The 144,179-nt window shown below is 34.7% G+C and overlaps 10 protein-coding genes, 1 non-coding gene and 1 pseudogene across 18 annotated transcripts; 9 read left to right on the top strand and 3 right to left on the bottom strand.

The window, feature by feature from the left end:
• Window positions 1–33,428: 33,428 nt before the first annotated feature.
• On the top strand, window positions 33,429–37,613 carry LOC110635500 (E3 ubiquitin-protein ligase RSL1). The gene is made up of 3 exons (XM_021784860.2): window positions 33,429–34,276; window positions 35,905–36,677; window positions 37,248–37,613. The coding sequence occupies exons 1-3, from the start codon at window positions 33,521–33,523 to the stop codon at window positions 37,399–37,401; spliced, it is 1,683 nt and encodes a 560-aa protein (XP_021640552.2). The 5' UTR covers window positions 33,429–33,520; the 3' UTR covers window positions 37,402–37,613.
• Window positions 37,614–52,430: 14,817 nt separating this feature from the next.
• Window positions 52,431–75,616, top strand: LOC110635483 (tRNA ligase 1). Of its 3 annotated transcripts, XM_058148266.1 has the most exons (26): window positions 52,431–53,310; window positions 53,441–53,491; window positions 53,772–53,854; window positions 54,097–54,196; window positions 54,664–54,742; window positions 55,625–55,748; window positions 55,860–55,966; window positions 56,594–56,722; window positions 57,961–58,025; window positions 58,167–58,331; window positions 58,596–58,756; window positions 58,876–58,907; window positions 59,161–59,336; window positions 60,204–60,283; window positions 60,989–61,054; window positions 61,169–61,455; window positions 61,796–61,903; window positions 62,497–62,594; window positions 63,087–63,147; window positions 64,271–64,347; window positions 64,440–64,511; window positions 64,641–64,717; window positions 73,501–73,581; window positions 74,191–74,293; window positions 74,557–74,715; window positions 75,103–75,616. In XM_058148266.1, the coding sequence occupies exons 1-26, from the start codon at window positions 52,579–52,581 to the stop codon at window positions 75,493–75,495; spliced, it is 3,666 nt and encodes a 1,221-aa protein (XP_058004249.1). In that variant the 5' UTR covers window positions 52,431–52,578; the 3' UTR covers window positions 75,496–75,616. The 3 variants fall into 3 exon arrangements, with proteins under 3 accessions (XP_058004249.1, XP_058004250.1, XP_058004251.1); XM_058148267.1 differs by lacking the exons at window positions 52,431–53,310; window positions 53,441–53,491; window positions 53,772–53,854 and adding an exon at window positions 53,864–54,003; XM_058148268.1 differs by lacking the exons at window positions 52,431–53,310; window positions 53,441–53,491; window positions 53,772–53,854 and adding an exon at window positions 54,976–55,102 and having other exon boundaries at window positions 54,139–54,196.
• An 81-nt stretch (window positions 75,617–75,697) lies between these two features.
• Window positions 75,698–78,586, bottom strand: LOC110635492 (3-hydroxyacyl-[acyl-carrier-protein] dehydratase, mitochondrial). 2 transcript variants are annotated; one of them, XM_058148274.1, is made up of 4 exons: window positions 78,317–78,586; window positions 78,026–78,141; window positions 77,810–77,944; window positions 75,698–76,602 (listed from the first exon to the last, which is right to left on the bottom strand). In XM_058148274.1, exons 1-3 carry the CDS (start codon window positions 78,584–78,586, stop codon window positions 77,833–77,835), a joined length of 498 nt encoding a protein of 165 aa, XP_058004257.1. In that variant the 3' UTR covers window positions 75,698–76,602; window positions 77,810–77,832. The 2 variants fall into 2 exon arrangements, with proteins under 2 accessions (XP_058004257.1, XP_021640543.1); XM_021784851.2 differs by lacking the exon at window positions 75,698–76,602 and having other exon boundaries at window positions 77,652–77,944.
• Window positions 78,587–79,047: 461 nt separating this feature from the next.
• Window positions 79,048–82,046, top strand: LOC110635486 (DAR GTPase 2, mitochondrial). 5 transcript variants are annotated; one of them, XM_058148272.1, is made up of 8 exons: window positions 79,048–79,236; window positions 79,326–79,430; window positions 79,602–79,679; window positions 79,869–80,019; window positions 80,097–80,167; window positions 80,635–80,731; window positions 80,838–81,046; window positions 81,690–82,046. In XM_058148272.1, the coding sequence occupies exons 1-8, from the start codon at window positions 79,048–79,050 to the stop codon at window positions 81,759–81,761; spliced, it is 972 nt and encodes a 323-aa protein (XP_058004255.1). In that variant the 3' UTR covers window positions 81,762–82,046. The 5 variants fall into 5 exon arrangements, with proteins under 5 accessions (XP_058004255.1, XP_058004256.1, XP_058004253.1 ...); XM_058148273.1 differs by having other exon boundaries at window positions 81,673–82,046; XM_058148270.1 differs by lacking the exon at window positions 81,690–82,046 and adding an exon at window positions 81,246–81,612 and having other exon boundaries at window positions 80,841–81,046.
• A 2,303-nt stretch (window positions 82,047–84,349) lies between these two features.
• LOC110635478 (uncharacterized) lies at window positions 84,350–84,751 on the top strand. The gene has a single exon (XM_021784830.2). It carries the CDS (start codon window positions 84,350–84,352, stop codon window positions 84,749–84,751), a length of 402 nt encoding a protein of 133 aa, XP_021640522.2.
• Window positions 84,752–90,852: 6,101 nt separating this feature from the next.
• On the top strand, window positions 90,853–91,742 carry LOC131180737 (tRNA ligase 1-like). Its single transcript, XM_058148275.1, has one exon. The coding sequence runs from the start codon at window positions 91,044–91,046 to the stop codon at window positions 91,491–91,493; it is 450 nt and encodes a 149-aa protein (XP_058004258.1). The 5' UTR covers window positions 90,853–91,043; the 3' UTR covers window positions 91,494–91,742.
• Window positions 91,743–94,959: 3,217 nt separating this feature from the next.
• LOC110635489 (uncharacterized) lies at window positions 94,960–95,984 on the bottom strand. The gene has a single exon (XM_021784848.2). The coding sequence runs from the start codon at window positions 95,878–95,880 to the stop codon at window positions 94,960–94,962; it is 921 nt and encodes a 306-aa protein (XP_021640540.2). The 5' UTR covers window positions 95,881–95,984.
• A 23,093-nt stretch (window positions 95,985–119,077) lies between these two features.
• Window positions 119,078–119,185, top strand: LOC131181270 (small nucleolar RNA R71). The gene has a single exon (XR_009149896.1). It is a non-coding gene; the product is annotated as a small nucleolar RNA R71 (small nucleolar RNA).
• An 8,383-nt stretch (window positions 119,186–127,568) lies between these two features.
• LOC131180940 (secreted RxLR effector protein 161-like) lies at window positions 127,569–128,084 on the top strand. Its single transcript, XM_058149256.1, has one exon. It carries the CDS (start codon window positions 127,569–127,571, stop codon window positions 128,082–128,084), a length of 516 nt encoding a protein of 171 aa, XP_058005239.1.
• Window positions 128,085–130,847: 2,763 nt separating this feature from the next.
• Window positions 130,848–131,913, top strand: LOC131180952 (tRNA ligase 1-like). Its single transcript, XM_058149269.1, has one exon. It carries the CDS (start codon window positions 131,177–131,179, stop codon window positions 131,624–131,626), a length of 450 nt encoding a protein of 149 aa, XP_058005252.1. The 5' UTR covers window positions 130,848–131,176; the 3' UTR covers window positions 131,627–131,913.
• Window positions 131,914–131,968: 55 nt separating this feature from the next.
• LOC131180939 (uncharacterized) lies at window positions 131,969–133,213 on the bottom strand. The gene has a single exon (XM_058149255.1). It carries the CDS (start codon window positions 132,878–132,880, stop codon window positions 131,969–131,971), a length of 912 nt encoding a protein of 303 aa, XP_058005238.1. The 5' UTR covers window positions 132,881–133,213.
• A 4,697-nt stretch (window positions 133,214–137,910) lies between these two features.
• Window positions 137,911–144,179, top strand: part of LOC110635491 (uncharacterized) — an 8,540-nt pseudogene continuing 2,271 nt past the window's right edge.

Here is a 144,179-nt window from a genome sequence, read left to right as displayed (position 1 = left end):
GTTCGACTCAGAGAGTAAAATATCAATTTTAACCATAATCTCCATAGCTATCTAAAGCTAATGCACCCTGTAGAGTGAAATGCAACATCGTCATCAATTTCATACAAATCACATCAAAAAGGCAATTTGGAGCACTCACACACCCGATAATGTCAAACAATACATATATGGGAGCTGATCCCCTATACAGCTCTCTTAATTTAAACTGTGCCAGCGAAGAACTCAAGCTCGGACTTCCACTTAATAAACCAAATCGGGGTCCCAGCGAAGAACTCAAGCCGTGTCTACCCCGAAGGACTGGGTCCCAGCGAAAATCTCAAGCCGTGTCTACACGTCCTGTCCATAGCCAACACCACACCACACGCACGCCAACTCATGCACACTACTCCAAATTACCACAACAATATCCATGGCATTTTAACAATTATGAATGCAACATAAAACGTGCCTAGTGTTTAACTACATAAATACATATTTATAAGTGATGCATGGGCATGCTTGAACATATAATAATATCGAAATTACAATTAAAATTAATATTTTACTCACGCACTCAACCAAGTCATCAGAGCGGCGGAGGAGGAAGGTCATTCCTACTCACCTGACAATTTTATTACAATTATTTAATACAATTGACTCAGTACAAACTAAGAAAAGACCAAATACGTTCTAAGTCGTGCCGAAAATCCGACAGAGTCTCCCCTATACCTAGGACCTACCCAACCTGTAAAAAGGCTTAAAACACACTTTTATATTCACAAATCATATATTCACAACTCAATCACATCACAGAGCCCCCCCTGGGCCCATCCAAACAGTTATCAATCACAATATGTAAAATTACAGTTTAGTCCTTATAATTGACTCTTTTTGCAAAAACTACCCAAATAAGCTCTAAAAATTCTAAAACTTTACCCCGCGGTCCTTAGCAACGTTACTAAGCTAATGCAAAAAGAATCATAATTTTCTGAGCTACCACAAATATTTTATGGATTTTTAATCCCATTCAAGCACTAAAAAATTACGAAAAAGTAAAGTTCGGGTTTACATTCCGACTCCGGGGACGCGCTCGAGATGTCTGACAACAGTGGGGTAGCCAAAATCTCGACCAAATTCTAAGACTTTTTCGGTAGCCGATCTGTCTGGCCAGAAATTCACAGACTCGGGCAAATGTCGAATTTCCGTGAATTGAAGGTACCTACACGAAGCCCACAACACGGGGGTTAGTATATAATTTTTACAAAATTTTCTAAGCTCATTTAATACTCGAAAAAATACTACGAAGTTTCGTGGGACCCACCGAAAAACAATGTAGGAAAATTTAGAAATTTATATTTCCGCGAAGCTCTCGACGAGTGGAGCACTATGATACTCTCGGTTTTCTCGTGGGGTTCACGGTTTGCGAGAAATCTAGCCCAAAAGTCAAAATGGGCTAAAACTTCCCGAAAAAAAATTAGGCAAACCGCTCAATGGATTTTGGTGTTCTTGGTGTCTATGGAAAGCTCTCGAGGTGTAGATGGTGTTTGACACAAGATCCGACCCAATCGGTGGCCGGTTTGGCCGGATTTCGGCCGGGAAGTGAGGCATCACGCGCGCACAGGGGAGGAGTTCGCGCGCATTTTTCGACCGCCTAGGACGTCGGCCAGCCGTGGGGAGGCACTGGGGCGGCACGCCGACGAGGTGGGGAGAGCTGGGTGGCGGTGCAGCGGCCTGGGGAGGAGGGAGGAGAGAGAAAATGGGAGAGAGAGGGAGAGAGGTCAGGACGCGCGGGGAAGGGAAGAAGAAGAAAAGAAAGGCCGGTCCGATTCGATCGGTCTGATCCGGTCTAGTTCGATTCAGCCGGTCCGATTCAGGATACAAAATTTTGAATTTTTACTCTGTCTTGGGACTGAAAACGAGGCCCAAAAATTTCGAAAAAAATTCTAGAAAACTCAGAAAAATTCGTAGACTCCAAATATACTTTTAGTTTTGCCACGTGGTCTTTAAATTAATTTTTAAAAATCATCAAAGTTTTATAATTTCAAAAAATCAAGCTCAATTTCTAAAATCCGAAAAATTTCAAATAATTTTCTAAAATTTAAATAAAATAAAATATTAATATTTACTCATAAAATAATAAATTTAAAAATTTAGAGTGTTATACGGGCATTAAAGCCATGAGTGCAAGCATAAAGCCATCAGTACGGGCATAAAGCCATGAATACGGGCATAAAGCCATAAATACAAGCATAAAACCTGTCGCAGTACTGCTATAACAATACCATATTGGCATGTCAAACTATCCAATCTGACACACATGTCTAGGCAATACAAGGTCACATAATATCATTAAATATTAATATATTGTGTTTTATGACTTCATTATTTCATAATAAATTTCAATTATAATTTATATATTCATTTGATCATTTATATGATCACAATTCACATCAATTATCCTTTTATACCATTGTACTCAAATTACTTTTCCTTTCTACAATAATGAGAACTAATGTCTCATTCATACATTAATATGATTCATTTATTCATTCATTATGTTTTTCATATTGATCACAATTCTAAACAATGGTTCACATGTACCATTGTATTCAAAACATTTTTCCTTTCTTTCTTGATGGGAACTTAAATCCCAAATGGCACTTTTATCTCATTTATACATTCAACAATCCATTCATGTAAAGAAATTTCATACTTCAAGTTGTTTTGCTAATATATTATGAATTCCACTGGTGTTGGGAGTATAAATCTCAATTACCTATTCCAAGTAATCCATGAACATTTCATGGATTCCAAATTTCATGCCTTAATTTCCTCTACCAATTTAGTTCTTACACTTTGTATATTTGTATTACTATTCACCTTACTATTCACTTAAATTGTTGACTTTTTTATACATAATAAATTTATTGAACCTAAATTCACTAAGATACCACATTTTGCATTCTAAAGTTGTTGGTATTGGTTACCAATACCATTTCAAAACTTAGTGTCAGTTATTCACAATTTTCAGATTTCAAGCACTAAGTTTACTGTTCCATTGGTCATTTGTACAGTAGGAATTTGGCAACATTATCTTCATGAAAGTTGTACCTTATTGTGTCTAGTTACATTTCTTTTTTTGAATCACTCCATTTGGAGTTTTGTAGCTCAAGTTATGGTCATTTTACCATAACTGGCCGGATTGACCTGTACCCAGAATTTTTGGGCAATTTGGTTCTGCCATATTTGGTGACCTAAGTTTGGTTGGCAATTTGACTAGGTTATGGTCAGAATTTGGATTTGTGTTCCTCATGAAAGTTGTAGGTCTATATCTCAGCTTTCTTCTGGTAAAATTTCAGGTAAATTGGACTTTTCTACACTGAGTTATGACCAAATGAATAAACACTATTCATTTGGTCATTTTGCCCAGGCAGAATGCAAGTCACCCGGATTAGGATAATTTTTAGGTCCACTTGGTTTGGTTTTCTGGGCAGGATTTCTTTACCAAAGTTGTGCCATTATATCTCTAGTTTCATGTCCAATTGGCCTTTCACCAATTGAACATATACAACTCCATTTATGGCTACCCAAACCTGCTGGACTCACAACCAGTCCTGCAGGTTACCAAGGGCAGCATGCCTAAGTTCAACTCCAACATCCTTACTCACTTCAATTTCTCCTCACACACATTCAAATAGTCACTAATTGACCATTACAATGTTAATATACCATTACATAATCAAAACTTTAATTTTTCACAAATCCTAATTCCCAAAGTGTCCATTTCATGCTATCCATGCCATCTAACACATCCAATCACAAATACCTACTAAGCAACTCCAATAAACACATTTTATTTCATTTAAATTCATCAATTCCCATAGGTACACATGCTGACCAAAATTCTTCTTCCATCAAACATGAATAATATCTCAATTTTTTTCTTGTAATTCTTTCCATTTTCATGCTCAAATTTAAGTTTACCAAAAGAATATGGAAGAAAGTAGCACTAACCTCTTTGAGCAGAATTTTGCTAAGCTTAAACTTCACTTTCTCTTCAATTCTTGGCAGCCAAACACTTCCCCAAGGTGTAAGAATAATTTTTTGTGAAGGGGCCCTAGGGTTATGGGGTAAGTTTGGCTAAGAAATTAAGTGAAAGAAAAAAAAATGGTGAAGTGTGCTCTAATGGAGTCTCGGCCAGCTGAAGAAAATGGGGAAGATGAATGAATTTTTCATTTGTTTTTATCCCTTTTTATCTCTTTTATGATTGCTTGCTAAATGGTGATTGGTGGGAGCATTTTAATGACATCATGTGATGTCATAAATCAAATTAAACTTCATTTTCTTTTCTTTTCTTTCCTACTCATTTTCAATTTAATTTTTAGTAATATTTATTCACATTTTATGTCATAATAATTATTTACTTAACTGGACAAGTCGGCCAAAAATCATCTCTGAAGACGAAATGACCAAAATGCCCTCCGTTTGGCTTAACAGACTAAAATTGTCTGTACCGATTGAAAAATTTTTCTAAGCCTTTTCTTAGCATTCTAATGCCATAGCAACCTCAATGACTCTTCTCTAGAGTCCCAAAAATTATTTCATGAATTTTCTCCTGGGTTTAGGGCTTCTAGTTGCGAAGATCGTAACTTCCCACTGGGTTACCCATCACTAGGGCATCGGCTCATTTAACTTGGTTGTATTTTATTTCTAAAATTTTTCCTAAATTTTTCTTATTAATATTTGAGTTATTTATGATTCCTCACTCTTGTCTAATTATTTTTCAAGACGTTCTAGCTGTCCGGACAGACACCGGTCACCGGAACAGTAGAATGTACGGAATTGCTATAATGAGGGTGTTACAGATACACTAGATCAAGATATATTAGTGACCAACCCTTTAGGCCGTAGTACACTAGTGAGCAGGGTCTATAGAGAATGCCCTTTGATGATACATGGCCATGTTTTTCCTGGTGATTTCATAGAGCTGCCTTTCCAGGAGTTTGATATGATCTCAGGTATGGACTGGTTGTTCAGATACCGAGTCATAGTAGATTGAAAATTATAGGACACCTGATAATGTTGAGGTGGTGTTTATGGGTGAGGGGTCGGATTATCTCTCTAATGTCATTTCATCTACTACAGCTAGAAGGTTAGTAAGAAAGGGGTGTGAAGCCTACCTAGCCTATGTAATTGAGACTAGGAAAGAAAGTCCTAGTGTTCATGACATACCCACAGTGTGTGATTTTCCTGATGTATTTCCAGAGGAATTGCCAGGTTTGCCATCAGAGAGAAAGGTGGATTTTGTAATAGATGTTGTACCAGGAATTGCACCGATATATATTACACTGTATAGAATGGCTCCCACAAAATTGAAAGAGTTGAAGATGCAGCTACAGGAGTTACTTGACAAGGGTTTTATACACCCTAGTGTTTCACCCTGTGGCGCACCTTTACTTTTTGTAAAGAAAAAGGATGGATCCTTGAGATTATGTGTTGACTACAGACAGCTGAATAAAGGAACAATTAAGAATAAATACCCGTTACCAAGGATTGATGACTTATTTGATCACTTGAAGGGAGCAAGCGTCTTTTCTAAGATTGACTTGAGATCGGGTTATCATCAGTTGAGGGTAAAAGAAGTAGATGTTCCTAAGACTGCTTTTAGGACCCAATATAGACATTATGAGTTTTTGGTTATGCCTTTTGGGTTAACCAATGCTCCAGCTGTATTTATGGATTTAATAAATCGTATCTTCCACCCATACTTGGATCAGTTTGTAATGGTGTTTATTGATGATATTTAGTGTGTAACACCCCCGTTGCATAGCCTGGTATATTTCACTGTTCCGGTGACCGGTGTCGGTCCGGACAATTAATGGGATTAGGGCCACACTTGAGACAATTTGAGAAGCCATAAACACAAATAATTAGTAATGTTTAATTAGTTAACTATAAATAAGAAAAACAGAACATAAGAGGTTAAACGAGCCGAGAGTCACAGCGATGAGTGACCTCCTCGGGAACGACTGCGAAGTCGTTTTAAACTCAAATTTCGAACCGTAAAAAGTGACGCTGCGGTCCTTAGGACCCTTATGAACACAGTGGAAAAGAGAAAATCACGAAAAAGAACTGTTAAGTCAGTCAAATAATTAGGTCAGGGAGCCGGAAGAAATATTGGATTATTTACAAACTGGGATGAACCGGCGAGGGGCAATTTGGTCAATTGACCCCGAGAGCTAACTCCTGACCTAACTTTCCAATAAATTATTGAAAATAATTGTTTTAAATTGATTTTGGATTCACACTTAGTATGACAGTATCACATTTTCTCCTCCATTTATGGGGTTGAGATCGTTTATTTTCCTCCCTCTCTGGCTTGCCAGTTGAGGTTGTAGATCGGATGAGTACTCATTAGCTAGCTAGCCACCTCCCTCATTGATTTCGATTAATGGGGTTGTAGATTGCTTTGTCGTGGTGTACAACACGGCATTGATCGGAAATTTTGTGTCATGGCTTAAGTTGTGTATGATTTTGGCAACACTGTGTTTATGAAATTGTTTGACTAAACAGTGTTTAATATATTATTTGACAAAATGAGTTGTTATGAGCTTTGATATTTGTGAAATGTGATTGTGAAGTATTCAAATTATGTTTCATCAATAAATGATTTATGTATCGCATTTTAAATTTTTATTGTGTACCACTGAGTATGTTTATACTCAGCGATAGTTTAATTTACTGTCGCAGATAAGAGCAAAAAGAAAGCAGCAGAGTGAGCTGCGGGATTGACAAGAACTTCTTGATCCCTTTTGTACGGGTATTGTTTTATACCCTTATGGTTATTTTGATGTAAATACTGTAATGTCATAAGTATCAATGTAAATTGAGCAGTTGTAAATAAATTGTAATAATATTTTTTTGATTTTCTTCTGTAAATCTAATATTTGTACATATGAATTTACTGCTTTATGTTTTGTTAATGAAGATATTAAATGTTTTGAGATGAAAAATCTTGATTTGTATTGTGAAATTATTTGAAGTGCCTTGTATTGAGTTGATTTGAGAATTATTGGTGGTTGGGAGTTGTGAAATATTTTGGAAGTGCTTTTTACAGGTCTTTGAAGAACTGATTTCTCAAAATACAGAGGGAACTCTGTCAAAATTTTTATAAAATTTGCGGCAAAATTAAAATGGACAAAAATTTTTATTAGTATTTAAACTTTGAATAAATGGTTTTTAATTCTCACTAAAATGCTCACCACTTCCAAAATGTAAGAAAATTGTTTTAAAATCCTTTGTAGGGTACTTAATGAGTTATCGGTAGGTGAAGTTCGGTAGTTCATTAAGTATTCTACGGGATCATGTTATGCCTTACGGAGGGGTAAGGTGTGACATGTTTTAGTGGTATCAGAGCATGGTTTTGCAATAAATTTTGGCTATGTGTATGAATATTTCATTGATAAGTACAACTGCTCAAGTGTCTTTAATTGATACATATGACATATTTACATCATGAATATGCACTAACGGATGTCAACCTCCTTGTGTTTGATCACAGGAAGTTGAAAATTTGAGAAAACGGAATGGAAGGAGGAGATCATTCCGAAGAACAATCTGTTGGGGCTAAGGTTCAAGGGGAAGCCCCAAAGACTCGCATGTGAGTGGGTCACCACTCCACTCCGCTCCAAAGACCGCAGTTTCCTGCTCAATTTATGCAGCAGATGGCTGCCTTCTTTCAGCAAATGGCGGGTAATGTGCCACCCCAAGCTCAGATGCCAATACCTGTAGCACAACCACAGCCCTCAGCTCGGCAATATGAAAAACTGATGAAATTTGGGGCCACCAAGTTTAAAGGCACTGTGGATCCACTGGAGGCAGAACAGTGGTTGGAAAGAATGGAACGAGTTTTCAGAAAGCTGCAATGTACGAAAGAGCTGATGTTTGAGTATTCTGTTTCCTTGTTGCAAGGGGATGCGTTTGAATGGTGGAAGACCATCCCCCACAGCCTGGTTGAGCCACCTGTGCTGACATGGACAGACTTCCTGAGGGAATTCAGGCAGAAATGGGTTCCCGATGCATATGTGGATATGAAGTTGCAAGAATTTTTGAGTTTGAAACAAGGGAACCGAACTGTAGCAGAATATGAGAGAGATTTCTCAAGGCTAAGCCACTATGCTGGAAGCTTAGTCTCCACCCCCAGAGACAGATGCAAGAGGTTTGAGTTCGGGCTAAGGCAGAGTCTGAGAATGCAAGTTGTGGGTTTCAGACATCAGAATTTTGCTGAATTGATCTCACAAGCCTTAGAATTAGAAAGGATAGAATCCGAAGGGGCAGTGAAGAAGGGTTCACAAGAGAAAGAGAAAACTGAAAAGATTACTGAACAAGCATCTGGAAGTGGTTATGGGAAGAGGAAACAGTTTGGGGGATCTAGCTCCCGTAGAGGCAGAGGCAGATTTTCTGGCCAAAGACCACCGATGCAGTCGTCAGACCAATGAGCACCCGAGGAGCTCTATCGGTTCGGCAGTGTGAAACGTGTGGTAGAACTCATGGTGGGGTTTGTTTCAAGGCTACTGGTGCATGCTTTAATTGTGGAGGAAGCGGACATTTCGCTTAGGATTGCACTAGTCCGCGCCGGTCTGGATCTTTTGCCACATCTGAAGGATCAACCCAAGTCTCTACACCCAGAGGGTCACAGTCAGCTGCTAGAGGCAGAGGCAGAGGTAGGGGTCCCGTAACACCACGAAAGTCGAGCACTGTTAACCAGCCAGTACCTAGTGGCGCACTAGTCAGAGTGTATACCATGCGTCAGAGGGAAGAGGCTGAAACATCAGATGTTGTAGCTAGTATTTTCTCCATCCTTGACCAAGATGTGTATGTGTTATTTGATCCTGGCTCCACACATTCATATGTTAGTGCTAGTGTGATGTGTCCTACTGCTATTCAGTGTGTACCAATGGACTATGATGTGCTAGTAACTAGTCCATTAGGCCAGGAGGTCAGGGTAAATAGGCTATATAGAGATTGTCCTTTGTTGATCCAAGGACACACTTTTCTGTCTGATTTAATTGAAATGCCCTTCAGAGATTATGACATTATCTTGGGCATGGATTGGTTAGCCAGGCATCACGCCATGATTGATCAGATCAAGATCACTTTTGGTCTCCCTCAGTATGGTGATGTAGTAATACATGGGGAGAGACAGTTATTGCCTTCAAACATCATTTCAGTTGCATTGGCCAGGAAAATGATTAGAAAAGGGTGTGAGGCGTACTTGGCACATGTGATAGACACCCAAGTGGGGAGTCCAGCACTGAAGGACATTCCTATTGTATGTGACTTTTCGGATGTGTTTCCTGATGAATTGCCAGGATTACCTCCAGAAAGAGAAGTGCAGTTTGAAATTGATGTTATGCCTGGTGTGGACCCAATCTCCATAACACCATACAGAATGGCACCTGCAGAATTGAAAGAGTTGAAAGTGCAATTGCAAGAACTGCTTGACAAGGGCTTTATCCGCCCTAGTGTGTCACCTTGGGGAGCGCCAGTGTTGTTTGTAAAGAAGAAAGATGGCACTCTCCGTTTGTGTATTGATTATCGGCAGTTGAATAAGGTGACAATAAAGAATAGATATCCATTGCCTCGCATTGATGACTTGTTTGATCAGTTGAGGGGTGCAGCTGTGTTCTCCAAAATTGACCTGAGATTAGGTTATTATCAGCTGAAAGTACAAGAGCAGAGTATTTCTAAAACTGCCTTTAGAACCCGCTATGGCCATTATGAGTTTTGGTTATGCCATTCGGGTTAACTAATGCTTCGGCTGCTTTTATGGATCTGATGAACACTATCTTCAGACCATACCTCGACCAATTTATTGTGGTATTTATTGATGATATATTGGTCTTTTCGAGGAATGCAGAAGAGCATGATAGACATCTGCGGATTGTACTGCAGACTTTGAGAGAGAAACAGCTATATGCCAAATTGTCGAAGTGTGAATTTTGGCTGAAGGAAATATCTTTCTTGGGGCATGTAGTATCAGAAGAGGGCATTAAGGTAGATCCAAGTAAGATTGAAGCTGTCCTTAATTGGAGGCCACCCAGAAATGTCATAGAAATTCGCAGTTTTCTGGGTTTAGCTGGATACTACCGTAGATTTGTGAAGGGATTCTCCATGTTGGCATCTCCATTGACCAAGCTGCTTAGAAAAGATGTAAAATTCTAGTGGACGGATAAATGCCAACAGAGTTTTGATGAATTAAAGAGATGTTTGACTGAAGCTCCAGTCCTGACTTTACCTACACCGGGTAAAGAATATACAGTTTACAGTGATGCTTCTCACAACGGGTTAGGTTGTGTGTTGATGCAAGATCGAAATGTCATTGCCTATGCATCACGCTAGCTAAAACCGCATGAGAGGAATTATCCGACACATGATTTGGAGCTTGCAGCCATTGTGTTTGCTCTTAAGATCTGAAGACATTATTTGTATGGGGAGAAATGTTACATCTACACAGATCATAAGAGTTTGAAGTATTTGGTCACCCAGAAAGAGTTGAATTTGAGACAGAGGAGATGGTTAGAGTTGATAAAAGACTATGATTGTCTGATAGACTATCAGCCAGGGAAAGCTAATGTTGTGGCTGACGCCCTAAGTCGCAAGACTATGGCAAGTCTACGGGTTACTCCTTTGTCTTTGGTACATGAGTTGAGGTTATTACATGCCAGTTTAGAGATTAATGATGATGGGCAGGCAGCAGTTGCATGGCATGTACAGCCAGTATTGATTGATCAGATCAGAATGGCCGCTCAGAATGATGAAAGGTATCAGAAGCTGTTGGAAGAAGTCCGGCAGGGCAAGAAACCAGAGTTCTCAATAAGAGATGATGGTTTACTGCTACACCAAGGCAGAATGTGTGTTCCTAATGATGTTGATTTGAGGCAGATCATTTTGAAGGAAGCACATGAGTCTCCTTTTGCCATGCACCCTGGTGGTACAAAAATGTATAGAGGGCTAAAGGAGCATTACTGGTGGATGGGTATGAAGAGAGATGTGGCAGAGTTTGTGTCCAAATGCCTAACTTGTCAGCAAGTAAAGGCAGAGCATCAAGTACCCACTGGGTTGTTACATCCACTACCAGTGCCAGAATGGAAATGGGAAAGGATAACGATGGATTTTGTAATGGGACTTCCGAGGACACAGAAGAGTCATGATGCAGTATGGGTCATTGTTGACAGACTGACTAAGTCTGCTCATTTTCTGCCAGTTCGGATGGACTACAGTTTGGATAGATTAGCCAGGTTGTACATTGATGAGATTGTGAGACTGCATGGAGTGCCAGTATCCATTGTATCAGACAGAGATCCTAGGTTCACTTCTAGATTCTGGGGTAGTCTTCAGAGAGCCCTAGGAACTAGATTGAACTTCAAGATCGCATTCCACCCACGCATGATGGCCACCGAGAGGGTAATCCAGATCTTGGAGGACATGCTACGGGCTTGTGTGATTGAGTTTGAGGGTAGTTGGGATACACACTTGCCATTGATTGAGTTTGCCTACAACAACAGCTACCAATCAAGCATTGGGATGCCTCCATATGAAGCTTTGTATGGCAGGAAATGTAGAACCCCGTTGTGTTGGGATGACGTGGGTGAAAGAAAAATGATTGGACCCGAAATTGTTCAACAGACTGAAGAGAAAATCAGGGTAATCAGAGACCGACTTAAAACTGCATCAGACCGTCAAAAGTCCTATGTTGATTTGAAAAGAAGGGATATTGAGTATGCAGTGGGTGAGAAAGTTTTCCTTAAGGTTTCACCTTGGAAGAGGATTATGAGATTCGGCAGAAAGGGGAAACTAAATCCTCGTTTCATTGGGCCATATGAGGTATTGGAAAGAGTGGGTCCTTTGGCATATCGGTTGGCACTACCTCCAGAGTTAGAGAAGATACATAATGTCTTCCATGTGTCTATGTTGAGGAGGTACCGATCAGACCCATCTCATGTACTACCAGTAGAAGAAATAGAAGTGAATCCAAACCTCACATATGAAGAAGAACCCATAAAGATTCTGGCTTATGAGGTGAAGCAGCTACGGAATAAGCAGATACCGTTGGTAAAAGTGCTGTGGAACCATCATTCGGGCCAAGAGGCTACTTGGGAACGAGAGGACGACATGAGGAGACAACACCCACAGCTGTTCAGAGATTGATACCAGGTAAAAATTTCGAGACGAAATTTATTTAAGGGGGGGAGAATTGTAACACCCCCGTTGCATAGCCTGGTATATTTCACTGTTCCGGTGACCGGTGTCGGTCTGGACAATTAATGGGATTAGGGCCACACTTGAGACAATTTGAGAAGCCATAAACACAAATAATTAGTAATGTTTAATTAGTTAACTATAAATAAGAAAAACAGAACATAAGAGGTTAAACGAGCCGAGAGTCACAGCGATGAGTGACCTCCTCGGGAACGACTGCGAAGTCGTTTTAAACTCAAATTTCGAACCGTAAAAAGTGACGCTGCGGTCCTTAGGACCCTTATGAACACAGTGGAAAAGAGAAAATCACAAAAAAGAACTATTAAGTCAGTCAAATAATTAGGTCAGAGAGCCGGAAGAAATATTGGATTATTTGCAAACCGGGATGAACCGGCGAGGGGCAATTTGGTCAATTGACCCCGAGAGCTGACTCCTGACCTAACTGTCCAATAAAATCGGAGAAAAGAAAATTTCATAATCGAGAATTAAATTAAAGAACTAATAGAAAAAAAAAAGAAAAAGAGATGAAAATGAAAAAAGTCAAAAGTTATGACATCATGCATGATGTCATAACTAAATTAATAAATTGAATTAATTAATTTGGATTTAGTGGTCTTCCATAAGCAAAAAACGTATAAAGGAAAGAAAAGAAAAAGAAATTTATTAGAAAGCTCTTCTTTTTCCTAAAGTGACACCCCACCTTCCTCCACAAATCCTCCATGAAAGCTCTTTCCTTAAGCTTACACTAAGCTTAATTTTTCATTACCCAACCTTAATAACTCTCATAAGAACTTCATTAAAGCTTGTAGTTGCAACTTGAGAAGAGAATTTCAAGAAGAAAGATGAGCTAAAGATAGGGTTTTAAGGATTTAAGTGAGGTGAGCATGTCAACTTGTTACTTTCCATTCTTTCCATTTTTAATGCATCATTAGTTGTTGAATTAGCTTGTAATGTGTTAAAATGAAATAAAAATATGGGGAAGGACAAACTGAAATTTTGGCCAGCCATGGATGTGGGAGAGTTTGATGTATTTTGAATGAATTAAATGTGTTAGTAAGCTTGCATGAGAATGGTAGTAAGTTGGAAATGCATAAATGGGAATAAATGCAACATTTTAGTGTAGTTAGGGTTTGAATGTTAGGGTTTGTGAACCAAAATTTGGAGAAATGCATAAATGGCATGTTTGACCTATTGTGAAGTGAAATAGTAGTCAATTATGACCAAATAAGTTGTATGGGAATTGTTGGAATAAAAACCAAATTCGTAGGTCCAATGGTCATGCTGCTGGCAGCATGACCAAACCCACTTTGAAGGACCAAAACTCACATTTTATAAGTCCAATTGATATGCCACCAATTTGAGATGAAAATAGACATAAAAGAGCACAATTTTCATTAAGGAACCATGGCCAAAAACTGACCAAAACTTGGTGAAACAATTGACCAAAGTGAAATGATAGCAGGCTGCCACTGCACCAAACTGACCACTGTTCATTTGGTCATAACTCGAGTTAGACAGGTCAAATTGACCCGAAATTTGGACAGGGGTTAGAGGAGATATAGACCTAAAACTTTCATGAAGAACATTACCCCAAATTATGCCATTAACCCATTCAAATTATTGAGCAAAGTTGAGTTACCAAACCTGCAACTCTGCAGATTTTCAGTTGAGCAGTAATGTTTGGATGGCTATAACTCTCTCTAGAAAACTCGGATTTAGGCAATTCTTGAACCGATGGAAACCTAAGACATAGTAGAACATTTCATCTGAAGAAAGTTAGACCAAATTATGAACTTAACTTGATCAAATTACTGACCAAAGTTGGATCAAAATCTGCCAGAACCCAAGATACCAGTATGAGCGATTGCGTGAGCGATGAAACTTATTTTGGCCATAACTTGAGCTACAAAACTCCGATTGAGGTGATCCAAAAATGAGAATACACTTAAGACAATAAGGAACATTTTCTATGAAGGAAGTTTTGTCAAATTCCAACAGTAGATCGATCAATGGAACAGTGCAACTTTGAAGCACCAAAACCGAAAATTGGCAATTTTGCCAAAATGACCTAAGCTTTGAAAAAGTGACCAAAACCAACAAGTTTAATGACCAAAATGTGGTATGTGGGTGAAGTTGGAGTTTCCATACCTATTAACCCTTAAAAAGTCAACAATTTGACTTGAATAGTGTAGTGAATAGTAACCCAAAACACAAAAACTTCGAGAACGTCGAATTTAACGCAATAAAGCTAGTTAAAGTGAAGTTAAATTTATTTTTGGACTTATGTTAAGTTATGGTACTGAAACACTATGAAATTGTGTGTTTCAGCTGAAAAAGACTTGGAAGCTCGAAGATACTGAGTCAAGGCCTAGAGGCGACTCTAGTCAGGTTTGTGCACAATAAATTTATGTAATTGTTTTCCAATTGAAAGTTTGAATTGCTATACTTTATGAAGTCGCTGTGTTATTTATGAATTGTGTTGCCACTTTGTGACTACAAAAATGACTTTGAAAATTGTTTGGGATCTCTCATAAATTATTGAAAATAATTTTTTTAAATTGATTTTGGATTCACACTTAGCATGACAGTATCACATTTCCTCCTCCATTTATGGGGTTGAGATCGTTTATTTTCCTCCCTCTCTGGCTTGCCAGTTGAGGTTGTAGATCGGATGAGTACTCATTAGCTAGCTAGCCACCTCCCTCATTGATTTCGATTAATGGGGTTGTAGATTGCTTTGTCGTGGTGTACAACACGGCATTGATCGGAAATTTTGTGTCATGGCTTAAGTTGTGTATGATTTTGGCAACACTGTGTTTATGAAATTGTTTGACTAAACTGTGTTTAATATATTATTTGACAAAATGAGTTGTTATGAGCTTTGATATTTATGAAATGTGATTGTGAAGTATTCAAATTATGTTTCATCAGTAAATGATTTATGTATTGCATTTTAAATTTTTATTGTGCACCACTGAGTATGTTTATACTCAGCAATAGTTTAATTTACTGTCGCAGATAAGAGCAAGGAGAAAGCAGCAGAGTGAGCTGCGGGATTGACAAGAACTTCTTGATCCCTTTTGTACGGGTATTGTTTTATACCCTTATGGTTATTTTGATGTAAATACTGTAATGTCATAAGTATCAATGTAAATTGAGCAGTTGTAAATAAATTGTAATAATATTTTTTTGATTTTCTTCTGTAAATCTAATATTTGTACATATGAATTTACTACTTTATGTTTTGTTAATGAAGATATTAAATGTTTTGAGATGAAAAATCTTGATTTGTATTGTGAAATTATTTGAAGTGCCTTGTATTGAGTTGATTTGAGAATTATTGGTGGTTGGGAGTTGTGAAATATTTTGGAAGTGCTTTTTACAGGTCTTTGAAGAACTGGTTTCTCAAAATACAGAGGGAACTCTGTCAAAATTTTCATAAAATTTGCGGCAAAATTAAAATGGACAAAAATTTTTATTAGTATTTAAACTTTGAATAAATGGTTTTTAATTCTCACTAAAATGCTCACCACTTCCAAAATGTAAGAAAATTGTTTTAAAATCCCTTGTAGGGTACTTAATGAGTTATCGGTAGGTGAAGTTCGGTCGTTCATTAAGTATTCTACGGGATCATGTTATGCCTTACGGAGGGGTAAGGTGTGACATAGTTTATTCAAAGACTAAGGAAGATCATGATCACCACTTGAGGATAGTGTTACAGATTTTAAGAGAGAAGCAGTTGTATGCTAAGCTTAATAAGTGTGAGTTTTGGCTAAATGAGATATCTTTTCTGGGGCATGTAGTTTCTTTAGAGGGGATTAGAGTTGATCCGAAAAAGATTGAGGCGATCTTAGAATGGAAGCCACCTAAGAATGTTGCAGAAGTTCGGAGTTTCTTAGGGTTGGCTGGATATTATAGACGGTTTGTGAAAAGATTCTCATTCATTGCTGCTCCATTGACTAAGTTGCTACACATGAATGTTAAATTCGAGTGGAGTGACAAATGTCAAGCAAGCTTTGAGAAGCTTAAGGCAATGCTTACTAAGGCACTAATCCTTACACAGCCGATATCGGAGAAGGACTTTGTGGTCTATAGTGATGCCTCACATAATGGACTTGGCTGTGTGCTTATGCAAGAGGGAAAGGTAGTTACTTATGCATCCAGGCAACTTAAACCACATGAGAAGAACTATTCTACCCATGACTTGGAGTTGACAGTTATAGTTTTTACTTTGAAGATTTAGAGGCATTACTTGTATGGTGAGAAGTGTTATATTTACACGGATCACAAGACTCTTAAATACTTGCCCACACAGAAGAAGCTTAATTTGATGCAAAGAAGATGGTTGGAATTGCTTAAGGACTATGATTGCATCATAGACTACCATCCAGGCAAGGTTAACGTGATAGCAGATGCGCTTAGTATAAAATTTTTGGCGGCTTTAAGGGCTTTGAATGTTTGTCTGACTTTAGCAAAAGATGGAGCCATTCTAGCAGAGTTGATTATTAGACCCAATTTGCTCCAACAAGTTCGAGAAGCTCAGAAAGAAGATAAAGAAATAGCAGCATGGATAGGACAAGTCCAAGAGGGGAAGAAAAAGGAGTATGTTGTTAAGGATGATGGTTGTTTGTATTACAAAGATAGAATACGTGTGCCTGATGTTGGTGAATTAAGAAAGAGTATTCTTGAAGAAGCACATTGTAGTTCTTATGCCATGTATCCTGGTAGTACCAAAATGTATCAAGATTTGAAGGCACATTACTGGTGGCCTGGTATGAAGAGAAGTATAGTTGATTTTGTTGCTAAATGTTTGACATGTCAACAAGTCAAGGCAGAGCATTAAGTTCCATTTGGACTTCTACATCCTATTTCTATACCCGAATGAAAATGGGAGAGGATCACTATAGACTTTGTCATTGGTTTGCCGCCTACACCAAATAAAAAGGATGTCATTTGGGTAATTGTGGATCGACTGACTAAGTCAGCTCATTTCTTACCAGTGAGGATGGACTACAAACTTGAGAATTATACAGAGTTATATATCAATGAGATAGGGTAGTTGCATGGAGTACCTAGTCCCATCATATCAGATAGAGACCCGAGGTTCACTTCTAGATTTTGGAAGAAATTACATGAGGCCTTGGGCACTAAACTGAGTTTTACTACCTCTTTCCATCCTCAGACAGATAGTTAGTCAGAGAGGGTAATACAGGTACTAGAAGATATGCTTAGGAGCTATGTGATTGATTTTGAAAGAAGTTGGGAAAAGTATATTCCTCTAATAGAATTTGCATACAACAACAGCTACCAAGCAAGTATTAAGATGACACCCTATGAAGCCCTATATGGGAGGAGATATAGAACTCCTTTTGTGTTGGACAGAGCTTAGTGAAAGTAAGATAATGGGTTCTAACTTGGTGACACAAATGGAGGAAAAAGTCAAGATTATAAATGAAAGATTGAAGGCAGCTGTAGATAGACAAAAATCATATGCAGACTTAAAGAGAAAAGACAGAGTATGCAATCGGGGAAAAGGTGTTCCTTAAGGTTTCTCCATGGAAGAAAGTGTTGAGATTTGGTAAGAAGGGCATGCTAAGTCTTAGGTTTATTGGCCCATATGAGATCACTAAACGTGTGGGCCCATTAGCGTAGAGGTTAGCTTTGCCACCAGAGCTGAATAAGATACATAATGTCTTCCATGTGTCTATGTTGAGGAGATATAGATCCGACCCTTCACATGTCATTCTAGTTGAGATTATTGACATTTAGCCTGATTTGTCTTATGAAGAGGAACCAGTGAAGATATTGGCACGAGAGACCAAAGAGTTAAGGAACAAGTAGATTCTCCTAGTGAAGGTCCTTTGGAGGAATCACAAGGTTGAAGAGGCAACATGGGAGAGCGAAGAGGTGATGAGGCAACAACATCCACAACTATTTGAGACAGGTAAATTTCGAGGATGAAATTTTATAAGAGGGGAAGAGTTATAACATTCTCAATTCTACCCTAAAATTTTATTTATTTATATTGCAAGAGTTATCATATTGACATTGGAACTTTAACATGAAAGTTATTTATAAAAGGTAATATGTACTTTTTTTCGTAAAAAAGAAAGGACTTGAAGATGACATTAAAAAGTTGAGGGGTAAATTAAAAGAAATAAAGACTAAATTAAAGTAAATAAAAAAGTTTTGGGGTAGAATGTATAAGGGGGATCAGGACCATTGGACAAAAACTTGTTTTAACCATTGGATAAAAGAAAATTTGGCCTTATCTACCTCACCATTCTGTTGCCCCAATTGAAACCCTCTTCTTCTATTTTTCTTTCATCCGTCCATAGCCAAACTCTCCAAAATTAAAGAAAAAGAAGACCAAGAAGATTAACCTAGCTAATTTCTACCTTAAACATCATTAATTCAAGCCTTAGGAAGAAGAAGAAAACCAACTTTTGAAGAAGTTGAAGCTAGGCATCTCCTTCCAGGGTTTTGAGTGGAAGAGTTGAAGAGAAGTGGAATTAAGTGATTCTACTAGAGGTTAGTGCTTAAACTCATCCTTATTGCCATGTTATATGTGTGATTTCTTGCTATTTGCTAATTAGATGAAATTAGGGTTTGAGGAATTGAAATCTGAAATCTGTGTTGGGTGAGACTGCTAGACAGCCACATTCAAAAATTCATAACTTAAGCTAGGAAAGTCAAAATGAGGTGATTCTTATGGCAAATGAAACTTTGAAGAGTGTTTTAAAACTTTGTAGTTCAGTGTTAGCCTTAATTTTGATGAAAGAATAGAGTTTGAAGCCAAAATATTTAATTGCTCAATTCTAGAACTAGTCTGGCAGATTCCAACAACAGCGGACACAAATTTAAAAAATCATAACTTAAGCTAAAAAAACTCTAAATAGGGTGATTCTTATGGCTTTGGAAAGCTTAAAGAGAGCTTTAAAACTTTATAGTTATGGCCAGTAATTGATTTCGTTGTTTTCCTATTGGAATTCATACTTTTCTATTGTTGTGCACACTAAAACAGATTTATAGACAGCTTGTATACTTTTGCTTATATCTTGAGTTGTAAAATATATTTTGCCCTGATTCTAATTGGAAATCAAAATAGACATATGAAAGTTGATTTCTGTAAAATTTGGCATTAAAATTCTGTCTCTATGAATTTTGGTGGAATTTTGAATGTTACTGTTCATGTGGCCAGTTTTTTACAGTTTTCTGTGAAGGAATGGAAGCATGACAAACATAAGTTTAGATCGTTGAAATGAAAATTTTTCATCTAGGGTCACATGCATCATGCAATATTCATTTTTATTTATTTGATTACAATGATAAACAGCATATTAAAACTCTTTTAATATGTTTTTGGATCTATATTTGCCATTTAAGATTTTATAATTAATCAGATTAATTTTAAGAACCCTAGATTAGATCAAGAACAAGTACACTAACCTCTTGATGCACTACAGTGTGTTTGGCACCTTTGGAAGCGTCTTTATGACACCAGATGTTGTCCCTCTAGCTTATCCACACCAATATCACCTATGACAGCCCTTGAACAGCTTCTAAAGCTTTTTCTATGAATTAGAAAATCAAGTTTTGCCTTTTAAGAGATTACAGATGTAAACAGAACACTAGAAACGATTTCTAGTATTTTTAATTCAAGAGATTGTTTGCTAATCTCTTGGAATAGATGAGAGATGAAGAAGAGAAGGGAGTTGTTCTTTTGGGTGGCGTCACATAAGAGGAGCAGCAGCTTGTGTAATTTGTTCTTTCATCCTTACACTTATATAGCTAGGTCACCACTTAAAACCCATACCACATGTCACATTCTGATTGGCTCTAGGTTTAATTGACCCAATCACATTGTGCCAAGTGTCAAACCTATATTTAATCTTGATTTTAATCATCTTACATGATTAAGAGACATATGGCAAGCTTATGTGTAGTGCCATGTGTCATCATCTCATGGTGCCACATGTCACCCTATGATATGACCAAAATACCCCCATGTCTTAATTTTGAGTTCTCAACCCAAAATAATTATTTCTCTTCCTCTAATCAATTTATATAAAATATAAATTAATTAATTAATCTTTGTTAATTAATTTCTCATTAATTAAATTCATATTTAAATACTTTAAATATAAATTTAACTTATACTATACATCCAATAACCTAGATTTGGTTTCAAGCCATGCTAGGGACTTTACAATCTAATTGTAAACCAAACCTATTTAATTAATCAATTAAACTCTTTAATTAATTAATTAAATCATATTTAATTTGGTGATTACTTATATATGTGTGTGACTTACTAGGCTCATCACTAATTGGCAATGAGACATGATATCAACTCTTAATATCATCAGAACTCTTTCTTATCATAAATAATTTCTCTAAATCATTTTATGCACCTCATAGACCATGATTAACACCTAGCATAGCATGCCATGGCCGCCCAATTAGTAATAAGGCTTACCTTAAATGAACCTATAATCATATGTTACCATGTACTAGAATCTCTCTGTTACAAAATCCCAATTCGAGCTGGAGTCATGGCTTATGTCAAACCCCATTTGCTATGAATATTATGTTCTCTTTTAATTCTAGTTCTTGATTAAAAGATTTTTCTCATCAGAAACTCTTTTCTGAATAAATTTATCTGTCCTGGCCAGGAACTTAAAACATAAAGAACAATTAAATGAACATAGGATTTTATCCCTGTTTACTTAGAGGAATATATTCCATCTTGATCAACACCTACCTCCATATATAACTAGTAGGAGCCAACACATGCCCATATACCTATACACAGTACAAGTATGAAAGCAGTATCAAACTCAAACCACCTATACATAAGATAACTGTACTATCTCAGGTCTAAAGATTATATGCACTGATATGATTTATGACAATGCATTGACAAGAGTAAACTCCATGTGCTTGTCATAAGTGTCACTGGATCGGCCTACTTATCATGTATAAGTGCCTATCATGTTTGTTATATGACATGAGACTCACCATTCCATCTTATTTACATCTCATATAAATAACTTGGGAACAAACATGATTACAATCTTTCTGGATAAGTCATGTCCTTATTGTGAAGTATCCTCGATTGTGAACATATTTATGATACTTTGTACTAGAAATACTGTCACTCATATTCTTAACAACTTAAGAATATAATTTCTAACAAAATATCAATGGACATTTTCTATTACATATAAATATATTATGTAAACAGAAAAGTGAAAATGTCTTTTATTAATAAAAGATGTACAAGATACATACTAAATGATTTGCTCTAGGACATACTACTAACATTCTGCAGAAAGTGATTTTTAAGCTACACACTTCTCATGTAGGTTTGTTTGAGTATTTCTCGTCAAATTGTGAAATAAACTTCGTTTGAAATGAATTAAGTGAAATTTTGGCTATGTATAACAAATATGAGCATATGTAAAAAGTATATGAACTTGATAATTGTAAAAGAATGTAATATGTATTCTTAACCCTAGTAAACTTCGGTAGATTTCATAGGTTAGTATAAGGTATGGCATGCTAGAGGTCATAGGTTAGTATAAGGTGTGGCATGCCATATGACTTAGCAGTACTGCAACCACAGAATATATGATATTGGCACATGGTGCCCTACAGTTCTTAGCTTTTGAGCCCTACAGTTTTGGCACTCCGTGCCTTACAGTTATAGTTTTTCTTTATCTAGCTAAGCGATCCTACTAAGAGTTTATAGGGGCTAAGACATAGGCAATATAATGTAAATTGATTAATATTTGACATATAAATATGTTTTCTTTATCTCTTTACATCTTGTTCATGAATATGTATGGCTGTTAACATTATAGAAATTGTTATTTCAATCTGCATATTAGTTTCATGCTTGCATATTTTTCTTTTATGGATGAGTTTAGCACCACTAAGTATAAGCTTAGTGCGTTGGATTTTCTTACGTGCAGGTAGAAGAGAGCAACCGCAAGTAGAGGGGCCACAGTAGTTTGCATCTGCTGCTAAGCACATCAGACATTTTATAATTTTCTTTTTCATTGAACCTTGAAAAAGTTATAAAATGTTGGCATGTACATTAGAAATAGTTGATGTAATCAAGTAAATCATTTTGTATCAAACTTCTTATCTTTTATGTAATTTATAATGGTTATTGTAAACTTTATCTTTTTAATGATTTATTTTTATTATGGATAGATTTAAAATGATGTTAAACACGGTTTGTTCTATTATTTAAAAATGTTTTAAATAAACTATTATGCATTTCAACACAGTATGTGGCATTCCCAACTCAGCTTATTACTGACTGGGTAGGGGGTGTTACAATAATAATATTATAGTTTTATATTTGTTATTGTATAAAAATAAAAAAATGATAATTTTCTGTTGAATTCAAAAATTCCCAAAATATGAAAAATAAAATATAGATATAGATACAATCAATTTTTCTTAATAATGTGATTTAATTTTTTAAAATTGTAATTAATAATAAAATATTAATATTAATTTTAAACTTTAAAAATCTCAATTTATTCAATCAAAATGAAAAAAAATAATGAAAAAATAAAAAAATTTATAAAAATGGAAATTAAACTAAATTAAATTTATAAAAATAACGTGATTTAATTTTTTAAAATTATAATTAATAATAAAATATTAATATTAATTTTAAAATTTTAAAATCTCAATTTATACAATCAAAATGAGAAAAAAATGAAAAGATAAAAAAAATTATAAAAATGGAAATTAAATTTTAGAGAGAGATTATGAAGTGCACTACAAAATAATAAACTATATAAAATTATTATTATTTATTATCATTTTGAATTTTTAAATGAAACTTAGATTTAAATTCATATAAAATAGTGCATATATTATGTGACTGAGGAATATTTATTATTGTTCTTTCTCGGTCCGAGAGTATACCAAAATGTCATCTATGAATACGATGACAAAACGGTTCAAGAATAGCCTGAACACCCTGTTCATCAAGTCCATGAAAGCCGCTGGAGCATTAATGAGTTTAAAAGACATCACCAAGAACTCATAATGACCATATCTTGTTCTGAATGCTGTTTTGGACACATTCTCATTCCTGATTCTCAATTGATGGTAGCCTGATCATAGGTCTATCTTGGAAAAGAATCTAGCCCCTTGGAGCTGATCAAACAGATCATCGATCCGAGAAAGTGGATACTTGTTCTTCACAGCCACCTTGTTCAGCTGTCTATAATCAATACACAACCTCAAGGACTCATTTTTCTTTCTCACAAATAGAACAAGAGTGCCCCAGGGTGAAGTGCTCGGACGTATGAAACCCTTGTCAAAAAGCTCCTGTAATTGTTCCTTTAACTTTTTCAATTCTGCTGGCGCCATCCTATATGACGGCATTGATATGGGGTTTGTACCCGACACAACATTAATGCAGAACTCTATTTCCCTTTCTAGTGGTAACCCTAGAAGCTCCTCAGGAAAGACATCCATGAATTCTCTGACAACAGGAACATTTTCCATGTTGACACATTCTACAGATGTATCTCTCACCAATGCCAAATACCCTTGACATCCATACCTCAACATTTTTCTAGCACTAATTGCTGACACCAAATTATATGGAGCCACGCTCCTGTCACTATCAAAGCTAAACTCTTCCACACCTGGTATGTGGAAATACACATTTTTGTTCCTGCAGTCTAAAGTGGCATAATGAGTTGCCAACCAATCCATTACTGGTAGAGGAACCAAGTTTGCTGGGAGGATCCTTCCATCCTGTCACACCTTACCCCTCTGTAAGGCATAACATGATCCCGTAGGATACCTAATGAACTACCGAACTTCACCTACCAATAACTCATTAAGTACCCCACAAGGGATTTTAAATAATTTTCTTACTTTTGACAAGTGGTGAGCATTTTCTAATAGGTATTTAAAACATATGATTAAAAGTAAATCTAATTAATATTTTTGGTCCATGTTAGTTTTCCGCAAATTTTATAAAAATTTTGACAGAGTTCTGTCTGTATTTTGAGAAAACAGTTCTTCAAACACCTGTAAAAAGCACTTCTAAAAATTTTTCTCAACAACTACTTCAATTTCACAATCAAACTCAATCCATTTCAACAACTCCACAATCATTTCAATCAATTTCTCAACTTCAAAATTTAATCATCCTCAAATAGTAGCAATACATTTCATTCAAATTAAATAAAATAGTTTCATTCATATTTCATTAGAAACAAAACAATTTATATACATCATTACAAAATTTATATTAAGGGAATTTTAAACTACAATATATATTACAACTTTATACAATTTTTATACAAACTGCTCAAGACCCATTTTTACATGTCCATACATTTATGTGCAATATATACATCAAAAGAAATATTTATAATTAGGGTATAAATTATACCCGATGACTTTAAGCTGATAGCTCTTCACCTCAGCAGCTTAGTCTGCTGCTCCTCTAGTCTCTGTATCTGCGACAGCAATAGAAGCTATCGCTGAGTACTAGGACTCAGTGGTGCACAACATACTAAAATAATCTTTATGCAAAACTTAAATCACATTATTCAAAAATTTGGCTGAACATGAGAATTAAGTACAAATCATGCATTATGAGATTTTAAATGCAAACTAAGTTCATTTCAAATTATCAAAACACATTTCATAAAACCCACAGTTAGATCATGCCATTCGAAACAAATAGAATCTCAATAGCCAGAGGCTAAAGAGAAATCATATCACAAGGCTAGCTAGCTCAAATATATGGATATCCATTCACATCCTCTTCTACTGGCACACCTCAACACTTCTCCAGAGAAGGAATCAAAATTCAAAACTAATTACCCCCACTAGTCATGCTAGTGAGGTGTTCAAATATATGGTCATGACACTGTGGTTTCAAAACTTATCTTAACAATTTGCTAAACATTGCTATTTCAAATATACACAATAACTTTCAAAATTTAAATCAAGACATCATAAATAATGTCACAAATAAACTTTCAATAATTCAAAGCAAAAGTAAAATACATATTTCATTCACTTTATCAATGAATTTTAAAGCATAGTGATGTTGTGCACAAACCTCAAGCGAGTCGCCTCTTGGCCTTGACATGGTTCCTCGGGTTTTTTCCCGGTGTTCTTTTCAACTGAAACACACAATTTTACAATGTTTCAGTATTAGAACTTAACATAAATCCAAAATAAGTTTAGCTTCACATTTATCTAGTTCTAACGTGTTAAATTCGACGTTCTCGAAATTTTGTGTTTCGGGTTACTATTCACTACATTATTCAAGTCAAATAGTTGACTTTCTAAGACTTAATAGGTATGGGAACTCCAACTTCACCCACATACCATATTTTGGTCACTAAACTTGTTGGTTTTAGTTGTTTACTCAAATCCTAAGTCTTTTAGGCAAATTTGGTAAATTTCAGTTTTGGAGTCCTAAGTTTCACTGTTCCATTGGTCACTTTATTGTTGGAATTTGGCAAAACTTTCTTCATAGAAAATGTTCCCCATTATCTTAAGTTTATTCTTCTTTTTGAATCACCCCAATTGGAGTTTTGTAACTCAAGTTATAAGCAAATTACTATTACTGTTCATGCTACAGAATTTGATTCTGCAGATTTGTTGATCCAACTTCATTCAGTAATTTGATTAAGTTAAGTCCATAATTTGGTCTAATTTCCTTCATACGAAATGTTCTACTATGTCTTAGGTTTCCATCGGTTCAAGATTCACCTAAATCGGAGTTTTCTAGAGAGAGTTATAGCCATTGAAACTTTATTGTTCAAATGGCAATTCTACAGTTTTGCAGGTTTAGTAACTCAACTTTGCTCAATAATTTGATTAGGTTAATGGCATAATTTGGGTTGGTGTCCTTCATGAAAGTTTTAGATCTATATCTTATCTAATTACTGGTAAAATTTCAGGTCATTTTGACCTTCTTAGCTCGAGTTATGACCAAATGAACAAACACTGTTCATTTGGTCAGTTTGTGCAGTGGCAGCCTGCACTTATCCAACTTTGGTCAATTTGTTCACTAAGTTTTGGTCACTTTTTGGGCATGGTTCCTAAATGAAAATTGTGTCATTTTATGTCTATTTTCATCCCCAATTGGTACCATATCAATTGGACTTGTAAAATTTCCGTTTTGGTCCTTCAAAGTTGACTTGGTCATGCTGCTCAACCTCCGAATTTGGCTTCACTTTCAACAATTCAAACACAACTAATTCGGTCATTATTGACCATTTTTCACTTCACAATAGGTCAAAGTCATCATTTATGCATTTCTCCAAAATTTGCATCAAAACCCTAGGCCTCCAAACCCTAATCTCACTACTTTGTTGCAATTAATCACATTTAAGGATTTCAACTTAACCATTCAACTAATTAAGGCTTTAAAACTCATTCTAATGCATCAAACCATACAAATTATGTCCCTTCTTCAAGCTGGCCGAAAATTCAGTTTGTCCTTCCCCCCCATATTTGTTTTCATTTCATTAGTTCTAAGCTCATTTCAACCATCACATATGCATTTAAAATGGAAAAATGACAAGTTAACATACTAACCTCAACTTAAACACCAAATCTTCAATTGTCCTCCTTGTTTCTTCTTTCTTTCTTGTTCTTAAGTTGAGACTGCAAGGTCTAGTGAGGTTTGAGGGGAGTTATGTAGATTGGGTGAAGGAATTTAAGCTTAGATGTAAGCTTAGATGAAGGATTTTCATGGAGGGTTTATGGAGGAAGGATGGGGCGGCAACCAAGGGAGAAGAAGAAAGAGATTTTTATTTTTTTTTCTTTTCTTTTCTTTTCTTTATTTATTTTGCTTGTGGAAGACCACAAAATCCAAATTTAATAATTCATTTAATTAATTCTTTTATGACATCATGCATGAGGTCATGCATGATGTCATCACCTTTTTTACTTTTTCATTTTCCTCTTTTTTTTCTATTTTTCTATTAATTTTTTAATTTAATTCTCGACTCCGAAATTTTCTTTTCTCCGATTTTATTTGACAGTTAGGTCAGGAGTCAGCTCTCGGGGTCAATTGACCAAATTGCCCCTCGCCGGTTCATCCCGGTTTGCCAGTAATTTTATATTTCTTCCGGATCCCTGACCTAATTATTTGACTAGCTTAACAGTTCTTTTTCGTGATTTTCTCTTTTCCACTATGTTCATAAGGGTCCTAAGGACCGCAGCGTCACTTTTTACGATTCGAAATTTGAGTTTAAAACGACTTCGCAGTCGTTCCCGAGGAGGTCACCCATCGCTGTGACACTCGGCTCGTTTAACTTCTTATGTTCTATTTTTCTTGTTTATACTTAACTAATTGAACATTACTAATTATTTGTTTTTATGGCTTATCTAGTTGTCTTAAGTGTGGTTCTAATCCCCTTAATTGTCCGGACCGACACCGATCACCAGAACAGTGAAATCTACCAGGCTATGCAAACAGGGGTGTTACACATCCACTACTACTGGGCTGCCTGGAAAGACCATATCCACATCTAAGTTGTCACTAAGCGGGGTAGCTACAGACAAAGGGCATTCTAAAGTTGTAGGGTTCCTACCCAATCTCATGGCAAACACTGGAGAGACAAATGAGTGCGTAGCACCCGGATCTATTAAAACACGAGCCTCATAGGAACAGACTAGAAGAATACCTGCCACAACTGCATTGGAAGCCTGAGCATCCTGGTGGGTCAGGGTGAAAACCCGAGCTAGACCCCTACCCTGTGTTGCAGAACCCTGATATTGACTTCTACCTCTTGACCTACCTCCAAATCCACGTCCTCCTTTTCCTCGGCTCTATTGGCCACTGAACTGACTGCCTGCCATGCTGGAAGCACCACGATACAACTGACGAGGAATATTTGCAACAGAACCCTGTGACCCCATCTGTGGCTCGCTGAACACTGAACATTCTCCAACAAAGTGACCCTGCTGGTCACACTGGAAACATACTTCTGAACCCATCATACAAGGTCCTAAATGTCCTCTTCCATACTGTGTGCAAGGTGCAAAGGAGGATCCTGAACCAAACCCAAAACTGTTATAACCCGAATTGTGACCACTACTGGATCTGTACCCTGGTCTGAATCCTCGAGATTTGTATTTAAAACCACCATTCTTGTTGCTTCTACCTCTTCCTCTGTAGTGACTTTGGCCGCCACTATCCGTGGCACCCGTGTAGGGAACACCTGAAGAACCTTCTGCTCTATTCTTCTTTGCTCTTCCACTGTCATCTCCTGTATAGTTAATCTCAATTTGTCGGGCTCGATCAATTACCATATTAAAAGACTTATCAGACATCATAGCCAAGTTTGCATACCTCTTGTCCAGCCCCTTTAGGAACCTCTTTACCTTCATATTTTCTGTAGCCACTGCTGCAGGGGCATACCTGCTCAGTTTCAGAAATTCTGTAGTATATTCATCTATAGATCTGCCATTTTGCCTTAAGGCCTCAAAGGCCCACTGCTTTTGATCTTTGAAGCTTTCTGGCACAAACCTGTTGATAAACAGTTCCACAAACTGAGTCCAAGATAAACCTTCAATCTGAGGTAATATGTAGTCATTCATCCATTGCCTAGGCACAGTCCCTATGACATGCTGCACACACTCTATAAGCCTCCTATCAGTCAACTGCAACTCCATTCCTGCCTTTTTGCAGGAATCCAAAAACCGATAGGCATCATCTGATACATCATAAGTACTAGGCATCAACTTCTTGAAATTAATTATTTGTTTATAAGGTTCCCTTTTTGGTGCGGTAGACTGCTGCTGTTGGGGAGGGTGGACTATACACTGTGCCATCATATCGATGGTTCTCTGTAATCAGACTAAGGTAGCTGCCATTGGATCCATGGGACCCTGAGCCATAAAAGACTGATTCTGAACTAGTGGCAGCTGTTCTTCTGCTTGAGTAGCTCTAGGCCTCCTACCACGCCTCCTCGGGGCAGGCACCTCATCCTGTACTGACACCTCGTCAAGCACATCCGGTTCTGGTGCAGTGGCAGCTCTTCTGCTTCTACGCATTTTCCTGAAATTTAGCAGCATTAGCCCACAAAATTTCAAAACGGCATGTTACACAGCTCTATAGACTTATATTTACACACAATTATATAAAGTAGAAACTAAAAGCAAAGATGACAATGCAAGACGAATGTGGACCCTATTCTCTGCATGTGACTTCTATTAGACTCTTCCCAATACTTTAGACATATATTCCCTATGAATCTGGAACTAGGCTTTGATACCACATTTGTCATAACCCAACCTATGGGCCGGACCGGCACTAGGACCTGGGCTAACCTAAAGCCCCGAGGCCCATAGTAAGCCTAACTATTCCTCAACCTAACTCTAAGGCCCATTTGGGCCCAATTTCAAGAATTCAACCGGACAGAGTTTCGCCATAAAATGGACCATTTAATAGGGAGTTTTTGACTTGCATGACCTGTAAACACAATATATAATAAATTAGGGAGCTCAGCTCACCCTCCATATAATCAAAAGGTCATAACTCAAATGGGAGCTCAACTCCCTCGTCCAATCCCATCATGCATACAGTTAATAATTTTACAGGTCCAACATAACTTTTATAATACAGGCCCAAAATAAAATAAGTGCTTCAAACACATGCGGAGTCTAAAATTTAACTCAATTGTACAAAATACATTAAATACTATCAATGGGTCTGCGAAGAAGAAGAGCAGGTTAGCCACAACAAATAATCCTCCTGTAGCCTGGAAAAATAGATGAACAGGAGTGAGCGTTCGACTCAGAGAGTAAAATACCAATTTTAACCATAATCTCTATAGCTATCTAAAGCTAATGCACCATGTAGAGTGAAATGCAATATCGTCATAATTTTCATATCATAACAGTAAAAAGGCAATTTGGAGCACTCACACACCTAACACTGTCAAACAATACATATATGGGAGCTGATCCCCTATACAGTCCTCTTAATCCAACTTCTGCCAGCGAGTGTCTTGGACTTTTGCTTAATAAACCTAATGCGGGATCCTAGTGAGTGTCTCTCAAGCCGTGTCTCTCAAGCCGTGTCTACCCGTCCTGTCCCTATCCAATACCATACCACACGCACGCCACCCACACACACTGCTCCAAATTACCACAAATAACATCCATGGCACTTCAACAATTATGAATGCAATATAAAACGTGCCTAGTGTTTAACTACATAGATACATATTTATAAGTGATGCGTGGGCATGCTTGAAAATATAATAATATCAAAATTACAATTAAAATTAATATTTTACTCTGTGGCGGCCAGGCGGAGGAGTGAGGCTGTCCTGGCTCACCTGACAATTTTATTACAATTATTTAATACATTTGACTCAATACAAACTAAGAAAAGACCAAAGATGTCCTAAGTTGTGCCGAAAATCCGGCAAAGTCTCCCCTATACCTATGACCTACCCAACCGGCAAAATGGTTCAAATAACACTTCTAAACTCAACCCATATCTCATCATCATTATATGGCCCTTCCTGAGCCCTCCAAACCAAGCAATAATCACAACATCAGACAACTCTATTATAATATTTCAAAACTAATATTCTTCAAAAACTATTCAAACTAACTTTAAAAATTCTATAAACCTGCCCCGCGATCCTTAACAATATTATAAGACTATTGCAATAGAAATTGTAATTTTTTTATCATCCACAAATATTTTATAAATTTTATTCTAATCCAGTATAAGGCAAAAATTGAGTAATGTAGAGTTCGAGTTTACCTATGCCAAATCTGACAACTGGAACGCGTACAGAACGTCTGAAAATGGTGGGGTAGCCTATAATCTTGATCCGGTTCTAAAATGATTCCAGCAACTTATCTGCTCGGCCCGAATTACAGATCCGGGCGACGATCGAATTTTCACAAAATAAAAGTACATACGCGAAGTTCACAATACCAGGGTTAAAACAAAAAAAAAAAAAAAAATATATATATATATATATATATATATATAATTATTTAAAAATTAGAGATATTACAAAATTATTCATTACTCTTGTGATACATGCTAATAATTTATTGGATATTTTTAAATGAGAAGTAATATAATAAAAAAAAATAAAGCAAAAATCCTATAAATAAGTTGAAAAAGATAAAAGGGATTTTGATTTATCACTTAGAAGGATAAGGATTAACAATAAATTAATCAATTTATTATAGCTTCATTATTAATAGAATTATAACTAAAATTATGAGATTTGCACTCAAAATCAAATAAAAATGTTTTTTTAAAGTAAAATCAAATACAAAAGTTATGAGAGAAAAAAATATTTTTTTTATTTGTCTTAAATTATAAGTAATTTTTTTAAATAATAATTTATTTATTTATTTATTAAATTATTAATATATCCATATTTAATATCAAAGTAAAATATATCAGTTTCAAGAATAATTTTTTAATATAAATTATTTAATTTTTAATAAAATAATATAAATAGAGAGTATGTTTAAAAAAATTAAATAAATTTTATTTTATAAATTTTTTTAATTTTGAAAAAATGGGCCCATCTGCAATGGTCCAATCTAAATGGACTTTAACGGTGCCACTTTCTTCCTGAGCAAAACTTCTCCGTCGTAATTTTTTTTTTTTTTTTAAACTTAGGACATAAGATACAGAGAATAAATTGATAAAATCATTATAATTTTAATAGAGTTTATTTTTCTATATAAGCCACTTACACATCTAGTTTATAATCCATATAAGATCTCCAAGCACTAGCTCATGGGACACGCCCGACTCACTTACGAATGCAATCCACAAATAGGGGTGAGCATTGATTGATCGAACCGAATTATTAATCGACACTAAAAATATTAAACGAAATAAATCGAAATTGAGAGAAAATTAAAATTAGTCAAAATAACAAATATTTAGTCGATTGTCGGTTATAACTAAACTAACCGAAAAAATATATATTTTATATTATTAATTATTTAATAAAATATTAATAAAAATATATTTATATTCTTTTTTATTTATAAAAAATAATAAATATAATTTAATATTAATAAGATAATAATTATAAGTTAAGTATTATTATAAAATCATAAAAATAATAATTATAAATAATATAATATTAATAAAATTACAATTAATATATTAATTAATTAAAATTTGATTATTTGGGTTAGTTCGGTTACCAAATCAAAGGTAATCAAACCGATAACTGAAATTCGAAAATTTTTATCATTATTAATCGAAAACCGAACCGAATTGAATTTACTTTTATTGAAATAACTAAATTTCATTGGTTCGGTTCGGTATTCTGTTATAATTGAATAATACACACCCCTATATCAACAGACTATACCTAGAGATGGCAATGGGTAGGGTGGATAGGGTATCTGTGAAAATCACCCTATCCGAACCCGAATTCGATTAATATTATCAAAATCCAAACCCGTCCCAAATCCATTTAAAATTTATTATTAACTACCCGAACCCATTTCAAACCCGATTATTATTATCTGAAAAAATCCGAACCCGAACTCGATTAATATTATCAAAACCAAAACCCGTCCCAAATCCATTTAAAATTTATTCTTAACTATCCGTACCCATCATAAATCTGATTATTATTACCCAAAAAAATTCGAACATGTTTAATTTTATATATTTTAATTAATATTTTATATAAAAATTTATTTTAATTAATAATTTATATTTTAAAATTTTAATAATTTCATAAAATATTTAAATTTTATTTTATATAAAATATATAAAAATTTATAAATATTATTATAAAAATATATATTTTATATTTAATTAATTATTTATGTAAACAGATTCAGATAACGGATACTCAATATATAAAATTCAAATCTGACTTGAACTCACTACGAATATTATTTTTCAAATTCGAACTCATTCCAAACCCGATTATATAATATAAAAACTCATCTTATTAGAATTTAGTCAGATCAAATACTCATAAAAATCTGATCCATTATCATTTCTGATTATATCAAACTTAAAACTTTCTTACTTTTCAATCAATTTTTTTTTTTACATAAATATAAAATACATAAATAACTCAATGATAAAAATAAGTCTGTTAGAATCTATTTTTTCATATAAGCCGCTTAATCATCCAATCCAGAATTGATTGACGTGAGAAGTCGCTATTTGATTACTTCTTTATGTCTACTTACTCTTTAGCCCCGCACAAGCTACCATAGCACGCGAAACTAATTAGTCCAAATGGCTACGACCACTACTACAACCACACGTGCGGCCTCCGACGACGATCTCCACTCCCTCCTTTCCGAGCAGCGGCGCGAGCTCATGGCTGCGCAAACCCTCGAATCCGACCTCGACTTAGCCTTCCGCCTCCAACTCCAAGAAGCCGTCAACGCCTCCCTGTCTCTACTCCCTTCCTCGTCAACATCACCACCGACTTCTCAAACACAATCCTCGCCTTCGGTTATTGTTATCCCGGACCAAAACGACGCCGTTCAGGCTTCTCTTTCTTCTCTCCAATCTGAAGAAATCTCCACGATCGAACAAGAGTTGAATGATCGGAAACAATCCGAACTCGAAATGCGCAGAATGAGAGAAGATTTTGATCGTAGAATGCACGACCAGAAAGTCGCTGGGGAGATCTTGAGAATTCCGGACGACGAGTGGCTTGAGTGGGGTGATAATTTTGAGAAACCCTTTGGCGAGGGAAGCTCTAAAAGCGTCGAGAACAATAGTAGCATTTTCAAATTGTATTTCAAGGGTTTGGTGAGCGAAGAGATGGTGAGGGACCAGAAGGTAATTTTGGCTGGGATTGGGGTAGCAATTTGTGACCCAGTAGATAATTTGGTGTTCGAGATAAGGAAGCCATTGATTGGGAATGGAATGAGCAGGCAGGCTGCAGAGGCTAAGGCTTTAATTGAAGGGCTCAACGCGGCTCTTGCTCTGGAGCTCAAGAGGATTGTGGTTTCTTGTGATTATTATCCGCTTTATCAATTTGTAAGTTTGTGAATTTTAATTGATAAATTGAAGTTAAATCTTAGTTGTTTTGTATAAATCACAGTTCTTTTGTCGATTTTTATTGATTTTGATGCTATGGCTTTGGCTAGGAATTTGATATAATGAGTACACTTTTAATTAGTACTGAATTCGGCTGCTTTCTTAGGCAAAGCCTGCGCTTTGTTGTTAGGAACAATTAGTGATAGTAATTCTACGTTCCCTAGGTATTTTTGTTGGTCTGAGAACTGCCCTGAATGCATATTTCTTTAAATTTTGCACTTGAAGGTGAATAGGCCTCATTATCTCATTTCAAAATTGGAAAACTAAAGAAATATTGATGGGTGTTAGGCTGTATCAATGTGGCACTTGCAAGGTTTGGGAGAATTATTTTGATTACCATCTGTAATTACGGCTTTAAGATGAATGGAGAAGGTAGTCACAGAGAACATAATAGTTTAGCTAAACTGACTTTTTGAAATTGAAAAGTTCGGATTAAAAGAGCATTTTGTGATTATCACTTCACTAAACCTTGCCCTGATCATAGATTGAAGAGGAATTTGATTCTTGTTGAACTGGATGCATTTGTGCTGGTTTTAAAAAAAATTTGAATATGTGTAATTTTGTGAGGAGGCACCTGCTTATCTTTTTGTGAGGGGAGATTTCTTTCTTATTCCATGAAATCAAATGACATAAATTTCTTTGACTTACCTAGTAACCCTTGGACCAAGCACTAGGTTATATTTGGTATGATGTAATCAAAATTGTAATGTAATTGAGATTATATTGCATATTTGATTACGATGTTTGATAAAGCAAAAAAAAATTGATGTAATGGAATGACAATTATATGATGTAATTAATTATGCTTAAAGTAACGAAATGATCATTATATACAAAAATAGATGTAATCATGATTATTTGTTTTGAATTTTTTCATTTATCGTCAACCTTACCACTATCTGGTTACTAATGCTACTACTACTACTACTATAACTCCACCCCGTTATCACCACCACTATTATCACCAACACCATTGTTACCACGAACACCACTACCATTACCACTACTACTCTGTCACTATTATCACTATCACTATTTAACTACTATCACCTCTACTATCACTTGGCCACCATCTCACCTTGCCACCACCATTATCTAACTATTGCTATTGCTGCTGCCACCACCACCACCACCACCACCACCACACTATCAATCACTGCGATCACTACCATTTATTATTAACACTATAAATAAATTAAATATTAAAATTAAAATTATCATTAAATTACACTACTTATATTTTTATTTTGCAACCAAACATAGAAATGTAATGACAATTAAATTACATTACATTACAATTTTGATTGTATTACATAATTGATTCTATCGCATTACATTACGCACTGCCAAAAGTAACTTAAGAGGTTTGTTTCTATTTTTACTCATTCACTGATCTTCCATGCTCAACCTACATTGGCTTTCTGTGATATTTTGTATTTTCTTTCTTTGAGGCTTCAAATGCATGGATTCCATATACAGAACTCATTCTGAGCCCTTAGAGTGTATATAACGCTGTTAATTGATGTTTCATTGTTTAAGATATTTTGAGTTTGTATTTTGCAATGCAGGTTATTGGAAGATGGCCACCAAAGCAGCGCAAGATTGCTACGTTAGTCAACCAAGTGTCTTTCCTTCAACAAAAATTTACATATTGCAATCCCACTTTTGTGGCACGCAATGATGTCAAATATGCTTTTAAACTTGCAAGAGATGCAATAGTTTCTCAGGTCACAATTCCTGCAGAATCAAGCTGTGGCAAGACTCTTCAGGAGACTTGTGTTATCTGTTTAGAAGATACAGATGCTGTGCACATATTTTCAGTTGATGGATGTGGACATCGATACTGCTTTTCTTGTATGAAACAGCATGTGGAGGTGAAGTTGCTTCATGGCTTGGTACCTAAATGTCCTCATGAAGGCTGCAAGTCAGAGCTCAGTGTTGACAGCTGCGGGAAGTTCTTGACTTCCAAATTAATTGAGACAATGAACCAAAGGATAAAAGAAGCTTCGATTCCTGTTACAGAGCAAATTTATTGCCCATATCCCAAATGCTCAGCACTAATGTCAAAAAATGAGATTTCTGAATTTGCTGAAAATGCATTTGGTGGTTTTGGACGTTCAGGTGCTCGGAAATGCTTGAAGTGCCATGGCCTTTTTTGTATTAATTGCAAGGTCCCCTGGCATAGCATCATGACTTGTACCATTTACAAAATGTTGCATCCTAACCCACCTGCAGAAGATGTGAAACTGAAGTCTCTTGCTACAAGTAATCTGTGGCGCCAGTGTGTGAAATGCAATCATATGATTGAACTGTCTGAAGGTTGTTATCACATGACTTGCAGGTATTATAATCATCTTCCTCCCAAATTGATTTTTCCCACCAATTTTTGTGACCAAAGAAAATTAGTTGAACGAAATTGTAAAAGTTGTTTACAAATGACCATTGCATCATTTTCAGTGTTCATTACCACCACTTTGAAGAATATTAGAATGGGGCCCTGTTTGGGGTTGAGGTTAGGAGGTCAAAAAAATGCTTTTTGGAAAAGCACCTTTCTCATGACTGAACTTCTATTAAAACTTGCCCATGGAATGGAAGGGGAGATATAAGAGGATATTGTGTAAGAATAAGATAAATGTTGGGTGGGTAAAGTGGGTCTTCCTCAACTTTACTTCACATTCCCACCCAGTTTAGGCTTAGGGCCTATGTCGTGAGTATATAGTGAAGTAATTGAAGGAAAGACATGTTTGTATGCTATTCTAGCAGTTCTTTTAATACTTAGAAGAAAGCTTCAATAAGTTATGGTGCCTGACATTTATCATATTGTGGATTCACATCTTATTCTGGTACATTTAAAAATCATATATTCACTTAGACATCAATAATATTTCTCATGCTTGTGATGTTTTTGCAGATGTGGGTATGAGTTTTGCTATAATTGTGGAGCTGAATGGAAGGAGAAAAAGGCAACATGTCATTGCCCTCTCTGGGATGAGGATAATATTTTGTATGATGATGATAGGGACTTTGATGATGAAGAAGAAGATGATGATGATTTTGAACTTTGATGAGGATGATGAGTAAAATGCATATGAATCTGAATCTGATTCCGATTATTTCTTCTAAATATTCACACCATTCTGTGTTTTTCTTTTTCTTTTGGCAATATTACGTGTGTATAAATGTTGGGAGAGACCAAATTGTTCGGACGCATAACTGGGCTCTTTGCACATAACTTGTTTATTCTTCTTTACTGGTTACTTGCTTGCAAGGTTTATTACTTTTCTTTGTGGTCTTTGAGTGCTGAGAAATAAGAGTGAGAAAGCAAAAGCTGAGGAAAATTGAATTGGAAAGCTAGGTGAAATACTGAAATCCATGGAGATAAAGCAAGTAATGAGATTTTCATGACGTGATAGAGTGTATCTTGTGGGATAATGGATTATAATATATATATATATATATATATATATATATATATATATATATATATATATATATATATATTATTTCTTAGAAAGACATGAAATGAAATTGAATGATTAGTGGTAGAAGTGGATCAACTAGATTTACGCGTTGCAGGATTTTATAATTTAGTCCATAGGATCAGTAAAATGGTGTGATCGGTTTTTGTATCTTCAAAAATTAATTATTGTGACTATGAAGCTTAGTTCTATTAAAAATTAATCAATATTTAAAATCAATTTAATTTATCTTTAGCCAAAAGAAAAAAAAAATCACAAACTCTAATTTAAAGTTAATTATCAAAATTATTCATTGCATAAATTATTTATTATTTTATTTTAATAATATAATTTAATATTTATTTTTGTATTTTATTTTTTTAAATTATAGTATAAAATTTCATTAATGATTAATTTTTAATTAATTATAATTTTATTTCAAGTATTAATAATTTTCTTTTAATATCAAATTGATATAATTTTATATTTGATAAAAAAATTTTTTTGAAAGTTTTCAAAACTTATAAAAAAAAATATCTTATTTTAAAAAATTATGAGTCTTTTTTTTTTTTTTTTAGAATTTAGAAAATTATGAGTTCTCTTACGAACAAATCCAAAGTTTTGAAATCTTAAAATCTCTCCTTATTTTATAAAACTCTTTTTAGATAAAGGTTAAATATGTGGATTAAAAAAATTTTTTCTTTAAAATTTTTAAATAATTTTAAATTTTTTTTATTATCATTTAAATAATAAGAAATTATAAAAATTTAAAATTATAAAATAATTTTAAAATTTTTATTTTTAAAAAATTTATTAACTCTACTTCTTCTCAAACAAAAGGTAAGGTTTAAAATAATGTAGTAGTTATTAGTTAGATTAAATTAATTGAGTTCCTATTTCCTTTAATTATGGCAAACCGTAAATTAATTAGATTTTTTTTTCAACCATTAAAATAGGTTATCTGTGTGTATGATAGCTATAGCCTCTTAGATCTGAGGTCTAGGTAATCAATTGATGTTCTTGATTTAATCCAATTACATAGAGAGGGATCTACTACCAAATTTAAGGTAGCCTTTAATTAAGAAAATAAAAATATAAAATATTATTTTTTATTTTAAATAATTAAAATTAATTATAATCTTAATTTTTAATTTTAATTAATTATATGAAAATAAAAATATTTTTTTTATTATTTTTCAATTTAATTATTTTATTTTTAATTAATGAATGAAAATATATCATACTTTCATTTTTATTATTAATATTAAATAATATTAATTTTATTAATTAATTTAGTTAATTATAAAAAATAAAAACAACATTTTAACATTAAAAAAAGGAAAATAATAAAATATTAAAAAATAATGGTGCATATATATCATTTAGGCTTATTTTAACTTAAATCAAAAGTATAAGGATTAAATTAGATCAAAAGTTAAAAATTTACTAAATTAGACATTCCTAAAAAATATAGGAGGCAAATTGAGCTTATTTCAAAAAGAAAAAACAACTTAGGCATTAAGTGGTGAGTGAATTACACATTAGGCAAATTTGAACTTAAATCAAAAGTAGAAGAGTTAAATTGGATAAAAAATTAAAAATCGACTAAATTGGACATTTCTAAAAAGTACACAAGACAAATTTTGCTTATTTTCTAAGCTTCATTTGTTTCATAAAAAATAACTCGCATATTAAAAATATTTTTTTGTGAAAAATATTTTTTAAAAAAATTTTGTTGCTTTTGTGTAATATTAAACTAATGATATGGGTTTATGTCTTGTATGTATAATTGTTTTTATATTTTAATAAATGACTTTTTTTTTTCACTTTGTCCAAAAAATTATTTTCGGTTGATTTTTTTTAAATACCCTAAACGTTGAAAAATATTTTTAACAAAATATTTAAAAAAAAAAAACAAAGCATATGATATTTCTTACTCCTTTAAATTGTCTAGTGTGTGTCTATATATATATACTCTTGGCACTTAAAAAGGTTTTTTAATTTGATATCTAAAATTTTAGTCAATAAATATATTTATTTAAATTTTAAGAAAAAAACATATTTCTTAAATAATAAAATTAACTTTGTATCTCTAAAATTTTATTTTATTCAAAATTTTTATCATTTTAAAAAATCATATTGTTTTAGGTAAATAATTGAGTGTCTTTCATTTCATGAAAATAAAACCTATATGTGGAATGAAAAAAGTATTCGTTCTTTATTATTTAATTCTATATTTAAAAATTTATTTTAAAATTGTTTGATCCTAGAATTATAACATTCTCAGTTCTACCCTAAAATTTTATTTATTTATGTTGCAAGAGTTATTGTAACAACCCAAAAAATTTTAAATTATAAATAAAATAAAAAGAAAATATTATGTTATTAATATCATAAGGATTTATTTGAACTTATTTTAAAATAAAGGAAGATAATAATAATAAATAAATTAATAATAAATAAATTAATTAAAGTTAATTTAGTAAATGAGAATAAAATAATTAAATTTTTCAAGACTATATTTATTTTTATCATTACTAGAATTTTATTAAATTTTAACATAATAAAATAATTTTGGTTCTAATTGTAAACTCCTAAAAAGTTGGGGGACTAATAGTGTAATTAGAAGTTAAAAAAAAAAACCCAGAAATTAAAACGCAGCAGCCCCCCCTCCCCCACACTCTCTCTCCTCGACTCCCCTCTCCCCCTCACTTTCTTTCCCCCCATTTCTGTCCGGCCGGCCAGCATCAGTGCCGACGAGGTACCGCCGGCCTTCCCCCGTGTCGGAACAACCACTAGACGGCGGCAGTACCGAGCAGGAGGCAGTAAAAAGAGAGAGAAGGAGAGAGGAAAGTGAGGAGAGAGGGAGAGGGCGCGCGACAGGGGCCCGACTTTGCGGCGTTACCCCGGCCGACTCTGGCGGCCATTCCAGGTGATTTCAAGTGCCACGGACTCCAAAGATGATGAACTTTCAGATGAGACCAGTGGCACCCCGTTTGGTGGCCAGAGGAAAGAGAACCGGCAAGGGAAAGTTAGAAGAAAATCATATGGGTTTCTTGGTTTTCGATCACTTTTCTGGCGATCTGACTGTCGGATAGGAAATCCGAGGCCACCGATGGACTCAGGACGACAAGATCTTCGAGATAGGACCGGTCCCGCTCCGATCGGACACCGTTTGAAAAAGGCGATAATCGGACGGTCCATATCGTTTGGTGAGATTTTTGAACTTTTTCGATTCTCAAAATTTAAAAATAATTTTATAATAATTATTAACACAATTTGGAATTAATTTAGGTGCAATTAGATCGAGGATAGCTCACCGACGTCGGGACCGCGTTTTCAGTCAGATCCGGCTGCCCTGCGTTTTCGATCAGATCCGGCTGCCCGGCAGCCCGTCTCAGAACGTGGTCGATATTACAGTCAATCATAGTATTTTTAGACGTTCTGGACGCGTTCCAGGTGTCAGAATTGGCATAAGTAAACCCGAACTTCAAGTTGCTCATTTTCGGCTAATACCGATTTAGAATAAAATTCATAAAATATTCGTGGATGATCAGAAAATTTTAATTCCTTTTGCAATAGTCTTATAATATTATTAAGGACCGCGGGGCAAAATTTTAGAATTTTTAGAGCTCGTTTGGGTAGTTTTTGCAAAAGGGCTAGTTATAGGGGCTAAATTATAATTTTTCAAATTGTGGTTGTTGATTGTTTGGGTCGGCCCAGGAGGGGCCTTGTGATGTGATTGTGTGATTGGCGGATACAGAAGTGTATTTTGAAGCCTTTTTGCAGGTTGGGTAGGTCTTAGGTATAGGAAAAAGTCTGTAGGATTTTCGGCATGAATTAGGTTGTCTATTATCTCTTTAGAGTTTTATTTTGACTTAGTACTAATAAATTTATAATATAATTATTAGGTGATTGAGATCAGCTATTCTCCTCCATCCAGCAGCCACAATAGTCCTCGGTGTACTGTGAGTAAAATATTAATTTTAATTATAATTTCGATATTATTATATGTTCAAGTATGTCCATGCATCACTTATATGTATGTATCTATGTAGTTAAACACTAGGCACGTTTTACATTGCATTTATAAATGTTGAAGTGCCATGGATATTGTTTGTGGTGATTTGGAGCAGTGTGTGTGCGTTGGCATGCGTGTGGTATAGTGTTGGATATGAACAGGACGGGTAGACACGGCTTGAGATCTTTGCTGGGATCCGGTCCTTCGGGGTAGACACGGCTTGAGTTCTTCGCTGGGACCCCGTATTGGTTTATTAAGCGAAAGCCCGGCTTGAGATCTTCGCTAGCAGAGGTTGGATTAAGAGGGCTGTATAGGGGATCAGCTCCCATATATGCATTGTTTGACAGTGTTGGGTGTGTGAGTGCTCCAAATTACCTTTTTAATGTGATTTGTATGAAATTTATAATGGTGTTGCATTTCACTTCACAGGGTGCATTAGTTTTAGATAGCTATAGAGATTATGGTTAAAATTGATATTTTACTTTCTGAGTCGAACGCTCACTCCTGTTCACCATATTTTTCCAGGCTACAAGAGAAGACTTTTTTCAGAATAACATGTTCCTTTCCCCGTAGGTAATGAAAAATAAAATTACTTAACTGTATTATTATTATCTGAATTTGTAATTTAGAACTCCGCATGTACTAGTAGTAGCATTAAGCTTGTCAGGGACTGCATGAATTTAAGTTTTTGCATTAACAAATGAAAAATTTTTATGAGTTTTAAATAGTTTGTAAAAGATATAACAGGATTGAGTTGGGCTCCCCTAATTTTAGTTTCTGATAATTACTGGGTTAAATTGGCTTAACATAAAATTATAACAATTTAATTTAAATTATTTTATATACATATTCAACCTAAATTGTGGGCCTAGTCATGGGTTAAGGAATAGTTAGGCTTACTACGGGTCTCGGGGCTTTAGGCTGGCCCAGGTCCTAGTGTCGGTCCGGCCCATAGGTTGGGTCGTGACAGTTATCATATTGACATTGGAACTTTAACATGAAAGTTATTTATAAAGAGTAATATGTACAATTTTTTTTTCAAGGAAGAAAGGACTTGAAGATGACATTAAAAAGTTGAGGGGTAAATTAAAAGAAATAAGGACTAAATTGAAGTAAATAAAAAAGTTTTGGGGTAGAATGTTTAAAGGGGATTAGAACCATTGGACAAAAACTTGTTTTAACTATTGGATAAAAGAAAATTTAGCCTTATCTACCTCACCATTCTGCTGCCCCAATTGAAACCCTCTTCTCCCATTTTTCTTTCATCCCTCCATAGCCAAACTCTCCCAAATTGCAGAAAAAGATAGCCAAGAAGATTAACCTAACAGATGTCTACCTTAAACATCATCAATTCAAGCCTTAGGAAGAAGAAGAAAATCAATTTTTGAAGAAGTTGAAGGTAGGCATCTCCTTCTAGGGTTTTGAGTGGAAGAGTTGAAGAGAAGTTGAATTAAGTGATTCTACTAAAGGTTAGTACTCAGACTCATCCTTATTACCATGTTTATATGTGTGATTTATTGTTATTTGCTAGTTAGATGAAATTAGGTTTTGAGGGATTGAAATCTGAAATCTCTGTTGGGTGAGGCTGTTGGACAGCCACTTTCAAAAAGTCATAACTTGAGTTAGGGAAGTCAAAATGAGGTGATTCTTATGGCAAATGAAACTTTGAAGAGTGCCCTAAAACTTTATGGTTCAGCGTTAGCCTTAATTTTGATGATAGAATAGAGTTTGAAGCCAAAACATTTAATTGCTTAATTCTAGAACTGGTCTGGCAGATTCTAGCAATAAGGGACCTGATTTTAAAAATTCGTAACTTGAGTTAGAAAACTCCAAATAGGGTGATTCTTGTGGCTTTGGAAAGCTTAAAGAGAGATTTAGAACTTTGTAGTTATAACCAGAAATTAATTTCGCTGTTTTCCTATTAGAATTCATACTTTTCTATTGTCGTGCACACTAAAATAGATTTCTAGACAGCTTGTATTCTTTTGCTTATATCTTGAGTTGTAAAATATATTTTGCTCTGATTCCAATTGGAAATCAAAATAGACATATGAAAGTTGATTTCTCCAAAATTTGTCATTAAAATTCTATCCTTATGAATTTTGGTGAAATTTTGAATGTTACTGTTCATGTGGCCAGTTTTTTTTATAGTTTTCTGTAGAAAGTGATTTTTAAGCTACACACTTCTCATGTAGGTTTGTTTGAGTATTTCTCATCAAATTGTGAATAAACTTCATTTGAAATGAATTAAGTGAAATTTTGGCTATGTATGGCAAATATGATCATATGAAATAAATACATGAACTTTATAATTGTAAAAGAATGTAATATGTATTCTTAGCCCTAGTAAACTTCGGTAGAGGTCGTAGGTTAGTATAAGGTATGGCATGCCATATGACTTAGCAGTATTGCAACCACAAAATACATGATATTGTCACATAGTGCCCTTCAGTTCTTGGCTTTTGAGCCCTACAGTTCTGGCACTCCGTGCTCTACAATTCTGGCATTTCGTGCCCTACAATTATAGTTTTTCCTTATCTAGCTAAGCGATCCTGCTAAGAGTTTATAGGGGTTGAGACATAAGTAATATGATGTAAATTGATTAATATTTGTCATATGATATGTTTTCTTTATCTCTTTACATCTTGTTCATGAATATGTATGGCTGTTAACATTATAGAAATTGTTGTTTCAATCTGTATATTAGTTTCATGCTTGCATATTTTTCTTTTATGGATGAGTTTAGCACCACTAAGCATAAGCTTAGCACGTTGGATTTTCCTACGCACAGGTAGCAGAGAGCAGTCGCCAGTAGAGGAGCCACAGTAGTTTGCATCAGCTACAAAGCACATCAGATATTTTGTAATTTTCTTTTCCATTGAACCTTGGAAAAGTTGTAAAATATTGGCATGTACATTAGAAATTGTTGATGTAATCAAGTAAATCATTTTGTATCAAACTTCTTATATTTTATGTAATTTATAATGGTTATTGCAAACTTTATCTTTTTAATTATTTATTTTTATTATGGATGGATTTAAAATGATGTTAAACATGGTTTGTTCTATTATTTAAAAATGTTTTAAATAAAATATTATGTATTTCAACACAATATGTGACATTCTCGACTCAGCTTATTATTGATTGGATAGGGGGTGTCACATTTAGTGATATCAAAGTAAGGTTTAGGCAGTTCTAGGTTATTATAAGGAAAAATATGTGTTTAGATAAATGTACATGCCAATTAAGTTAAGGTTATGATGTGATGTGACTCTGATGTAGATTTATTTATGGCTTTTAATAGGTTATAGGGTGTCGGCAGACTCCCAACATGCTAAAGAGGAGGAGGTTGAAAGCCATGTCCCTCCTATAGCAGCAGAACCCCCAGGTGCTCATGCTCCTCCTGGTGTTGGTGGACCCAGTCAAGATGCATTTTTCCAGCAGTTAGTTGAGATGTTTCAGCGAGTTACAGGAGCCATTCCTCGAGCTCCAATTCCACCAGCAACTCCAGTCTAGGTCTCTCATAAGCCACCGATAGAGAAGCTTCAAAAGTATGGGGCTGTAGAGTTTAGAGGAAGGAAGGATGATGATCCTGCAGCTGCAGAGTACTGGTTAGAGGCTACGGAGAGGATCTTACAACAGCTTCAGTGCACACTAGAGGACATTTTAGTGTCTGCAGTCTCTTTACTGAAACAAGAGGCACATTTATGGTGGGACACTACAGCCCAGACAGTACAGGTCGATCAGCGGACATAAGAGTTCTTTCTAATTGAGTTCATAAAGAAATATGTGGGAGATTTGTATTTAGAAGAGAAGAAGAGAGAGTTCCTCCACCTTAGACAGGGCAGAATGATAGTTAATGAGTATGAGAGGGACTTTATCCGGCTTAGCAGATATGCATAGGAGATGATCCCTACTGAGGAGGATAGGTGTAAGAGGTTTGAGCAGGGTCTTCATAATGATATCAGGATACATCTGGCAGTTCGACCCATTCAAGAGTTCTTTGCTTTGGTGGGTGCAGCTTTGAGTATAGAGCAAATCAGAGAGGATGAACAGAGCAGGAGGCAGAATTCATCAAAAGAGGAGTCATAGCCATAGTTTGATTTCTTTGCCGACTAGTAAAAAGCTGAAGGGATCACAATCAGCAGGATAGGGCCAGAGATTGAGCCAAAGGCAGGGTCAGGACTCCACAATTAGGTCTGGATAGTAGGCTATTTCAGTTGCCAATACTGGAGGTTTGGGTAGGGGTATGCACCCACTCTGTGAGCATTGTGATAGGAGGCACAGTGGGACATGCAGGAAGCTAACAGGTGCCTATTCTAGATGTGGTTTCGCTGATCACCTAATGAGAGATTGCCCTAAAGGGCAAGCTGCAGCAGCCCCACAGACTGAGAGATCCGCTCTCACTGTTCAAAGAGGTAGAGGCCGGGGTAGAGGTGACACAGCTGGTGCTACTAGTCAGAGGACTGCATCCGAGACAGTTGATAGGCCAGATACTCATACACCTGCCAGAGCATATGCCATTAGGGCGAGGGAGGACCAAGACTCACCAGATGTTATAGTTGGTACTTTCTCTATCTTTGGTACTGCAGTGCATGCATTGATAGATCCTGGTTCCACACATTCATATATCTATATACCCATTCAGGTAGATACACTGGATCAAGATATATTAGTGACCAACCCTTTAGGCCATAGTGCACTGGTGAGCAGGGTCTATAAAGAATGCCCTTTGATGATACATGGCCATGTTTTTCCTGGTGATTTCACAGAGCTGCCTTTCCAGGAGTTTGATATGATCTTAGGTATGGACTGGTTATTAAGATACCGAGTCATAGTAGATTGCAAATTAAAGAGGATTACGCTTAGGACACCTGATAATGTTGAGGTGGTGTTTGTGGGTGAGAGGTCGGATTATCTTTCTAATGTCATTTCATCTACTATAGCTAGAAGGTTAGTAAGAAAGGGGTGTGAAGCCTACCTAGCTTGTGTAATTAAGACTAGAAAAGAAAGTCCTAGTGTTCATGACATACCCACAGTGTGTGATTTTCCTGATGTATTTCCAGAGGAATTGCCAGGTTTGCCACCAGAGAGATAGGTGGATTTTGCAATAGATGTTATACCAGGAATTGCACCAATATCTATTACACTGTATAGAATGGCTCCCACAAAGTTGAAAGAGTTGAAGATGTAGCTACTGGAGTTACTTGACAAGGGTTTTATACACCCTAGTGTTTCACCCAGTGGGGCACTTGTACTTTTTGTAAAGAAAAAGGATGGATCCTTGAGATTATATATTGACTACAGACAGCTGAATAAAGTAACAATTAAGAATAAATACCAGTTACCAAGGATTGATGACTTATTTGATCACTTGAAGGGAGCAGGCATCTTTTCTAAGATTGACTTGAGATCGGGTTATCATCAGTTGAGGGTAAAAGAAGCAGATGTTCCTAAGACTGCCTTTTAGGACTCGATATAGACTCGAGGTTCACTTTTAGATTTTGGAAGAAATCACATGAGGCCTTGGGCACTAAACTGAGTTTCAGTACCTCTTTCCATCCTCAGACAGATAGTCAGTTAGAGAGGGTAATACAGGTACTAGAAGATATGCTTAGGAGCTGTGTGATTGATTTTGAAGGAAATTGGGAAAAGTATATTCCTCTAATCGAATTTGCATACAACAACAGCTACCAAGCAAGTATTAAGATGACACCCTATGAAGCCCTATATGGGAGGAGATATAGAACTCCTTTTTGTTGGACAGAGCTTAGTGAAAGTAAGATAATGGGTTCTGACTTGGTGACACAAATGGAGGAAAAAGTCAAGATTATAAATGAAAGATTGAAGGCAGCTATAGATAGATAAAAATCATATGCAGACTTGAAGAGAAAAGACATAGAGTATGCAATCGGGGATAAGGTGTTCCTTAAGGTTTCTCCATAAAAGAAAGTGCTGAGATTTAGTAAGAAGGGCAAGCTAAGTCTTAGGTTTATTAGCCCATATAAGATCACTGAACGTGTGGGTCTAGTAGCCTATAGGTTAGCTTTGCCACTAGAGCTGAATAAGATACATAATGTCTTCCACGTGTATTTGTTGAGGAGATACAGATCCGACCCTTCACATGTCATTTCAGCTAAAACCAATGACATTCAGCCTGATTTGTCTTATGAAGAGGAACCAGTGAAGATATTGGCATGAGAGACCAAAGAGTTAAGGAACAAGAAGATTCTCCTAGTGAAGGTCCTTTGGAGGAATCACAAGGTTGAAGAGGCAACATGGGAGAGCTAAGAGGTGATGAGGCAACCACATCCACAACTATTTGAGACAGGTAAATTTCGATGATGAAATTTTATAAGAGGGGAAGAGTTATAATATTCTCAATTCTACCCTAAAATTTTATTTATTTATGTTGCGAGAGTTATCATATTGACATTAGAACTTTAACATGAAAGTTATTTATAAAAGGTAATATGTACTTTTTTTTGTAAAGAAGAAAGGACTTGAAGATGACATTAAAAAGTTGAGGGGTAAATTAAAAGAAATAAAGACTAAATTGAAGTAAATAAAAAAGTTTTGGGGTAGAATGTATAAGGGGGATCAGGACCATTGGACAAAAACTTGTTTTAACCATTGGATAAAAGAAAATTTGGCCTTATCTACCTCACCATTTTGTTGCCCCAATTGAAACCCTCTTCTTCTATTTTTTTTTCATCCCTCCATAGCCAAACTCTCTCAAATTAAAGAAAAAGAAGACCAAGAAGATTAACCTAGCTAATTTCTACCTTAAACACCATTAATTCAAGCCTTAGGAAGAAGAAGAAAACCAACTTTTGAAGAAGTTGAAGGTAGACATCTCCTTCTAGGGTTTTGAGTGGAAGAGTTAAACATAAGTGGAATTAAGTGATTATACTAGAGGTTAGTGCTTAAACTCATCCTTATTGCCATGTTTATTTGTGTGATTTCTTGCTATTTGCGAATTAGATGAAATTAGGGTTTGAGGGATTGAAATCTGAAATCTGTGTTGGGTGAGGCTGCTAGACAGCCACATTCAAAAATTCATAACTCAAGCTAGGGAAGTCAAAATGAGGTGATTCTTATGGCAAATGAAACTTTGAAGAGTACCCTAAAACTTTGTAGTTCAGTGTTAGCCTTAATTTTGATGATAGAATAGAGTTTGATGTTAAAACATTTAATTGCTCAATTCTGAAACTAGTCTGGCAGATTCCAGCAACAGGGGACACAAATTTAAAAAATCATAACTTAAGCTAAAAAACTCCAAATAGGGTGATTCTTATGGCTTTGGAAAGCTTAAAGAGAGCTTTAAAACTTTGTAGTTATGGCCAGTAGTTAATTTTGCTGTTTTCCTATTGGAATTCATACTTTTCTATTGCTGTGCACACTAAAATAGATTTATAGATAGCTTGTATACTTTTACTTATATATTGAGTTGTAAAACATATTTTTCCCTGATTTCAATTGGAAATCAAAATAGGCATATGAAAGTTGATTTCTGCAAAATTTGGCATTAAAATTCTATCTCTATGAATTTTGGTGGAATTTTGAATGTTACTGTTTATGTGGCCAGTTTTTTACAGTTTTTTTGCACAAAGTGATTTTTAAGCTACACACTTCTCATGTAGGTTTGTTTGAGTATTTCTCATCAAATTGTGAAATAAACTTCGTTTGAAATGAATTAAGTGAAATTTTGGCTATGTATGGCAAATATGAGCATATGAAATAAGTACATGAACTTGATAATTGTAAAAGAATGTAATATGTATTCTTAGCCCTAGTAAACTTCGGTGGAGGTCATAGATTAGTATAAGGTGTGGCATACCATATGACTTAGCAGTACTGCAACCACAGAATATATGATATTGGCACATGGTGCCCTACAGTTCTTGGCTTTTGAGCCCTACAGTTCTTAGCTTTTGAGCCCTACAGTTTTGGCACTCCGTGCCTTACAGTTATAGTTTTTCTTTATCTAGCTAAGCGATCCTACTAAGAGTTTATAGGAGCTAAGACATAGGCAATATGATGTAAATTGATTAATATTTGTCATATGATATATTTTCTTTATCTTTTTACATCTTGTTCATGAATATGTATGGCTGTTAACATTATAGAAATTGTTGTTTCAATCTGCATATTAGTTTCATGCTTGCATATTTTTCTTTTATGGATGAGTTTAGCACCACTAAGTATAAGCTTAGCGCGTTGGATTTTCTTATGTGAGAGTAGCCGCCAGTAGAGGAGCTACAGTAGTTTGCATCAGCTGCTAAGCACATCAGACATTTTATAATTTTCTTTTCCATTGAACCTTGAAAAAGTTGTAAAATGTTAGCATGTACATTAGAAATTGTTAATGTAATCAAGCAAATCATTTTGTATCAAACTACTTATCTTTTATGTAATTTATAATGGTTATTATAAACTTTATCTTTTTAATGATTTATTTTTATTATGGATGGATTTAAAATGATGTTAAACATGGTTTGTTCTATTATTTAAAATTGTTTTAAATAAAATATTATGCATTTCAACATCGTATGTGGCATTCTCGACTCAGCTTATTACTGACTGGGTAAGGGGTGTTACAATAATAATATTATAGTTTTATATTTGTTATTGTATAAAAATAAAAAAAAAAATAATTTTCTGTTGAATTCAAAAATTCCCAAAATATGAAAAATAAAATATAGATATAGATACAATCAAATTTTCTTAATAATGTGATTTAATTTTTTAAAATTGTAATTAATGATAAATTATTAATAGTAATTTTAAACTTTAAAAATCTCAATTTATTCAATCAAAATGAAAAAAAATAATGAAAAAATTAAAAAATTTATAAAAATGGAAATTAAACTAAATTAAATTTATAAAAATAATGTGATTTAATTTTTTAAAATTAAAATTAATAATAAAATATTAATATTAATTTTAAAATTTAAAATTCTCAATTTATACAATCAAAATGAAAAAAAAATGAAAAAAATAAAAAAATTATAAAAATGGAAATTAAATTTTAGAGAGAGATTATGAAGTGCACTATAAAATAATAAACTATATAAAATTATTATTATTTATTATTATTTTGAATTTTTAAATGAAACTTAGATTTAAATTCATATAAAATAGTGCGTATATTATGTGACTGAGGATGAATTTAATTTTTCACTAGCTTGGGCAATCCCTAATCATTTAATAAAATGGGATTTAGAAAAAAAAAAAAAAGACTGTGTTCAATATTCTTATACTTTTATTTTTAAATATTCTAATTAATTAATATATTATATTATAAATTATTTTTAATTATATATAATTATTTAATTAATTGTCATTTCATAAGATCCCACATTACTAGTAGGAGTTATGATGAGTGTTTAAGTTATGAAATAATAGAACTATTCCTTATATATAGTATAGCAATCCATTATTTTATGAAAAGATATCATCATATTAATTACACATAGTTGTAACATTGATTTCCCTTATATATATAGTATGGTATTTTTTGTGTCTATTTTACAGTTCATATAAAATTAATCTCCTTTGATTTTATTATTGCCTTTTTAATGATATTTTTTTTAATGATTGAGTTTGAGTCATCCCCTTCAGAGCAATGAACTGTACCGCTAGACTCAACACTAAAAATGTTATTTAAAAATATATGTTAAAAGAATATAAATTTAAATATAATAATTCATTTTAATTATATAAATTTAAATTAAAAAACAATTTTAATCTCAATTTCAGTCATAATCTAAACATTTGCAAAAGGATTCGGAAAACAAAATGCCAACAATTCTAAAATTTATTATTTCCTCTCTTTTTGGCAGCATACTAGCATAAACTCAACATGATTTAAAAAAAAAATTATAATTTAATTTATGTAATTTAATTAAATCTATAACTTAATTTCTATAATTTTAAAATTAAATAATTGAATTATAGATATCATTTGAATTAGTTGTCATTAATTTTAGTAAAAATATCAAAATAAATTTTGTTCTAAAAAATTTTATTTTATTAAAATTTAGTTTTATAATTTTATTTCATTAATAATAGGTCAAGAATTTAAATTTAAATTATAAGTATTAAAAATATGAATTAATTATTTTAAGATCCTTAAAAATTTAAATGGTAAGTATTAAAAATATGAATTAACTATTTATAAATAGTTATAATATTTAATAATTAATTTATAAAATATATGGATAATTTTGTGGTTAATCAAAATTTTTAAAATCTAAAAATAATTAATTCTTATTTTTAATAATTATAATATAAATTTAAAATTTTTAATTCTAAGACTAAATTATTAATAAATAAAAATATCAGATATTTAACTTAAAAATAAAGTTAAATTCAACTTAAAAATAAAGTTAATACCATTTTAATCATTCTAGTTTAAAAAAAATAACAAGAATTTTAAATTATATTTTATTTAAAAAAAAATAAAGGGAAAATAAAGGTAAATGTGAGAAAAAAAAGAAAAATAAGGGGAAATTGGAAATAGCTTGAACTTTCCTTCTTTTTTTTCCCAACAGATTTATGAGCCATCGCCTCATCTGCCTGCTAACTCGTTCTTTCCTTTGTTCTCCTACTGGCAGTCAGTAAAGACATTGAAACCCAAAACCTCTCCAGAAACCTCCACCTGCAACTTTTTGCGCTACTGAGTCACCCACTCTCTCTCTCTCCCTCTCTCTCACTCTCTGTTCTTTCGGTTACTATTTATAGCCATTGCCACACAAACTATGCGAAGCATCCTCTTCACACTTTCTCTGACTCTCCCGTTTTCTCCGCCTTCCCTAAACATCAAATCTAAAAGCTTCATTTTCCTTCGATCTTCTCCTTCCTTTTTAGCCCTACCTCGCTCTTCTTCTCTTTCCATTTCTCATCTAATCATGTCTCAGGTATTCCTTAATTTCATTATGATTTTTTCAGAATTCGACTATGGTTTGGTTAATTTGTTGTTGTTGATTGAATTTGAGAATTTGCAGAGCCAGGGCGGGCTTGAAGGACAACAGTGGAAACCGAAGCCAACCACGGACCAGCCGTCTCCCTCCGGTCTGGGCGCATCGGTTGCGGCGGTTACCGATAGAATTGGTGGTTTGAGTATTGCCGAAAGCAGTGGCCAGAGTCATGTTGCGGAGCCATTGCCAGTGCCGTTTGGTAATGCGCAAGTGGTTAATCAGTGTAACTTGCAAGGTCAACTGGCGATATGGAAGCCTAAGTCCTATGGAACAGTAAGTGGAGCTTCAACTGTGGAAGTTGAAAATGTGCCTTCTAATGGAATGCCGGTTGATGTCCAGAGCAGTGCGTCTGGTAAAGCTTCGGTGGCAGCTCGGAAGAGTAGTGTTAACTTGAGTCAATTCTTTAGGGGTAATCTGTTAGAAAATTTTGCTGTGGATAATTCGACTTATTCACAAGCCCAAATTAGAGCCACTTTCTATCCCAAATTTGAAAATGAGAAGTCTGATCAGGAGGTGCTATATCTATTTGTATTCTTATCTTTTGTGCCTTGTTATGTTTTTGCAATTTATATTATTATATCAGTTGCTTCTTCCTGTGCTGTCGATTGTTTTTGTTGGTTGATGTTTGATTTATCGTGTGCAGATTAGGATCAGAATGATAGAGATGGTATCTAAAGGGCTGGCTACATTGGAGGTAAGGAGTTTCATTAATATATGGTTTTCCATTCAAAATTTTCCTCTGTTCACCCTACTTTTGTCTTGGTAAGGGCTATTTAAAATTGATACCATATAAGTGACAAATAGAGGTGGGACTGAAATTGTTGCAAGAAAATAAAAGCTGTAGTTGCTTCCACTCTACTTACATAAGCTTGGCATATTTTCAATTGGCATCTATTTGGCTTCTGGTAGATTGATAATTTATTTCTGAATATGTTCTTGATTATTTGGTTCCATGGCAATGACGTCTCATGCAGGTCACACTCAAGCATTCTGGGTCTCTTTTTATGTATGCGGGTCATAAGGGTGGAGCATATGCAAAAAATAGCTTCGGAAATATGTATGCACATGCTGTCCTTGCTTCTTTATCATTTTATCCAATCATCTTATTTTAATCGTGTGGTTTTTTATTCTTTTGTTGTTTGCGACTCTCCAACTCCTCATTTTATCATTGATGCTAAGCTGGCTTCTGGGCAAGCTTGTTTGACTGTATTTCCTCAACCACATCTTTACATTATTGCCACTAGTTACTTTATGGTGATTACATCAAGTAGGTCGCTGAATGCACCTTTCCTGATGTAGATACACTGCTGTTGGTGTCTTTGTTCTTGGTCGAATGTTTCATGAGGCATGGGGAACCGCAGCTGCAAAAAAGCAAGCAGAGTTCAATGAGTTTCTTGAGGTAACCTCAGAAGAACAACTTTGAATGACTAGAAACTGGAAATTAATCCTCAGAATTGCATTTTAACTATCTTTGTTTCGCTTGTACTCAATTTAAGTTAGTTTGGTCATAAAACCTTGCATTTTCTTGGTCTGGCATCTTTTATGTATTAATGTTTGTGTGTGATGCAAATTATGTATTTGTCTATAAATACTGCGCATTACCTATATTGAAGCTTGGCTTCTTTGAGTTGACTTCAATCTATATTCAGCTCCTTCAAATTACAGTGTGATTTATCTCACTGAATTTGAAGTCCTCATCCTATTCATCCTTTAAGTATTGTTCTTTATAACTCTTTGGTGGATAATTGCTATTATATCACTTTAACCTTTATGGTTTGCATTGATTTTGACCACTACAATAAGTGATGAGTTATTTTCTAGTTCTTGCAAAGTAGTACCCACTCTCACCCTTATTTATTCTTTCAGAGAAACCGAATGTGTATATCAATGGAATTGGTAACTGCAGTTCTAGGAGACCATGGGCAACGACCCCGAGAGGACTATGGTAAAATGTTCTTTTTCTTTTATTTCAACTAAGAAATTTTGGAACCAAATATGTGAGGTCTAGATCGTATTGTGGAAAACTCATGCATGTGGAGTGTCTGGATTCTAATTATACTTCCTATAGTTTCTGATTTTTAAATTTGACTTGCCTATTGGCCAAATTGTTTTGATTGATTTGGATTTAGTGAGGGTATTAATCGAAGGGTTGGGATTTGTGCATGCATGTTTTCTCAGGCATAAGATTTTGGGTTGGCACCATAACAGTAGATGAACTTTTCATGGAAGCAAGCAATTGATTGTGGTCATGATGATTGTGCTTACTGGATTAGTAAATTGATGCTTGCTTTCCATTCCAAGATAAGTCAGTCATTTGCAATGCTGATTTCTTCGTAGTTAAATTTTCATGTCAGTTATATGATTGAGATGTTGGTTATACCAGCAAGGGTCATTATACTGTGTGAAGCAGATCACATGGATGCTGTCTTGCCACATTGGAGTTGTGTATTAGATGACATTGGATATCTTGTTAGTAGTAGGCTATTTTGATAGATTGCATTTCGCCTTCTTAATTTTCAATATTCATGGTATTCTGGGTACTGTTTCAAATAGATTTTTTGGCCATAACAAAAGGTAATGTTTCTAAGAAGCAAAAGATATTTGGGATTTCAGTTGTCAACTACGTCATATATATGAAAAATTTATTTACTGAAAACAAATTTGGTTTATTTATCATTTTTCTTGAGGGCACAGTATAATATGTCATTAGGCCTGTCCACTCTCCGCTTATGTGTATACTGCAAAGTAGTATTATTAGATTTGTCCAATCTTTTGGGGCCTGTTGAATCACTTTGTTAATGGTTTCATGATGTCTTCATTATTGCAGTGGTGGTCACAGCAGTCACAGAGTTAGGCAATGGAAAGCCAAAGTTCTACTCAACTCCTGAATTGATTGCCTTTTGTCGAAAATGGCACCTTCCAACAAATCATGTTTGGTTGTTCTCAACAAGGTGATGATCTAGAATATGCATACTCAGTGAATTGCAATTTTTTTTTTTAGTCATTAAGATGGTACATTGTCAAGGTATTGCTTCTAATTATAGTCTTTTTGGTTAATGAAGGAAATCAGTAACGTCTTTTTTTGCTGCCTATGATGCACTATGTGAAGAAGGAACAGCAACCACTGTATGTAGGGCTCTTGATGAAGTTGCTGATATTTCTGTCCCAGGTACTTCACTTATAATTTTGATGTTTTTCAATCATTCAGTTGGTTTTGTGCTTTCAAAAAATGATTATGGAACTAGAAGTATCTCTTCCTTTACAGTGTCACTGAGGTGTGGATGAGGGGTAATTGGTGGTAATTGTATTTATTTTTACTTTACCTGAAAATACTCCCAGAAAGGCATACTGACATAGCAATGATATTATGACACTAAATAGTGGAAATATCTACCGAAATTTCGATAAGAACTGAGTTAAACCTGTAAATGCATCACAACAGCAAATATCCTAGTGACATGGGTAGTAAACGTAGAAGCTTCTAAAAAAATAATGAAAAATGAAAGGATACACTGCACATGAATAAAAATAATGAATATTCAAACTTCAGATCAGGTTTGTTGCTAATGCTGCATTGCGCTTGCTGCTAATATCATTCTGTTATTCTCTCATTTGCTTTGACCACCAAATTGATTGTGCTCCAACTTGTGCTTGGGATCAATTGTCAAATATATCTCTTTTTAATCTTTTTGGGATTAGTCTATCGCTAACCATTATAAGGTGTCAGTGTGTGTGTGTAAATGAGTTGATTTGTGGTTTAGTCGTTAGTGTTTAATTGAATTTTATGGATGTGCAGGTTCAAAAGACCATATAAAGGTGCAGGGTGAAATCCTGGAGGGTCTTGTTGCTCGGATTGTGGGTCCTGACAGCTCAAAACACATGGAGGATGTCTTGAGGGAACATCCTCCTCCACCAGCTGAAAGAGGTATAATGCTTTACCCTATAAAGGAGGTCATTTTTTTATGTGAACTTTTAGACGTTTTAGACAACTAATTTGCCTAACGTTTTACTCTCACAAATAACAACCTTCTATTTTTTTCACCTAGATAATGCTTAAGCCTTTGCCATAGTCTACAGATTTTTGCTCCTAAATGCTAATGGGATAATCTCCTCCCCTTTCATGCCCGGCCCCCTGCATCCTCCCCACAACCCCCCCTCCCCCCCCAGGGCTTCCCTTTTTTCTTATTTGGAATTTGGTAGTTAAAGACAAGTTATAGTTTGTGAAAGATTGAGGTGTATGTGATTACTAGCTGTAAATTTTGGCTTCATTGAATCTATACGTTAGCTCATGATTCATAGCATATCTATAAAAAACAGGTAGTTGAACTCTCCTCAAGCCCTTTTTTTCTGTAAAATATGGGAAGTTGGGGATTTATTCTTGGCAATATTGAAACTAAGTTAGTAGTATTGGTCAGTATAGCATGAGGATAAGCAATTAATATACAACAATATTGTTTGTGCTTTGGTGTGTTGTGTGATGTGGGCAATTACTGTTTATGTGTCTAGATCAATATCCAGCTGAGAAATCCGTCAGAGTAGAATTCTTAGATCATATTTTCCTTCCTTGCTTTAGGGTAGCTTCGGTGGATTTTCCTGACTATTTATTATATGTGTGTGTGTATTTTGGATTCTCCTTAATTCATAGTTGGACTAAAAGAAATCAAGTAAATGAGCAGAAGCGTGCAGGGAAAGTACAAAAATAGGTAAAAAGAAGCAATTAAAGGGTTCCTTGTTTCATTCCTCTTAAAAAAATGCATGGAGGGAGCTTTTTCGCTGGCAGATCAAAAGTCCTTGATGATCTCAGTAAAGTTTTGATTGGACAGTTTTTCTTCTTTCATTGTCCGGTTATGCCCTGTTCTTAACATTAACTATCCTATTCCTTACTGTTGCTTCTGCAATAGTCTTCTATGATCTCAACTAATTTAGGAGTTTTTTGCCTTCAAAATTTTCACCATTGTTTAAAAGTCACTGTGTGTTTGCTTTGTTCTTTTCCTTTGGCAATGGTTGCATAAAGTTGTTTAATGATTGTGTTTTTCATTGTTTGGAATTGCATTTAAGCAAATAACTATTTTCTATTAGCTCCTCAATCGCTTTTTGGAATTACATAACTTAATATTTAATGATCCTTTTTTTAATCTTCTGGAATTACTGTTTATACTTCAGCGGACCTTGATTTGGGACTAAGTCTAAGAGAAATTTGTGCTGCTAATAGGGCAGATGAAAAACAGGTGACTTGGAGATCCTTTTGATGTGAAATAATTTATTAGATTTGCTTAGAACTTAGATTATCAAAGTACAAATTATGGTTTTTGTTAAGGGTATCTTTATTAAATACATATTCTTTTTCTTTGTGGAAAAAACTATTGCAGCAAATAAAAGCGCTACTTCAGAGCATTGGCTCTTCTTTTTGCCCTGACAATTCAGACTGGTTTGGGATTGAAGGTGGTGATACCCAATCAAGAAATGCTGACAGATCTGTTGTTTCAAAATTTTTACAAGCTCACCCCACTGATTATTCAACCAAGAAGTTGCAGGTGATGCCATTTTACATTCTTCCCCTCCCCTCTTCCCTTTCTCTCTGTTTTTTCCTCTTGCTTGTTACAATAGATATTGTTAATTAAATTGACCATAAAATTGCAAAAATATGTGTTGCTACTGGTTTGTTTACAGCTCTTTGATTATGGTTTGTGCATGAGTCCATTCTTTGTTAAACCTATAAAATGTTACAAAAGCTGCATACTTATTAATTGTTTTTTTCTGTCCTAAGATGATCTTTCTTCTTCATTGAATTGAACCAGGAAATGGTTCGTTTGCTGAGAGAAAGACGCTTCCCAGCTGCTTTTAAATGTTACCATAACTTCCAAAAAATTGATTCTGTATCAAGTGACAACCTTTTCTACAAGATGGTTATTCATGTCCACAGTGACTCTGGATTTCGGCGATATCAAAAAGAGATGAGGTGGTGTTCTAATTCTCAATTTTCATTCATCTTGATGATAAACAGTGTTTAGGTCTCACTTTATTAGCCATGTTGTGCTTGTTATGTGGAGGCCTAACTGACGTATTACTATGCTGTAGGCACAAGCCAGGGTTGTGGCCATTGTATCGAGGTAAAAAATTTTTAATACTGATCATAATCTTCAATAAAAGGAATGGGCTTACTATCCCGGTTTCTTTATGAAGTGGTAAATGCACATGTAATATATTTAATAATCTTTATGTTAAGTGACCTTGGTTGGTGGTGGTGGAGATAAGATGAAACAGAAGGAAACAGGTTGGGGTGGGGGTGTGAAGAAGTAAGAGTTAAGAGGTGGGACCTTATGAGCTATGGAATTTGTTTTTGACTCTTTTATATTTGCCCAGGTTTTTTTGTTGACATCAATTTATTCAAGGCAAACAAGGAGAGAGCTGCTGAAATTGCAAAAAATAACAATAACATGGAGGAAACTATTAATGGCAATGATGCTGTATCTGCAAAAGATGGTATAGCTGACGAAGATGCAAATTTAATGATAAAATTAAAATTTCTTACATATAAGGTATGTGCATCTCAAGAAAACCACCTTCATTTATATTTGTTAGTGTACTGTCTGTCTAGTCTATGCTTGAAAGCCAGAAAACTTAATGTGATAATGCATTCATTGTTTTCTTGAGACACAACTGCACGAGGTTGAGTTGATTAGGTGGAGAAAACATATAAAATCCTTTTTCACTACCATATTTCTATGAAAGATGGTCAAAATTTGTAGACGTATATTTTCCATTTTGTCGTCAACGACCTTCTCCTTGTGAATTGTGAATATTTTTTTTTTGTTTGTTCTCCCCTCAAATTTGGTCCATGTGGTGAGTTTTTATTACAAGACTGGCCAGTATTCAGCTGTCAATCCTTACTATTGGAACATACAGTTCCAGTATTGCAGAGAAGCTGCCTTATGTATGGAGATGAGAATTGGTTGTGGGATTCTCGAGTTTATACAAGTAAAATGTGGTAATAGTGTACAAAGAGATGAGGTGGTTTTATTGGCTTATTTGTCGGCTTCTGCTTCTGGGGCCCTTAGAGGAGAGTCTTTGACTATTTTTTGGCATAATTGGAGGGCTCTAATTTTCAGTTATTTTCCTTTTTTTTTTCTCTACTTTGTTAGTTATCCTCCATGTTGTATTCTTCTTTAATAAAAATTTCTTCTCTTATCAAAAAAATATTTTATGGAGGGATACTGTCACCTGAGGAGGATCAGGATTTATTTTTTGGTTCTTTTGATTGCATCTAAAATGATGGAAATGATAAATGTTATTTTCCAGCATAGAGATTTTATTTCTCTGTAATTTGATATTTGGATTGTATATAATATTCTAATTGATTGGCAATGAATTGTGACTGTTATATGCTGTATAAATTCTTTATACAGTTAAGAACCTTTTTGATCCGCAATGGTTTGTCGATTCTTTTCAAGGATGGTCCATCTGCTTACAAGGCCTACTACCTGAGGTAAGGTTTTATGCTTGATTATACTGGTTTACATTAAAAACCTAAATCTAAGGCTTTGTTGGCGATATTGGTAGTTTTCTCTGCATTTTCTTATTTCTTTAAGGGGATCAACAATGGCATGACTCTGAATGAATCTTTCTTTTTATTAAGTATGCACCCTTGGAGATCTCGGTTGTGTTTTATTTGCATTGATTTATCCATTCTAATCTGAAAGCCAACCAATTCTTGATTGAAAATACATGCTAACCAAGACTCTACTCGTTTCCCTACAAAGCCACCTTATAAATCTAGGGTGTTATTTATTTGCATTGATTTAACTATGGTAATCAGAAATTACTTTGGTGCTGCTGACCAATTATTGATTGAATATATATGCCAACCAAAACCTCTATTTGGTTCCCTCTAGCGCCACAATAACTTTGCTTATGATAGTTCACTGTGCTGCAGTTATTGTTTGTCATTGAGTTTAGAATCATGGATCATGGTGTAATAACTTAAAAAGTGATGTCAAAACTTTTACATCATGAGATGTGGCCACTGCAAAGTTGTCATTTTGTAAATTGTCAATTGTGCTATGCTTTTGCTACTGCAGAATTAGGACTTTTGTCAGCTTGATGATGCTATATTTTCAATTTATCTGAATTTTTTAGTTTTCCTCCCAAGCATTATTGCTGAAAAAGTTCCATCTCTATTTTGACATTCTAGGCAGATGAAAATATGGGGCACATTGGCTGGAAAGCAGAGAGAACTCAGCAAGATGCTTGATGAATGGTGCTTCTGGAACCATTTTGTTTGTGCTTCCTTATTTGCACAGCTTAAGCTCTTTTCATGTTTTGTTCTGTGCAGTTGGTTAATTGGACATTTTTTTTTTACATTAATCTTCAGGGCTGTCTACATCCGAAGAAAACATGGAAAGAAACAGTTGTCATCCTCAATATACCTTAGTGAAGCTGAGCCTTTTCTTGAACAGTATGCAAGTCGAAGTCCAGAGAATCAGGCTCTGATAGGATCTGCTGGAAGTTTAGTCAGGACTGAAGATTTCTTGGCCATTATAGGAGACAGGGATGAAGAGGGTGATCTTGAGACAGAGCGAGAGGTGGCACCCCTGAGCCCTATGTCCTCAGTCAAGGACACTGTTCAAAAGAATGAGGGTTTAATTGTATTTTTTCCAGGTAAAATTTGGAAATTTTTTCATAATGACTTACGAACTGTTTTTTTAGTTAAAGAGCAGATTAGTGTGATTTTGTATTGTTTTTTCTTATTTAGGCAGTTTGATTGTGAGTTGATTTAATTTGTTTAGAAGGGATTGGACAAGGCTTCCTGTTGATTTTTTTTTTTTTTTTAGGAGTGATATTGTTTTTTGGCTTTGTTGTGACTTTGTGTTGGGAGCTAAGCAACTACACTTCAACTGTGTTAGGACACATGCATACTTGAAAAGAATCCAATTTTAAGTATTTGTCCTTTTATACTACTGATTTATCTTGATACATGCCTTTGACTTACAATTTTCAGGAATACCTGGTTGTGCTAAGTCTGCTCTTTGCAAGGAATTACTAAATGCCCCTGGAGGACTTGGAGACGATCGCCCTGTCCATAGTTTGATGGGGGACCTTATCAAAGGTATGAGATATTATGCAGCAATTAATGTTGGCTATATTCTTCTCAGTAACACATGCACAGACAGACGGGGGGAGAGAGAGAGAGAGAGAGAGAGTTCAATCTTGTTGCATTTGGTGTGCGTACTACGTTTCAAAGAAGCAGTTCAAACTTCAATCTTGTTGCACTTCCCAAATAAACTGTGTTAAATCTTGTCCTTCTAAATGTATCAAGTTTTTACTATTGTTTTTCCTGTATCTTTAATCTTTTAATCTGATTATTAGTGTCTACTTTTAAATATTAATAATGAGAAAGCTTTCAATAATGGGATGATTAACTTTATGTAGTGTGGCCCTTATTATTTTAGGTAGATGGAAATTGAGATGCATAAAGTAAAAATCAATCTGAGATTCCACATGCTATTTTCAAAATTGGATGATTACATGGTTAATTGAGTCTAAATTCCATTTGAAAACGTGATTTCCATGACTAGTTACTATTGAAGTTTCATTTTGCACATGGCTAGAATCTACTTGTTATATTTCCTAAAAAGTCTTGATTTATCATGTAATATAGTTTGCGACTTATATAGTTGGCCATGTAATGTTTTTGTACAGGAAAGTATTGGCAGAAGGTTGCTGAGGAGCGCAGGAGAAAACCATATTCTATAATGCTGGCTGACAAGAATGCACCAAATGAAGAAGTTTGGAGACAGGTAATCTGGTTGTCATTGGACTATAACAATTTATCATGATGCTTTTATGGACCAAAGAAGACCTGGATAAATGAAAAGAGGTCTGATTGATGCTGACCTCCTTGTTTATTTGCAATTGCTCATCATGTGGTGAATCATGAGTGTTGATTATTCTTTGATAGTAACATGGTAATATCTAAGTTCTTCATTTTAACTAGAGGAGTGGAACCTAGATTGCATATATGCTCCTAGTTGAATTTATACCTTTTTTTTGTCTTAGCAATTGCAAGTTGGTTCAAGTTATGCTCCAAATGTGGTATTATAGTTAGGCGATATACTGATAGCTCCAATGAAGGTTACAGTCAATCCTAATACAGTGGACTTGCATTTGATTTCTGTTTGCATTTGCGTGGACTGCTTGTTAGCTGAAAAAAAGTGGGATTGCATCTTACTAAAATGAACTTGAACATCCATGTCTGGTAAGTTATGATAGCTTTTTCCAATTGGATGTAGATTGAAGATATGTGCCGTAGCACCCGAGCGTCAGCTGTTCCTGTTATACCTGATTCTGAAGGTTATTATCCTCTCATGCTACTGAAGCTGCTGGGTTTTCATGTTTAATTTTATTATAAACAATAATAGCTTGATAGTTCCTTTTTGGCCATCATGCGCTTTTGTAATTGTTGCTGCATATATATATTTGGCTTCTTTAGTGATGCTCTTTGTGCATCGTTTACATTGATAGTTGAGAGAGTAGCCATCATGTAAGAATTACAGACTCATGAGATTAGGATGCACATTGAAGATTAGTTCTAACTCCTCTAAAATCGCACTTGAACTTTCCTCCTTTTCTAGACAGCTTCTGTTTTTGGAAAGATTCTAGTTTTCATGATTTTGGGACTTCAAAGTTCAAGGTGACTATAGAATATGAAACTGATTAATGCTAGGGAATACATCTCAGATGCAAATCAACCAGTTTTTTTGGTCTATAGCTTCGTGAGATTGACTTTGTGATGTGGAGTATTAGGAAAGAAAATAAAAGCTACCTCCGTCATGTCTGTTGTCTTCCTTTACATAAATGAACCTGACAAGTAATTAATGTTCTACTTTCTATGTACAAATTATTCTCTATCTTTTCTAGTTACTTGCTGCTTCTTCACTTTCCCATGTGTCCATATTTTTGTCAACTGCCATTATTCATGGCTATTTGAAAACCGTGTGTATGTACTTAATAAGGGCATACAATTTTTTTTTTTTTTTTTGGCATTCTTTTGTTTATTGCTGTTGTGCGTACATGCTTTTGCAGTTTTGATATATCCTACCGTATGAGTATTTATGCAAATTAGTAACTTCTTTTTGGAGATTCTCTCTATTAATTTTTCCATCAAGTCTTGTTCAGTGGGATAACATGTGCAGTAGCCAGCTACTTAATGTAAAGTGTGCAACTGTTTCTTCATCATTGTTGTTTGTTACTTTGTTTACCAGCAATGTAAAACAAATTGAGTTTTTCCTTGCTTTTTCTTAAACGACAGAGTGCTTTTTAACAAATTGAGTTTGGCAAATACCAAATGGTCAATTCAATTTAATGTTAGTCTTCACTATTGATGTTTTATGCTGATAAATATTTTGATTTTCATGTTTATAGTTTTTAATTTCTTCTATTGAATGATTTGAATCATTCGGTGTTAAATATACAGGAACGGATTCAAATCCATTTTCTCTTGATGCATTATCAGTTTTCATTTTCCGTGTTCTTCAACGAGTTAATCATCCGGTACTTTCCATCTCTGCTTCTTTGGTTTGCAAATTTTGCAATACATAGTTTGATTATCATCTTTCTAACACCTTTCTTAACTTTGAACTTAGGGAAATCTGGACAAAGCATCTCCAAATGCTGGTTACGTGCTTTTAATGTTTTATCATCTTTATGATGGCAAGGTATTTTTCTTTGCTGGTGGTATAACATGTGCGCCTAATCTCACACACACACACACACACACACACACACACACACACACACACACATATATTTGTTGTAACTGCTTGCTCCCTGCTTGCATTTTCTAGAGTCAACAAGAGTTTGAGAGTGAATTAATTGAACGTTTTGGCTCTCTAGTGAAGATGCCGTTGCTGAAATCGGATAGGTAAGAATAAATTGAACCTTTGGCACCTGGACACTCTTCTATTTGTAATTTTCTCATATTTCTTCTTCTTTTGGTCTATGATAGTATGACTAGTTTATATGATTACTGCTCTTTTTAAATATTTTCTTCTTGTTTGATATTGGACTACATTTCCAATGATTTCTTTCATCCACCCTGGCATTCTCATGATCAGATAAACTGCCATCTTATGCTTTCCTTTCTAGTTCTTTGTCACAGAGGGGAAGTATCATTGGATTAATCACTGCACAAGAGAGAGAGAGAGAGAGAGAGAGAGAGAGAGAGAGAGAGAGATCAATCTTCACCAATTAATGTTAACTTGTGTGTATGAGATTTTATTTAGTTGGTAATTCATGGCAAGAATGTGCTTTAGAATAATGAAAGATATATGAAAAACACAATGTAGAAAGTACTTATCTGAACTTTTGATTTTGTTTTGTGTCAATCAATTGTAACCTTAAGGCAGGAGTCCATAAGAATTTATGTATTGGTATTACAAAATAAACCCTAAATCTTATAACAAACCAAAATACCCAGTGAACCTTAAACAATAATCTTATACTTTTTTTTACTGAAATAAGTAGTCCTAAAATCTCTATTTTGTGGTTTGCCGCTATGACTTGCACATTTGAGAATCAGGGAGTTAAAACTACCCTAAGAGCATAGTTATCAAAGGCTCAAGGCGCACCGAGGCGCTAAGGTGTCTTGGAGCCTAGGCGCAAAAATAAAAAATATATATTAAAAATAAAAAAAATTATAATTATGCTATCACACCTCAAGTAACATAAAATTATATAATAATAACTAACAAATATGCAAGTAATAATTAGTTTATAATCCAAAAGAGATAAAAATGAAACCCTAGCAGCCCAAGAATGACATAAAATTTATTATTTGACTTATTTTAATTTAACTAAAAATATAGAAGCTATTTGATATTTTTACTTTAAAAAAATCAACCTAATTTGGAAAAGTGATTTTGTTAATTTATTTTTAATATTTTTAATTAACATATTTAAAAATATTTTTTCAGCTATTATAACAATAATATTAAATAAATCTTTAATAAAAAAATATAGTGCAAAAAATATTATGATGCCATATTATTATTCTTAAAAGAACCGTAAAATAGATTTATAAATTAATTTTTATATAAAATTAAAATTTTAAGAAAACGCACTCTTCTTCTCATAGCACATTACTACCTAATTTTAAGTTAAATTTATTAATTAATTATGAAAATATTAAAGAAGAATATTTATAAATGATAATAATATTGATAATAAAATAATAATAATAATAATAATATACCAAAATTATATTATAGGTGCCAAAAATAATACACGTGATTAATGAAATATGTAATTATAATTAGTAAAAATAATTATAAATAATAGGATCAATTATTTTTTACTTTGAGATTTAATAAAAATTATAAATAAATTTTTTATTTTTAATTTAAAATAATTATATAAAAATTTCTAACGCATGACATAAAATTTCTTCTTTTTCTTCTTCTTCTTTTTTTGTTGTTGGACAAGTTTAAAAAGAAACACCATTTTATAATGTGCCTTGCCTCATTGGGCGCCTAAGAGTATGAAGGTATCACAAAAATATATATTTGAGGTAATTATTGACTTTGAAACTAATGGATTTATGATATTATATTTGTAACTACAGTGAGAGGCTCAAACAATCAGTCTAGTAGGATGGAGTAGCATTGATGTATCTTTCTTATAGCTTTCTCATGGAGATTAGTGTAGAAAGAGATGATTCTCCTTTTTTTAATTTCAATTAATCTGTACATGGGTATATATATACAATTGATTCATATAATTGTGTTCTACTAATTAGGAAGAAATCCTAAATAGGAATACAGGATACAGAATATAGTGATTGACTTTCCATAACACTCTCCCTCAAGTTAGAGCATAGATGTTAATCATGCCCAACTTGTTACAAATGTAGTCAATCCTAGCTCCATTCAGAGCTTTTGTGAAAATATCTCCTAAGTGCTCTCCAGTTTTGATGTGTTCTGTTGAGATGATTTGTTGTTGAATCTTTTCACGAATAAAGTGATAATCAATCTCAATATGTTTGGTCCGCTCATGAAACGCCGGATTAGAAGTAATATGGAGAGCAGCTTGATTATCACACCACAATTTCGCAGGCAGGGAGGTCTTAAAACCTGTCTCATCTAGTAATTGAAGTATCCACATTACCTCACATACTGATTGTGCCATGGCTCTGTATTCGGATTCAGCACTAGATCGAGAAACAACACTCTGCTTCTTGCTTCTCCAAGACACCAAATTTCCTCCAACAAAAACGCAATATCCAGTAGTTGACCTCCTGTCAACCTTAGATCCAGCCCAGTCGGCATCTGAAAAACATTCAACATTCAAATGCCCATGATTACCATATGGCAAACCTCTTCCTAGAGCGCCCTTCAGATAACACAAGATTTGTTCCAAGGCTTCCCAATGAGCAACAGTTGGGGAAGACATAAACTGACTTACCACACTAACAGCATAAGCAATATTAGGATGAGTGACTGTAAGGTAGTTCAATTTTCCTACCAATCTCTTGTATCTCTCTGGATCTTCAAACAACTCACTATCCCCTGCTAACAGTTGTAAAGTTGGAGTCATTGGTGCACTACAAGGCTTAGCACCTAATTTTCCTGTCTCTGTCAATAGATCGAGGACATATTTTCTTTGAGACAAGAAAATACTCTTCTTACTTCTCATAACTTCGATACCCAAGAAATACTTTAACAATCCCAAGTCTTTGGTCTGAAACTGGGTTTGGAAGAATGTTTTAAGAGATGAAATACCTGCAGAGTCACTCCCAGTGATGACAATATCATCCACGTAGACTACCAGGAGAATTAGACCAGCCTCAGATTGCTTATAAAATACTGAGTGATCACACTTACTCTTTTGCATACCAAATTCCTGTACTGCTTCACTGAATCTCCCAAACCATGCTCTAGGACTTTGTTTCAAGCCATAAAGAGACTTCCGAAGCCTACAAACTTTACCCAACTCCCTTGAGCAACAAACCCAGGTGGTTGCTCCATATACACCTCCTCCTGAAGATCACCATGAAGGAAAGCATTCTTATATCCAATTGATGCAGGGGCCAATCATATGTAGCTACTAAAGAGATAAACAAGCGAATAGAAGTTAGTTTAGCTACAGGAGAAAAAGTGTCAGAGTAATCAACCCCATATTTCTGAGCATATTCTTTTGCTACAGGGCGTGCTTTTAACTTAGCCACAGAACCATCAGGATTTACCTTTACTGTAAATGCTCATTTGCAACCAATAGCTTTCTTACCAGTGGGCAAAGGCAACTGTTCCCATGTACCATTAGCATCTAAAGCCTCAATTTCCTCTTTCATAGCATCACACCAGCCAGGATGAGACAGTGCCTCACCAACAGTATTAGGGATAGGAACAGAGTCTAAAGAAGTAACAAAATACCAAGAACAAGAAGACAATTGATTATAAGAAACAAAAGAATAAATAGGGTAAGTACATGAATGTTTACCTTCACGAATAGCAATGGGTAAGTCTAGATCAGAATCATGATTAGTATGAGGTACATGATCTTCCAACGAAGTAGTTGGTGGAGGATCTGAGTCAGGAATCTCCAATCTCCTGGAATAAACATGAACAACGGGAGGTCGAGTAGGTCTAGAGACAGAAGGAACAGGCTGTGGGAGAGAACTAGACATTGGTTGGACAGTATATATTAAGAGATCATCCTCCTCCCCCTGACTCTCATACACAGATGATTGAGGAAAAAATGGAGTGGACTCAAAAAATTTGACATCTGCAGAAACAAGATAACGATTAAGAGTAGGAGAGAAACAACGGTACCCTTTTTGGAGCTGAAAGTACCCAAGGAAGATACATTTGAGAGATTTTGGATCCAATTTAGTAACCTGTGGACGAACATCACGCACAAAACAGGTACAAACAAAAATACGGGGTTCAATAGGGAACAAAGATTTTGTAGGAAACAAAGCAATATAAGGAATATCCCCATTAAGGACAGAAGACGGCATACGATTGATAAAAAAACATGCCGTAGAAACTGCATCTGCCTAAAAGTGTTTAGGAACTTTCATCTGAAAAAGAAGAGTACGAGTTACCTCAAGAAGATGCCGATTTTTTCTTTCGGCCACGCCATTTTGGGATGGAGTATCCACACAGGAAGACTGATGAAGAATGTCATTTTGTGTCATATAAGACTGAAATTGTGCTGAAAAATATTCTTTGGCATTGTCACTTCTTAATATGCGCACATAAATATTAAATTGAGTTTTGATTTCATTACAAAAGGCACAAAAGATAGAAAACAACTCAGAACGATTCTTCATTAAATATAACCAGGTAACACGAGAGTAATCATCAACAAAAGTAACAAAATAACGAAATCCAGTTTTAGAAGTAACAAAACAAGGACCCCAAACATCAGAATGAACTAACTTAAAAGGGAATGAAGCCTGTTTATTGATTCTAGACACAGAAGGCAAACGATGATGTTCTGCAAACTGACACGATTCACATTCTAGTACTGATAAAGACTGAAATTGAGGACACAGCTTCTTCATGGTAGACAAAGAAGGATGACCCAATCTACAATGAGCTTCAAGAGGTGTTAAGGTACTGGAGCAAATAAGCGACCGCGATACATGATTTTCCAGAATGTAGAGACCACCTGACTCGCGTCCTCTACCAATAATCTGCTTTGTCGTAAGATCCTGAAACAAACACTGGTCAGGAAAAAAGGAAACAGAACAATTTAAGGCACGAGTAAGTTTACTAACAGAAAGTAGATTAAAAGAGAATTTTGGTAGACACAAAACAGAAGACAAAGAAATTGACGAAGTCGGGTTCGCAGTTCCAGGACCCATTACACAAGAAGTAGAACCATCAGCTAAAATAACAGTAGAGGAAGTGAGATTAGACTGAAAAGCAGATAGAAGACTAGAATTACCTGTCATGTGATCTGTCGCATCAGAATCAATAACTCATTTGGATGAGGAAGACACAAGGCATGTAGTGGATTTACCTGACTCAGCGACCGCAGTGACAGGGGGAACTGGTAGGCTTTAGAGATGCCTGATGCTGGGAAAATTGTGCAAAATCTTCTGCAGATACCAAAATAGTTTTCTCAGAGGAAGATACTGTAGAATTCTCTAATGCTATATTTGCCATCTGTGATCGCTGATTTTTCCTCTGAAGTTGCAGACAATTATATTTTGTATGGCTAGGCTCATGGCAATAATAACAAATGACTCCTCTTGAGTCCTGATTAGAACTAGTCTCTCCATTACGTTGATTACTTCTGTTGCCTGTAATTCCTCCTCTACTTCCTCTTCTATTACCCTGTTGTCCATTTGGATTACGGCTAATAAGAGCACTACTGGCAGGCTGTGAAGATTGGGTACTCTGTACGAAGGACCTGTGTGAACATTTCATGCAAAGAGGAAATCTCAGAACTGGAGAGAATCTGAGATTTAGTAGTCTCATATTCTGAAGGAAGGCTTGCAAGAAAACTCATAACAGCCAGTTGCTCCCGTTGGGCTTGCTGAACTTTCACATCAGGACTAAAAGGCAACAATACATTAAGTTCCTCATATACCTGTTTAAAATCCATAAAATAAGCCGTGAGAGACTTATCCTCTTTCTCAGCACGGTAGAATGCCTTACAAACATCATAAATACGGGAGATATTCCCTTTACCAGAATACAAAAAATCTAAGTAATCCATCAATTTCTTAACAAATTCACAGTGATTAATTAAACTAGTTACCTCACTGTGAATCGAGTTTCGAAGCTGCAAAAACAACCGAGCATCCTCCCTTAGCCAAGTTTATCGTGTATCATCAGTGGGTGGATCTTTAGTAAGGTGATCATCCTTATCAATACTACGCAAATAGATCCTAATAGTCTTACTTCACTCCAGTTAATTCGAACTATTAAGTTTGTGTTCCGTGATCTTAGTTATCACCGGAATCACATCAGAAATAACATTCTTATTGTCTGCCATTTGTTGAGACAAAGAAAACTAACCGAAACGCTAATCCAAAGTGCTTATAGCAGCAAAATAACCCAAAATCACAAATCAAGCAAATACCGAAATAGGATCTGAGAGCCAAACCTTAGAAGTCCTTTAATGGTGCACTGGATCAGGCAACAGCACACAGTGGTGGAATGAGGGGGTTGAGGCGACGCCGGCGATGTTGATCGGGGTTGAAACGGCCGGTCGGCGGCCAAGGTCTCTCCTGAGCTAGGTGGTGAGAACAAATAGTCACCCTAGATTGATGACCTGCTTTGATACCATGTAGAAAGAGATGATTCTCCTTTTTTTTAATTTCAATTAATCTGTACATGGGTATATATATACAATTGATTCTTATAATTGTGTTCTACTAATTAGGGAGAAATCCTAAATAAAAAATCCTAAATAGGAATACAGGATACAGAATATACAGAGAAATAATATAGTGATTTGACTTTCCATAACAATCAGCTAGTGTTTTATTGATAGCAAGTTCTGCATGCTTATGTCTAAAACTCTACTAATTTATGAGTATGTATATATATATATATATATATATATATATATATATATATATGCTTTCTGTGTAACGGCCCGGCCCATTAGTGATATTGTCCGCTCTGAGCCGAAGCCCTCACGGTTTTAAAACGCGTCACTAGGAGTTACGAACGGCCAACTTATAAACCCAGCATCTCTCCCGTGTTTTGCCGATGTGGGATTTGCCTAGGGTGTTACAATCCACCCCCCTTATGGGACTCAGCGTCCTTGCTGAGGTTTGCCCCACCATCGCTTAAGGTTGCACGCGGAGCGGCTCTGATACCACTAAATGTGACGCCCCTTACCCGTCTATTGTATAGCCGAGCAAGAAGTGCCACATTCGGTGCCGGAGCACCCTATCTTGTCTTGTCATGTCTATTGTAAATTTTGATGTCATTTAAATCAGGTAATTTATGTGTAGAATTTTTTCAAATGTAACGGCCCCTGCCCACTAGTGATATTGTCCGCTCTGAGCCAAAGCCCTTACGGTTTTAAAACGCGTCAGTAGGAGTTACGAACCGCCAACTTATAAACCCAGCATCTCTCTCGTGTTTTGCCGATGTGGGATTTGCATAGGGTGTTACATTCTGTGTCCTTGTACCTCATTTAGATTGAGTGCAACGTGGTTTATTAATGCATCGTATCACATTGTATAGTATGGTTTTTATTATTAGTATGTTTAGAAAAATGGTATGCTATAGGATAGTTTAATAACCTTTTTTTTGTTTGGTTAGATGGTATTATATAGTAAAATAAATATGAAGATTATTAAAATACCCTTATTATTATTTAAATATATAAATGATTATTGTATAAAATGGGAATATAAAATTTTAAAACTATCTCAAACCACTGATTTGGTGGTTTGAAAACCTGTGGTGAAATGATGGTAATAAAACCATCATTTTACAATCCAGAACTAGCATTCTTTAGGAACAATCTAAACAAACAAGGAGTATAATCATACCATACAATATAAAACCATAATAAATCATCATCAAACATGGGGTTAGTGTCAGCATACGCTCTAGTCATTTTAGTGTTACTTTCCTGTTCGGCACTTTGAACCTTGGACCGTTTGCTTGGTTTTTTAATGTAGAATGAATTTCTATTTTACAATAGGAATGCCAAAGGTTGCCAAAATTGCTTTGGAAAGTGAGAGTTGAAATTGGAATGTATATTTTCCAATATTTGGTTTGTATGGAAAAGTTGTATTCTGGGGTGTTTACGTTCTTGCACTTTGGGTGGGGTGCCACCATAATTTTCCCATCCTAGAGGGTGGAAGGTACATTTCCAGATAAATAAAATCATAGAGTATTGACATCCCTGCCCTTAAATATTATAATTTTTAGACCAAATATAATGTATTTAGTTATATTCAGAATATTATGGAATTTTATTTCACTTTTTTTGCACTTCTATAAACTAACCAAATACAATATTCGTGGATTCCAATAAAACTTATTTTTCTAACCAAGAATATAATGTATATTGCCATAATCACTTGCCTGGAAATTTGCTTTTCTGGGATAGTAATTCCAGGCATAATTGTTGAATTCCAGTAAGTAAACAATCAGTAATAATCTGTATCAAAACCCATGAACTTTAACAGAGACATCAATTGAGCCCTTGAACCTTTTTTTTTTCTGAATCTATCAAGTTCAATTCATCCAAATCAGCTGATCAGCTCTTTGGTGTTAAACATTTGATTACAAACTATATTAAAAAAAATGATAAGACTGGGAATAGGAAAGTTTGATTATAGATCGAAAGAGAGTGTGTAAATATATAATGTACTTCTATTTTACCTTAACTTATGTTTGTATGATGAATTTATTAAGTTTTAATATGCTGATGTGGCATCATGACATTGACTGCCTATTCAATATTTTTATACTCATGCATTGGGCGAGTTGAACAAATTTGATTTAATAGATGTGTGAAAATAAGAATTCAAGATTCCAATAGGTCAAAAACTCACATTAAAAGTTGAAAGGCTTAATAGTTTTTCTTTACACATTAAAGCTCAGGGGCTTCTATATGGGTTATACCATCTTTGCTTGGTTTCTCATATGTGGGATGAATTACATCGTTGTTTCTATCTTTTCTCATTTAATCAATGTGATTTCCACATCGTCTTTGCTTGTGCAGGAGTCCTCTGCCAGATCCTGTGAGATCAATTTTGGAAGAGGGAATAAATCTATACAGGCTTCACACCAACAAATATGGCAGGTGTGTATCTATTATATGCTTTCTTTTCAGATTTTTGCTTTACATTTTGTATATATGATTTACTCTAGAATAGACTAATATTGACATTAGGCATTTCGCTTTTTTGGAATTGTTGATTGTGAAGGTGAGTGTGAAGGATATTTTTTTTTGATAAAGCTATAACAGTAAAGAGCTAAGCACTAAAGAGATGAGAAGCTAATTACTTACTAATGCTTTCTTTCATTGGTCTTCAGTCTTCACACCTATTTACTCTTTTGCCAAGTTACTGTTGATTTGCAATCAAGATTAGGAATAATTTATTCTCGCATAATACCCTACTCAGATTTGGATAAAAATAGATCATGTGCAGGCTATTTCTTCTGTGCTTTAATTTTTTTTAAATCTTGTCATAGAAAATCATAACTATGTTTCTCCAAATTATCGTATCTTTCCATCATTGACCAGTATCCCAGTGGACAGATAATAAAATCTGTCTTTCATCTGAATTGAAAATTTCTGTTATGGATTACATGATAGTCTTCATGCTGATTTTATGGTGCCACTTTTATCACTGTTGCCTATATCCCATCAAGAGGTACATATTACTTTTTTATATTATTCTGTTCTTAGATTGGAATCTACCAAGGGGTCATATGCAAAGGAATGGGCAAATTGGGAGAAGCGGTTGCGTGAAGTTCTATTCAGCAATGCGGAGTACCTCAATTCCATTCAGGTTTACATCTTAATTTTTGTACGTATTAGTGTGCACAACTAGTGGGTGGTAAGCTGATTGTTAAGTGATTCTCTACTTTTTGACCATCACCAGCATAGAAATCAAGGTCACTGAAATATCTGTACAAACTAATTGCAGTATACTTTAATGCTCAAGTCTACAGCCCCAAGTGTTCTCCCCTCCCACCGACCCATCTCTCATTTTTCTCCTCCTCAATTTTTGTAATTAAGTGATGAATTTATTCACAACTTCCATGTACCCAGGTTCCTTTTGAGTCTGCAGTTAAGCAAGTGCTGGAACAGCTAAGAAAAATTGCTAAGGGTGAATACACAACACCAATTATTGAGAGGAGGAAACTTGGAACAATTGTTTTTGCTGCTATCGATTTGCCAGTTCCAGAAATCTGTAGTTCCCTCAACAATGTAAGCAAAAGATGTTGCATTCTTATTTTCATCCAAGTTACTAGGGACATTGGGCTTGCAACGAAGAATTTTCTTATTCATGTTAGGAATATGGTGTCTCGGTCATAGGGATTTCTTTTTCCCCAATTAAAAGCAAGAATATTCTTTTTTTAAACATCTGGTAAATCAGTTTAATTAATATGCAAGATCTTTAATATATAGAGTTCCTTAGGACTGGATGGGAGCAGTAAGGCCCTTTATTTGTTCCTTCTCTCTTTTGACCATCTCTTATTCTGGTTAAGACCTCCTTGAATTGGCCATTCATGTATAGATTATGTGTCTCAATATTTTATGGATGAAATAGATATATGTTCTTACTCCCTATTGACTTTCACATTCCTTGATCAGTTGGCTCAGAAGAACCCCAAGGTTGAAGCCTTTCTTCAGGACAAGCACTTGGAGCACAACCTTAAGGAGACTCACTTGACCCTTGCCCACAAGAGAAGTCATGGCGTTACAGCGGTAGCAAGTTATGGACTGTTTCTCAATCAGAAGGTCCCAGTAGAATTGACTGCACTTCTCTTCACAGATAAAATGGCTGCCCTAGAAGCACAACCAGGTTCTGTTGATGGCGAAAAAGTAGTTTCAAAAAATGAGTGGCCGCATGTTACCATATGGACCGCAGAGGGAGTAGCACCCAAGGAAGCCAACACACTGCCTCAATTGTTCTCAGAGGGGAAAGCAACTCGTGTTGAATTCAGTCCGCCCATCACCATATCGGGCACAGTGCAATTTTATTGAGTTCAATTTTTTTTTTTTCACAAATTGGATTTGAAGCTTAGTTTTTTAGCTGCTGAGAAGTAGTTTGTATAGGCGAAAACAAGGTAAATATACAATTGAATTTTCTTTTATGTTTGTATCACTGAACTGCTACTTGAAAAATTAAAATATTAAAAATAAACAACGACTTCAATTACAAGATGAAATATTTTCCCAAAAAAAAAAAAATTAGGAGCTGAAATATGCATTCATTTCATCAACCAGCTCTTGCTTGGAGTCTGCCTTTCTGCTTATTCTTTTCTTGGTCTCTGGACTTTTTTTACGACTTGTTTGACTTACCAATTGCCTTGCTGGTTTCATCCTTCTCACATCTTCTTTAAACTCTCCAAAGCTCTGCCTCAACTCCTCATCTGGTTGCTCGCAATCATCTGTAGCCCGATATGATTCAAGAGTATGATGTATAATTTTCTTGGAAGGCGTGTTCTCTGGGTTCGATTATTTCTTGTCTAGGTTTGTTCAAGAAAATTCCAAGTTCTAAGGACACAAAAGCATCGAGACAAGCATACTCCATCTGTTCAATTGTAAGCTCTTTAGCATTCCATTCACTCATTGTGATTTATCTTGGCTTGGGAATCACTTTCTGAAGCAAATCAAGCACTAAAGCCCTCAATCCCAATTTTCGATACTCTCTCATGATATTTCTTGGCTGCCCAATAACCTACATCTTTTGTATGAGCCACAAGCAGCTCATAATCTTCAAATAGTTTACAAGCATCATTCCATACTTTTTTACCAACAAATTTGAACTTCTTATTCCCAAGAAATTGGATCAAAGATGGTGGGATATCATCTGCATGATAAAGTTGAAAAATAAGGCATCTTTTACCCACACATGGTTGAATGATGGCAACTTGTTGGTGTCCATTTGGTTCGGTAGGCATGCACCATTCAGTGTCAAGGGTGTAGGCATGCACCATTCAGTGTCAAGGGCAATAAGAAGTTCGCTCAGTTCACGCTTGTGGATATGCATTGTATTAGCTATCCATTCATCGACAACAACAGCTGCTGCTGGGACAGTTGTGAAGATATGATCACCGTAGTATTGGATGTCATGTATGGAAGAAGGACCTGCAAAAGACATTGTTAAGGAGAGGAGACAAAATTTGAAGTAGTTGCTTATAGGTTCTCACAGTATAATAGCTAGTCTTGATTTATATACACACCGCTAGAATTTTCTTCAATCAGTAGGAAAGTTCAGATGAAAGAAACTTGGGGAAGTATATGGTCATCAACTAGGATTAGGATATCCTATAGGTTTTGAATTAGAAACTTGGAAAAAAAAAACAAAAAAAAAAAGGAAAAAGTAATGCTGCTCATTATTTTTTTTACTATCAAGATCACTCAAAAAACACTCAACAATCTTAATTATTTCGATGACCCTCAGAACACATGCTACTGCGCATCACTAATGGCCTTCAACTCTCTCTACACTAATGGCCTTCGACTCTCGATGCACTTCTTAAATTGGCCACCTTGTCGTGCTTTTATAGACTACTAAATCCAATCCTATATTGGACAAAAGAGTCCCAATTTGGACTGCAAATCTAAAATCCCATTCTCATTCCGAGTTTACCGAATTTAAAGGATTTTTTTTCCTTCCTAATTTGATTCCAATTTAAATCTTCCCATATAAGTTTAACTAAAATCCTTATTCTATTTAGCCTTGAATTTGCAACAATAATCTCTAGTTCCCTCAACAACGTAAGCAAAAGATGTCTCAGTTTTATTTTCTTCCATGTTACTAGGGACATTGGGCTTGCAACGAAGAATTTACTTGTTCACGTTGTAAAGAGTTCCATAGGACTGGATGTCATTATTTTATGGATGAAATAGAAATATATGTTCTTACTCCATATTGACTTCCACATTCGTCAAGCAGTTGGCTCAGAAGAACCCCAAGGTAAGGTTGAAGCCTTTCTTCAGGAAAACACATGGAGCACAACCTTAAAAAGGCTCACCTGACCCTTGCCCACAAGAGAAGTCATGGCGTTACAGCTGTAGCAAGTTATGGACTCTTTTTCAATCAGAAGGTCCCAGTAAATTTGACTTCACTTCTCTTCACAGATAAAATAGCTGCCCTAGAAGCACAATTATTTGATGTGTGCTTCACAGACCAGTTAAGTTTAGAAGGGCAGAAACAGCATATTATTGCTTCCAATAATTTCAACAATGTATTACGGGCATTTTTAACGAAGATAATAGCTCAGTGAAGTTAGCTATAACTCTAAGATAGGAAATTAATCCATGAACATTATCTTCAAAATTCTTGAACTACCTGTGATTTCACACTAGCTTCTTTCAGTCCATTTGATGGATCTTTTCCACAGCTAGAGTTGGTAAAATTGCCATAGCCTCACCATCAATAATGAGAAGATCACCCTTCTTGAAGCACTTTGTTGCGAATTTCGCTCTAAGTAACACAACAAAACATCAAGTCAATTATCATTACCCAACTTCACTTCTACAAAAGGGTTATGTAATGCAAGCTTACATGTATCTCTTCTTGTTTTCTCTTATACTGATAGCTTGTACCTCACCAAGAACTTCTTCTCCAATATACACAGGACTCTTAAAATGCAAGCTTTGAGAAACATAAACAGCTCCAGGCTGCAAAGTGGCATTAAATTATAGAACTCAGACATTCTTCATAAACCACTAATAGAGACCGAACATAGATCTTTAAGCTATTTATCTTCTCATGTCTCAAGAGGTTATTTTCACCTAGCCCATTTATCAGTAGAGAATGGAATCAATAAATTGAAGTAAAGGGCGCCAAACTTACAAAATGGGATGCAATAATCCGAGGAAACAGTGCAGCAACAAGCATTCCATGAACAACCCGATCCTCGAAGCCAGCATTCCTGGCAGATTCAGCATCAAAATGAAGAGGGTTTGAGTCATGACTCACCTTTGAGTATTCTATAACATCTTCATTTGAGAATACTCTTGTTTGCCTTAAAATGTCTCCAGTTTGAAGCACACTTGGAGCTGTCCATGAAAAGCATCTGGCATAGGGGACAGTCCTTGAGAGCAAACTTTTTATGAACATCATCGTGAAAAGACTCCCTAAAAATACACAACCGAGTGGGAGAAAAGAGAGCTAAATGTTAAACAGCAGCGAAGTGTAACCGTTTCTGCTAAGCATTTTAACAAACGTGTACATTGCATACCTGCAATTTCTTGATTTATTAACGCAATCCAGGCCAAGAGTAAATCTTATTCGATCGAAAAGCTTCCCAATAACATAAACCACTACAGATTTCGATGGCAATACCGGATATTCTATACTAGTGAAAAAACGCCTGGGGATAGGACGGGTCTAAAGCACACAACACGATGTCGTATTTTGAAGTCACATGCTTTCGTCCTATTTGGGTTTTTCTTTAGCCCAATCTAGCTTGCTCTCTTTACATTACTCTCCAACTCGCAGGCCCTTCAACTGTTTGTTTGGTGGAAGTTGTGGCTCTCTGTTGAGGGTGTTTGGCGCAAGGGAAAGGAAAAGAAGATAAAGAAATGGCATTTAATGGTAGAGGGAGTAATTACTACATAAAAATGTTAGCAAGTGAAATAGGGAATACTATAAACAAAGCAGCGAGCAACAGAGAAAAAGGATGGTACACTCCTTTCATGGCAGCTGCCTCTCGAGCCATTGCAGAACGAATCCCACTGGTTGATTTCATTCTTGAAGTGAGAGATGCTAGGGTTTGTGTCCCTTTGCTCTTTCCTCAATATTCATCCAACTGCTAAGTGTTTGATAAAATGTCTTCAACATATTTTTTTTATGGCTTTAGATTCCTTTGTCTTCGGAATGTCAGCTATTGACCAATCATCTGCCTTGCTCTCGCCGAATCATAGTGATGAACAAAATGGACCTTGCTAATCGCTCCCACCTCAAGGTCAGTTAGGCCCTTCCATTTCCACAATTCCATGGCCAATTCTTTTACCAGAGAAGCTTCAGTTGTGAGCTATTTAGGAGAATGGGAATAGTGGAGTTTGATACTACAACTAAACTTTCTATTGTCTTGCTGTCTAGTGTTAGTATTTTCTTTATCTTTGTTTATTCATAGGACTGGATCAAGTATTTTGAGCAACGAAACTGCATTTCTTATGTGATCAATTCTCATAACAAGGAAAATGTCAAAAAGGTAACCATTTCTTTTATTTGTTCTGTTTGAATTTAAGTGTGCATATGCCTACCGATCAAAATGACTGCAAATTCCAGAACTTTCAATGGCATTGTTTTGTTTTCTTTCTTTCTTTTTCTTTTTGGGTACATATTGTGATGCTTCTTCTTTCTTTTCATTAGCAATTTATAAAGGGTTTGCTTTCTGTAGTTCCTTAACTTTTTACAAGCCCAAATCAAAGGATTGAAGAACATTGATCATTCTCGTTCTACCTTAACAATGATGATGGTGGGGATTCCTAACGTTGGTAAGTCGGCTCTAGCCAATTCTTTGCATCAAGTTGGAAGGATTAGTGCTGCAGGTAATATGATCTTCTCAAATCTCTGTTTCTCTACTAAATTTTAAATGGACTAAGTTCCAAACTATTGATTCTCTTAGAGAAAGGAAAATTGAAGCATGCAAAAGTGAGTCCACATCCGGGAGAGACAAAAGATATCAGCAGCTTGAAGGCATGTAGCTTTTCTTTCTTTCTTTATTTATTCTTTTATGATATTTATTCTTTTATTTTTTTTTTTAAATTCTGAAAAATGGAAACAAATTTGTTGACTTTCCTTTTATGTTCCATTTTCCCCTTTATTTGCTGTGCAGTTTTGTTTTTTTATGATTGTAAAAAGATATACTGCAAAAATGGAAACAAATTTGCTGACTTTCCCATTTTCCGCCTTATTTGCTGAGCAATTTTATTATTTTTTGATTGCAAAAATATATTTTTAAAAAATGGAAACAAATTTGCTGACTTTCCTTTATTTCCCATTGTCCACCTTATTTGCTGTGCAATTTTGTTATTTTTTGATTGCAAAAAAAATATACTGCAAAAATGGAAACAAATTTGCTGACTTTCCTTTATTTCCCATTTTCCCCCTTATTTGCTGTGCAATTTTGTATTTTATGATTGCAATCACATTTTATTTTCCAGATTGGTAGCCATCCCAATATTTATGTGTTGGACACCCCAAGTATTTTGCCTCCTCAAATTCTTGATGCCGAGGTCTGTTCCAGGCTAGCTTTAACAGGTGCAATTATGCCAGCATCCCTCTTCCTGCTACACATGCTCAAAATTTTTTCCCTTCTTCTCATAGGTGTGAATGAGTGTGATAGTCTCTCTCTCTCTCACAAAAGCAGGAGCAATTAGCGACTCTTTGATTGGTGAAAAAGAACTTGCTCAATATTTTCTGGCCATTCTCAACTTGAGTGATGAATATAAGAAATGGGCAAAGTTGTCTGCCCTTGAAAATGAGAGATCATTTATAGACCACAAAGAAGAGTGTTCAAGCGGCAGACAGCCATGCATGAAAGGAGAAAGGCAACATTTCACTGATCACACTCAGGTATGAATTATGAGCACTTTTTATATATATATATATAATTTCGTTATCCTTCTCTTAAGAAAACTGACAAAATGTTCTTAATTATGAGCTCTGCCATAATGTACAAATAGGTTACGGGGTGGTGGTTAAGTGAAACTGAGTGTTTCTTCTGGAAATAATTGGAACGATCTGAGAAAGTCATTCGTTATCTTTCATGTAGGATTTCATAGTACATAATGTTCGGCGAAAGCTCTTTGAGACAATTTCATGTTTTAATGGTGACATGCAAAATGAAGTGGATTTGGAGAAGCTTATTGAGTTGCAATTCACAACCTTGACCGAAGCTTTTCACTTGCCTATTGAATTAGGGGATAATGCTCGTAGTAAGGTTGCTACTAAGCTACTTAATCTGTATCGTATTGGGAGGCTTGGACATTACACTTTAGACCCTCTTGCATTCTAACTGTAACGACACAGGAATTACTCATAAGGAGAGAGCAGGTTAACAAAAGAAAGATTAAAAGAAAAGAAATTGCCTATACCATAACTAACAGTAACCTTCATTTTATTTGTTTTCTAACCCTTTACATGTCTGCTTGTCATTTTGTAATGTGATTGTTGCTTTTTTTTTCATTTGAAAAGAACAGTTTTTGCATATCTTAAGGGACAAAAATGTGATCATTTGCTAAGCATGGTGGGGGCAAGGAATGAGAGGAACATCAGCTTCAGATGTTGACAGAAAGCACTCTTATGCATTTGCAAACCCAGACAAAATGCCCTTGGCCTTGAAATCTAGCCGACTGTTCCCTTTTCTATTGCCCTGCAATCTTTGATTCAAGCTTTTTCTGCTTGTTTATGTAAGCATCCTTTCCAGAACATCCCAGTAACTTTGCAACTACAAAATCTATTGCACAACAGAGCCATTAGCCATGGAAAGCTCAGTGGTTAAAGATGTATCTCCTAATGTACTTCTCAAATTTGAATAAAATGTGAAAGTTTGTTTACCAAAACACGCAAAACAAAGCCTAATTTATTTAAACATCAAATCCTAATTCAATTTGAAATTGGATATTCAAAAATTAAATTTAAAATCACTGAACCCGAAAACCCCATGCATCACTGAGGGAAGATTTAAAGAGGGAAAATTTAAATCATTAATCACCAGTAGAATTGAGTAAATGTATACAAAAAAAATTTCTTTTAGGTTAGTATTAACAACGATTTCAATTAATAAGTGAAATTGCATTCATCTCATCAACCAGCTCCTGCCTGGAGTTTGCCTTTTTGCTTATCCTTTTCTTAATCTTTGGACTCTTTTTACAACTTATTTGGCTCACCAATTGCCTTGCCGGTTTCATCTTTCTCACATCTTCTTTATACTTCCCAAAATTCTGCCGCAAGTCAAGCTCCTCATCTAGTTGCTCGCAATCATCTGTGGTCTGATCTGATTCAAGGGTAAGATTTACAATTTTCTTCGGAGATTTGTTCTTTGGATATTGAATTATTTCTCGTCTAGGTTTGCTCAAGAAAATTCCAAGTTCTAAGGACACAAAAGCATCAAGACAAGCGTACTCTATCTGTTCAATTGTAAGCTCCTTAGCATTCCATTCACTCATTGTGATTTCTTTTGGCTTGGGAATCACTTTCTGAAGCAAATCAAGCACTAAAGCCTTCAATCCCATCCTTCGATAGTCTGTGTTGTGATATTTATTGGCTGCCCAGTAACCTACATCTTTTGTATGAGCCACATGCAGTTCATAATCTTCAAATAGTTTATCAGCATCATTATGCACCTCTTTACCAACAAATTTGAATTTCTTGTTCCCAAGAAATTGGATCAAAGATGGTGGGATATTGTCTGCATGGTAAAGTTGAAATATAAGGCATCTTTTACCCACACAGAGTTGAATGATGGCAACCTGTTGGTGTCCATGAGGTTCAGTAGGCATACACCATTCGGTGTCAAGGCCAATGAGAAGTTTGCTCAGTTTACGCTTGTGGATATGCATTGTATTAGCTATCCATTCATCGACAACAGCAGCTGTTGCTGTGACGGTTGTGAAGATATGATCACCATAGTATTGAATATCATGTATGGAGGAAGGACCTGCAAAAGACATTGTTAAGGAGAAGAGACAGAACATGAAGTAGTTTGCTAAAAGGGTTCATTTATATAGAAAACAATAGAGTTTCCATCAATCAAAAGAAATTGAACAACTTAGCCATAAGGGTCATGGCACCTCTATAGGCAAACACATGTTTCTATTTTAAATTCTAACAGACATAATTGTTCATTTTCAAAATTAATTAAATAGGCACATCTCTTAACAGATGTGACTGTCTGTTTTTAATAGACATGTCTATTTATAAGCAGACATATCTATTTATTAATAGACACAACTGTTAGGATTTATTTATGAAAATAAAATAATAAAAATAAAATTAATTATTTTATTTTCACAAGTGCATGTGTTAAAGGGAGAAGCATACTACACGTATTCCTGGAGTATCTCACTACATGGTCAAGGGCAACATGAAGTATAAAGCTACTACAACAAGGTTTACAAGCTAATAATTATATGAAAAACCTCTACTTAAGTTGTTAACCCCTTAATAGTATCCATTAGGTTATGCCATTTACAGCTCTTTGAAAAAGTCATTATCAGTTAACCAAACCACAGAGTTCAAAGACGCATTTCACTTCTCTGATTTTCAATATAAAATGCCTTTGTAACAAGAAATGGCATCATGTCATTTGTTCCTGATTTTGCAGATTGAATGTATTCTCCCTGATTTCTTTGGACAAGATGTAGTATGGTTTCGAGGAAAAGAAATCAAAAATTATCTTTGAAAGAGAATATGTACGTGTGTGAAATAAAATAATTATTTTATTTTTATTTTTGTAAATAGTTATCAAGTTAAATAAAATAATTATTTTATTTTCATTTTCATAAATAAATTACTATAAGATGTATTTGTTAATAAACAGACATGTCTATTATACATAAATAGTTACATCTATTAGAGAGGTGCCATAATAAATGTGTCTGTTAATAAATAGACATGTCTATTACATATAAACAGTCACATCTGTTAGAAAATATGCCAATTTAATTTGTTGTGAAATAAATAATAGTGTCCGTTAAAATTTAAATAGATGGATGTCTCAGTCTAAGAAGGTATTATGAGTTTTCTTTGTTTATGGATACATATAAGTTATTCAATTCATTTACGTGCTTCTTCTATTTCATTGTTGTCTATATAAATCAAGACTATCCACTATACATAAGCGACTACTTCAAGTCCTGTCTCCTCTCCATAACAATGTCTTTTGCAGGTCCTTCCTCCATATATGATATTCAATACTATGGTGATTATATTATCACAACGGTTACAACAGCAGCTGTTGTTGTCCATGAATGGATAGCTAATACACTGCATATCCACAAGCATAAACTAAGCAAACTTCTCATTGGCCTTGACACCGAATGGTGTATGCCTACTGAACCAGATGGACACCAACAAGTTGCCATCATTCAACTCTGTGTGGGTAAAACATACCTTATATTTCAACTTTACCAAGCGTATGATATCCCACCATCTTTGATTCAATTTCTTGGGCACAAGAAATTCAAATTTGTTGGTAAAGAGGTGCGGAATGATGCTTACAAACTATTTGAAAATTATAAGTTGCATGTGGCTCATACAAAAGATGTAGCCTACTAGGCGCCAAGAAAAATTATGACAAAGTATCGAATGATGGGATTGAAGGCTTTAGTGCTTGATGGGCTTCCGAAAGTGATTCACAAGCCAAGAGAAATCACAATGAGTGAATGGAATGCTAAAGAGCTTACAATTGAACAGATAGAGTATGCTTGTCTTGATGCTTTTGTGTCCTTAGAACTTGGAATTTTCTTGAGCAAACATAGACGAGAAATAATCCAATATCTAGAGAACAGATCTCCGAAGAAAATTGTTAATCTTACTCTTGAATCTGATCAGACCACAAATGATAGCGAGCAACTAGATGATGAGCTTAACTTGAGGCAGAGTTTTGGAGAGTATGAAGAAGAAGTGAGAAGAATGAAATCGGCAAGGCAATTGGCAAGCCAAACAAGTCGTAAAAAGAGTCCAAAGGCCAAGAAAAAAAAAATGAGCAGAAGGGCAAACTCCAGGCAGGAGCTGGTTGATGAGATGAATGCATATTCCAGCTTTTAATTGAAATCATTGTTCATTTTTAAATTTTTTTTTTATTCTATTCTACTGGTGATTAGTGATTTAAATTTTTTTCCCTTTAATACTTCCCTCAGTTTAGCTTATACCCTAAATTTTGAACCATTACCATTTTTGTTCATAAATGCATAGGGTTTTGGGGTTTAGTGATTTTAGCTTGCATTGTTGGAAATTCAATTTCAAATTAAATTAGGATTTGATGTTAAATTTATTAGGAAGTTAGTAGCTTTAATTCCGTGAAAAGGTGATAAGTGACACTCTATTATATTTTTTTCATTTGTTGATTTTACCTTTATTTTGTTATTACCATTATTTAATATGCGACCTTTTAGTAATGCTTAACATTTTTGTTCATTTTAATTATTAATAATAATTAATATGTATTAAATAAAATTTATTAATATTTATATTACTAATAATTAACATGTGACTTTTCAAGAGAATTAGTTTTTTATTCCCTGGCTCATATATATATATATATATATATATATATATATATATATATATATATATATATAATAAAACAAGGATGTTGAAAATTTTAGGCAATAATTTTTTATATTATAACTAGGCAACCCAATATTGAGGAATTCAAGGGTGCTTACCAGGATAGACAAAATCTGCATTTGTTGATGGAGTTTTTTAGTTTTTTGGGACAAGCACGTTTGGTGATGGACTTGTAGTGCTATAGTGGGAACTCTTCCATCATATTAGCCAAAAAGAGCTACTTAGAGCGTGAAGCGACGATGATAACGAAGCAGACTGTGAATGTGGTTCATGTATGTTATTTTATAGGGACTTGAAGTCTGAAATTTTCTTGCTTATGAATAAAGAGGCCAAAAGCATATTTCATCTCTTAAACTTTCATAGAAAAGTCAATTTGTCTCCTCAATTTAACATTGAACTAATTTATCCTCTGAACTTAAAAATTGAACCAATTTAATACACTTTTAAATTTAAATCAATTAAACACATTACAAAGGGGGAAAAACAAGTAAAATTCACATGTTGCTGACTTGGAAACATAGCTTATGAGATTCATCAACATCAGCAACACCTCATTAACGCAGACACATAAGAAGGGAACTATAAAACTTTCACAAAAACTCCTATGGCCGCACAAGTAATTACCCTTACCACAAAACTTTGCTTGAGATCCAGCCAAGAGTAAACACTAATAAATGAAAAGAGAAAACAAAGAGAGCCCCAGACCATATAATATGACAAAATGATCAAAGATTCAAAACTGCAAATTTTTTTTTTTTTTTTGTGGCCATCAAAAACTTTCAACACACAATCCAGAACCATGAAGACTTGTGCCATTCCAAATTTAACTTTTAGAAAGCAAAAAAACAAAAACTATTCCACAATCGCACATGTTGGACCATTCCATGAAAATAAACGGAACACAATTAGAACAAAAGACAAAAAAGAATTAGAACCCAGAATCATGAAAGAGAGCAATGTCTTTCTTAATTTGCAAAGTTGGTGCACATTGCATATCTTGTTTTAAAAAATATAGTTCTTTCAAAATTACCGAGCAAGAGTCAAGTACAATTCTTGGGGAATTTGATCTTGGCCGGCCATTTAGCCTAATATAACTGCTTTACTCCTCTATAGAGTTTGGTGGGTTTTGGTGATGAGCTTACTTGCTTCATAAGGATGGGTTTGAGACCTAAAAAGTGGAGGGTGTGTTGGTTTTGATTATGGTAATTTTGGAAAGGAAGCCGATTGAACTAGGTTGCTAAAGACTAGTAGAGTCATGGATTGAGAACCCTATTGAAAATGGAAGAGTAGTCGAAGTGAAGCAACCATCAAGGTACAAAAAGGCTTATTGTTGAGAGGAGGAGGAGGAAGAAGAAGAAGAAGAAGAAGAAAAGAAGGAAATGTAATTTTAAGAAATACAGGGAGGAGGAGGGAAAGAAGAGAAAAGAGAAGGGTTAGAAAAAGAAGAGAGAAATTGTTGCTGATTATTGCTTTTTTTTTTTTTTTCCACATCTGTATCATTTTTATCATTAACGGGTGCATTATTGCATGAAATATACTAGATAGCTGATTCAATAAAAATGTATTAACTTGATCCAATTTTTTAAATTAAGAGAGCAAATTGATTCAATATTAAATTAAAAAAGCAAATTGATTTTTCTATGAAAGTTTAAGGGGGTAAAATATGCTTTTGGCTAGGTAAAGCACATGATTCTCCATTGGACTCTATGTCCTCATCGCAAATGTAAATTGAAAATTATTATAAATCTCTATCATTAGACCTTGAAAGTTATAGTAAAAATAGTACATGTTGATGGTCAGAAAGAGTTTCTACTAAATATTTATGAGGTATGTTGTTAAAATTTAAATTTTTATACATTCTAAATATTTTTTTTAAACTTAAATATTGCATTTTTATTATTTATTCTATTAATAATTTTAAAAAGTAAAATATATCCATACAATACGGCAATGCACAACAAGTGTGTAAGTATTTCGTTAAAAATATTTTTTAATTCAATGGTGTTGGAATAGTTATTAGAATTGTAAAATCTTGAATTCGAGTCTCAATTGAAGTCATATATATATATATATATATATATATATATATATATATATATATATAACAAAGAAAGAAGGATTTATACCAGGGGCGTGTGAGAATTTCCCCACATGAGGTGTGAGTTCTTTCATCTTGCCCGTTCCGAGCATATAATTGTCCATAGAAGTCATAGAAATTAGTTAGCTTGGCATTTAGTTTAATTGACTAGATTCATTAATTGACCTTCGGATCCAAGCTGGAGGGCTTTTTGTTCTATGGGCTTCTGTTCTTTTTTCTCATAGTCAGTGCAGATTTTTGTTCAATCCTGTCAGAGGATTCAACAATTTCAAATATGCTAGGCAAATTCATTTCTTTTTAACATTTGTAAAGACAGAACAAACTAGAGATGAAGCTGAAGTTGAGAGAGAATTTCCTGCTTTAAAATGAACTGTTATTAAATAACAATTGAATTTTACAACAACATTGTTAAATAATAAACTCAACTTTATATCAATGGATGATGGAAGCCTACAACAAATTTTCTTACATGTATAAAACATAACACCAGCATATAATGGCACAGGTATGGTCTAACCACTTAACATGCTTCAAAGAAGCTTAAAATTATGAAGCATCTTTGCAGGAACTTCCATGTCAAGATGCAAGCAATTATTGACGAGACTGCTGTTTCAAACAACCTCAAAGAATGAAAGTTGGCATCGTCACCTAGCGTGGACTACTATTAGGGCTGTTGCTCTTTAAGGGCTTGATGTACCAGGAGTGGTGTTTACAGGGCATACTGAAACAAACTGAAAAAACCGGCATTTCCACCGCTCTTCCTCAGTCTAGTAGGATGGAGTAGCATTGATGTATCTTTCTTATAGCTTTCTCATGGAGATCAGCTAGTGGTTTATTGATAGCAAGTTCTGCATGCTTATGTCTAAAACTCTGCTAATTTATGAGTGCATATATATATATATATGCTTTCTGTGTCCTTATACCCAGTTTAGATTACCGTGGTTTATTAAGGTATCGTATCACATTGTGACAATATGATTTTTATTGTTAGCATGTTTAGAAAAATGGTATGGTATAGGATGATTTAATAATTTTTTTTTTGTTAGATGATATTATATAGTAAAATAAATATGAAAATTATTAAAATGTCCTTATTATTATTTAAATATATAAATGATTATTGTATAAAAGGGGAATATAAAATTTTAAAACTATCTCAAACCACTGATTTGGTGGTTTGAAAACCTGTGGTGAAATGATGGTAATAAAACCATCATTTTACAATACAGAACTAGCATTTTTTAGGAACAATCTAAACCTGTGGTGAAATGATGGTAATAAAACCATCATTTTACAATACAGAACTAGCATTTTTTAGGAACAATCTAAACAAACAAGGAGTATAATCATACCATACAATATAAAACCATAATAAATCATCATCAAACATGGGGTTAGTGTCAGCATACGCTCTAGTCATTTTAGTGTTACTTTCCTGTTCAGCACTTTGAACCTTGGACCGTTTGCTTGGTTTTTTAATGTAGAATGAATTTCTATTTAATGGTTGCCAAAATTGCTTTGGAAAGTGAGATTTGAAATTGGAATGTATATTTTCCAATATTTGGTTTGTATGGAAAAGTTGTATTCTGGGGTGTTTACGTCCTTGCACTTTGGGTGGGGTGCCACCATAATTTTCCCGTCCTAGATGGCGGAAGTTACATTTCCAGATAAATAAAATCATAGAGTATTGACATCCCTGCCCTTAAATATAATAATATTTAGACCAAATATAATGCATTTAGTTATATTCAGAATATTATGGAATTTTATTTCACTTTTTTTTGCACTTCTATAAACTAACCAAATACAATATTCGTGGATTCCAATAAAACTTATTTTTCTAACCAAGAATATAATGTATATTGCCATAATCACTTGCCTGGAAATTTGCTTTTCTGGGATAGTAATTCCAGGCATAATTGTTGAATTCCAGTAAGTAAACAATCAGTAATAATCTGTATCAAAACCCATGAACTTTAACAGAGACATCAATTGAGCCCTTGAACCTTTTTTTTTTCTGAATCTGTCAAGTTCAATTCATCCAAATCAGCTGATCAGCTCTTTGGTGTTAAACATTTGATTACAAACTATATTAAAAAAAAATGATAAGACTGGGAAATAGGAAAGTTTGATTATAGATCGAAAGAGAGTGTGTAAATATATAATGTACTTCTATTTTACTTTAACTTATGTTTGTATGATGAATTTATTAAGTTTTAATATGCTGATGCGGCATCATGACATTGACTGCCTATTCAATATTTTTATACTCATGCATGGGGCGAGTTGAACAAATTTGATTTAATAGATGTGTGAAAATAAGAATTCAAGATTCCAATAGGTCAAAAACTCACAATAAAAGTTGAAAGGCTTAATAGTTTTTCTTTACACCATTAAAGCTCAAGGGCTTCTATATGGGTTATACCATCTTTGCTTGGTTTCTCATATGTGGGATGAATTACATCGTTGTTTCTATCTTTCTCATTTAATCAATGTGATTTCCATATCGTCTTTGCTTGTGCAGGAGTCCTCTGCCAGATCCTGTGAGGTCAATTTTGGAAGAGGGAATAAATCTATACAGGTTTCACACCAACAGACATGGCAGATGTGTATCTATTATATGCTTTCTGTTCAGATTTTTGCTTTACATTTTGTATATATGATTTACTCTAGAATAGACTAATATTGACATTAGGCATTTCAAGATTATGCAATCAAGATTAGGAACAGCTAAGAAAAATTGCCAAGGGTGAATACACAACACCAATTATTGAGAGGAGGAAACTTGGAACAATTGTTTTTGCTGCTATCAATTTGCCAGTTCCAGAAATCTGTAGTTCCCTCGACAATGTAAGCAAAAGATGTTGCATTCTTATTTTCATCCAAGTTACTAGGGACATTGGGCTTGCAACGAAGATTTTTCTTATTCATGTTAGGAATATTGTGTCTTGGTCATAGGGATTTCTTTTTCCCCAATTAAAAGCAAGAATATTCTTTTTTTAAACATCTGGTAAATCAGTTTAATTAATATGCAAGATCTTTAATATATAGAGTTCCTTAGGACTGGATGGGAGCAGTAAGGCCCTTTATTTGTTCCTTCTCTCTTTTGACCATCTCTTATTCTGCTTAAGACCTCCTTGAATTGGCCATTCATGTATAGATTATGTGTGTCAATATTTTATGGATGAAATAGATATATGTTCTTACTCCTTATTGACTTTCACATTCCTTGATCAGTTGGCTCAGAAGAACCCCAAGGTTGAAGCCTTTCTTCAGGACAAGCACTTGGAGCACAACCTTAAGAAAACTCACTTGACCCTTGCCCACAAGAGAAGTCATGGCGTTACAGCGGTAGCAAGTTATGGACTGTTTCTCAATCAGAAGGTCCCAGTAGAATTGACTGCACTTCTCTTCACAGATAAAATGGCTGCCCTAGAAGCACAACCGGGTTCTGTTGATGGCGAAAAAGTAGTATCAAAAAATGAGTGGCCGCATGTTACCATATGGACCGCAGAGGGAGTAGCACCCAAGGAAGCCAACACACTGCCTCGATTGTTCTCAGAGGGGAAAGCAACTCGTGTTGAATTCAGTCCGCCCATCACCATATCGGGCACAGTGCAATTTTATTGAGTTCAATTTTTTTTTTCACAAATTGGATTTGAAGCTTAGTTTTTTTTGCTGCTGAGAAGTAGTTTGTATAGGCAAAAACAAGGTAAATATAAAATTGAATTTTCTTTTATGTTTGTATCACTTAACTGCTACTTGAAAAATTAAAATTTTAAAAATAAACAACGACTTCAATTAGAAGATGAAATATTTTCCAAAAAAAAAAAATTAGGAGCTGAAATATGCATTCATTTCATCAACCAGCTCTTGCCTGGAGTCTGCCTTTCTGCTCATTCTTTTCTTGGTCTCTGGACTTCTTTTATGACTTGTTTGACTTACCAATTGCCTTGCTGGTTTCATCCTTCTCACATCTTCTTTAAACTCTCCAAAGCTCTGCTGAAACATGCATTCATTTCATCAACCAGCTCTTGCCTGGAGTCTGCCTTTCTGCTCATTCTTTTCTTGGTCTCTGGACTTTTTTTACGACTTGTTTGACTTACCAATTGCCTTGCTGGTTTCATCCTTCTCACATCTTCTTTAAACTCTCCAAAGCTCTGCCTCAACTCCTCATCTAGTTGCTCGCAATCATCTGTAGCCCGATAAGATTCAAGAGTATGATGTATAATTTTCTTGGAAGGCGTGTTCTCTGGATATTCGATTATTTCTTGTCTAGGTTTGTTCAAGAAAATTCCAAGTTCTAAGGACACAAAAGCATCCAGACAAGCATACTCTATCTGTTCAATTGTAAGCTCTTTAGCATTCCATTCACTCATTGTGATTTCTCTGGGCTTGGGAATCACTTTCTGAAGCAAATCAAGCACTAAAGCCTTCAATCCCAATTTTCGATAGTCTCTATCATGATATTTCTTGGCTGCCCAATAACCTACATCTTTTGTATGAGCCACAAGCAGCTCATAATCTTCAAATAGTTTACAAGCATCATTCCATACTCCTTTACCAACAAATTTGAACTTCTTATTCCCAAGAAATTGGATCAAAGATGGTGGGATATCATCTGCATGATAAAGTTGAAAAATAAGGCATCTTTTACCCACACATAGTTGAATGATGGCAACTTGTTGATGTCCATCTGGTTCGGTAGGCATACACCATTCAGTATCAAGGCCAATAAGAAGTTCGCTCAGTTCACGCTTGTGGATATGCATTGTATTAGCTATCCATTCGTCGACAACAACAGCTGCTGCTGTGACAGTTGTGAAGATATGATCACCATAGTATTGGATGTCATGTATGGAGGAAGGACCTGCAAAAGACATTGTTAAGGAGAGGAGACAAAATTTGAAGTAGTCGCTTATAGGTTCTCACAGTATAATAGCTAGTCTTGATTTATATAGACACCGCTAGAATTTTCATCAATCAGTAGGAAAGTTCAGATGAAAGAAACTTGGGGAAATATATGGTCATCAACTAGGATTAGGATATCCTATAGGTTTTGGAATTAGAAACTTGGAAAAAAAAAACAAAAAAAAAGGAAAAAGTAATGCTGCTCATTATTTTTTTTACCATCAAGATCACTCAAAAAACACTCAACAATCTTAGCTATTTCGATGACCCTCAGAACACATGCTACTGCGCAGCACCAATGGCCTTCAACTCTATCTACACTAATGGCCTTCAACTCTATCTACACTAATGGCCTTCAACTCTCGATGCACTTCTTAAATTGGCCACTTTGTCGTGCTTTTATAGACTACTAAATCCAATCCTATATTGGACAAAAGAGTCTCAATTTAAAAAAAAATTCTGAAAAATGGAAACAAATTTGCTGACTTTCCTTTTATGTCCCATTTTCCCCTTTATTTGCTGTGCAGTTTTGTTATTTTATGATTGTAAAAAGATATACTGCAAAAATGGAAACAAATTTGCTGACTTTCCCATTTTCCTCCTTATTTGCTGAGCAATTTTGTTATTTTTTTATTGCAAAAATATATTTTTAAAAAATGGAAACAAATTTGCTGACTTTCCTTTATTTCCCATTTGCCCCCTTATTTGCTGTGCAATTGTTATTTTTTTATTGCAAAAAAAATACACTGCAAAAATGGAAACAAATTTGCTGACTTACCTTTATTTCCCATTTTCCCCCTTATTTGCTGTGCAATTTTGTATTTTATGATTGCAATCACATTTTATTTTCCAGATTGGCAGCCATCCCAATATTTATGTGTTGGACACCCCAAGTATTTTGCCTCCTCAAATTCTTGATGCCGAGGTCTGTTCCAGGCTAGCTTTAACAGGTGCAATTATGCCAGCATCCCTCTTCCTGGTACACACATGCTCAAAATTTTTTCCCTTCTTCTAATGGGTGTGAATGAGTGTGATAGTCTCTCTCTCTCACAAGCAGGAGCAATTAGCGACTCTTTGGTTGGTGAAGAAGAACTTGCTCAATATTTCTGGCCATTCTCAACTTGAGTGATGAATATAAGAAATGGGCAAAGTTGTCTGCCCTTGAAAATGATAGATCATTTATAGACCACAAAGAAGAGTGTTCAAGCGGCAGACAGCCATGCATGAAAGGAGAAAGGCAACATTTCACTGATCACACTCAGGCATGACTTATGAGCACTTTATATATATATATATATATAATTTCGTTATCCTTCTTTTAAGAGAACTGACAAAATGTTCTTAATTATGAGCTCTGCCATAATGTACAAATAGGTTACGGGGTGGTGGTTAAGTGAAACTGAGTGTTTCTTTTGGAAATAATTGGAACGATCTGAGAAAGTCATTCGTTATCTTTCATGTAGGATTTCATAGTACATAATGTTCGGCGAAAGCTCTTTGAGACAATTTCACGTTTTAATGGTGACATGCAAAATGAAGTGGATTTGGAGAGATAACAGGTTAACAAAAGAAAGATTAAAAGAAAAGAAATTGCCTATACCATAACTAACAGTAACCTTCATTTTATTTGTTTTCTAACCCTTTACATGTCTGCTTGTCATATCTTAAGGGACAAAAATTTGATCATTTGCTAAGCATGGTGGGGGCAAAGAATGAGAGGAACATCAGCTTCAGATGTTGACAGAAAGCACTCTTATACATATGCAAACCCAGACAAAATGCCCTTGGCCTTGAAATCTAGCCGCCTGTTCCCTTTTCTAATGCCCGCTTTTTCTGCTAGTTTATGTAAGCATCCTTTCCAGAACATCCCAGTAACTTTGCAACTACAAAATCCATTGCACAACAGAGCCATTGGCCATGGAAAGCTCAGTGGTTAAAGATTTATCTCCTAATGTACTTCTCAAATTTGAATAAAATGTGAAAATTTGTTTACCAAAAAACACAAAACAAAGCCTAATTTATTTAAACATCAAATCCTAATTCAATATCTAAAGTCACTGAACCCGAAAACCCCATGCATCACTGAGGGAAGATTTAAAGAGGAAAAATTCAAATCATTAATCACCAGTAGAATTGAATAAATGTATACAAAAAAAATTCTTTTAGGTTAGTATTAACAACGATTTCAATTAATAAGTGAAATTGCATTCATCTCATCAACCAGCTCCTGCCTGGAGTTTGCCTTTTTGCTCATCCTTTTCTTAATCTTTGGACTCTTTTTACGACTTGTTTGGCTCACCAATTGCCTTGCCGGTTTCATCCTTCTCACATCTTCTTTATACTTCCCAAAATTCTGCCGCAAGTCAAGCTCCTCATCTAGTTGCTCGCAATCATCTGTGGTCTGATCAGATTCAAGAGTAAGATTTACAATTTTCTTCGGAGATGTGTTCTCTAGATATTGAATTATTTCTCGTCTAGGTTTGCTCAAGAAAATTCCAAGTTCTAAGGACACAAAAGCATCAAGACAAGCGTACTCTATCTGTTCAATTGTAAGCTCCTTAGCATTCCATTCACTCATTGTGATTTTTTTTGGCTTGGGAATCACTTTCTGAAGCAAATCAAGCACTAAAGCCTTCAATCCCATCCCTCGATAGACTGTGTCGTGATATTTATTGGCCGCCCAGTAACCTACATCTTTTGTATGAGCCACATGCAGTTCATAATCTTCAAATAGTTTATCAGCATCATTATGCACCTCTTTACCAACAAATTTGAATTTCTTGTTCCCAAGAAATTGGATCAAAGATGGTGGGATATTTTCTGCATGGTAAAGTTGAAATATAAGGCATCTTTTACCCACACAGAGTTGAATGATGGCAACCTGTTGGTGTCCATGAGGTTCAGTAGGCATACACCATTCGGTGTCAAGGCCAATGAGAAGTTTGTTCAGTTTACGCTTGTGGATATGCATTGTATTAGCTATCCATTCATCGACAACAGCAGCTGTTGCTGTGACGGTTGTGAAGATATGATCACCATAGTATTGAATATCATGTATGGAGGAAGGACCTGCAAAAGACATTGTTAAGGAGAAGAGACAGAACATGAAGTAGTTTGCTAAAAGGGTTCATTTATATAGAAAACAATAGAGTTTCCATCAATCAATAGAAATTGAACAACTTAGCCATAAGGGTCATGGCACCTCTATAGGCAAACACATGTTTTTATTTTAAATTCCAACAGACATGATTGTTCATTTTCAAAATTAATTAAATAGGCACATCTCTGAGCAGATATGACTGTCTGTTTTTAATAGACATGTCTATTTATAAGCAGACACATCTATTTATTAATAGACACAACTGTTAAGATTTATTTATGAAAATAAAATAATAAAAATAAAATTAATTATTTTATTTTCACAAGTTCATGTGTTAAAGGGAGAAGCATACTACACGTATTCCTGGAGTATCTCACTACATGGTCAAGGGCAACATGAAGTATAAAGCTACTACAACAAGGTGTACAAGCTAATAATTATATGAAAAACCTCTACTTAAGTTGTTAACCCCTTAATAGTATCCATTAGGTTATGCCATTTACAGCTCTTTAAAAAAGTCATTATCAGTTAACCAAACCACAGAGTTCAAAGACTCATGTCACTTCTCTGATCTTCAATATAAAATGCCTTTGTAACAAGAAATGGCATCACATCATTTGTTCCTGATTTTGCAGATTGAATGTATTCTCCCTGATTTCTTTAGACAAGATGTAGTATGGTTTCAAGGAAAAGAAATCAAAAATATCTTTGGAACAGAATATGTATGTGTGTGAAATAAAATAATTATTTTATTTTTATTTTTGTAAATAATTATCAAGTTAAATAAAATAATTATTTTATTTTAATTTTCATAAATAAATTACTACAAGATGTATTTGTTAATAAACGGACACTTCTATTATATATAAACAATTACATCTATTAGACATGTGCCATAATAGATATGTCTGTTAATAAATAGATATGTCTATTACATACAAACAGTCGCATCTGTTAGAAAATATGTCAATTTAATTTGTTTGGAAATAAACAATAGTGTCTGTTGAAATTTAAATAGATGGATGTGTCTGTCTAAGAAGGTATTATGACTTTTCATTGTTTATGGATACATATAAGTTATACAATTCATTTACATGCTTCTTCTATTTCTTCTTCTATTTCATTGTTGTCTATATTCTATTTCTTCTTCTATTTCATTGTTGTCTATATAAATCAAGACTATCCACTATACAGATGCGATTACTTCAAGTCCTGTCTCCTCTCCATATTCAATACTATGATGATTATATTATCACAACAGTTACAACAGCAGCTGTTGTTGTTAGGGGTGTGCAAACGGTCAGTTCGGTTCCAAACCGAGAAAATTGAAAATAAAAAATTTTAAAAACCGAACCAAACCGATTAATAAGAGAAAACTGAACCAAACCAAACTGATAAATATCGATTCGATTTTAAACCGATCAAACCAAAATTTATAAATTGAGCATTTGATTTCCAACTGGGTTCGGTTTGATTTTAAACTGATCGAACCTAAATCCTAGGGTTCGGTTCTATTTCTTTGATTTCCTTGATATATATATATATATATAATTTCGGTTCAGTTAGGATTTTTTTATTTTTTATGAAAATAACCGAACCGAACCAATTAACCGAAATTATCAAAATTATAAATCGAACTGAACCAATTTAATTTTAAAACCAAACTGAACTGAACTGATAGCTAATACACTGCATATCCACAAGCATAAACTAAGCAAACTTCTCATTGGCCTTGACACCGAATGGTGTATGCCTACTGAACCAGATGGACACCAACAGGTTGCCATCATTCAACTCTGCGTGGGTAAAAGATACCTTATATTTCAACTTTACCATGCAGATGATATCCCACCATCTTTGATTCAATTTCAATTTCTTAGGCACAAGAAATTCAAATTTGTTGGTAAAGAGGTGCGGAGTGATGCTTATAAACTATTTGAAAATTATAAGTTGCATGTGGCTCATACAAACGATGTAGGTTGCTAGGCGCCAAGAAAAATCATGACAAACTATCGAATGATGGGATTGAAGGCATTAGTGCATGATGTGCTTCAGAAAGTGATTCCGAAGCCAAGAGAAATCACAATGAGTGAATGGAATGCTAAAGAGCTTACAATTGAACAGATAGCGTATGCTTGTCTTGATGGTTTTCTGTCCTTAGAACTTGGAATTTTCTTGAGCAAACCTAGACGAGAAATAATCCAATATATAGAGAACACATCTTCAAAGAAAATTGTTAATCTTACTCTTGAATCTGATCAGGCCACAAATGATTGCGAGCAACTAGATGATGAGCTTAACTTGAGGCAGAGTTTTGGAGAGTATAAAGAAGAAATGAAAAGGATGAAATCGGTAAGGCAATTGGCGAGCCAAACGAGTCATTAAAAGAGTCCAAAGAACAACAAAAGAATGAGCAGAAAGGCAAACTCCAGGCAGGAGTTGGTGAGATGAATGCATATTCTAGTTTTAATTGAAATCATTGTTTATTTTTTAAAATTTTTTTATTTTTCAAGTGGGAGTGAATTATAATACAAACCTAAAACATTTTTTTTTTATTAATTTATTCAATTCTACTGGTAATTAGTGATTTAAATTTTTTCCCTTTAATGCTTCCCTCAGTTTAGCTTATACCCTAAATTTTGAACCATTACCATTTTTGTTCATAAATGCATAGGGTTTTCGGGTTTAGTGATTTTAGCTTGAATTGTTGGAAATCCAATTTCAAATTAAATTAGGATTTGATGTTTAAATTTATCAAGAAGTTAGTAGTTTTAATTCCGTGAAAAAGTGACAAGTGACACTCTATTATATTTTTTTTTCATTTGTCCATTTTACCCTTATTTTATTATTACCATTATTTAATATGTGACCTTTTAGTAATGTTTAACATTTTTGTTATTTTTATTATTAATAATAATTAATATGTATTAAATAAAATTTATTAATATTTATATTACTAATAATTAACATGTGACTTTTCAAGAGAATTAGTTTTTTATTCCTTGGCTCATATATATATATATATAACAAGGACGTTGAAAATTTTAGGCAATTGATTTTGGTATTATGTGATTGCAAGATTCCTAATAAGTTGAAAGGAAAATTTACCGTATAGCCATACGACCAGCCATGTTATATGGTAGTGAGTGTTGGGCAGTCGTATGTGTCTAAGATAAGAGTTGTGGAGATGAGAATGTTAAGGTGGATGAGTGACCATACTAGACTAGATAAAGTCCATAATGAGAGTATTAGAAAAAAGGTAAGAGTGTTACCAATTGAGGATAAGTTGAGAGGTGGTTTGGTCATGTGAAGCGCAGATATACGAAGGCTCCAGTTAGACAAGTAGAGCACATTAGGGTAGAGGATAGAAAGAAAAGAAGGGGTAGACCTAAACTAAGTTGGAGGAGAGTAGTACAATATGACCTAGAAGCATTACACATTTCCGATGATTTAACCCAAAATCGTTTAGAGTGGAGAAAGAGAATCCATATAGCCGACCCCAAATTTTTTGGGATAAAGGCTTAGTTGAGTTGAGTTGAGTTGATCTTGGTATTATAACTGGATAACCCAATATTGAGGAATTCAAGAGTGCTTATGAGGATAGACAAAATTTGAATTTGTTGATGGAGTTTTTTTTTTTTTTTTTTTTGATAAGCACGTTTGATGATGGACTTGTAGTGCTCCAGTGGGAGCTCTTCGATCATATTAGCCAAAAAGAGCTACTTAGAGTGTGAAGCGACGACGATAATGAAGCACATTGTGAATGTGGTTTATGTATGCTATTTCATAAGGGTTATGCATAGGGACTTGAAGTCTGAAATTTTCTTGCTTGTGAATAAAGCAGCCAAAAGCATATTTTACCCTCTAAACTTTCATAGAAAAGTCAATTTGCCCTCTCAATTTAACATTGAACCAATTTACCTTCTGAATTTAAAAATTGAATCAATTTAATACTTAAACTTTTAAATTTAAACCAATTAAACACATTGCAAAGGGGGAAAAAGAGTAAAATTCAAACGTTGTTGACTTGAAAACATAGCTTATGGGATTCATCCATATCAGCAACAACTCATTAACATAGACACCTAAGAACGGAACAATAAAACTTTCACAAAAACTCCTCTGGCCGCACAAGCAATTACCCTTACCACAAAACTTTGCTTGAGATCCAGCCAAGAGCAAACACCAATAAATGAAAAGGGAAAATAGAGAGAGCTCTAGACCACATAATATGACAAAATGATCAAAGATTCAAAGCTGCAATCTTTTTTTTTTTTTTGCCCATCAAAAACCATCAACACACAATCCAGAACCATGAAGACTTGCCCCATTCCAAATTTAACTTTTAGAAAGCAAAAAAACAAAAATTGTGATGCTTCTTCTTTCTTTTCATTAGCAATTTATAAAGGGTTTGCTTTCTGTAGTTCCTTAACTTTTTACAAGCCCAAATCAAAGGATTGAAGAACATTGATCATTCTTGTTCTACCTTAACAATGATGATGGTGGGGATTCCTAACGTTGGTAAGTCGGCTCTAGCCAATTCTTTGCATCAAGTTGGAAGGATTAGTGCTGCAGGTAATATGATCTTCTCAAATCTCTCTCTTTCTCTACTAAATTTTAAATGGACTAACTTCCAAACTATTGATTCTCTTAGAGAAAGGAAAATTGAAGCATGCAAAAGTGAGTCCACATCCGGGAGAGACAAAAGATATCAGCAGCTTGAAGGCATGTAGCTTTTCTTTCTTTCTTTATTTATTCTTTTATGATATTTATTCTTTTATTTTTTTTAAAAAAATTCTGAAAAATGGAAACAAATTTGTTGACTTTCCTTTTATGTTCCATTTTCCCCTTTATTTGCTGTGCAGTTTTGTTTTTTTATGATTGTAAAAAGATGACTTTCCTTTATTTCCCATTGTCCACCTTATTTGCTGTGCAATTTTGTTATTTTTTGATTGCAAAAAAAATATACCGCAAAAATGGAAACAAATTTGCTGACTTTCCTTTATTTCCCATTTTCCCCCTTATTTGCTGTGCAATTTTGTATTTTATGATTGCAATCACATTTTATTTTCCAGATTGGTAGCCATCCCAATATTTATGTGTTGGACACCCCAAGTATTTTGCCTCCTCAAATTCTTGATGCCGAGGTCTGTTCCAGGCTAGCTTTAACAGGTGCAATTATGCCAGCATCCCTCTTCCTGCTACACATGCTCAAAATTTTTTCCCTTCTTCTCATGGGTGTGAATGAGTGTGATAGTCTCTCTCTCTCTCACAAAAGCAGGAGCAATTAGCGACTCTTTGATTGGTGAAAAAGAACTTGCTCAATATTTTCTGGCCATTCTCAACTTGAGTGATGAATATAAGAAATGGGCAAAGTTGTCTGCCCTTGAAAATGAGAGATCATTTATAGACCACAAAGAAGAGTGTTCAAGCGGCAGACAGCCATGCATGAAAGGAGAAAGGCAACATTTCACTGATCACACTCAGGTATGACTTATGAGCACTTTATATATATATATATATAATTTCGTTATCCTTCTCTTAAGAAAATTGACGAAATGTTCTTAATTATGAGCTCTGCCATAATGTACAAATAGGTTACGGGGTGGTGGTTAAGTGAAACTGAGTGTTTCTTCTGGAAATAATTGGAACGATCTGAGAAAGTCATTCGTTATCTTTCATGTAGGATTTCATAGTACATAATGTTCGGCGAAAGCTCTTTGAGACAGTTTCATGTTTTAATGGTGACATGCAAAATGAAGTGGATTTGGAGAAGCTTATTGAGTTGCAATTCACAACCTTGACCGAAGCTTTTCACTTGCCTATTGAATTAGGGGATAATGCTCGTAGTAAGGTTGCTACTAAGCTACTTAACCTGTATCGTATTGGGAGGCTTGGACATTACACTTTAGACCCTATTGCATTCTAACTGTAACGACACAGGAATTACTCATAAGGAGAGAGCAGGTTAACAAAAGAAAGATTAAAAGAAAAGAAATTGCCTATACCATAACTAACAGTAACCTTCATTTTATTTGTTTTCTAACCCTTTACATGTCTGCTTGTCATTGTGTAATGTGATTGTTGCTTTTTTTTTTTTCATTTGAAAAGAAGAACAGTTTTTGCATATCTTAAGGGACAAAAATGTGATCATTTGCTAAGCATGGTGGGGGCAAGGAATGAGAGGAACATCAGCATCCGATGTTGACAGAAAGCACTCTTATGCATTTACAAACCCAGACAAAATGCCCTTGGCCTTGAAATCTAGCCGACTGTTCCCTTTTCTAATGCCCTGCAATCTTTGATTCAAGCTTTTTCTGCTTGTTTATGTAAGCATCCTTTCCAGAACATCCCAGTAACTTTGCAACTACAAAATCTATTGCACAACAGAGCCATTAGCCATGGAAAGCGTAGTGGTTAAAGATTTATCTCCTAATGTACTTCTCAAATTTGAATAAAATGTGAAAATTTGTTTACCAAAACACACAAAACAAAGCCTAATTTATTTAAACATCAAATCCTAATTCAATTTGAAATTGGATATTCAAAAATTCAATTTAAAATCACTGAACCCGAAAACCCCATGCATCACTGAGGGAAGATTTAAAGAGGGAAAATTTAAATCATTAATCACCAGTAGAATTGAGTAAATGTATACAAAAAAAATTCTTTTAGGTTAGTATTAACAACGATTTCAATTAATAAGTGAAATTGCATTCATCTCATCAACCAGCTCCTGCCTGGAGTTTGCCTTTTTGCTCCTCCTTTTCTTAATCTTTGGACTCTTTTTACAACTTGTTTGGCTTACCAATTGCCTTGCCGGTTTCATCCTTCTCACATCTTCTTTATACTTCCCAAAATTCTGCCGCAAGTCAAGCTCCTCATCTAGTTGCTCGCAATCATCTGTGGTCTGATCAGATTCAAGAGTAAGATTTACAATTTTCTTCGGAGATGTGTTCTCTGGATATTGAATTATTTCTCGTCTAGGTTTGCTCAAGAAAATTCCAAGTTCTAAGGACACAAAAGCATCAAGACAAGCGTACTCTATCTGTTCAATTGTAAGCTCCTTAGCATTCCATTCACTCATTGTGATTTCTTTTGGCTTGGGAATCACTTTCTGAAGCAAATCAAGCACTAAAGCCTTCAATCCCATCCTTCGATAGTTTGTGTCGTGATATTTATTGGCTGCCCAGTAACCTACATCTTTTGTATGAGCCACATGCAGTTCATAATCTTCAAATAGTTTATCAGCATCATTATGCACCTCTTTACCAACAAATTTGAATTTCTTGTTCCCAAGAAATTGGATCAAAGATGGTGGGATATTGTCTGCATGGTAAAGTTGAAATATAAGGCATCTTTTACCCACACAGAGTTGAATGATGGCAACCTTTTGGTGTCCATGAGGTTCAGTAGGCATACACCATAGGCATACACCATTCGGTGTCAAGGCCAATGAGAAGTTTGCTCAGTTTACGCTTGTGGATATGCATTGTATTAGCTATCCATTCATCGACAACGGCAGCTGTTGCTGTGACGGTTGTGAAGATATGATCACCATAGTATTGAATGTCATGTATGGAGGAAGGACCTGCAAAAGACATTGTTAAGGAGAAGAGACAGAACATGAAGTAGTTTGCTAAAAGGGTTCATTTATATAGAAAACAATAGAGTTTCCATCAATCAATAGAAATTGAACAACTTAGCCATAAGGGTCATGGCACCTCTATAGGCAAACACATGTTTCTATTTTAAATTCCAACAGACATAATTGTTCATTTTCAAAATTAATTAAATAGGCACATCTCTTAACAGATGTGACTGTCTGTTTTTAATAGACATGTCTATTTATAAGCAGATACATCTATTTATTAATAGACACAACTGTTTGGATTTATTTACGAAAATAAAATAATAAAAATAAAATTAATTATTTTATTTTTACAAGTGCATGTGTTAAAGGGAGAAGCATACTACACGTATTCCTGGAGTATCTCACTACATGGTCAAGGGCAACATGAAGTATAAAGCTACTACAACAAGGTTTACAAGCTAATAATTATATGAAAAACCTCTACTTAAGTTGTTAACCCCTTAATAGTATCCATTAGGTTATGCCATTTACAGCTCTTTAAAAAAGTCATTATCAGTTAACCAAACCACAGAGTTCAAAGACTCATGTCACTTTTCTGATTTTCAATATAAAATGCCTTTGTAACAAGAAATGGCATCATATCATTTGTTCCTGATTTTGCAGATTGAATGTATTCTCCCTGATTTCTTTGGACAAGATGTAGTATGGTTTCGAGGAAAAGAAATAAAAAATATCTTTGGAAGAGAATATGTACGTGTGTGAAATAAAATAATTATTTTATTTTTATTTTTATAAATAGTTATCAAGTTAAATAAAATAATTATTTTATTTTCATTTTCATAAATAAATTACTATAAAATGTATTTGTTAATAAACAGACATATCTATTATATATAAATAATTATATCTATTAGAGAGGTGTCATAATAGATATGTCTGTTAATAAATAGACATGTGTATTACATATAAACAGTCACATCTGTTAGAAAATATGCCAATTTAATTTATTGTGAAGTAGACAATTGTGTCCATACAACAGCAGCTGTTGTTGTCCATGAATGGATAGCTAATACACTGCATATCCACAAGCATAAACTAAGCAAACTTCTCATTGGCCTTGACACCGAATGGTGTATGCCTACTGAACCAGATGGACACCAACAGGTTGCCATCATTCAACTCTGTGTGGGTAAAACATACCTTATATTTCAACTTTACCATGCGGACGATATCCCGCCATCTTTGATTCAATTTCTTGGGCACAAGAAATTCCAATTTGTTGGTAAAGAGGTGCGGAATGATGCTTATAAACTATTTGAAAATTATAAGTTGCATGTGGCTCATACAAAAGATGTAGTACTAGGCGCCAATAAAAATTATGACAAACTATCCAATGATGGGATTGAAGGCTTTAGTGCTTGATGGGCTTCAGAAAGTGATTCCCAAGCCTAGAGAAATCACAATGAGTGAATGGAATGCTAAAGAGCTTACAATTGAGCAGATAGAGTATGCTTGTCTTGATGCTTCTGTGTCCTTAGAACATGGAATTTTCTTGAGCAAACATAGACGGGAAATAATCCAATATCTAGAGAACACATCTCCGAAGAAAATTGTTAATCTTAGTCTTGAATCTGATCAGACCACAAATGATAGCGAGCAACTAGATGATGAGCTTAACTTGAGGCAGAGTTTTGGAGAGTATGAAGAAGAAGAGAAGGATGAAATCGGCAAGGCAATTGGCAAGCCAAACAAGTTGTAAAAAGCGTCCAAAGACCAAGAAAAAAAATGAGCAGAAGGGCAAACTCCAGGCAGGAGCTGGTTGATGAGATGAATGCATATTCCAGCTTTTAATTGAAATCATTGTTCATTTTTAAATTTTTTTTTTTTTAAGTGGGAGTGAATTTTAATAAAAACCCAAAAGAATTTTTTTTTTTTATTCTATTCTACTAGTGGTTAGTGATTTAAATTTTTTTTCCCTTTAATACTTCCCTCAGTTTAGCTTATACCCTAAATTTTGAACCATTACCATTTTTGTTCATAAATGCATAGGGTTTTGGGGTTTAGTGATTTTAGCTTGCATTGTTGGAAATTCAATTTCAAATTAAATTAGGATTTGATGTTAAATTTATTAGGAAGTTAGTAGCTTTAATTCCGTGAAAAGGTGATAAGTGACACTCTATTATATTTTTTTCATTTGTTAATTTTACCCTTATTTTGTTATTACCATTATTTAATATGCGACCTTTTAGTAATGCTTAACATTTTTGTTTATTTTAATTATTAATAATAATTAATATGTATTAAATAAAATTTATTAATATTTATATTAGTAATAATTAACATGTGACTTTTCAAGAGAATTAGTTTTTTATTCCCTGGCTCATAAATATATATATATATATATATATATAAACAAGGATGTTGAAATTTTAGGCAATAATTTTTTATATTATAACTAGGCAACCCAATATTGAGGAATTCAAGGGTGCTTACCAGGATAGACAAAATTTGCACTTGTTTATGGAGTTTTTTTTTTAGTTTTTTGGGACAAGCACGTTTGATGATGGACTTGTAGTGCTATAGTGGGAACTCTTCGATCATATTAGCCAAAAAGAGCTACTTAGAGCGTGAAGCGACGATGATAATGAAGCAAACTGTGAATGTGGTTCATGTATGTTATTTTATAGGGACTTGAAGTCTGAAATTTTCTTGCTTGTGAATAAAGAGGCCAAAAGCATATTTCATCTCTTAAACTTTCATAGAAAAGTCAATTTGCCTCCTCAATTTAACATTGAACTAATTTATCCTCTGAACTTAAAAATTGAACCAATTTAATATACTTTTAAATTTAAATCAATTAAACACATTACAAAGGGGGAAAAACACGTAAAATTCACGTGTTGCTGACTTGGAAACATAGCTTATGAGATTCATCAACATCAGCAACACCTCATTAACACAGACACGTAAGAAAGGAACTATAAAACTTTCACAAAAACTCCTATGGCCGCACAAGTAATTACCCTTACACAAAACTTTGCTTGAGATCCAACCAAGAGTAAACACTAATAAATGAAAAGAGAAAACAAAGAGAGCCCCAGACCATATAATATGACAAAATGATCAAAGATTCAAAACTGCAATTTTTTTTTTTTTTTGTGGCCATCAAAAACTTTCAACACACAATCCAGAACCATGAAGACTTGCGCCATTCCAAATTTAACTTTTAGAAAGCAAAAAAACAAAAACTATTCCACATTCGCACATGTTGGACCATTCCATGAAAATAAACAGAACACAATTAGAACAAAAGACAAAAAAGAATTAGCACCCAGAATCATGAAAGAGAGCAATGTCTTTCTTAATTTGCAAAGTTGGTGCACATTGCATATCTTGTTTTAAAAAATATAGTTGTTTCAAAATTACGGAGCCAGAGTCAAGTACAATTCTTGGGGAATTTGATCTTGGCCGGCCATTTAGCCCAATATCGTTGCTTTACTCCTCTATAGAGTTTGGTGGGTTTTGGTGATGAGCTTACTTGCTTCATAAGGATGGGTTTGAGACCTAAAAAGTGGAGGGTATGTTGGTTTTGATTATGATAATTTTGAAAAGGAAGCTGATGCGTCTCTACCGCAAGTGCACGGGTCGTACAAGTAGTATAGAAAAGATATCGATCCCACGAGGAGTTGTGTTAATGATTGAATTTTTGATATAAAAAGTTGAGTAAATTGAAGTATTTTTGAAATTGAAGTAATGAATTGATGGGTAATGGAGTATGAAATCTAAATATGCAAAATTAATATTCTATTCAACAATGTATTAATTAAACTAGAATTGCATCAAATTGAAATAAGCAAGTTCAAATATGGCAATATTCAAAATGGCAAGTAATTAAATTTGATTAGAAATTAACAATGGTAAAAAGGCGATTCCGGAGTTCGGGATTTCATATTCGAGCTATTTTGGGATTTTAAATTGGTTATCCAATCTTATGAAACTTATGGGTTTTAAGGAGATTAATTCTTAAATCCTTTGAATTCCCTTTCGAGTGAGACAAAGAGTGCCTTAATCAAACTAATCCTACTTTCGTGGAGTTAGAATTAATTAAGACCCATTAAGTTCTTTAATTAATCTGTGAGTCCTCTTAATCCTTAGCCTATTTCTAGATCTAAGTTAATTAAGTCCAATTTCTTGATTATCTATCACAGGGCCTTCTCCTTTCGGTGCTTCAACCATGGATTAAGAACATCACTTAATGGGATCCTACACTAAGCATGTCATTAAGCATACAAGAAATGAATAAAACTCATTAAGACCACAAAATATGGATTACCCAATCAAAATCCACAAAATATCTCAAATATTACAACCCTTACTCCAGAATCAAAGGTAAACTACTCACTATCCATAATGCTTACAAGATATATTGAGTTTAAATGGAAATAAAGCTTTAATCTAAGCTAAGAAATAAGAAATTAAACACTAGAAATGTAGAAAAATGTAATGGAAGAAAGAAATCTGCAAATCTTGGTTGAAAATGGTGTGGAAGGTGAAAGTGACTCCTCAAATTCTGCCTCCCTTCTTCTTTCCTTTTCTGCTCCTTTTCTTTTTTTTCTAAAATGGGAAAATGGGACTATTTATAGCATTTTTCTGACATGGAGCCCTAAAATGGTATGTTCTATGAGGAATTATTTGAGGGAATCTCCTGCCAGCTCATTAATGAACTCTTTATGGGACTGCATAAGTGGACTGCATAAGTTATGCAGTCCCTTATGCAGTTTTCGGCTGGTTCTGAGTCACTTATGCGAAACTGCATGACTTGGTGCATAGGTTATGCACAATTCCGTGAAGGTGCATAAGGGGGGCGAGAATGTGCATAAGCTATGCAGTCTCCTTATGCACATTTCGGCTGGTTCTGGAACAGTGATCTTTCTCCTTATGCAGATCTGCATAGCTTATGCGGCAAGTTATGCACAGTTTGGTCAATGCATATTTCAGCTTGAAAACCTATTTTTGACATCTTTGGCTGTAGAAGACACTCCTCAATGGCAAAATTCTCTTCAGTCCTTCAAAAACACCATTTTTCCTACAAAACAAAGTAAAAATTACAAATTAATGCAAAATTGACAACTATGAAAAACTAACTAATTAACTAATGAAATTAGCTAAAAATGACTAATAATCAAATAAAAATGGTTATAAAATTAGACCTAAATGACTATGCAAAATGTATGCATCAAATACCCCCAAACTCAAGCTTTTGCTTGTCCTCAAGCAAACTTTAAAATGTGGTGCAAAAATTTTAGGGGTGCCTTATCCAAAGAACTATGAAAATCACCTATTAAAGTAACTTAACACACCTTCAGCCATACCAGCAATCCATATACCCATCCTTCAAAATGCAAAGAATTTAATGCTTATCCAAGCTTTCACCGCTTAGCCATCAAGTCAATTATCATTCAAAATCCCCAAACCAACAAATCAAAAGAGATAGTCATGCTCAAAAGGAATTCATGGACAATCAATAACCAAAGTATCTCAACATGGAATGATAGAATTGAATGAATAGATGAATAGTTTTCCAATCCCATAGGCAAATTTCCTACTCCCATCTCCACTAATATAGCTAGTACTATCAAGAGATCAAAGGTCTTTTTAGGGATGTAATGGGGCCATGGGGTTTAAAATGAGGCTAAGAAGAAAGATGGGTAAAAAGGATTCAAAGCATGAGAATATTTTCAATTTTGACAACATAAGGTACACCTTTTTTATTTTATTACATTTTTTTCTTTTTCTCTTCTTTTATATATATATATAAGTGGAGGAGAGAAATACACAATGAGAATTGTCAAGTGCTAGCATAGTTTACAAAACACATAAAAATGAGGGACATTTGATTTTTTAAACTTGCATTTTGTATTTTCTTTTGATGATTGTCCCTAAAATTTGCCACCCCCAAACTCATTTATTTTAATACTTTGGGTGGATTTCTTTCATTTTGAATGGCAATAGTAAAAAGCACATATACTAGCACTTTTACAAGATGACAAGCACTTCTTCTCCCTTTTATTGTATAATTTTTTTTCTTCTTTTTTTTATTTTTATTTCTATTATTTTTAGAAAGTGTACCTAATATTCAATATTATTCTCATGAAAAGGGTTGGAGTGTTTGGTTCATTGGCTAGGTAGCAATAAGGGTTTCAAGAAAAATTAGGAATAAAAAGGTTCAAAGGGGTTTGCAAGGGTTAATTTTAATTAGGAAAAAAAAGGCCAAAGGTTTAAAATGAGAAGGTTTAAATCAAAGAATGCCTAATCATCTCTCTTTTCAAGTACAAGCTGGTATTTCGCCTTGAAAGGTTTAGAAAATTTGTTCTAAGAATGGTGAGACATCATTTGACTACCTTATATCCAATAACTCCCTCTAAACACTTCCTTCTCCAAATGACTAGTTGGGTGGCTTTTTGGCTAAGAAGATATAGGCAAGGGATAACACTTCAAAACTTTGCACCTCTTAGGAAACTTTCAATCCACAAACCCAACTAAAGGTAAGTCAAATCACTCTCATAGGCAACTTTTCAATACTCAAGGGATTTGGCAAAAGATTTTAATGCATGATTCCTAAAATGAGTAATGCATTAACTAAATGGAGGGAGTCTATTTGTATGCAATGTGTACAATTTCTAAGTGATGTATAATGTGTGTGTAAATGTGTTATGTATATGTATGTGTGGAAATATATGTAAAATATTTACAATATATGAAAATGAAATGGAATGAGATGTTCCTATACTCAAAATGTGAAAAATGAAACAAAAATCAAGCAAAAATCAGAATGTGCACCCCCAAACTCAAAATTGGACATTGTCCTCAATGTCTCATGCAATGCATTATCAAAAGTCAAAGCAGATAATAATTACCAGGAATTGTAAAGATTAAGAGCAAAAAGAAAGAGTTACCTGGTATGGAGCAGATGAGAATTCAAGATAAAGGGATGCATAAGAAGCTGCACAGGTTATGCAGAGTTAAGTGCTGTCCAGAACATGTGCATAAGTAGGGTGCATAAGCCGTGCGGTTCTGCATAAGTGGCAATATAGGTTGCATAGGCTATGCAGGACATTTGCATAAAGGGAATACACCCTGTGCAGTTCTGCATAAGTAGCAGAAAGGGTTGCACAGGCTATGCAAAATATTTGCACAAGGAAATTCATAGCCTGTGCAGTGTATACAAAAGTTGCTGCATGAGGATTGGCAAGGGGAAATGTACAACCAGCAGTAGAAGCATTAAAATATATACAGAGTATGGGCAAATATGTACAAAAGGGTAATAAGTGCAATGAAAATCAAAGAAGACTAATGTAATAGTTATCCAATAAAACTTCAAGAAAAAAAAAACAGAATTTAAAACAAACTAATTCAAAACAAACAAACATAATTCAAAACAAACTATAAATGTTTGAACATATTTACAAAGAAAAGGTCCTACAAGATTGAACAAAAGTAAAACAGAAGCTAGTCTAGGTCTATTGTTTTGCCTTTGTCCAAAGATGTTGCTAAAGGGCTGGTGGCTGCTGCCGGCTGTCGAAATGATGGTGCTGGAGGAGGTGATGGAGGTGGGGGTGGCATGCCCAAAAAGATCATGAGTTGCTTCACCATTTCCTTCAATTCTTTCTGCTTGTCCCTGGTTTCCATGACAAGGTCAAATAGGTGATCATGACGATCCTTGAGTGTATCAAGACCAGTGTCAAGCTTCCTATCCACGAAGTATATATCATCACTAAGCCTGTCAAGATAGGTGAATAAGGCTTTAGTGTTGAATGCAGGAGGGGCTGTGGAAGAGGAAGGTTCAGCTGTAGGAGGTATGGGCTGAGCAGAGGCTGCTGGGGTAGGTGTAGTGGGGTGCTGTGGGACGGATGGGAAAGGTTGGGTTTCTGGTTGTGCAAGGGGCTCGATTTAGTGCAGTTGGGCGAGATCAAAATATGACAAATTGAACCCTGTTTTGGTTAAGTGTGCAGTATCAAAATATAAAGTGTCCACAAGTGCTGGTATTGAGTGTTCTGCAGGATTAAAACCAAAATGCTTGGCTATGACAGTGATGAGCCCACCCAAAACAATGTCACCTATGGATTTGGTGGCAATATGCAGCACATGCTCACAAAAGAAATAACCAGGAGAAACCTTAACTTTGTGAAATGCACACCATAACATAAATAGTTCAGATTTTCCCACAGCACCAGAACTAGTCTCTCTGCCCAATATGGTGCTAGCAATCAGCCTATGAATAAACCTAAGTGCAGGGTCAAGTATTTGGGATGTTTTTGATCTTCCAGCAGAGAAAGTTTGAGGTTGGTTTGTGATGATTCTCCAAAATTGGGCAGCATTCCAAATGCCCTTGTTGGCTACCTCTACTCCAGTATGTGGTACTCTAAATAACCCATCAATTGCAAAACCAAAAATGCTATGAAATTGGTCCAATGACAGCTCTCTATTTTGCCCCAAGCATCTAAATTTCATAATTGGTTTAGGGTCTACATCATGCAATTTAAGGGTAGCAGAGAATGAAGAAATAAACTCCAAAACTAGAGTTGGATAAACTATCTCCTGTTTATGCACAAATTCCATCCAACCCATCCCATCAAGATATGCAACTACATTGTCAAATAAACCAAGGGATTGTAGAGAATCGGCAGATATATACCTAGTGGGTTGTACCCTTCTATCCTTGAGTCACTTAAAAGCTGCTTTTTGAATTGTATCAGGAAGAGGCCAGGGTAGCTTTGATACATGTGAGGCTGCCGAAATTGTCTTTTTGCTGGAAGAGGGTGTAGAGGCTGGAGCTTTTGGCTTTTTGGGTGGCGGTTCCGACAATGGGGTGGGTGGGTCTTTGCGTTTGGATAGAGGAGGGGCAGAGGACATGGGTCGCACAGATTTTGACCGGATTTTACGTTTGTACGTGGTTGGGGGAGGTGGTGGGGGTGTCGCTTGTGGAAGAGAATTAGGAGTGGGGGGTATCGTTGACAATGGCGAGACTTCGAGAGGAGAAGCTGGACGGGAATGGGGAGGTGACTCCATTGCCGATGGAGAAGATGGAAGAGATAAGGGCAGAAATGAAGAAAATCGAAGAAGAATGAGAATTAGGGCAAGTGTAGTGAGAATCGAAATGGAGAAGAAGGTGTGAGGAGGAGTTATGCCGGGATGAGGATTGTGAGAGAAAAAAAAAAAGACAGTGAACAGGGTTTATCGGGGTGAAGGTGGGAAAGAGAAAGGAAAAAAAATTTGATTTAAATGGGTTTTGTAAAAGACTGCATAAGGGGAAAATGCATGTGCATAGCTTATGCAGTAGCTTATGCAAGTGTTGCCCTGTTTTGAAGTTCAGAAAAATATGTCATGCAGAAGTGCATAGGCCATGCACGCTGCTTATGCAGGTCTCGGCAACTTTTGAAATTTGGGAAGTGAAGTCATGCGGGAGTGCATAAGTTATGCACTCCCCTTATGCACCTCTCGGCAGAATTGGTTTTTCAGAGAATCAGGTCATGCAGAAGTGCATAAGTCATGCACTCTGCTTATGCACCCCTCGGCAGGTTTGGTTTTTCTGGGTTTCTGGTTATGCAGAAGTGCATAAGTCATGCACTCTGCTTATGCACCCCTCGGCAGGTTTGAAGATTCAAAGTTTTTGGTCATGCGGAAGTGCATAAGTCATGCACTCTGCTTATGCACCCCTCGGCAGGTTTGGAGATTCAAAGTTTTTGGTCATGCGGAAGTGCATAAGTTATGCACCCTCCTTATGCAGACTTCGGCAGAGAGAGAAAATGCAGAATTTGAAGATGTGCAAATGTGCATAAGTCATGCACTCACCTTATGCAAGTTTTGACAGATATGAAATTTGACAAAATGAGGTTATGCAGAACTGCATAGGCTATGCACTCTCCTTATGCACTTGCAATAAGGGTGAAAAATGGCAAGAATTTTGGTTATGCAGGATTGCATAAGCTATGCAGTTGCTTATGCACAATTCAACAAGATTAAGATTGCAATGGAACATGATTTGCAAGGGTGAAAAATACCCTAGAATGAAGAAATATAATTCCATGAAGTATAAACCATGAGAAATTTTCACCAAAAACACATCAATATATACAAAGTTCATCAAAAATGCATCACACAAGCATGTAAAAATGGATCCTACATAAAAGACCTTTGAGAACTATGCCATTTTGAGTCAAATTCTGCAAATCAACATTTAGCACATAAAACTCCATAAAATCTGCATAAAGTTGCATCTAACCACAAATGAGAAATGAACTCTCCAAGTTTTGCCAAGAAAATGCAGCATTTCTACCTTGAATTCTACAACCCAAAGAAGCTCAAAACTGCAAAAATGACTCACTTACCACCATTATAAGCACAAGTATTAAAAAGTTACATACCCAACCTCACCAAAAACACAAGCCATTTGCTGCAGACACCCTTTTTGCTGCAGAATGTACTTTTCCTCTGCATAAACCAGATTGCAGCTCCTGCAAAGGTTATGCAGCAAAAACCAATCAGTTCTTTTGAAGGACAAAATTTTCAAGTTAAGAATTACTTCCCCAACAGTTCATCAGCCTTTCTTCATGGAATTACATCTACAAGGGACAAGATTTAACAATGTCAAAAATTGAATTTGGGAAGATTTAAGATAAAAACTAAATCAATGAAAATGAAAGAAAATTAGCAAAAGCAAAATAAAAGGACTTGGGATGCCTCCCAAGAGGGCTAATTTATAGTCCTTAGCTGGACTCTTCATGAATTTCACTGAAAAGAGGTGAGGGATTGGAGAGCTTGTAACAGCTTGCTCCTATTATTGGGTCTCCAGTTATGTAATGTTTCAATCTATGCCCATTGACCTTAAAATTCCCAGATTTTTCACTCCAAATTTCAATTGCTCCATAAGGGAAAACCTTAGAAACTCTATATGGACCAGTCCACCTTGACTTAAGTTTTCCAGGGAACAATTTCAATCTTGAGTTGAACAACAAAACTAAATCACCTTCTTTGAATTCCTTTTTCCTCAGATGCTTATCATGCCAAACTTTAGTTCTTTCTTTGTAAATACGGGCACTTTCATAAGCATCCATCCTCAATTCCTCAAGCTCATTAAGTTGTAACAACCTTTTCTCACCAGCTTGCTTAAGATCAAAATTCAAGGTTTGAATGGCCCAATATGCTCTATGTTCTAGCTCCACAGGTAAATGACAAGACTTACCATACACCAACCTAAAGGGAGTAGTTCCTATAGGGGTTTTGTAGGCAGTCCTATATGCCCATAAAGCATCATCTAGTTTGATAGACCAATCTTTCCGAGAATTGTTCACTGTTTTCTCCAAAATATGCTTGAGCTCTCTGTTAGAAATTTCAACTTGTCTTGAAGTTTGAGGGTGGTATGGGGTGGCTATCTTGTGCACTACACCATACTTCCTCATTAGGCTCTCAAATTGCTTATTACAAAAATGGGAACCCCCATCACTAATTATAGCCCTAGGAGCTCCAAATCTGCTGAAGACAAATTTCTTCAAGAATTTCACTACCACTCTAGCATCATTAGTTGGAGTTGCAATAGCTTCCACCCACTTTGACACATAGTCAACTCCAACTAAGATGTATCTATTACCATATGAAGGAGGGAATGGCCCCATAAAATCTATTCCCCAAACATCAAATAATTCCACTTCAAGAATATTATTTAGGGGCATTTGATCTCTTTTTGACAAATTTCCACTCCTTTGACATTTATCACAATCCAACACAAATTTCCTCACATCCTTAAAAAGATTTGGCCAAAAGAAACCAGCTTGCAAAATTTTACTAGCTGTTTTAGAGATTCCAAAATGTCCTCCATAATCAGAAGCATGGCAATGATGCAAAATACTCTGTGTCTCCTCTTCAGGAATACACCTCCTTATTAAACCATCACAACATCTCCTGAAGAGTAAAGGATCGTCCCATCTATAAAACTTCACCTCATGCAAAAACTTTTTCTTTTGTTGCCATGTCATACCTAGAGGTAAAACTCCACAAGATAGATAATTCATAAAGTCTGCATACCAAGGTAGTTTAGCAACAAGAGAGAAAAGTTGTTCATCCAAGAAAAACTCATCAATAGGGATTTCATCCAATTCTTCATCATCCAATTTCAACCTACTAAGATTATCAGCAACTACATTTTCAGCTCCCTTCTTATCTCTAATCTCCAAATCAAACTCTTGTAACATCAGAATCCACCTAATGAGCCTAGGCTTAGCCTCCTTTTTACGGAGCAAATACCTGATGGCTGCATGATCTGAAAATATAACCACCTTTGAGTCAATAATGTAAGGTCTGAATTTTTCCAATGCAAAGACAATTGCTAAAAATTCATTTTCAGTTGTTGCATAATTTGTTTGAGCCTCATCCAGTGTTCTACTAGCATAATAAATAGCATAAGCCTTTTTATCCTTTCTTTGACCAAGAACAGCCCCAATTGCATAGTTGCTAGCATCAGACATAATTTCAAAAGGTAGGCTCCAATCAGGTGGTTGCATGATTGGTGCAGTGATAAGAGCTTGCTTCAACCTGCAAAAGGTATCCAAACACTCTTGGTCAAATACAAATGGTGTGTCATTACTTAACAAATTAGACAAAGGTTTAGCTATTTTGGAAAAATCATTGATAAAGCGTCTGTAGAACCCGGCGTGTCCTAGAAAACTTCGAATTCCCTTGACATTGGTAGGAGGAGCCATCTTCTCTATCACTTCAACTTTGGCTTTATCAACCTCTATTCCTCTGTTAGACACCAAATGTCCAAGTACTATCCCTTCCTGAACCATGAAATGACATTTTTCCCAATTTAACACAAGGTCAGTATCTGCATATTGCTGTAAAACTTTAGAAAGGTTAACCAAGCATATATCAAATGAAGATCCATAAACAGAGAAATCGTCCATAAAAACCTCCATTATGTCTTCAATGAAATCTGAGAAAATTGCCATCATGCACCTTTGAAAAGTGGCTGGTGCATTACACAACCTAAATGGCATCCTTCTATAAGTAAAGGTTCCATATGGACAAGTAAAAGTGGTTTTCTCTTGATCATTTGGATGGATAGGGATTTGAAAAAAACCTGAATATCCATCTAAATAGCAAAAGTAAGAATGCCTAGCTAGTCTTTCCAACATCTGATCAATGAAGGGAAGTGGAAAATGATCTTTTCTAGTGGCAACATTTAATTTTCTGTAATCTATGCACATTCGCCAACTAGTCACTGTTCTGGTGGGAATTAATTCATTATTTTCATTTTTGACCACTGTCATTCCACCCTTTTTTTGGGACAACATGTACTGGGCTCACCCAAGTACTATCTGAGATAGGGTAAATGATCCCTGCATCAAGCAACTTCAAAATTTCCTTTTTAACAACTTCTTTCATATTTGGGTTCAACCTCCTCTGATGTTCAATAGATGGCTTACAATTTTCTTCCAAAATGATTCTATGCATGCAAAAGTGTGGGCTTATTCCCTTAATGTCATCTATGGTGTATCCCAAGACTTTTCTAAATTGTCTCAACACTCTTAACAACTTATCAGCCTCTAAGGTACTCAAGTTTGCATTTACAATTACTGGATAAGTGTTATTAGTGCCAAGAAATTCATACCTGAGCTGAGAAGGAAGTTGCTTAAGTTCTACCTTAGGTGCATCTTCTTCCTTGAATGATGGTTGCTTAGTTTCTGCTTTTTCCTTTTGTGTGAGTTGAAAAACTTGAGCAGAAATGAATGGTGGACTTCCCTCTAAGTGTTGAGCATATGCAGCTACATGAGGGTTGTCATAGTCTATGCCTCCTCCATGAACCAAACAATTTTCAAGTGGATCTTCTGGATATTTCTTTCTGAAGTGTTCTTCAACCAGCTCATCAATGATATCAACTCTCAAGCAAGTATCAGCTTCAGAATGATGCTTTTTCATAGTGTTATTAATATTGAAAACCAATTGCTCTTCACCAACCCTAAGAGTCAATTTTTCTCCCTTGACATCAATCAATGCTCCTGCTGTAGCCAGGAAAGGCCTTCCCAAGATGATTGGGATATTAAAATCTTCCTCCATGTCCAAGATGACAAAGTCAACAGGTATATAGAACTTCCCAACCTTCAGAGGCACATTCTCCAAAATCCCTTCAGGATACGTAATTGACCTGTCAACTAACTGAAGAGAAATGTGGGTTGGTTTAAGATCTCCCATGTTGAGCTTCTCATAGATGGAAAGGGGCATAAGGCTAACACTAGCCCCTAAATCACATAGAGCTTTTGTAGAACAAGACTCTCCAATGTGGCATGGAATTGAAAAACTCCCTGGATCCTTGAGCTTTGGAGGAAGTTTCCTTTGGAGGATAGCACTACATTCTTCAGTCAAAGCTACAGTTTCATCATCTTCAAGTTTCCTCTTGTTTGAGAGAATTTCTTTCAAGAATTTTGCATAAGAGGGCATTTGTGAAAGAGCATCAACAAAAGGAACATTTATGTAAAGTTTCTTCAAAACCTCTAAGAACTTCCCAAATTGCTTATCAAGCTTGGCTTTGTGAAATCTCTGTGGAAAGGGAAGTTGTGGCTTGTAGGGTTCAGGAGGTATATATTTCTCTTCCTTCTCTTCAAATTCCTCTTTACATTTTTCTGCACTCTCTTGTTTTTCACTCTCATCAGTATTTTTCTCATTTTCTCTCTTCTCACTGTTTTCACTCTTCTCATCATTTATAACTTTTCCACTTCTTAAAGTAATAGCTTGACACTGCTCTCTTGGATTTTCTGGTTGACTTGGAAGTTTTCCAAAAGACTTGGCACTTGAGGAAGATGCTTGTTGTGCAATCTGATTTTCTAGCATTCTGTTATGTGTCTGCATCTGTTCCAGCCGTGCTTTCATCTCTCTCATCTCCTCATCATGCTTATTTTGGTTGGCAAGAATTTTTGCAATAAAGCTTCAGTGGTGGAATTTCGTTCTTGCTGTTTTGGTGGAGGGTTCATATTTTTCTGCTGAAAATTAGGCAATGGTTGCCTATTTTGCTGATATGGAACTTGACTTTGCTGTTGTGGTTGAAAATTCTGATTTGGAACTTGACTTTGCTGATTTCCCCATGAAAAGTTGGGATGATTCCTCCAATTTGGATTGTAAGTTTGAGAGTAAGGATTCCCCATTTGTTTGTTTCCATAATTACCAACATATGCTGCTTGTTCTCCATAATCTACTCCACAGCTGGTAGTTTCCTCTGCATAAGCCACTTGTTGTGAACTTCCAGCTGATGATGATGAACTAACCAACATACTCAAATCTTCCATCTTCTTAGCAAGGACATTTGTAAGTGCATCAAACTTTGCATTAATCATGTTGAATGGATCAAGATCATACATTCCAGCAGCTTGCCTTTTTTGAGTTGGAGCTGGTCCTCTTGGACTACTCCAAAGATGAGTATTCTTTGCAATTTTCTCCAATAGCTCATAAGCTTCATCTTCATGCTTTATAATAAATTCTCCTCCTGTTTGAGCATCAATAATTCCTCTAATTGCAGGAGTGACATTTGTGTAAAAATTCTGGTTTATCATCCATTTCGGAATGGCATGATGTGGGCATAATCTCTCTAATTCTTTCCATCTCATCCATGACTCATATAGAGTTTCATCCTCTCTTGGTCTGAAAGCTGTCATTTGATTCCTCAACTCTTGAGTTTTTCCAGGTGGAAAATATTGTGCAAGAAATGCATCAGTGAGTTGCTCCCAATTTGTAATGGAGTTGTGAGGTAAAGAATCAAGCCAATCCAATGCTCTATCTTTCAAAGAGAATGGGAATAGCTTCAATCTTGCTGCATCATCAGACACTCCAGGTTGTTTTTGCATGTCACAGATCATAGCAAATTTCTTCAGATGTGTGTGTGGATTTTCAGAAGGATGTCCTCCAAATTGAGAATTTTGAATCATTTGAAGAACTCCAAAATCCATCTTGTAACTATTTGCATCGATTCTTGGTCTTGCTATACTCTCTCTCAAGTCATCAAAACGTGGAAAAGCATGATCCATCATACTTCCCCTAGGCACTTTTGCATTAACAACTTCTTCCCCTTGGGCTGCATTTTCATTGTTTTGATCATTTCCAGCATTAACACCAATTCTCATTCTTTCATCAGCCATGTCTGCTTCAATTTCGGTTTCTCTCAAAGCTTCCTTTCTTTTTCTGGTTTCTTTCTTGTTGGCTTTACAAAATTTCTCAATTTCAGGATTGAACAATAAGGATGTGTCACTTGTGCTTCTAGCTCTTCTCATAAAAGATTAAAAGTACCTGAAAAAGAACAAACAAACACAAAATGAAAAGATAACAAAAATAAAACTATAAACAACTAAAATAATCAAGAATTCAATCTCAAACAAACAACTCCCCGGCAACGGCGCCAAAAACTTGATGCGTCCCTACCGCAAGTGCACGGGTCGTACAAGTAGTATAGAAAAGATATCGATCCCACGAGGAGTTGTGTTAATGATTGAATTTTTGATATAAAAAGTTGAGTAAATTGAAGTATTTTTGAAATTGAAGTAATGAATTGATGGGTAATGGAGTATGAAATCTAAATATGCAAAATTAATATTCTATTCAACAATGTATTAATTAAACTAGAATTGCATCAAATTGAAATAAGCAAGTTCAAATATGGCAATATTCAAAATGGCAAGTAATTAAATTCGATTAGAAATTAACAATGGTAAAAAGGCGATTCCGGAGTTCGGGATTTCATATTCGAGCTATTTTGGGATTTTAAATTGGTTATCCAATCTTATGAAACTTATGGGTTTTAAGGAGATTAATTCTTAAATCCTTTGAATTCCCTTTCGAGTGAGACAAAGAGTGCCTTAATCAAACTAATCCTACTTTCATGGAGTTAGAATTAATTAAGACCCATTAAGTTCTTTAATTAATCTGTGAGTCCTCTTAATCCTTAGCCTATTTCTAGATCTAAGTTAATTAAGTCCGATTTCTTGATTATCTATCACAGGACCTTCTCCTTTCGGTGCTTCAACCATGGATTAAGAACATCACTTAATGGGATCCTACACTAAGCATGTCATTAAGCATACAAGAAATGAATAAAACTCATTAAGACCACAAAATATGGATTACCCAATCAAAATCCACAAAATATCTCAAATATTACAACCCTTACTCCAGAATCAAAGGTAAACTACTCACTATCCATAATGCTTACAAGATATATTGAGTTTAAATGGAAATAAAGCTTTAATCTAAGCTAAGAAATAAGAAATTAAACACTAGAAATGTAGAAAAATGTAATGGAAGAAAGAAATCTGCAAATCTTGGTTGAAAATGGTGTGGAAGGTGAAAGTGACTCCTCAAATTCTGCCTCCCTTCTTCTTTCCTTTTCTGCTCCTTTTCTTTTTTTTCTAAAATGGGAAAATGGGACTATTTATAGCATTTTTCTGACATGGAGCCCTAAAATGGTATGTTCTATGAGGAATTATTTGAGGGAATCTCCTGCCAGCTCATTAATGAACTCTTTATGGGACTGCATAAGTGGACTGCATAAGTTATGCAGTCCCTTATCTGATTTTCAGCTGGTTACGAGTCACTTATGCGAAACTGCATGACTTGGTGCATAGGTTATGCACAATTCCGTGAAGGTGCATAAGGGGGGCGAGAATGTGCATAAGCTATGCAGTCTCCTTATGCACATTTCGGCTGGTTCTGGAACAGTGATCTTTCCCTTTATGCAGATCTGCATAGCTTATGCGGCAAGTTATGCACAGTTTGGTCAATGCATATTTCAGCTTGAAAACCTATTTTTGACATCTTTGGCTGTAGAAGACACTCCTCAATGGCAAAATTCTCTTCAGTCCTTCAAAAACACCATTTTTCCTACAAAACAAAGTAAAAATTACAAATTAATGCAAAATTGACAACTATGAAAAACTAACTAATTAACTAATGAAATTAGCTAAAAATGACTAATAATCAAATAAAAATGGTTATAAAATTAGACCTAAATAACTATGCAAAATGTATGCATCAGAAGCCGATTGAACTAGGTTGCTAAAGACTAGTGGGGTCATGGATTGAGAACCCTATTGAAAATGGAAGAGTAGTCGAAGTGAAGCAACCATCAAGGTACAAAAAGGCTTATTGTTGAGAGGAGGAGGAAGAAGAAAAGGAAATGTAATTTTAAGAAGTACAGGGAGGAGGAGGGAAAGAAGAGAAAAGAGAAGGGTTAGAAAAAAAAGAGAGAAATTGTTGCTGATTATTGCTTCTTTTTTTTTTTCCACATCTGTATCATTTTTATCATTAATGGGTGCATTATCGCGTGAAATACACTAGATAGCTGATTCAATAAAAATGTATTAACTTGATCCAATTTTTTAAATTAAGAGAGCAAATTGATTCAATATTAAATTAAAAAAGCAAATTGATTTTTCTATGAAAGTTTAAGGGTGTAAAATATGCTTTTGGCTAGGTAAAGCACATGATTCTCCTTTGGACTCTATGTCCTCATAGAACAGGGTTGGTTGTAAATTAGTTTTTCCTTTTATTTATGTTTTTTTTTTCAGCTTTTATTTACATGTAATTCTACAACTTTTAGTAATCATATTTTCGTTTATCTATGACGCGCGTGTGTATATATATATATATAATTGCAAAAGTTTACATTTTTATCATTAATAATAATTATGTATATATCAAATAAAATTTATTAATCTTACTATGAAAAGTTTTTTTATTCTCATTTTAATTGTATATATGTATAACTTATTAGCCTTATATACTAATGAAACGTTATTGCAAAAGAAAAATATCATTAATATTAATAATAATTGATATGTATATATTAGATAAAATTTATTAATCTTTTTATTATCACTAATTAATGAGACATTTTAGTTTTCTAATACTTAACATAAAATTTTAAATAAAATTAATATACATCTATATTTATTAATTATAATTATAAAAAAAATGTAAATTTTTATTATTAATAATAATTTAGTTATGAAATAAGGTTGTAGCATAAAACTGACTTATGGTAAAAAGATAAATAGGTTAATGATAAGTAAAATGAATAATAATTAATAAACATAGCAATAGCATTAAAAGCCTTAGTCGTCGCAAATATAAATTGAAAATTATTATAAATCTCTATCATTAGACCTTGAAAGTTATAGTAAAAATAGTACATGTTGATGGTCAGTAAGAGTTTCTACTAAATATTTATGAGGTATGTTGTTAAAATTTAAATTTTTATACATTCTAAATATTTTTTTAAATTTAAATATTACATTTTTATTATTTATTCTATTAATAATTTTAAAAACTAAAATATAACCATACAATACGGCAATGCACAACAAGTGTGTAAGTATTTAGTTAAAAATATTTTTTAATTCAATGGTGTTGGAATAGTTATTAGAATTGTAAAATCTTGAATTCGAGTCTCAATTGAAGTCATATATATATATATATAACAAAGAAAGAAGGATTTATACTAGGGGCGTGTGAGAATTTCCCCACATGAGGTGTGAGTTCTTCCATCTTGCCCGTTCCGAGCATATGATTATCCATAGAAGTCATAGAAATCAGTTAGCTTGGCATTTAGTTTAATTGACTAGATTCATTAATTGACCTTCGGATCCAAGCTGGAGGGCTTTTTGTTCTATGGGCTTCTGTTCTTTTTTCTCATAGTCAGTGCAGATTTTTGTTCAATCCTGTCAGAGGATTCAACAATTTCAAATATGCTAGGCAAATTCATTTCTTTTTAACATTTGTAAAGACAGAACAAACTAGAGATGAAGCTGAAGTTGAGAGACAATTTCCTGCTTTAAAATGAACTGTTATTAAATAACAATTGAATTTTACAACAACATTGTTAAATAATAAACTCAACTTTATATCAATGGATGATGGAAGCCTACAACAAATTTTCTTACATGTATAATACATAACACCAGCATATAATGGCACAGGTATGGTCTAACCACTTAACATGCTTCAAAGAAGCTTAAAATTATGAAGCATCTTTGCAGGAACTTCCATGTCAAGATGCAATCAATTATTGACGAGACTGCTGTTGTTACCGTTATAAACTTGCTGAATAAATTTAAATGTTGCTGTCATTGTTTTTTGATTGAGTTTATTTGTTATTTCTTCTGCTAGTATGTAGGAGTAGTGGACAATAAAAGTGGAGCTGAAACAGTCCATGTAGAAACTATTTTTTAGCATAATAATTGCTGATTTTTCTGTAACAAACTCCCTCTACAGACTATAAAGAGGGGAGTAATTTAGAGGTTTGAAATATAAAAAGTCTAATAACAAAAATAGCAAAAAAGTTTTTTTTCCTCTATCTGCTGTTGTTTGATTTCTGTTTTTGCTGTTTTAGTTCTAATATTTGGTATCAGAGCCTTAAGATCAAGGCCCAAAATGTCTCATATTGAATTAGAGAGAGCTAAAAGAGAGAGAGAGTTAAAAGAAAAAGAGGAAGCCTCAAAGATAGAAAGTTCTATCACAGCAGCAGGAACCTTGTTCCCTGAGAAAGAAAGTTCAGTGTCATTAAAATATCCTATGCTGACAAAAAGTAATTATGCAGCATGGGCTATAAAGATGGAGGTTTTTATGATGGCTCAAGGAGTATGGGATGCTATTGAGTCACCTGATCCAATTAATAGCCGCAGAGACAAAATGGCATTGGCTGCCATTTACCAAGGTATAGGGGAAGATACCTTGCTTCAGTTGGGTGCAAAGAAGACCGCCAAGGAAGCATGGAATATGCTAAAAATGATGAACCAGGGGGCTGACAAGGTTAAAGAGGTACGATCTCAAACGCTTTGGAGAGAGTTCGAAGCATTGAGAATGGGGGATTCCGAAAATGTTGATGATTTCTCAGGAAAGCTTACAATCATGTCAACAAATTAAGGAATCTTGGAAATACTGTAGAAGAAGAAAGGGTAGTGAAAAAATTGTTGAGATCAGTCTCATCCAAGTTCCTACAGATCATATCCGCCATAGAAGAATTCAGTGACCTAACCACCAAATCTGTTGAGGAGGTGATAGGTTCACTAAAAGCCCATGAAGAACGCTTACTTAGCTGTGGTGGGAAGTCGGACGAAACACTCCTTCTCACTAGAGCTGAGTGGAAAGCGAGAGAGGAGGCTACAAAGAACAAGAAAGCTTCTGCTAATTCAAGAGGAGGAAGAAGCGAAGGACGCGGAGGACGCGGTCGTGGTAGAGGAAGACATTGTGGTGAATCAAGCCGAGGTGGTGATGATGAGTCGAAACCACAAAAGAAGAAATTCGACAAATCAAAAATTAAATGTTACGGCTGCGGAAAGATGGGACACTTTGCATCGGAGTGCTTGTCAAAAGAGAAAGATGAACAAGCCAATTTGACAGAAACTGAAGAGGTAGAACCGGCTCTTTTATTAATTGAGAATTGCGAGCTGAATGTTTCGAAGGAAGAAATTTACATTGAAGAACCTTCTTTGTTAATGATTGAAACCTGTGAAGTTACTGAAGGGGAAGTATATGTAGCTGCAACAGGAGGAAGTCTTATGAAGGAAGCCGGGTGGTACCTCGATACTGGAGCCAGTAATCACATGGCAGGTGATATAAATTATTTTTCTGAAATTGATCAGTCAATTTTTGGTAAAGTAAAATTCGGTGATGAGTCTGTAATTAATATACATGGGTTAGGCTCAGTGTTATTCCAATGCAAAAATGGAGAACACTTAACACTAACAAATGTATATTATATACCAAAATTGAAAAGCAATATCATCAGCCTAGGACAAATCGATGAAAATGGCGGACGTGTGATTATTGAAGGAGGAATTTTGAGGGTGTATGATGATCTAAATCGGCTCACAATCAAGGTGAAGAGACAACCTAACAGATTGTTTGTTGCAAAGCTCCAGGTTGCCGAGAAAGTATGTTTAATGACACATATGTCAGATCAGAATTGGCTATGGCATGTAAGATGTGGGCATCTGAATTTCCAAGCATTGATGAGAATGTCAAAACAAAGAATGGTGGAGGGACTGCCAGAAATTACACAAACTAATCAGGTGTGTGATGGTTGTGTAGTGGGAAAACAACACAGACTGCCATTCCCACATACTGCAACATTTAGAGCAGAGGAACAGCTTGCATTGATTCATGGAGATCTCTGCGGTCCGATTTCACCAACAACACCAGGAGGTAACAAATACTTTATGCTCTTGGTTGATGATTATTCACGTTTTATGTGGATTTTTCTATTAAAGTGGAAAGGTGAGGCATTTGAAGTTTTCAAACGGTTCAAGAAATTGGCCGAATCTGAAAGTGGAAAAAGATTAAAGTGCTTCAGAACAGATCGCGGGGGTGAATTTAATTCATCTGAGTTCAAGAAGTACTGCGAAGAGGAAGGTGTGAAGAGACATCTCACGGCACCATTCTCCCCACAACAGAATGGCATCGTGGAGAGAAGGAATCAGACTGTTCTTGAGATGGCGAGATGCATAATGAAAAGTAAATCGGTACCTGGAGATTTCTGGGGTGAGGCTGTTAAAACTTCAGTTTATGTGTTAAACAGGTGTCTGACAAAAAGTGTAGAGGGGATGACACCATATCAAGCTTGGTGTAAGAAGATTCCAAATATACACCATCTTCGTGTATTTGGGTGTCTTTCTCACATCAAGGTAACATCACCTCATCTCACCAAACTTGAAGACAGGAGTGTAAAAGGAGTGATGATTGGATATGAGGAAGGATCAAAAGCCTACCGTCTCTATGATCCAGTTAAAAAGAAACTAATAATAAGTAGAGATGTCATTTTCGAAGAAGAAAAGAGCTGGCCATGGCAGTCCGAAAAGAAAGAAGAGGAGCTGGAAAATGTCAATATTTTCACTGTAAAATTAAGAGATGCAGGGGGTGCTACAACGGTATCGGAGGAGGGGGAAGTGTCACCTAAATCCATGGCACAAATCTCTCCTACCAGTACATCAGAATCAGAGTCAGATTCAAACTCTACCAACTCCACTCCACCTCGAAAATTCAGATATTGCAGGAAATCTACAATGAAACCAGAGAAGTCGAAGCAGAGATTGGGTTGTGTTTCTTGTCGATGGAGGAGCCAACACAATTTGAGGAAGCAAATCGCAATCAAAATTGGCGACAAGCAATGGAGATGGAGATTGAGTCAATTCAGAAGAATGAAACTTGGGAGCTTGCCGATTTGCCTAAGAATCACAAAGCTGTAGGGCTCAAATGGATTTATAAACTGAAGAAAGATCCAAATGGAAAGATAATCAAGCATAAAGCCCGACTTGTAGCAAAGGGCTATGTGCAGAAATATGGAGTCGATTACAAAGAGGTGTTTGCTCCAGTTGCGAGGATTGAGACGGTAAGAACAATTCTTGCATATGCAGCACAAAGGCAATGGAAAGTTCATCATATGGACGTCAAAACAACATTTCTAAATGGTGAACTTGAAGAGGTGGTGTACGTGCTGCAGCCTGAAGGATTTATTGACAAGAATCATCCGCATAAGGTGCTTAGACTGTATAAGGCCTTGTATGGCCTAAAGCAGGCCCCAAGAGCATGGAATGCCAAGCTGGACCGAAGTCTCATATCACTAAATTTCAGAAAATGCCCATTCGAGCATGCGGTCTACATGAAGGAAACAGAAAATGATGTTACTGTGGTGGGAGTATACGTAGATGATCTTATCCTCACAGGATCAAGTGCAACTTTAATTGATAAATTCAAGCATGAAATGAAGAAGGTGTTCGAGATGAGCGACTTGGGACTCCTAAGTTACTACTTGGGAATCGAGGTGAAACAAAACTCAGAATCTATAACTTTATGCCAATCAAGTTATGCCAGCAAGATTCTTGAGAAAGCAGGGATGTCGGATTGCAATAGCTGTCGTATACCCATGGATCCAAGATGCAAACTGAGTAAGCATGATGAGGAACCACCAGTTGATGCTACAACATACAGGAGCATTATTGGAAGTCTGCGATATCTGGTGAATACCCGTCCTGATCTAGCCTATTCAGTTGGGGTGGTTAGCTGATACATGGAGTCTCCAACGACATCACATATGAATGCTGTTAAGCAGATTCTTAGATATGTGAAAGGAACTCTTGATCTTGGAATTGTGTACAAGAAGAATCAAGAGTGTGAGGCGCTGATTGGGTATAGTGACAGTGATCTTGGAGGAGATACAGATGACAGGAAGAGCACAACTAGAATTTTATTTTTCCTTGGTGAAAGTCCAATCACTTGGGTTTCACAAAAACAGAGAATTGTTGCACTTTCGTCATGCGAAGCCGAGTACATTGCAGCAACAGGAGGTACATGTCAAGGAATATGGCTTACAAAGATAATTGCAAGTTTAAGAGGCAATAATCAAGTCAAACCTATTCTAAAGATAGACAACAAGTCAGCAATCTCGTTAGCCAACAATCCAGTACATCATGAAAGAAGTAAACATATCGACACAAGGTTCCACTTCATTCGTGATGCTGTAAAAAATGGACATGTCAAGATAGATTACACGAGCAGTATATGCGGTGGCAGATATTCTGACTAAACCGTTGGGAAGACAGAGATTTCTGGAGCTAAGGGACAAGATAGGAGTCAAGCAAGTTTAAGGGGGTGATTGTTACCGTTATAAACTTGCTGAATAAATTTAAATGTTGCTGTCATTGTTTTTTGATTGAGTTTATTTGTTATTTCTTCTGCTAGTATGTAGGAGTAGTGGACAATAAAAGTGGAGCTGAAACAGTCCATGTAGAAACTATTTTTTAGCATAATAATTGCTGATTTTTCTGTAACAAACTCCCTCTACAGACTATAAAGAGGGGAGTAATTTAGAGGTTTGAAATATAAAAAGTCTAATAACAAAAATAGCAAAAAAGTTTTTTTTCCTCTATCTGCTGTTGTTTGATTTCTGTTTTTGCTGTTTTAGTTCTAATAGCTGTTTCAAACAACCTCAAAGAATGAAAGTTGGCATCGTCACCTAGCTTGGACTACTATTAGGGCTGTTGCTCTTTAAGGGCTTGATGTACCAAGAGTGGTGTTTACAGGGCATACTGAAACAAACTGACAAAACCGGCATTTCCACCGCTCTTCCTCAGTCTAGTAGGATGGAGTAGCATTGATGTATCTTTCTTATAGCTTTCTCATGGAGATCAGCTAGTGGTTTATTGATAGCAATTTCTGCATGCTTATGTCTAAAACTCTGCTAATTTATGAGTGCATATATATATATATATATATATATATATATATATATATATATGCTTTCTGTGTCCTTATACCCCGTTTAGATTAACGTGGTTTATTAAGGTATCGAATCACATTGTGATAGTATGATTTTTATTGTTAGTATGTTTAGAAAAATAGTATGGTATAGGGTGATTTAATAATTTTTTTTTGTTTGGTTAAATGGTATTATATAGTAAAATAAATATGAAAATTATTAAAATACCTTTATTATTATTTAAATATATAAATAATTATTGTATAAAATGGGAATAAAAAATTTTAAAACTATCTCAAACCAAATGATTTGGTGGTTTGAAAACCTGTGGTGAAATGATGGTAATAAAACCATCATTTTACAATACAGAACTAGCATTTTTTAGGAACCATTTAAACAAACAAGGAGTATAATCATACCATACAATATAAAACCATAATAAATCATCATCAAACATGGGGTTAGTGTCAGCATACGCTCTAGTCATTTTAGTGTTACTTTCCTGTTCAGCACTTTGAACCTTGGACCGTTTGCTTGGTTTTTTAATGTAGAATGAATTTCTATTTAATGGTTGCCAAAATTGCTTTGGAAAGTGAGATTTGAAATTGGAATGTATATTTTCCAATATTTGGTTTGTATGGAAAAGTTGTATTCTGGGGTGTTTACGTCCTTGCACTTTGGGTGGGGTGCCACCATAATTTCCCCGTCCTAGAGGGTGGAAGTTACATTTCCAGATAAATAAAATCATAGAGTATTGACATCCCTGCCCTTACATATAATAATATTTAGACCAAATATAATGTATTTAGTTATATTCAGAATATTATGGAATTTTATTTTACTTTTTTTGCACTTCTATAAACTAACCAAATACAATATTCGTGGATTCCAATAAAACTTGTTTTTCTAACCAAGAATATAATGTATATTGCCATAATCACTTGCCTGGAAATTTGCTTTTCTGGGATAGTAATTCCAGGCATAATTGTTGAATTCCAGTAAGTAAACAATCAGTAATAATCTGTATGAAAACCCATGAACTTTAACAGAGACATCAATTGAGCCCTTGAACCTTTTTTTTTTTCTGAATCTATCAAGTTCAATTCATCCAAATCAGCTGATCGGCTCTTTGGTGTTAAACATTTGATTACAAACTATATTAAAAAAAATGATAAGACTGGGAAATAGGAAAGTTTGATTATAGATCGAAAGAGAGTGTGTAAATATATAATGTACTTCTATTTTACTTTAACTTATGTTTGTATGATGAATTTATGAAGTTTTAATATGCTGATGCGGCATCATGACATTGACTGCCTATTCAATATTTTTATACTCATGCATGGGGCGAGTTGAACAAATTTGATTTAATAGATGCGTGAAAATAAGAATTCAAGATTCCAATAGGTCAAAAACTCACAATAAAAGTTGAAAGGCTTAATAGTTTTTCTTTACACCATTAAAGCTCAAGGGCTTCTATATGGGTTATACCATCTTTGCTTGGTTTCTCATATGTGGGATGAATTACATCGTTGTTTCTATCTTTCTCATTTAATCAATGTGATTTCCACATCGTCTTTGCTTGTGCAGGAGTCCTCTGCCAGATCCTGTGAGGTCAATTTTGGAAGAGGGAATAAATCTATACAGGTTTCACACCAACAGACATGGCAGATGTGTATCTATTATATGCTTTCTGTTCAGATTTTTGCTTTACATTTTGTATATATGATTTACTCTAGAATAGACTAATATTGACATTAGGCATTTCACTTTTTTGGAATTGTTGATTGTGAAGGTGAGTGTGAAGGATATTTTTTTTTTTTAATAAAGCTATAACAGTAAAGAGCTAAGCACTAAAGAGATGAGAAGCTAATTACTTACTAATGCTTTCTTTCATTGGTCTACAGTCTTCACACCTATTTACTCTTTTGCCAAGTTACTGTTGATTATGCAATCAAGATTAGGAACAGCTAAGAAAAATTGCCAAGGGTGAATACACAACACCAATTATTGAGAGGAGGAAACTTGGAACAATTGTTTTTGCTGCTATCAATTTGCCAGTTCCAGAAATCTGTAGTTCCCTCGACAATGTAAGCAAAAGATGTTGCATTCTTATTTTCATCCAAGTTACTAGGGACATTGGGCTTGCAACGAAGAATTTTCTTATTCATGTTAGGAATATGGTGTCTTGGTCATAGGGATTTCTTTTTCCCCAATTAAAAGCAAGAATATTCTTTTTTTAAACATCTGGTAAATCAGTTTAATTAATATGCAAGATCTTTAATATATAGAGTTCCTTAGGACTGGATGGGAGCAGTAAGGCCCTTTATTTGTTCCTTCTCTCTTTTGACCATCTCTTATTCTGCTTAAGACCTCCTTGAATTGGCCATTCATGTATAGATTATGTGTGTCAATATTTTATGGATGAAATAGATATATGTTCTTACTCCTTATTGACTTTCACATTCCTTGATCAGTTGGCTCAGAAGAACCCCAAGGTTGAAGCCTTTCTTCAGGACAAGCACTTGGAGCACAACCTTAAGAAAACTCACTTGACCCTTGCCCACAAGAGAAGTCATGGCGTTACAGCGGTAGCAAGTTATGGACTGTTTCTCAATCAGAAGGTCCCAGTAGAATTGACTGCACTTCTCTTCACAGATAAAATGGCTGCCCTAGAAGCACAACCGGGTTCTGTTGATGGCGAAAAAGTAGTATCAAAAAATGAGTGGCCGCATGTTACCATATGGACCGCAGAGGGAGTAGCACCCAAGGAAGCCAACACACTGCCTCGATTGTTCTCAGAGGGGAAAGCAACTCGTGTTGAATTCAGTCCGCCCATCACCATATCGGGCACAGTGCAATTTTATTGAGTTCAATTTTTTTTTTCACAAATTGGATTTGAAGCTTAGTTTTTTTTGCTGCTGAGAAGTAGTTTGTATAGGCAAAAACAAGGTAAATATAAAATTGAATTTTCTTTTATGTTTGTATCACTTAACTGCTACTTGAAAAATTAAAATTTTAAAAATAAACAACGACTTCAATTAGAAGATGAAATATTTTCCAAAAAAAAAAAAATTAGGAGCTGAAATATGCATTCATTTCATCAACCAGCTCTTGCCTGGAGTCTGCCTTTCTGCTCATTCTTTTCTTGGTCTCTGGACTTCTTTTATGACTTGTTTGACTTACCAATTGCCTTGCTGGTTTCATCCTTCTCACATCTTCTTTAAACTCTCCAAAGCTCTGCTGAAACATGCATTCATTTCATCAACCAGCTCTTGCCTGGAGTCTGCCTTTCTGCTCATTCTTTTCTTGGTCTCTGGACTTTTTCTACGACTTGTTTGACTTACCAATTGCCTTGCTGGTTTCATCCTTCTCACATCTTCTTTAAACTCTCCAAAGCTCTGCCTCAACTCCTCATCTAGTTGCTCGCAATCATCTGTAGCCCGATAAGATTCAAGAGTATGATGTATAATTTTCTTGGAAGGCGTGTTCTCTGGATATTCGATTATTTCTTGTCTAGGTTTGTTCAAGAAAATTCCAAGTTCTAAGGACACAAAAGCATCCAGACAAGCATACTCTATCTGTTCAATTGTAAGCTCTTTAGCATTCCATTCACTCATTGTGATTTCTCTGGGCTTGGGAATCACTTTCTGAAGCAAATCAAGCACTAAAGCCTTCAATCCCAATTTTCGATAGTCTCTATCATGATATTTCTTGGCTGCCCAATAACCTACATCTTTTGTATGAGCCACAAGCAGCTCATAATCTTCAAATAGTTTACAAGCATCATTCCATACTCCTTTACCAACAAATTTGAACTTCTTATTCCCAAGAAACTGGATCAAAGATGGTGGGATATCATCTGCATGATAAAGTTGAAAAATAAGGCATCTTTTACCCACACATAGTTGAATGATGGCAACTTGTTGATGTCCATCTGGTTCGGTAGGCATACACCATTCAGTATCAAGGCCAATAAGAAGTTCGCTCAGTTCACGCTTGTGGATATGCATTGTATTAGCTATCCATTCGTCGACAACAACAGCTGCTGCTGTGACAGTTGTGAAGATATGATCACCATAGTATTGGATGTCATGTATGGAGGAAGGACCTGCAAAAGACATTGTTAAGGAGAGGAGACAAAATTTGAAGTAGTCGCTTATAGGTTCTCACAGTATAATAGCTAGTCTTGATTTATATAGACACCGCTAGAATTTTCATCAATCAGTAGGAAAGTTCAGATGAAAGAAACTTGGGGAAATATATGGTCATCAACTAGGATTAGGATATCCTATAGGTTTTGGAATTAGAAACTTGGAAAAAAAAAACAAAAAAAAAAAAGGAAAAAGTAATGCTGCTCATTATTTTTTTTACTATCAAGATCACTCAAAAAACACTCAACAATCTTAGCTATTTCGATGACCCTCAGAACACATGCTACTGCGCAGCACCAATGGCCTTCAACTCTATCTACACTAATGGCCTTCAACTCTCGATGCACTTCTTAAATTGGCCACTTTGTCGTGCTTTTATAGACTACTAAATCCAATCCTATATTGGACAAAAGAGTCTCAACTTAAAAAAAAATTCTGAAAAATGGAAACAAATTTGCTGACTTTCCTTTTATGTCCCATTTTCCCCTTTATTTGCTGTGCAGTTTTGTTATTTTATGATTGTAAAAAGATATACTGCAAAAATGGAAACAAATTTGCTGACTTTCCCATTTTCCTCCTTATTTGCTGAGCAATTTTGTTATTTTTTGATTGCAAAAATATATTTTTAAAAAATGGAAACAAATTTGCTGACTTTCCTTTATTTCCCATTTGCCCCCTTATTTGCTGTGCAATTGTTATTTTTTGATTGCAAAAAAAATACACTGCAAAAATGGAAACAAATTTGCTGACTTTCCTTTATTTCCCATTTTCCCCCTTATTTGCTGTGCAATTTTGTATTTTATGATTGCAATCACATTTTATTTTCCAGATTGGTAGCCATCCCAATATTTATGTGTTGGACACCCCAAGTATTTTGCCTCCTCAAATTCTTGATGCCGAGGTCTGTTCCAGGCTAGCTTTAACAGGTGCAATTATGCCAGCATCCCTCTTCCTGGTACACACATGCTCAAAATTTTTTCCCTTCTTCTAATGGGTGTGAATGAGTGTGATAGTCTCTCTCTCTCACAAGCAGGAGCAATTAGCGACTCTTTGGTTGGTGAAGAAGAACTTGCTCAATATTTCTGGCCATTCTCAACTTGAGTGATGAATATAAGAAATGGGCAAAGTTGTCTGCCCTTGAAAATGATAGATCATTTATAGACCACAAAGAAGAGTGTTCAAGCGGCAGACAGCCATGCATGAAAGGAGAAAGGCAACATTTCACTGATCACACTCAGGCATGACTTATGAGCACTTTTTATATATATATATATATATATATATAATTTCGTTATCCTTCTTTTAAGAGAACTGACAAAATGTTCTTAATTATGAGCTCTGCCATAATGTACAAATAGGTTACGGGGTAGTGGTTAAGTGAAACTGAGTGTTTCTTTTGGAAATAATTGGAACGATCTGAGAAAGTCATTCGTTATCTTTCATGTAGGATTTCATAGTACGTAATGTTCGGCGAAAGCTCTTTGAGACAATTTCACGTTTTAATGGTGACATGCAAAATGAAGTGGATTTGGAGAGATAACAGGTTAACAAAAGAAAGATTAAAAGAAAAGAAATTGCCTATACCATAACTAACAGTAACCTTCATTTTATTTGTTTTCTAACCCTTTACATGTCTGCTTGTCATATCTTAAGGGACAAAAATTTGATCATTTGCTAAGCATGGTGGGGGCAAAGAATGAGAGGAACATCAGCTTCAGATGTTGACAGAAAGCACTCTTATACATATGCAAACCCAGACAAAATGCCCTTGGCCTTGAAATCTAGCCGCCTGTTCCCTTTTCTAATGCCCGCTTTTTCTGCTAGTTTATGTAAGCATCCTTTCCAGAACATCCCAGTAACTTTGCAACTACAAAATCCATTGCACAACAGAGCCATTGGCCATGGAAAGCTCAGTGGTTAAAGATTTATCTCCTAATGTACTTCTCAAATTTGAATAAAATGTGAAAATTTGTTTACCAAAAAACACAAAACAAAGCCTAATTTATTTAAACATCAAATCCTAATTCAATATCTAAAGTCACTGAACCCGAAAACCCCATGCATCACTGAGGGAAGATTTAAAGAGGAAAAATTCAAATCATTAATCACCAGTAGAATTGAATAAATGTATACAAAAAAAATTCTTTTAGGTTAGTATTAACAACGATTTCAATTAATAAGTGAAATTGCATTCATCTCATCAACCAGCTCCTGCCTGGAGTTTGCCTTTTTGCTCATCCTTTTCTTAATCTTTGGACTCTTTTTACGACTTGTTTGGCTCACCAATTGCCTTGCCGGTTTCATCCTTCTGACATCTGCTTTATACTTCCCAAAATTCTGCCGCAAGTCAAGCTCCTCATCTAGTTGCTCGCAATCATCTGTGGTCTGATCAGATTCAAGAGTAAGATTTACAATTTTCTTCGGAGATGTGTTCTCTAGATATTGAATTATTTCTCGTCTAGGTTTGCTCAAGAAAATTCCAAGTTCTAAGGACACAAAAGCATCAAGACAAGCGTACTCTATCTGTTCAATTGTAAGCTCCTTAGCATTCCATTCACTCATTGTGATTTTTTTTGGCTTGGGAATCACTTTCTGAAGCAAATCAAGCACTAAAGCCTTCAATCCCATCCCTCGATAGACTGTGTCGTGATATTTATTGGCCGCCCAGTAACCTACATCTTTTGTATGAGCCACATGCAGTTCATAATCTTCAAATAGTTTATCAGCATCATTATGCACCTCTTTACCAACAAATTTGAATTTATTGTTCCCAAGAAATTGGATCAAAGATGGTGGGATATTGTCTGCATGGTAAAGTTGAAATATAAGGCATCTTTTACCCACACAGAGTTGAATGATGGCAACCTGTTGGTGTCCATGAGGTTCAGTAGGCATACACCATTCGGTGTCAAGGCCAATGAGAAGTTTGTTCAGTTTACGCTTGTGGATATGCATTGTATTAGCTATCCATTCATCGACAACAGCAGCTGTTGCTGTGACGGTTGTGAAGATATGATCACCATAGTATTGAATATCATGTATGGAGGAAGGACCTGCAAAAGACATTGTTAAGGAGAAGAGACAGAACATGAAGTAGTTTGCTAAAAGGGTTCATTTATATAGAAAACAATAGAGTTTCCATCAATCAATAGAAATTGAACAACTTAGCCATAAGGGTCATGGCACCTCTACAGGCAAACACATGTTTTTATTTTAAATTCCAACAGACATAATTGTTCATTTTCAAAATTAATTAAATAGGCACATCTCTGAGCAGATATGACTGTCTGTTTTTAATAGACATGTCTATTTATAAGCAGACACATCTATTTATTAATAGACACAACTGTTAAGATTTATTTATGAAAATAAAATAATAAAAATAAAATTAATTATTTTATTTTCACAAGTTCATGTGTTAAAGGGAGAAGCATACTACACGTATTCCTGGAGTATCTCACTACATGGTCAAGGGCAACATGAAGTATAAAGCTACTACAACAAGGTTTACAAGCTAATAATTATATGAAAAACCTCTACTTAAGTTGTTAACCCCTTAATAGTATCCATTAGGTTATGCCATTTACAGCTCTTTAAAAAAGTCATTATCAGTTAACCAAACCACAGAGTTCAAAGACTCATGTCACTTCTCTGATTTTCAATATAAAATGCCTTTGTAACAAGAAATGGCATCACATCATTTGTTCCTGATTTTGCAGATTGAATGTATTCTCCCTGATTTCTTTGGACAAGATGTAGTATGGTTTCAAGGAAAAGAAATCAAAAATATCTTTGGAAGAGAATATGTATGTGTGTGAAATAAAATAATTATTTTATTTTTATTTTTGTAAATAATTATCAAGTTAAATAAAATAATTATTTTATTTTAATTTTCATAAATAAATTACTACAAGATGTATTTGTTAATAAACGGACACTTCTATTATATATAAACAATTACATCTATTAGAGATGTGCCATAATAGATATGTCTGTTAATAAATAGATATGTCTATTACATACAAACAGTCGCATCTGTTAGAAAATATGTCAATTTAATTTGTTTGGAAATAAACAATAGTGTCTGTTGAAATTTAAATAGATGGACGTGTCTGTCTAAGAAAGTATTATGACTTTTCATTGTTCAAGTCCTGTCTCCTCTCCATAACAATGTCTTTGGCAGGTCCTTCCTCCATATATGATATTCAATACTATGATGATTATATTATCACAACAGTTACAACAGCAGCTGTTGTTGTTAGGGGTGTGCAAATGGTCGATTCGGTTCCAAACCGATAAAATCGAAAATCAAAAATTTTAAAAACCGAACCAAATCGATTAATAAGAGAAAACTGAACCAAACCAAAATGATAAATATCGATTCAATTTTAAACCGATCAAACCAAAATTTATAAATTGAGCATTTGATTTCCAACTGGATTCGGTTCGATTTAAACTGATCGAACCTAAATCCTAGGGTTCGGTTCTATTTCTTTGATTTCCTTGAGATATATATATATATATATATATAATTTCGGTTAAGTTAGGTTTTTTTTATTTTTTATGAAAATAACCGAACCGAACCAATTAACCGAAATTATTAAAATTATAAATCGAACTGAACCAATTTAATTTTAAAACCAAACTGAACTGAACTGATAGCTAATACACTGCATATCCACAAGCATAAACTAAGCAAACTTCTCATTGGCCTTGACACCGAATGGTGTATGCCTACTGAACCAGATGGACACCAACAGGTTGCCATCATTCAACTCTGTGTGGGTAAAAGATACCTTATATTTCAACTTTACCATGCAGACGATATCCCACCATCTTTGATTCAATTTCAATTTCTTAGGCACAAGAAATTCAAATTTGTTGGTAAAGAGGTGCGGAATGATGCTTATAAACTATTTGAAAATTATAAGTTGCATGTGGCTCATACAAACGATGTAGGTTGCTAGGCGCCAAGAAAAATCATGACAAACTATCGAATGATGGGATTGAAGGCTTTAGTGCATGATGTGCTTCAGAAAGTGATTCCGAAGCCAAGAGAAATCACAATGAGTGAATGGAATGCTAAAGAGCTTACAATTGAACAGATAGCGTATGCTTGTCTTGATGCTTTTCTGTCCTTAGAACTTGGAATTTTCTTGAGCAAACCTAGACGAGAAATAATCCAATATATAGAGAACACATCTTCAAAGAAAATTGTTAATCTTACTCTTGAATCTGATCAGGCCACAAATGATTGCGAGCAACTAGATGATGAGCTTAACTTGAGGCAGAGTTTTGGAGAGTATAAAGAAGAAATGAAAAGGATGAAATCGGTAAGGCAATTGGCGAGCCAAACGAGTCATTAAAAGAGTCCAAAGAACAAGAAAAGAATGAGCAGAAAGGCAAACTCCAGGCAGGAGTTGGTGAGATGAATGCATATTCTAGTTTTAATTGAAATCATTGTTTATTTTTTAAAATTTTTTTATTTTTCAAGTGGGAGTGAATTATAATACAAACCTAAAACATTTTTTTTATTTATTTATTCAATTCTACTGGTAATTAGTGATTTAAATTTTTTCCCTTTAATGCTTCCCTCAGTTTAGCTTATACCCTAAATTTTGAACCATTACCATTTTTGTTCATAAATGCATAGGGTTTTCGGGTTTAGTGATTTTAGCTTGAATTGTTGGAAATCCAATTTCAAATTAAATTAGGATTTGATGTTTAAATTTATCAAGAAGTTAGCAGTTTTAATTCCGTGAAAAAGTGACAAGTGACACTCTATTATATTTTTTTTCATTTGTCAATTTTACCCTTATTTTATTATTACCATTATTTAATATGTGACCTTTTAGTAATGTTTAACATTTTTGTTATTTTTATTATTAATAATAATTAATATGTATTAAATAAAATTTATTAATATTTATATTCCTAATAATTAACATGTGACTTTTCAAGAGAATTAGTTTTTTATTCCTTGGCTCATATATATATATATATATATATATATATATATATATATATATATATATATATATATAACAAGTACGTTGAAAATTTTAGGCAATTGATTTTGGTATTATGTGATTGCAAGATTCCTAATAAGTTGAAAGAAAAATTTACCGTATAGCCATACGACGGGCCATGTTATATGGTAGTGAGTGTTGGGCAGTCGTATGTGTCTAAGATAAGAGTTGTGGAGATGAGAATGTTAAGGTGGATGAGTGGCCATACTAGACTAGATAAAGTCCATAATGAGAGTATTAGAAAAAAGGTAGGAGTGGTACCAATTGAGGATAAGTTGAGAGAAGGGAGATTGAGGTGGTTTGGTCATGTGAAGCCTTGGATATACGAAGGCTCCAGTTAGACAAGTAGAGCACATTAGGGTAGAGGATAGAAAGAAAAGAAGGGGTAGACCTAAACTAAGTTGGAGGAGAGTAGTACAATATGACCTAGAAGCATTACACATTTCCGATGATTTAACTCAAAATCGTTTAGAGTGGAGAAAGAGAATCCATATAGTCGACCCCAAATTTTTTGGGATAAAGGCTTAGTTGAGTTGAGTTGAGTTGATCTTGGTATTATAACTGAATAACCCAATATTGAGGAATTCAAGAATGCTTATGAGGATAGACAAAATTTGAATTTGTTGATGGAGTTTTTTTTTTTTCTTTTTATAAGCACGTTTGATGATGGACTTGTAGTGCTCCAGTGGGAGCTCTTCGATCATATTAGCCAAAAAGAGCTACTTAGAGTGTGAAGCGACGACGATAATGAAGCACATTGTGAATGTGGTTTATGTATGCTATTTCATAAGGGTTATGCATAGGGACTTGAAGTCTGAAATTTTCTTGCTTGTGAATAAAGCAGCCAAAAGCATATTTTACCCTCTAAACTTTCATAGAAAAGTCAATTTGCCCTCTCAATTTAACATTGAACCAATTTACCTTCCGAATTTAAAAATTGAATCAATTTAATACTTAAACTTTTAAATTTAAACCAATTAAACACATTGCAAAGGGGGAAAAAGAGTAAAATTCAAACGTTGTTGACTTGAAAACATAGCTTATGGGATTCATCCATATCAGCAACAACTCATTAACATAGACACCTAAGAACGGAACAATAAAACTTTCACAAAAACTCCTCTGGCCGCACAAGCAATTACCCTTACCACAAAACTTTGCTTGAGATCCAGCCAAGAGCAAACACCAATAAATGAAAAGGGAAAATAGAGAGAGCTCTAGACCACATAATATGACAAAATGATCAAAGATTTGAAGCTGCAATCTTTTTTTTTTTTTTTGTGCCCATCAAAAACCATCAACACACAATCCAGAACCATGAAGACTTGCCCCATTCCAAATTTAACTTTTAGAAAGCAAAAAAACAAAAATTGTTCCACTATCGCACATGTTAGACCGTTCCATGAAGATAAACAGAACACAATTACAACAAAAGACAAAAATGAATTAGCACCCATAATCATTGTCTTTCTTAATTTGTAAGGTCGGTGCACATTGCATATCGTGTTTTAAAAAATATAGTTGTATCAAAATTACTGAGTCAGAGTCGAGTACAGTTCTTGGGGAATCTGATCTCGGCTAGCCATTTAGCTCAATATCGCTGTCTTACTCCTCTATAGAATTTGGTGGGTTTCGATGATGAGCCCACTGGCTTCATAAGGATGGGTTTGAGACCTAAAAAGTGGAGGGTATGTTGGTTCTGATTATGGTAATTCTGGAAAGAAAGCCATTTTGGTTATGGACATGAACTTGAGTCTGGATCTGATGGATTTGGGTGGGGTGTAAGATGATTGAGCCAATTGAACTAGGTTGTTGAAGATCAATAGGGTCATGGATTGAGAATCCTGTTGAAAATGGAAGGGTAGTCGAAGTGGAGCAACCATCAAGGTACAAAAAGGCTTATTGTTGAGAGGAGGCCGGAGAAGAAAAAGAAAAAGAAAGGTAATTTTAAGAAGTATAGGGAGGAGGAGGCAAAGAAGAGCAAAGAGAAGGGTCAGAAAAATGAGAGAGAAATTGTTATTGATTATTGCTTCTTTTTTTTTTACATCTGTACCATTTCTGTCATTAACATTAGCGCATGAAATACACCAGATAGCTGATTTAGCAAAAATATGTTAAATTGATCCAATTTTTTAAATTAAGAAGACAAATTTGTTCAATATTAAATTAAAAAAGCAAATTGATTTTTCTATGAAAATTCAAAGGGTAAAATATGCTTTTGGCATGGTAAAACAGAGAATTCTCCATTGTACTCTACGTCCTCATAGGACAAGGTTGGTTGTAAATGAGTTTTTTCTTTTATTTATGTTTTTTTTTTTTAAGCTTTTTTTTGCATGTAATTCTACAGCTTTTGGTAATCATATTTTCTTTATTTATGATGAAATGCTTTCATGTGTGTGTTTATATATATATATATATATATATATAATTGTAAAAGTTTACATTTTTATCATTAATAATAATTATGTATATATCAAATAAAATTTATTAATCTTACCATGAAAAGTTTTTTATTCTCATTTTAATTGTGTATATGTATAACTTATTAGCCTTATATACACATGAAACGTAATTGCAAAAGAAAAATATCATTAATATTAATAATAATTAATATGTATATATTAAATAAAATTTATTAGTCTTTTTATTATCACTAATTAATGTGACTTTTTATTTTTCTAATACTTAACATAAAATTTTAAATAAAATTAATATACATCTATATTTGTTAATTATAATTTTTAAAAATGTAAATTTTTATTATTAATAATAATTTATATGTGTATATTAAATAAATTTCATTAATCTTATTAATACCACTAATTAATATGACTTTTTAGTTTATTTATGCTTAACATAAAAATTACAATAAAATTAATATATATCTATATTTAATTTTAATGCATCTTATTTCTATCTTTTTTAGCTATATTCTATCATTAATTATTAATAACCAATATATATATATATATATATATATATATATATATATATATATATATATATATATATATATATATTAAATAAAATTATTGGTCTTGTAGGATAAAACTGACTTATGATAAAAAGATAAATGGGTTAATGATAAGTAAAATGAAAAATAATTAATAAACATAGCAATGACATTAAAAGCCATAGTCATCGCAAATATAAATTGAAAATTATTATAAATCTCTATCATTAGATCTTGAAAGTTATAGTAAAAAACAGTATATGTTAATGGTAAATAAGAGTTTTTACCTAATATTTATAAGGTATGTTGTTAAAATTTAAATTTTTATATATTCTAAATATTTTTTCTAAATTTAAATACTGCATTTTTATTATTTATTCTATTAATAATTTTAAAAAGTAAAATATATTCATGCAACACCGCAATGCTCAGTAAGTGTGTAAGTGTCTAGTTAGAAATATTTTTTAATTTAATAGCGTTGAAATAGTCATTAAAACTGTAAAGTCTTGAATTCGAGTCCCAATTGAAGACATATATATATATATATATATATATATATATATATATATATATAAAACAAACAAACAAAGAAGGATCTATGCTAGGGCGCGTGTGAGAATTTCCCCGCATGAGGTGCGAGTTCTTCCATCTTGCCCGTTCCGAGCATATGATTATCCATAGAAGTCATAGAAATCAGTTACCTTGGCATTTAGTTTAATTGACTAGATTCATTAATTGACCTTTGGATCCAAGCTGGAGGGCTTTTTTTGCTATGAGCTTCTGTTCTTTTTTCTGATAGTCAGTGCAGATTATTGTTCAATCCTCTCAGAGGATTCAACAATTTCAAATATGCTACGCAAATTCATTTCTTTTTAACATTTGTAAAGACAGAACAAACTAGAGATGAAGCTGAAGTTGAGAGAGAATTTCCTGCTTTAAAATGAACTGTTATTAAATAACAATTGAATTTTACAACAACATTGTTAAATAATAAACTCAACTTTATATCAATGGATGATGGAAGCCTACAACAAATTTTCTTGCATGTATAATACATAACACTAGCATATAATGGCAGAGGTATGGTCTAACCACTTAACATGCTTCAAAGAAGCTTAAAATTATGAAGCATCTTTGCAGGAACTTCCATGTCAAGATGCAAGCAATTATTGACGAGACTGCTGTTTCAAACAACCTCAAAGAATGAAAGTTGGCATCGTCACCTAGCTTGGACTACTATTAGGGCTGTTGCTCTTTAAGGGCTTGATGTACCAGGAGTGGTGTTTACAGGGCATACTGAAACAAACTGACAAAACCGGCATTTCCACCGCTCTTCCTCAGTCTAGTAGGATGGAGTAGCATTATGTATCTTTCTTATAGCTTTCTCATGGAGATCAGCTAGTGGTTTATTGATAGCAAGTTCTGCATGCTTATGTCTAAAACTCTGCTAATTTATGAGTGCATATATATATATATGCTTTCTGTGTCCTTATACCCCGTTTAGATTACTGTGGTTTATTAAGGTATTGTATCACATTGTGACAGTATGATTTTTATTATTAGTATGTTTAAAAAAATAGTATGGTATAGGATGATTTAATAATTTTTTTTTTGTTAGTGGTATTATATAGTAAAATAAATATGAAAATTATTAAAATACCCTTATTATTATTTAAATATATAAATGATTATTGTATAAAATGGGAATATAAAATTTTAAAACTATCTCAAACCACTGATTTGGTGGTTTGAAAACCTGTGGTGAAATGATGGTAATAAAACCATCATTTTACAATCCAGAACTAGCATTCTTTAGGAACAATCTAAACAAACAAGGAGTATAATCATACCATACAATATAAAACCATAATAAATCATCATCAAACATGGGGTTAGTGTCAGCATACGCTCTAGTCATTTTAGAGTTACTTTCCTGTTCAGCACATTGAACCTTGGACCGTTTGCTTGGTTTTTTAATGTAGAATGAATTTCTATTTAATGGTTGCCAAAATTGCTTTGGAAAGTGAGATTTGAAATTGGAATGTATATTTTCCAATATTTGGTTTGTATGGAAAAGTTGTATTCTGGGGTGTTTACGTCCTTGCACTTTGGGTGGGGTGCCACCATAATTTTCCCGTCCTAGATGGCGGAAGTTACATTTCCAGATAAATAAAATCATAGAGTATTGACATCCCTGCCCTTAAATATAATAATATTTAGACCAAATATAATGCATTTAGTTATATTCAGAATATTATGGAATTTTATTTCACTTTTTTTTGCACTT

This window comes from Hevea brasiliensis, chromosome 6, assembly GCF_030052815.1.
Source record: "Hevea brasiliensis isolate MT/VB/25A 57/8 chromosome 6, ASM3005281v1, whole genome shotgun sequence".
NCBI lineage: Eukaryota > Viridiplantae > Streptophyta > Magnoliopsida > Malpighiales > Euphorbiaceae > Hevea > Hevea brasiliensis.
This window is presented reverse-complemented; position numbering and strand designations above follow the sequence as displayed.

Excerpts from the sequence above, each read along its gene's own strand:
- LOC110635483 (XM_058148266.1), top strand. The coding sequence starts at position 52,579 with ATGCGAAGCATCCTCTTCACACTTTCTCTGACTCTCCCGTTTTCTCCG. Across the intron at positions 58,757-58,875 it reads CGATATCAAAAAGAGATGAG|GCACAAGCCAGGGTTGTGGC; the intron begins GTGGTGTTCTAA and ends ACTATGCTGTAG. Across the intron at positions 73,582-74,190 it reads CACACCAACAAATATGGCAG|ATTGGAATCTACCAAGGGGT; the intron begins GTGTGTATCTAT and ends TTCTGTTCTTAG.
- LOC110635489 (XM_021784848.2), bottom strand. The coding sequence starts at position 95,880 with ATGTTCTGTCTCTTCTCCTTAACAATGTCTTTTGCAGGTCCTTCCTCC.
- LOC110635492 (XM_058148274.1), bottom strand. The coding sequence starts at position 78,586 with ATGATGTTCATAAAAAGTTTGCTCTCAAGGACTGTCCCCTATGCCAGA. Across the intron at positions 78,142-78,316 it reads GGATTATTGCATCCCATTTT|CCTGGAGCTGTTTATGTTTC; the intron begins GTAAGTTTGGCG and ends GCCACTTTGCAG. Across the intron at positions 77,945-78,025 it reads GAAAACAAGAAGAGATACAT|AGCGAAATTCGCAACAAAGT; the intron begins GTAAGCTTGCAT and ends TGTGTTACTTAG.
- LOC110635500 (XM_021784860.2), top strand. The coding sequence starts at position 33,521 with ATGGCTACGACCACTACTACAACCACACGTGCGGCCTCCGACGACGAT. Across the intron at positions 34,277-35,904 it reads ATTATCCGCTTTATCAATTT|GTTATTGGAAGATGGCCACC; the intron begins GTAAGTTTGTGA and ends TTTGCAATGCAG. Across the intron at positions 36,678-37,247 it reads TGTTATCACATGACTTGCAG|ATGTGGGTATGAGTTTTGCT; the intron begins GTATTATAATCA and ends ATGTTTTTGCAG.
- LOC131180940 (XM_058149256.1), top strand. The coding sequence starts at position 127,569 with ATGGAGTCTCCAACGACATCACATATGAATGCTGTTAAGCAGATTCTT.
- LOC110635486 (XM_058148269.1), top strand. The coding sequence starts at position 79,048 with ATGGCATTTAATGGTAGAGGGAGTAATTACTACATAAAAATGTTAGCA. Across the intron at positions 80,732-80,837 it reads TTCCAGGCTAGCTTTAACAG|CAGGAGCAATTAGCGACTCT; the intron begins GTGCAATTATGC and ends CTCTCACAAAAG. Across the intron at positions 81,047-81,245 it reads ATTTCACTGATCACACTCAG|GATTTCATAGTACATAATGT; the intron begins GTATGAATTATG and ends TCTTTCATGTAG.
- LOC110635478 (XM_021784830.2), top strand. The coding sequence starts at position 84,350 with ATGTCTTTTGCAGGTCCTTCCTCCATATATGATATTCAATACTATGGT.
- LOC131180737 (XM_058148275.1), top strand. The coding sequence starts at position 91,044 with ATGGATGAAATAGATATATGTTCTTACTCCTTATTGACTTTCACATTC.
- LOC131180939 (XM_058149255.1), bottom strand. The coding sequence starts at position 132,880 with ATGTCTTTTGCAGGTCCTTCCTCCATACATGACATCCAATACTATGGT.
- LOC131180952 (XM_058149269.1), top strand. The coding sequence starts at position 131,177 with ATGGATGAAATAGATATATGTTCTTACTCCTTATTGACTTTCACATTC.